Genomic DNA, 144,179 nt, shown 5'->3' with positions numbered 1-144,179 from the left:
AAATCGTATTGAGCATGCAGCTTGATTTCGTATCCGAATGAAGATTTCGTCATCTTGGGTTTTTGGCCGAAATCTTGAAATCCGACGGCTAGAATTTACAGTAGCTTCGATACCTTCATGTGTGAATTCCAAACGTTCATTATACGCGGGGTTCAGACCAGAGATAGCCTCGGACCTTATGCACATAATGCAACTGGTTTCGCATTGATAGTGTATGCGAGAGTCATGATTTGGCCACCGGAGTGAGGAGTGCCGCTACTGAATTTTTTGCAACTTCCTTCATGGAGTAGCAACTTCTCTCTAGTTTTTCTCCGTGCTCGGGCATCGTCATGGGGCGTACCACCTATTGAAACGCTCGTCTCGATGAGACAAACATGTTCACAAAAATTTGAGTACGATCCGACTTGGAACGAGTGAGATATATGCCCCTAAAGTTACTCCTCGTGACTATGAAAAGAACCACCTTTAATGGTGTCTTGGTGCAAGGTGGCCACACGGGAATAGTGTGTGGCCTATCTTTTTTCGGTATTTTACCCATAACTTTGCGCTGGAGTGCCCGATTAAATCGAAACTTGACCCATAGGGGTTTTTGACTGTGCTGGATCCAATGGCAGTGGTCCCACTTCTATTTGAAGCACCGAAAATATAGTTCTAGTTACGAGGTCTATTTCAAGGTGCAAGAGGCCGATTTTGCCGAAATTATTTTTTTGTGTTCACTGCTTTAGATATGCCTGATTGCGATGAAACTTGGCAGGTGGCATTTTGAAATTCTTATGAAGATCTTTGATTAGTTCTGGGGCTATTCTGAGACTGTCGAAATTTTCATTGTATGTTGAAGCTTTATTTCCGCATCAGGGACCAAGGTGTTGAAAAATGTGTTCAAACAACAGGATTTATGGTGAAAGAGTTAGACAGGGTCAATATAATATGAGAGAATAATGAGAAATACTTGAGAGAGAGACTGTAATTGGGAAATAAGAATGTGAGAAAGAGATATTATAAGGCATTCAAAGGCCAAATGGGAGATGTTGGGTTGTTGTGGACATTAAAGGCCTTATGAGAGCATATAATCAATATCTAATATAATGGAACATGAACTCAGTTGAAGTATGGTTCTTTATGAACAAGCTAGGCAAAAGATATTTGTCAATACTCAAACTTGGCTTGACGTACTAGGCCAGTCGAGTTGGAAAATCGTTATTGCTTGGGCATAGAGTACAAACAGATGAAGGTTAGTAGGGTCATCCTTCGATGAGGTTGGAGTTGCTCAGGACAGTGAGTCAAAGGACTGTATGAACCTTGTATGTGATGGTACGCCTCAAGAGACGATGACCAAAGCCTCATCACTGAACTATCACACGACATGTACATATGATAGCCGTATCAAGAAAACGAATTACCATTAAAGGTGAAGGATGTGCATGTGTGAGATATTATCCTTATGTATCATAGAGCTGAAGATGCTTCAGGTCTGTGTGACCTTAGATTCGTCTCTAGGGGAGAACCTGTAATCTATTGATCGGGATTGTGCCCCTTTTGCCTAATGGCAAACTTTAGTAGCCCAATCATGAACCATTGTAGTGGTCTGTGAGTCATGAGAATTGTTGGGTCAGTTTGAGAAAACAAGTATGGATTATAATCCACAATAGAAGAAGGAGAGCTTCAACGATATTTTAATTCCTAGACGTAGTCGGATCCGATTCCCATCAAAATTAGTTATAATTAATTATTTTGATGTTGAATTTTTATAAGTCTCTAAATATTTTATTTTTACATAATGAATTTATAGATTAAGAGATATTCAATTTTCAGTATTTAAATATTCAGAAAGAAATAATGTTTATTGCCAATATTCTAAAAATCATTTTAGAATTTTATAATTCACTATATATAAGGTTAGATGAACTTCTCATTGTCACTTAGGGACAGTTCTACCAGGGAATCGAGAGGGGAAATAATGGTCAAGTCCCTATATGGGGCCGGGTGACCAAACTGTTGAAGGCCCGATTCAAAGGAGAAGAAAAGAAGAACATGAAAAATGTCCCTTATCCTATCAAAGATGTGAAGCCCTTGGAGGAGCGAAACCCTTTCTTCCTTGTTGCTGATGCCGAAGAGGCTTATCACATGGTGCACATCAAAGAGATAGCTTGGGGCATCATATGGCCGATGATCCATAAGGTTCAAAGCTTTGGCCAAAAATTCTGCGGCCATATTTTCCTCCCTATAAGAGTGTTGGGCTTTCTATTGTTGATTAGCGAAAGATGCAAGCTTAGATATACTATTAGCTAAAATTCAACGCAATCTCCAAGGAGGCCTGTAACACTCATTCAAAGAATCACCAAGAAGTTTAGATTCACTATCAATGACAAGAGGTAGATAATTCAGCTCCATTACTAGTGAAATACCTGTCTCTAGTGCATAGATTTCTATTGTGTTATTCGAATTGGTACCTAAAGGGGCTGCATAGACCGTGCATGTACTTTCTTTCTCTCATCGCAAAGATTTCCTTCTTTTTCCTTATTATTTTCTCTCTTTACAATACAATATAAATAGGGTAAAAGAAATCCCAAAAGAAAGATCCTTGTATGGCATCCCCAAACTTTTGTTAACTTTATCGAAACTCAACTTTATCTATTTAGCATATGGACTCATGTGACTATCCTAATTTAAGTAAGACTTCACCCCATAATTACTTAAGACAATGATAAGTGGCTAATAATACTCCTAAATCAATGGGAAATCTAAAATAAAAGGAAAACGATCATTTAAAATTAAGGATTCAAGACTAATTATCAACATTAAGGTTCATTATAATGAAATCATTGCTGTGGGGGATTTAGTGAACGTAATATCCCAATGCTTACTCCTGCGTAATACACCATGGAGATGGAGACACCTACATTTTATTTTAATAGGGAGGGATGTTCCCTTTTTACATATTAACCGAGAGAGAAACAGCGTTGCAGATCAGATAAATATGACTGTTGATCATATGTCTCTGGTTTCGAGGTTTTCTGTTTCATTGTTGTTTGCCTTTCTGTATGTGTTTTTCCTGTGCATGCACCTCCATGTACACCATTTATTTTCCTAATGAATTATATAATTAACCGTTAAAAAAAAAATAGAAAAAAAAAGAAAAATTACTTACTACACCTTTTCAAGGTTGCGTTGTATTTTTTCAAGTACACAGAGACGAACTCCACCCCATGGCTTTCTTTTCCCAAATTTCCCACCTATCTGGCATTTCCAACGTTAGACGGGTGGGAAATCCTGCTAGCTTTCAGCCATTTCTCTTATTCAACTAGTCCGGTATTAACAACGTCAAACATGTCCGATGTTTGGTGCTTCTAATATCACAGAACTCAACTTCCTAAGATGTTTGACATTAGAAAAATCGAATTTATTTTAAGTAACTATTATTATTTATATTCTTACAATTTAATTAATATAATAGAATTTACATACTTTAATATTTTTTATTTTTTATTTGTGCTTGAATGTATTTTATTTTTTAATAGATTTTCCTTTATATTTTACTTTTTTATTTCCTAATTTCTATTTCTAACTTTCTATTGTTTTTCTATTCTATTTTAGATTTCTATTCTACCATTTTATCATTTTATCAATATAGTGTTGTATTCTAATTCTAAAATTAGAAAAATAAAAATAAAATAAAATAGAACTCAAAAATAAAAATTCAAATTTAAATCAAATATAAAAAATAATAGAATAGAAGTTATTATTCTTATATTAGAAGAAATATTTCAATAGTTAAATACTTTTAGCTATTAAATATTTTATAATAGAACTTTTTTTTTTTTTCTTTTTTTTCTGAAAAGGTACAATAGAAAAAGTATTTCATTATACTAATTTCTAGGGAAATTATCACAAATATACCTTAATTTTCGTCTACTAAGAAAAAACCATCAACTTTCATAAACCTCAGCCACACCGTTTTTGTTCAATTTTGGATGTTTTTGACCAAAATAACCTTCATCCTTTTTGTTCAGTGCATTTTTTTTACTATCAAGGTAGTTGTATTACCATGAAGTACAATAAACCCACCAATGTTATACGGCATTTTGAATAATGTAAAAACCCACCATGTTATATAGCCCTCAAAATGCCATAAACATTTTTCTCATGTTTATATTTATCTCTTTCATCCCTCTAATTCTTATCATGTTTATCTCTTTTTTTTTCTCTCTAATTCTTTTTAATATTTATCTCTTTCATCTCTTTAATTTTTTTTAATATCTATCTCTTCTTTCTCTCTCTAATTTTGTTTTTTTTCTCTCTCTAAATATTTTTTCTCTCTATTTACTTCATCAACTCAACAAACGTAATTCCAATACGATACAAATCTGACTCCATCTAATTTTCATAGGAGATGGAGTTGAAGGGAGTTTTTATAGGGGAGGGTAAGGTACACACAAGTTGTTATGAACAGAGAAAGAGAGAGATAAGATTTAGAGAGAGAGAAGAGATAAATATTAAAAAAGAATTAAAGAGTGAGAGAAGAGATAAACATATAAAAAGAATTACTGAGATGAAAGAGATAAATATAAATAGAAAGAGAAAAAGGTTTACGACATTTCGAGTGTTGTATAACATGGGTTAGATTTTACTGCACTTAAACTATTGGACAACATAGGTGGGTTTACAGTAGTTAAAATGCCGTATAACATGGGTAGAGTTATGGTACTTAAAATGTCGTATAACATAGGTGCCGTATAACATGTGTGGGTTTATGGTACTTAAAATGCCGTATAATATATGTGGGTTTACAGTAGTTAAAATGCCGTATAACATGGGTGGGTTTATGGTACTTAAAATGTCGTATAACATGGTTTTGGGTTTACAGTACTTAAAATGCCGTATAACATGGGGTAATTTTTACGGTACTTAAAGTTTGACGTAAAGGTTATTTAGATACAAAGACGACCAAAATTGAACAAAAAGAGTGTGGGCGAAGTTTATGAAAGTTGAGAGTTTTTTTTCTAAATAAACTAAAATTAAGATATATTTGTGATAATTTTTCTAATTTTTATTATAGTAATAAAGTTTTATTACACTAATTAAATAGTAAGAATTCAAATAATAATAATTACTTATAATAAGAAACACTACACAACAAACATGTCCAATGTTATTAATACCGGATTGGTTCTAATTAAGAGAATTGGTCAAAAACTTGCGGGGTTTCTCACCTATCTGATGTTGGACATGCTTGATAGCTGGGCAATCATGTAGAAAAAAAAAAAAGCCCCAGGTGGGGGTGTTTATTTTGGTAAAAATATGACATGATGCAATAAAGGTGCTGAAAGTAAATTTTTCGTTAAAAAAAAATAAAAAAAAATTGCCAAGCGACCAAGTATTAATCCCATCTTATGCTCTGTCCTTTCACGCTCAACCTATCAGCATTGGTTATTGGACATCCATCTTTCTCTAAGGTGGTTGTTTGCTTCTTCTCATGGTCCATTTAGTACTAGTATGGTAGGCATGTGCATCCGACAAAAAGTTAAGGAAAACCTTGATTCCCTTGTAACACGACAATACTCACCGTGGAAAAGGGCAAGGGGTGTGCATCCAATCAATCCTGGGTAAGTCGTGCTTCATCATAAAGAAAATAGACCAATGAAGCACAAGACTTATGGAAAGGGACTGACACTAATCAAACTCCATACCCAAACCACACACTGCTCCATCATTTTTTCTGATAAGATTTTCATCAAATATCCGATTTTCTCCGCAGCACACCCATAATTAAATAAAGAAGATGGCACCCCATAAAGCTTTTATGTCTTAGTTTAGGTTAAAGTTTACACAAGGTTTCAAACGTATAATATTGAAGTAAGGTACATCTCATGAATCCATAGTCTTTTAAGGGAGCTATCCAATTGATCATTTCTCAACTTGGGGATGTATGGATATGAAGTTCAAATCCTAATAGTAATGCATTTCGTGTAACAAGTTGTTTGGACTATATATTTTCAAAATTTTCAAGTGTTTACAGATTTGTTCAATTTGTACTATTTTTAAAATTTTAAATTTCATAACTAAAGATTAAAATAGAATTTTGAGTCATTGTAAGATTTCCGACACCTAAATTATATCTCTAAACAAAGTTCAAAAGTACACCTTGCATCTACAGTATAAAAAAAACGCCTTGTATACACCTTACCTCTATATATATATATATATATATATATATATATATATGGTTAGGTATGAAGTGACATGGTGGGTCACCGAAACCGCCACACGGAGGAGGATTTGCCTTAAACTTTTCTGGCACGTGCTTGACGACATCTGAAAAAGTAATGACGGATGGATTCCTCATTCTCAAAAATTGAAGGAATGAGAAAAATAATGATCATTTACTCACCTAATCACCTAAGTGGTGATCCTTCAATGACATGACATTACGGCAAATCACCTGGTTATATTTAATGTTAGTAATAAAAAAAGAAATGAATTCTCCCCAAATTCTAGTGTTATCAAATATTGGGCCACCATATTCAACAAGGTTTCTCCCTTTGCTTCTTTCCTTCATTATTTTACATTAAAAACCATATATTGATTTTCAATAGCAACGTAAATACATCGGCGTGTTGGCAAAACAATTAGTCTACTCGCACTACGTCACTAAAACACTAATTTTCGTTAGTTAAAAAAGTAAAACCTCTAGAAGATCTACCCGCCTACCAGAAACATAAAACAATGGACGAATGAAAACCTTCTGGAAGGTCTAACCTTTCAACAAAAAAATACATGTTTTAAAAAGACTAATGAAAACCTTCTCGAAGATCTAACCTTTCAACAACAAAAAAATACATGTTTAAAAATGGAAAATATTTTGACCGGGCTGGGTTGTGGCCCTCTCAAAATAATTAAAGCTTCACCTCAAAACTCAATGAAGACTAGAGTTCTGGTAACAAAAAATCTTCAAATCAATCTTCTTGGCCTTGCCTGTTATGATTGTAAAAGAAAATTAAGATTTCAAGTACTAAAAAAGTGTATATTATAACACATAATCTAGACCGTTTATTTTATCTTAAAAATGAATATTCACAAATCTGTAAGATCTGTACCATTTTATGAACTTCAATTTCTATAATCAAGTTGAAAATTGATGTTAGAGCTATCATGGAGACATCGGATACCCAAAGTACTTTCTAGACGAAGATTACAGATGTCACTTTACTTTGTTTTTATGACACCTTGGCCTTACAGAAATGGAAAACGTTTATATAGAGTTGAGACTCTAAACAATCAAATTAGAGATCACCTCAAAATTTTCACAAGAATAGGTTGTATTGATGCCCAAATATCCTCAAATTGATCTTCTTGGCATCAAGATGCATGGACATGAGAAAAAAATAGATTTCAAATTATGGAAATAGCACAACTTGTAACCCATTTTCGGAGTGTCAATTTTCAAATTTTCAAGTTTTCATATATCTGTTCCATCTACACTATTTTTTAATAATTAAATTTTATAATTAAAGATGAAAATATATTATAAGGCTATCACAAAGATTTCCAATATTGAAATCACATTTCTCGATACTATTTGAAGGTGCGCTTTACTTCAATTGTTTATAGCTTCGGCTCTATACAAACTACACCCATCGTGTCTTTTAAAAATTTTAAAAAAAATAAAAAAAAATCTAGAGGAGGAAAAATAAAAAAATAAAAAAAAATTTCTTCTAGAAGATAGAGAGAGGATAGGGTTGACCTGCTATGAGTGTGTGACATGCATGAACTTTAGATTGTATTGACCCACCTCCACTGGTGGTGACGATGGGGGCGGTGGCTGTGGTAGCTACCAACCACTTTGCAGAGAAGGAGTTGGTGGGCAGTTGATTTTTTTTAAAAGAGAGAGAGAGAGAGATGAGGTCACTGCCCCCACCAGCTGCTGTCCCCTCCAACCCATCAATTATTGGTGGGAGAAATATTATTTTTTGCCAATACTTCCAAGCAACAATAATATGGTTGGTAAGCCTTAAATTAGCATCCAGTATAGATGGAACTTGTGTGACGCACCGAATAGCAATTGCTACGGTTTATAATTACTGAATGCTGTTTGGAGGTGTAAATTTGTGATTAGTAGCATTAGAGAACAAGAAGAAGCATCCAGGGGTTTTGGTCAAGCAAGATAAAACCTAAATAGTCGGTTCCCCATATTCTAGGGATTACAATTTTTCAAATAGTCCCCATCAATGGTTAATGATAAATTGTAGTAAAATAAATAAATAAATATATATATATATATAGACTATTTATTTTTTGTAAATGAAAGTCATAATCACTCTTATCAGTTATATTTCAAATCGAGTGGTTGTAAAAGTGCCATTGACTAGACTCAACGACAAAGGGAAACAAAAAAAATTCTTGAACTTCATGACACACCCTAAGCCGCTTAATTTAACATCTACTGACTAAAAGTGATTGTGAGTTTTTTGTAACAAAGATAACTGTGGTTTTTATACTGAAAATCTTTTTGATAGACTTAAAATATATTTTCATCTTTAATTATAAAATTCAAAGATTCAAAAATAGTGTAGATCGAGTAGATCTATGAAAACTTGAAAATCTTCAAAATTGACCGACCAAAATTACGTTAGAAGATGTGCTATTTCCAAAACTTAAAATCCAATTTTTTTTTTATGTCCATGCATATTGATGTCGAGATGATCAACTTGAAGATATGCAGACCTCAAAAGAGCCTCTTCTAGTGAAAATATGGATTTTAACTTTTCCCTTGTATTATGGATGGCTTGTTATCGTATTCCAAGTGGGATTGACTTATTCGGAAGTATTGAACTGTTGAGCTCTTTAATGATTCTCTTGAGGCTTCTATGAAAGTAATGTAGCATCTGCAATTTGGTGCACTTGGTTCACCTCAAATCCCGTACTCAATACTATCACACACTCATCAACATGCAGAACAATGAAATTTGCCTCTTTTTTGTTTTTGATAGTATGCACTGAATATTGTTTAAAGATGAAGGCCACTTATGTAATTTTATCCATAAACTTTTGGGGCCATATTTTTGGCCCCCTTTTCTCGATTTTTAATCCAATACAAAAATTAATTGGTTGTGACAGAAGGTGGTGAGATTATATCTTGAGCAGAGCCCTTAATTTGTTCCCCAGTTTAAAGCCAAACAAAACATAAGCGTTTTGGAGCGTTGTTTGTTATGAAAGTATTAGCAATAATATGAACATGCACTAGGTCCAATTACATGGCCTCATCCTAGGGGCGAGGCCGAGCACCCTCGAGTTGTGCGTACAACCCAGGGCATTTAAAAAAGTTAAAAGAAATCAAAAAATTATAAAAAATAAAACATGTTGTACAAAATTTTCTTACATGATTTAGATGTATATGATAACGATTGGTGAGTGTTTTTTGGCCATAATCACGTTTTTATATGTTTTTTGTTTCAATTTTTCAATAGTATCCCAATCTGCAAATTCTTTTTTCTTCGGTCTTAGTTTGTCCTCTTAATTTGATATTCTTTTGACTCTTTAAAGGTGTCTCAGATTTGAATTTATACTTAACACACTTTTTTACTTTTCAAAATTTGCATAAATCTTTTAGAGCCTTTTGGTGGGAGCTAAAAGTCTACAGACACGGCAGAATAACTCGCGTCGGCAAAGGGGTGAGTACCCTGGATGCTTGTGTGAGTCTACCTAACATGCATTGGTTTCATTGAAAAAGGAGGAGGAGGAGACGAAAGCAAAGGCACTGCTTGAAAGCGATTCTCTTTCTCGCGGTTGCTTTGCCTTTTTGCTTTTCTCACCTACTGCTATCAATACCCATCCTATTGGTTTGTCTCATGTTTTCCCCAAGTATGGAGGCCCCACTTGCTATTCTCCATAAAATGTACTTTCTTTGTGAAATAGATCTAATTCTAGAAGCATACCAAAAATCGAATTTCACTATGGTTATTTCTAGGCCTCACCATTGATATGTGGTTGTATCATTGCCACGAAATCCTAAAATTATACGTATAAAACCACTTTCGTGAAAGTATTCACATGAAAAAACCTCATGCGATTAGGTGTGGGAGTTTTTTTTTTCATATTAGTAAGTTGTGTCAATTGGTGCAAAAAATGCGTTGGAAATAATTGATATGAAAAAACTTTCATACCTATCATATTAAAGTGCTTTTCTACTTGAATATACTTTCACATAAATATTTTCACACGTAATAAATGGACTCCACCATTTTAGTTTCAATGACTTTCTTAGATTGGTACAACTTGTCAACCGTCCAACCTCCATGTTGGATGCAACTAATGTGGGGGAGAGCCCCATTGTTTTGTTTGAAACTTCACAAATAAAGTGTCCTCTGCCTGACGTTTTGAGGGTGGTGTTGTAATTTTCATGCAAACTTGGGAACAAATATGTCACCTTCTGAACATTTCAATTCCATATTACCGAACTGCTTTCCACTGTCTTAGAAATAATCCTCTTATTTCCATAAGATTATATACTCCAAAGCATAATGTGTGGGGATAACTAGAGCCTCACCCTATAGGGAAATTAACCATAGTTTTAGGGAGGAGTAGTTGCTTTGCTATTATCCTCATCATTATCTCATACCCTTATTTCAACCATTTGGGATTGGTTTTAGGAATCTTATTTTACCATTATGTATTATCAAAGCAAATATTGGGATTGGTTTTAGGAATTTTATTTTACCATTATGTATTATCAAAGCAAATATCCTCAACTAGAGTATAAGTCAAATACACAGGGAAAATTACATATACCTCTGCAAAATGAATTTAGTAGACATTTTACTGCTCAATATTTTTAGTATCACATTGTAAACACCGTAAACCTAGTCCTTGTTTTCGTTGCTTTTACTCCCTTGTCAAAAAGTAAATAATTTAAAACTAAACTATGCTTCCCTCTCTCTCTTTGTACCCTCTCTCTCTCTCTACCCGCCCTCTGTCTCTCTTTTTTATCTACCTGTTGATTTTTTTTGCGGTCCGGCACATTGAGAGAGAGAGAGAGAGAGAGAAAGGGTGGGTAGAGAAAGAGAGGGCAGTTCGAGAGAGAAAGAGAGTGGAGCGATAGTTTAATTTTTAAATGATTTACTTTTTGTCTAGAGAGTAAAAACAAAAAGAAAACAGGGAAGAGTTTAGAGTATGATACTATAAGTTTTGAGCAGTACAATGTCTGCAAAGTTCATTTTGAGAAGCATCTATAATTTGCCTAATATATAAACCAAACATACCCATCCCCGTACTTTATGTGCGTGTGAAGGATGGATATCAATTTTAAACAATTGCACTCTAGAATCAGCTCGGAACAAGCCAAACATCCCCAAAATTGACCATTCCCCATTTCTCTTCTTTCTTCTATCAATCAATACACCGATCTAATTCGAGTGTAACTTAAGCCATAACAGTGAATCAGATTTCGTGCCCTCTGGACTCCCTATTACAAAACAGAAGTGGAAACCATGGCAGAGCACATAAGAAAGAAAGATAAGAAAAGATATTCTCATGTTTGTTAGACCCAACCCCGAACATACATTGATATGTGAGAGTGGAAGTGAAGGGTGGGAGGTTATGTGGGGGCATACGCAACCCTAACCCAATTAAAAAAGACATGACATTGAAGTGTGACCACGCGGAAATCCCATTCCCTTTTCCACATGCATATCTCTCTAGCGTGAGTCAATGTCCCATGAAATTATTTTATCTAATAAATAAAAGAAAGGTCATCCTCTTATTAAAGGATGTGGTTTGTATAGATAGGAGGCTTCAACAATCAAAGCAAAGTATACTTTTAAATAGTGTTGAGAAATGTGGTTTCCATACTAAAAATCTTTGGGATGGCTTTAAAATGTATTTTTATCTTTAATTATAAAATTTCAAGCTTCAAAAATAGTATAGATCGAATAAATCTATGAAAACTTCCAAAACTTGAAATCAATTTTTTCTTATGTCCATACATCTTGATGTCGAGATGATCAATTTGAAGATATTTGAGCATCAAAGCAATCTGATACTGAAATTTTTTAAGTGGGCTTTAATTTGATTCTTTAGAGCCTCAACTCTATATAAACTTTTTCCTCTATTAAATGGACCAGTACTAACCAATATGATGCGACTTCTCTCACTCCTTATCACCATGGCTGGCACAAATGAAAGAAAATCCAGCCCTTCAGTGCCCTCTCTTATCACACCGAAGAGGTCACAATCACTCTTGTCTCTTAAATTTTAAAATAAATCATTGTAAGACTAGATATAAAGTTTCAAAAAAACTATCAAACTTTGTGACTCATCCTAAACCATCCAATTTAATATCTAATTAAAAAAAATAGTTGTGAACTCATTATAATAAAAGTGAATAGTTTGTTTGTAGACAATCCTTAAGAAAAGGGCCTCATAAAATACATTAGAGGCCTAACTTTAGAAATTGCACCTAAAGAATTCAAAGATATTTGAAGTTGGACGCCTAAAGATCGATTTCGTGGAAGCAAGTTTTGAAAGGCCAAATTAAACTATTTCATGTCCTTCAAGTTTATTTCCTTTCTCCTTTCCAAGTACTAAACAATTGGACTGGTGACTCACATCGCCTCTCTTAATTTCCGATCTGATTAAAAGGATCGGCAATTCCAAAAATGTTTTAAAAAATTAAGTGGGGCCGATTCGAACCACTTCTCTTACTCATTGGTTTATGTAAGAGAACCGAGCAGAACCGGCAATTCAACTACGACAAAAATAAGAACAAAATTAAAAAATGTGCAGCCGGTTGATGCCTATTCTCCGACAGAAGCAGTACTGACCGGTCGATCTATTGGGGAAACCGCTGATTCCTTATATTTAATGGGATGCAGATCAACTCAACCAATATCTGATCTGAATCGGCCTGATCCGATCCATATCACCAATTTTTCAAAGCGGAGAGAGAGAGAGAGAGACAGAGAGAGAGAGGTCATTTCTTCTGATCAGAAAACATAATGTCAGGCATCATAAAGGAGAAAGAAGGGTTAATTTCGCTACAAAAATTAGGTGAATTTGGTTTGGCTTTTCTTCATTTCATTTCCAGCCTTCTATAGTCAAGGCAGCCAGTCTCGACTCCAAGAAACTCATTACAACTGCAATCTTTGCTCTTCTGTAACCCCAAATTGCAACACAAACAGAGGCCCCTCCTCTGTGAAGGGTGGGATTGTTGTTGTTGTTGGTGTTGATAGGGAAGGCTAATGCAGAGGTCAAGGTTGAGATCAAATCCTGGAGATTCCTCTTCTCTATCTTCATACATCTCTGTCTTTTCTTCCGAATTTGTCGCACTCTTGTCTTCGACAAAGGGGATCGTGGTTGTGGTGTTGGGCTCTGCAACTTTTCCGTTGATGGGGCGATGAGTAAGGGGATCGACTCCCCTGCTCAGCAATTTCCTTCGAATATGGGTGTTCCAATAGTTCTTAATCTCATTGTCTGTTCTCCCTGGTAACCTTCCAGCAATCAAAGACCACCTAAACACATAGAAGAAGAGACTCAATTTCGAATTCTACAAAATGTTAAGAGCATGTAAAGAGATATAAAGCCAAAAAGGACAAGAGTCCAAAACTGTGAATGCAAAATTACTAGAGAAGAGGGATCTTACTTGATCAACAGAGTTTGAGGGTTCATTTTTTTATTTTTTTTTAAAGGAAATAAGCAATGTTTTGTTTAAAAATTTCATGACAAAGGAGCAAGTAGAAAACAGAGAGAGAGAGAGAGAGGGTGGTTGTGGTTACTTGTTGCCAAGGAGGCTATGGAGTTTGATGATAAGTTCATCCTCTTCTTCAGTGAAGTTACCCCGCTTAAGATCGGGGCGAAGGTAGTTGATCCAACGAAGCCGGCAGCTCTTACCGCAGCGCAGGAGCCCCGCTGCCTTCGGCAGTGAGCGCCAGCAGCCCTCCCCATGAGCACGTATGTGAGAAATCAGCCGCTCATCCTCTTCCTTTGTCCATGCCCCTTTGTTAGTGTGTGCTTTCTCACAGCAAGGAGACCTACCCATCTCTCACTACAATAAAAAACACAGAGAGAGGGAAAGTGGGGGAGTTTTGAGAAGTATTCAGTGTTTAAAGAGAGAGAGAGAGAGAGGGGAGTTTTGAGTAGGGATCAGGTGGGGGGAGAGTAATGAGTGTAGGTTTTTATACAGTGATTTGAAAGAGGAGAAGAGGAAAGAGGGGGAGGATTTTGATGTTTGTTTGTTTGTTTGTTTTGTTGTGGGGTTCTGGAGGGATGAGTTGGTGAGAAAGGTCGCAGGGACTGGCTGGTGGGGCATATTTAATCAGGGAAAGGAGAGAGATAGAGAGAGAAAGTATATTGATAAGGTTGAGTAGGTGGAAAAGCGGTGTTATTTATTTAGAGAGAGAAAGAGAGGATTTTTAGAGAGAGAGAGAGGTGTAGATCTTGGTGCGTTTTAGGTTGGACTAGAAGGCATGGATCCGGCAGTCTTACGTCGGACTCACTCAGTACTGACACTCGACTTGTTGGTTTGATGGAGAGAGAAACTACACTACCCTACCCTACCCTACCTTCCATGCTTTCATTTTTCCTTTCTTTTCACATGAACATCAATGATGACACCAAGTAGAGAGAGAGAGAGAGACCCCCACAACAACTGCTTTATATTTGAGAGATTGTGAGAAAGAGCCCCTTCATTTGGAAAGCATCACCTAAATGCCCTGACCCTTTTATGTTACTTTGAAAGCATTATCGAAAGGAAAAAATTTATATAAGTGTGAGGTTCTAAATAATCAAATTAAGGTGCACATGAAAAATTTAGTAGATGAGGTTTTTTTGATGCACAAAAATTATCCGATCGATCATCTCGACCTCAAGATGCAAGGACATGAAAAAAAATAGTTTCAACTTTTATTTGAAGATACGCCTTGTTTTGATTGTTTAGAGCCTCAGCCTTATACAAACGACGCCCTTATCAAAAATCCCAAAGCCTTTAAGGTAAGGATATGACCATGATGCCATAGGTTTTTGTTTCTTTTTTTGGTAATTCAATATGGAAAACATGCTCATTTTCTTCAAACAAATTACGAATTAGTTTTTCAAATAATTTAAGAGTTAGTTTTGTTAAAGTATTAGGAAATGCAAATCACAACGTAGTGACTAAAATGTAAAAGTACTACCACCCTAACTCATCCCCTATTCCAATAAGGCCGGGTTTGCATAGCTATATGATTGCTCAATCCCCTAATGAAATCTTAAATATTAATAATTATTAACCCTCGTTTGCCTCTCAAACTCCTTTCACAAATTCGCTTTTCTTATAGGCCATTGCGTGGTCGGATTCGATAATTCCACGTGGCTATTCTACACCGAAACGGTAAACTTCCTAAGCAAGTGTGATACATAAAATAATACAAACTTTCCATCTTTGAATGATTTAAAAGCAGGCAGATTACTACTACAAACCCCCGTTCTCTTTAAAAAAAGAGAAAAATAAAACATACGAAGTGAACCCCTTTCTGATTATTTTATCTGCCGTTTGGTGCACGGTTTGCGGCCTTGAATTTTTAAACGAGGAAGTTGGGTTCTAGGGTTTCTAGAAGGCCTTGTTGAAAGGGTTACAGGTCCACCCTCCAACCCAGTTCATCTTGTGGAACAAGTTTTGGGGCCAAAGGTGGGGTTGGGTGCGCCACTTTTTTTGGTTGCAGCAGTTTCCCTTCCTCTCCTAACATAACATGCCTCAGCCCTAGCCCTACACCTACACCTACACCCACCAAAAACAAACACTTTGCCTTTTGCTTTGCGGGTTTGGTTTCTATAAGGTTGCAATTTTAAACAATCCAATTAAAGTGTACTTTCAAATTTTATCATAATATATATTTTTATTTTAAAAAATTCTATAGATATCTCAAAATTTATTTTCAAATCTAATTATAAAATTTTAAACTTCAAAAAATAGTTAAAATCAAGTAGATATATAAATATATGAAAATTTTGAGAATGGATGGTCTAGATAATATGTTGTAAGATGCGCTATTTTTGGGACTCAAAATCTTTTTTTTTCTTCATATTCATACGTTGTAATATCGAGATGATCAATTAGAGAACTTTTCAACATTAAAACAATCTTTTCTAATGGATTTTTTAAGTGCCCATTTACTTGTACATTTTAAGGTTGCAACCTTATATAAATTTTTCCAATGCTTTGCTCCCAACCGTTTCTCTTTTTGTGTCATTTCTTTTTTCCTCCTTTTGCCTTATCTTCTTCCAAATACCGTCTTCCTTTCTAGTCTTAGCTTTATCTAACTGAACTCCACTGATGAAAGAGGTTGCACAGTTATGTGAGAGGTGACCTCTTGCTAGGGTTTGGATTGGTAGCTTAAATTTTTTATGGGGCAATGCCAAGTGTCATATTCAATGACCTTCCGTTGATGGGTTCTATTTTGACACCCTCATCTCAAAGGTCTCTACTAGTGTTTGTAAAATCGGGCGGTTCAAATTGGGACCGTCTGGTTAGATCGGAATCGGTCATTGGCTAATTTTCGTGATGTGGCCGGATATTTTATAAAACATTATATAAAATTTTAAAAAATAAGAATTTGTTTGCAATGCATTTTTTAATGTTTTTCATGATTTTGGCAAAGATTGGAAAGTGTTTTAGCCATTAATAATTATTTTTATATTTTTTCCATCTTTTATGAAAATTTAAAAAATACCCCTGGGCACAATAAATCCATTTTTTTACTAATTTTCAACTTCATTTGATGATGCTTTGTTTAATCATGTTTAAATATACTTTTTCGATTATTTTTTTCCACTTTTTTTTTTTTTTGAAAAGTATACAATGAAACCATTTTCCTTTTGTACAAAATGGTCACAATTAATCTTGACCTTTGGATATAAAATTGGTTGGTTGGATTATTTCATTGACCAAACACAAAGTTCAAAATAAATTTTCTTGAATTTAATGAGACTCTCAAGTAGTCAAATTTCACATCAGATGGTTATAAGCAATTGTGACCTCCTTGTACAAAATGTAAATGGTCTTAATGTATACAATCATTTTTTTTTTTTTAACATTGTTTTGAACGACCAGGAATTGACCAATTAGGCCGGTTGAACCAGCTAGTTTACCGGTTACTCGGTATCGGCCCTTGCTAGTTTTGGAGGCCGGTTCGATTGTTTGAACACTGGTATGTACCTTCCGTTCGAAACCAAGAAGGGGTGTTGGTCTAGCAGAAAGATGAGGATACTTCGTTTGACGTTCCTCTCAGTTGAAATTATTTATAAATTAGAAGCTATGCTTTGATTTGTGAGAGCATGTCACTGTTAACAGATTTCAATAAATTCCAAAACTATTGCTTCTGTTGTCATGAGCTTTTGACTAATCAAATGGAGTCCAATTGCTTTCAAACCACCGCCATTTGAAATATGTATGTGTTTATTCAAACTTTGGTTTTGAAATCATTTTGAAATATCTTCTAGACTGAAAGTTATGTCTCTATTAAGAGGGACATATCACTGTTAGTAAAATGCAGCAGATTTTAGAAGTTCATTTATGTTTCCAGGAGCTTTTGGCTGACCAAATGGAGTCCAATTGCTTTCAAACCACCGCTATTTGAAAGATGTATGTATCCACTTTGAAATAAGTTTTGAAACCATAAAAAAATTTCGTGTAAATTGAAAGCTACGCCTCTGTTTGTGGGACATGTTACTTTAAAAAATTGCAGAAATTTCGGAACTGTATTCCACCCTTATACTGAATTCTTGATTGACCAAATGATGCTTAGTTAACTGTCATGAGATACTGAAAATACATGCTTATGATACTATGAATGTTCCTGAATTCTTGAAAATAGCAAAGCATGAGCAAATGAATGTGTGAGCATGCATAAACACAGTGCAATAAAAGGTGGTACTGTGACTATGATATATTGTGATACTATGACTGTGATACTGACCACTACGCAATGGGTCACCCATTGGTAGTAGGATACTGTGATTTACTGTAATATTGTGAATGTGATATACTGTGATACTAACCACTACGCAATGGGTCACCCATTGGTACTGGGATACTGTGACTGTGATATACTGTGATACTGTGACTACGATATACCCTAACATCTGAATCATATTTTGTTTTACACTACTAATGAATTGTGATGCATGACTCCACCTTGTGATGCCTGTAAGAATTGTGGGCCATATTATTACGTCATTACACATGTATAGGCTATAATACAATGGTAGTAATCTACTTACTGGGCTTTTAGCTCATTCCTTCCATTTTTCCATCTATGTAGAGTGATAACCGACCATTCGAGAGTGGAGACTTGGACATTGGTGGCAAACATGTAAAACTTGAGACTTGGCAGGGGAAACCTTTTGATAGTAGGTGTCTGGTGCCACAATGTTGTTTTGATGAAGTACTGAAATCTTGTTAGCAAGCCTGTAGTTCCTTGAACATACTTATAAAAGAATTTTTTGGGGAATTTATATATAAAATGGTCCTTATGGTTTTATATTCTGTTCAGTTTTGTTGAGCTTGGTGAATGAGTTTTATTTTCTTTCGTGGTTTGCTTTGATTCCGTATTTCTATACGCGTTGAGCCACTCCCACCTGAGTTGCGTTTGCCACCTCCGGTCGTGATCCTGCACTCTGTCGCCCTTCGGCAAGTAAAGTAGGGGTCAGGGGGCAAGGGCATGACAAACTAATCAGAATAAGCCTAATTTTGGAAGGATTTGAAAAGGTGTCGGATTGACCTTAAAAAGAAAAAAAGAATGGCACTTGGTGTTTTAAAATTGCTCGCCAAGTTTCGTCCCAATCCGATTAGGATAAAGCAGATAATGACGGAATTTACATTTCGCATAACCGCTTTCTATCATGCTGAAAAGTACTCATAATTGGAGTTATACTGTCAAGGTCTCATATGAGTACCAGGCCACCTCCATTGAATCTGGAAGGCTCAGAAACCCCCATATACCAATTTTCAGCTCGTTTAGATGCTTTTGGACCATTCTAAGACGAACTTACCTAAAATGGGTGGGTTTCATACTATTCACATATGCCTTCAATGAACCAATTTCCATTTAGGGAAACTACTCTTTTTAATTTCGGAATTGACTTGCAAAGATCATAACTCACTCATTCGAAGTCCAATTGAGCCCAAATTTGGATATGTTGTAGATCTCATCGAGCCGCACATTTTGATATAAGATATAGCTCGAGTCAATACCTAGATTGAGAGAAATCATAAAAAGAAGTTGGATTTAGAAATTCATGTGTTGTAGATTTTTAAAGAGAGACATCCACCCATTTGAATGGGCATATCTCAAAGTTTCAACATCGGATAACTTCAAATATGGGTCCGTTGCTACTATGATTCAAAGATCTTCGATTTGAGGTAAATTTACATGAGATTGAGGTTAGGAAGGCACCCGATTTGAGTCTGAAAAAAGGTACATTTTCTAGTTGTCGGAATCCCATTTTTTGAAAACCTCCCTAATTTGGAAAGTGATCGTTTGGCACCCCAATCGAGAGATTTTGTTGCAAAATGATTAATAACTTTCCCTTCGATTTATGATAAAGAAGATGACTGAAAATAAAAAGACACGAAATAGATCGAATATTCTAAGTTGCAAGTTTATGGGTTTGGCCAAATTTTGAGAACGATCTCGAAACTTCGACTGAAGCTCAATAATGGACATCAAAACAATCTCCTCGACACAATAGTCCTTTTTACGATGATTGATCATCCGAAAGCCCATCGAAGAATGCCCAAAACAACACCAAACCACAAAGAAGCCAAGATGCCCCTTTTTAGTGATGGTTGTGTCATTCCGAATAAAGTTGGGAGGGACAAAATAGTCATTTTGCCCCAAAAACGAAAATCACTTTTAATTAAAGAAAAATACAATTTTGAGCAATTTTTTGCTGTTTTGATCATCCACCCATGTTTGGCGGAGATCATATATAAGTTTATTATCTTTAATTTGTAATCTAAAGTGGAAACTTATTAAGAAAGTGCTTTGTGCTAGCTCTTTTCTTGTGCTTGTACCTTCATTTCTACCCTAAGAGAGAGCAGAGAGAAATATTTTGCAAGTGAAAGACCACCATACCCAAACCTTAGACTACACTACCAATACGACCCAATCCTAGTCCACAGTCCATACCACCCATAATCCATACCATCTATACTCAATACTCCCTATACCACACTTAACCCACCCTAGTCCATACACCACACTTAACCCATCCATTATACTCCATACCATTTATATCCTATCACAACCATAGCTCATCCTATGCCATAGCCACATTTACTTGGACCCAAATCTCCCAACCTTAAGCCACATTTACTTGGACCCAAATCTCCCAACCTAACGTTACACCCTAACCTTTTGTCCAAGAGTCTTAGCCTTCTCTCAATGATCTTCAAAGGACTTTGGGGAGTGTACCTAGCTGGAGGATTCAAGCTGCCACCTCACCCACCTAGGTACCCAGTCCATTCTCCTATTCTCTCTTTCTTTTTCTTCTTCTTCTTCCTCTTTTGCTTCTTTTTCTTTTTCTTCTTTTCTCTTTCTTCTTCTTCTTTTCTTTTTTTCTTCCTTTTCTCTCTTTCTTCTTCTTTTTTTCTTTTATTCCTTTTCTCTCTTTCTTCTTCTTTTTTTTTTCTCCCCTCTCTTTCTCTCCCCTTCACTCGGATAGCAGTTAAGCCACTGCCCTCTCTCTTCTCTCCTCTCTCTCTCTCTGACTCTCCTTCTCTACCAAGACAGGAGCTAAGCTGCTACTCCGTCCTCCCCCCCTCTCTCTCTCCCTCTCCCTCTCTCTCTCTCAGACTCTTTTTCTCTCCTAGAATAGCAACTAAGCTGCTGCTCAAAATAGCAACTAAGCTGCTGTCCAGTCCTCGCCCTCTTTCATTCTCTCTTTTCTCTCCTCACCTCTCTCTCTCCACCTCAAGGGCAAGCGTCCTAGCCGCTGCCCCAAGCCTCTCCCTCTCTTTTTCTCTCTCCCTCTTTCTCACTCTCTCTTTCTCTCTACCCCAAGAGCAAGCAGCTTAGTCGCTGCCTCACTCTCTTTCCCCTTTTCTTTTCCTCTCTTCTCTCTCCCATCATCACTTTTACGATCTCTCTTTCTCCCTCTTTTTTCTTCCTTCTCTCTCCTTCTCTTTCTCTCATGTTTTCTCTCTCACTCTTACTCTTCCCCTCTCTCTCCTCTCCTCTTTTTTCTCTCATGTTCCCCCTTTCTCTCTCTCTCTCATCTTTCATCCCTCTCACCTCCTCTCATCTCTCCCCTTTATTCTCTCATCTTTTCTTTGCTTTTTCTCTTTCACCCCTCAATATCTCGAAGCCCACCTCCGATTGTGGTAAGTCCTCTGACCAATCGATGACATCGAAGGGCGGCCCAAGAATCAAAAGGTTTCTTTTTTCTTACCTTTTCTCTTTTCCCCTCACCTCGTCATTGCATCTCGCCTTACGTTCGGTCGATTGTAAGTCCTCTAGATAGGGGCATACATCAGGTGGTGCCTTGAGGATTGAGAGGTGCCCTCTTCTCTTCATCATGTCCTCTGATTTCTTCACCTCCTCCTTACCTCCGAAACTCTTATGGCCATTGTAAGTCCTCTGAATAAGGGCATTCGAAAGAATGCATCCCGAGGTGGAAAAGGTTTTCTTCTCCTTTGCCATCTTTGCTCTTTCTCTTCTTTCTTTATTTCATCTTCTTCTTTGTCTCATCTTATTTTCTCTCTCTTCATTCTCGTTCTCTCATTCATCATTTTTTGTCGTCCTTAGGAGGCTCTTCCAATATTCATCCTAGTTGGGATTGTCCCTCCAATATAGTTTCTTGTGAATTTCCCGAGGTAGCTAGGCTTCGTGCCCCATACCTTTCTTATCATCCAATAAATACGTCGTTAGTGAGATGACGCTGGAAAGCTGCCCAATTTTGCGTGACGCTTCTCTTCTATTTCTTCTTCTCTCTCTATACATTATCTTCCTCTCCTCTATCTTCACTTCTTAAACCCTCAAAAATCCCTCAAATCCAATCAAGAAAAATGATAAAAAAGGGACAGGATTTCAAACATTTGACCAAGTGGATATTAATAACGGAGCCAAAGCCAAACCCAGCCTTAGAGCCTAAGGGGATTTTTAATTGATCTAAGAGGGCTCAGTGCCCAGGTGTGCCTCAATCCCAATCAAACAAGGTAAGCCTTACCTTATGCTCCTTTCTTTTATTGGTTTGAACCGTACACACCGCATCGTCCAACTCTTATCCTAGTGGGCATAGGAGTCATCCTCATGCGCGCACGTGCATGAGCCCAAAAGGGGGCGTGACACACACACATGCTCATTTCTTCTCATTCTCTTTAAAAATAAGAAAAAGAGTACCGCGGTTTTAAAGAAGAGGATTTTCGTGCGACCATGAAAATCCAGGGCTGACCATTAACATGAGACTCTCAAAGCACCACTACCCTTGGATCACAACCAATCCAATAGCATAGAAAACAAGGAAGTAAAGTCAAAATAGAAAACATATACCAATAATGCCCAAACCCACATGTGTGATTTGGCGTTATACATATAACAATCTCTCACTTGAAGACAAAACACAATGGCTCTAAAACAACCACAAATACACCATTCTCCATTCCTTCAAGTTTATGTCTTCTCTAACAGCGAAAGCAACATCTGATTTTCTTCAGTTCAAACAACTTTTGTGAACATATTAGCTAGGTTCTTCTTAGTTTGGATCTTATCCACTTGTAGCTGCCTACATTCCAGAGCCAACTGAATAAAATAGTATCTGACCTCTATGTGTTTTGTTTATAGAGTTACAAGCTGCATTCTAAGCCTAATGAATTGCACTCTAGTTATCACCGTGCCAAACATGCTTCTCTTGTTTCACCTCAAATATATCAAATACCCTCATCAACCAAATCATCTCCTTAGATGCTTCGGTCAAAGCTACATTCTCAGTTTTAATTGATGACAAGGTAACAATGTCTTGTAACCTCAACATCCAACTAAAGGCATCAGCACTAACCTTGAAAATATAGCTAGTAATAGAACTTATAGTGCCACAACACCCTGCATAATCTACGTCTACAAACAAACAACTTCCGATTATGATTTTTCAAAGTATATAACTACATTTCGTGTTCCCTTCAAATACCGAAGGACCCACTTCACTGCTTGTCAATGTTCCCAACTTGGATTAGATATAGATCTGAAAACAACTCCCAGTGAAGGGGCAATATCAGGACTAGGTACAAACCATTGCATCTATAAAACTACCCACTGCAAAATTGTCTGTAACATTCTTCATCTTGATTTTATTTACCTCATTCATTAAAGAACCATTTTTAGACAATTTAAAATGCACTGCTAATGGTGTAGAAATAGATTTATAGTTAATAATATTAAAGCGCTTAAGAACTTAAAAATGTCTTTAGATTGACTTAACCAAAACGTATCTTATTTTCTATCTCTATGGATGTGCATGCCTATACCTTCTTGGTTGGTTTTATATACTTGGTTGGAAAAATGTTTGGACATATTAAGCTTCAAATGCTTAATCTCTTTTATATCAATAAGCATATCATTAACATAGCGAACCAAAGTAGTAAATGATCAAAATACACATAATAATCAAATTCATAGATTCTTGCTTCACACCATAAAATCCCTTTTTCAACTTGTAAACCAAGTTAGTATTGGTTTTGTCTACAAAACATTCAGGTCGACACATAAAAATTTCTTCTTCAAGATCACCATGCAAGAAGGCAGTCTTGATATTAAGTTGTTATGGCTCTAAATATAGACACCATATGTTTGGAATTGACATTTCTTTTGAATTTTTAGATCTTAAGGCATAGAAATAACCCCATAAACCCATATGAAAAGCCTTAAATAAACCAGAACCCCTAGGGTTACTCCATAGCCTATAATAAACCATAATCACGCTTGAACCATAACCCAGCTTAAGATAATCCAGTATACGCCGAAACCTAATGAAATCCAACTTTAGGAAACCAAAATCCCAAAATAGGCAGGTTTGTTAGAGAAACTAAGTGGGAAATTAAGAAATCGGCAAACCGGACAATATTGATTGAGAATAGAAAGAGAATATCACAAAAATCAGAATCCCAAGAAGACTCGTGACAAACAAAGGTCGACAAGCAAATTGTGACTAGCATTGCGGCACATAATTCCTAAAAATTGCGGTGTAGGGCACCATGTGGCCAGTTGTTAGTCTTTGATTGGCCGGGGAAAACCACTTTCTAATTCTTACGTATATTTGTCTATTTAAAATCTTATTTTTAACCTCCCATGTGTTCAACAAGTTGTCTTCTCTTAGAAAACCCTAGATCTCTTAGTTAGAAAACCCTAAAGCCTTAAGTGAAAACCCTAGTTTTAGCCCATCTAACGATATCACAAACCTTAGTTATGCAAGAAACCATGATCCCTTATTCCATTAAAGAAAAGCCTCAATTTCTTCCAAACCTAAGCCTTTAAGCATTAGATCTTCAGGAGCCTTTCAACTCAAATCAATTAATTCAGAATAAATAAAAGTGAGATTATAACCGTCAAAACAAGCTCTGATAGAGGCTCCTATTCTAGGTGTCGGTCCACAGAGCCTCAACCATTCGTAAGTTATATCTATTTATTATTTATTTATGGTTTCCATAATATTTTACCCTTACTTCCTTTATTTCCTACTTCCTGCATCTATATTCTATTATTTCAATGAGTTTACAACTGGCGATGCCAACAATGCACATAGGGTCTCATCTCTTTGGTGAGATCCCATCGCCTATGGATTGTAATTTGACGAAGCGCCACCTCATTTTAATTAACTCAGTATACAACAGGTTTGCGCTAGATCTAGAATCAAATTAGGCACGGATTCAACTATATACACTAAATTCAAGTTAGCAAATACTGTGTTAAACTACATGAGTAAAACTTTTGTTAAAATTAACACCTAGTTTTTATCCATAGCCTTTCACTACAAGTTTGGCATTATATTGCATAAGACTATATTTCATCCACTTATTCTTTGATGCTTTCTTCCCATGTAGAAGTTCTACCAATTCACATGTACTATTCTTGTGCAAAGCATTAATCTTTTTCTCAATCATTTCACCACACACCTTTAATTATTTACCAAGGTATGTTATGATCACAAAATAAATCATAAAATCCATCTATTATTTTATCCAAAACAAAACACGACTATAAGGTGGTTATCAAAATCCAATAGATAACTAAAATACACATATTTTCTTGGCAAATTTTGGAATCCTTAACATGATATCCTCATCACATGCAACACACCATATTACTGGACATTATCGAGATGATGATTACAAAGACCGGATTTGAATGAGTCTTACCCATCTCTCGTGTTTGATACTTAAGTCCATAGATCTTGATCAAACTACATGTCCATGTGTTTTACTACCTTAAGTAGTTCACACAGGCACATGGAGGCACAAATACATAGGGTAAAGGCCTTTCAAAATTCTTAGCACCTACAAATTAATGTCCTTACTCTCCATGCATATACACAAAAACATAATCAAAAAGTATAAAGGATGAGTTATATAAAAAATATTGAATCCGTTTTCCCTATATGACTTAATTATGTAATGTGATATAGATTTCATACCTCAAAACCATGTATTGTGGTCCCAGGGATTTTCTTGATCCTTGTTTTTACTTATGCCACCTCATTTTAATTAACTCAGTATACAACGAGTTTGCGCTAGATCTAAAATTATATTAGGCCCGGATTCAGCTATATACACTAAATTTAAGTTAGCAACCAAAGATAAAATAACTAATAACACTATATTAAAATACATGAGTAAAGTTTTTGTTAATCACCCACTTTTTATCCATAACCTTTCACTACAAGTTTGGCCTTATATCGTATAAGACTATATTCCACCAACTTAATTCAATACATCCACTTATTCTTCAATGCTTTCTTCCCATATAAAAGTTCTACCAACTCGCATGTATTATTCTTGTGCAAGCATCAATCTCTTCCTCAATCATTTTACCACAACCTTTAATTATTTACCAAGTTATATTATGGCCACAAAACAAATCATAAAATCCATCTATTATTTTTATCCAAAACAAAACACAACTAAAAGGTGGTTATCAAAATCCGACAAATATCTAAAATACGCATATTTTCTTGACAAATTTTGAAGACCTTAACAAGAGATCCTTATTACATGCAACATACCATATCACTGGACATTATTAAAAGGATAGTCACCAAGACTGGGTTCCATCAGAACACTCCCTTTATGCTACATATTAGAATGAGTCATACCCATCTCTCGTATTTAAGACTTAGGTTCACAACCTTGATCAAACCATATATCTATGTGTTTTATTACCCTAAGTAGTTTACAAACTAATTTCCTTACGCTCCATGCAGATGCACAAAAACAACCAAAACATAATCAAATAAGTATAAAGGATGGGTTATATAAGAAATATTGGATCCTCTTTCCCTATATGACGTAACTATGTAATGTGGGAAAGATTTCATCTTCAAAATCATGTATTGTGGTACCAGGGATTTTCTTAGTCCTTGCTTTTTCTTGCTAACGAACTTTTATAGACTTGGAAGAGCATACAACTGATGGAGAATCACCTCGTCATCATTTTTACATGCCAATGAAGTATCCATCTCTTCGGCCCTTGGATTCTTCCTTTCTCATATCATGAAAAAATACTTTTTTTCATCCCATCATTCCAAATATTACAATTTTGATTCTCCCACTGATCTTTAGAGTTTGCATGCTACCTCCAAGTCTCTCTATATATCCCTTTATTAAGAAGAGAAATCAAGATGTTTTTACATGTATTGTGTTTCTTTTACCTTCTGCAATTCCCAAATTGAGCACCTTTCACATAGTTTGTCATATTTCCTCAACATTGTATCACCTCTTTTTGAAGTTTTGCTATTATAAACCATACTCATGCCACACTATAAAACTTTGAATAAGCCTAAAAAGACTTCCATTATGAGGAGTACAAATATGTTCCTTAACATGTCACATAGTTTAATTTATTGCAGAATAGAGGATGAGTATCCCATGATAAAAATATGATAACTCTCAACTAATAAAGAGTTTATCTTTGAAACGTTTTTGGGTATAAAATACACTCAAAACTACGAAACAATACTTAGAGCCATCTCCGAACATCATCATTTAGTAAGTCTATGAATTAATAACATTCATGAGTCCATAACTCTCACTAGGTATGTGTTAGAAAAATACCTCATCACATTGATCATATCAGTGCTTCACATAAAATCTTAATCTGCAGAATACTTATCGATGTTCAAATGTAGCAATTATTCTTTTGGAGGTGTATCACTTGACCACAAAGCCATTGACTTTCAAATCTTTGATCCTCAACTTACCAAAATTGCGAAACAAAAGATATATGGAAGCAAGAGATCTAGGTCTAATTTCAATGGAAGTTAGACTACATAACTTGGGCAATTGTATATTGATTAAAAAAAATTTTATTTATTTTCTTTATTTTCACCACCCGGATTTCTTACAAATTTCTAAATACATAATGAGCAATAGTAATAAAAAGAAAAACAAAGAATCCAAAGGACTCTCACTTTTTGCAGTGATCACAACTCTTTATTGCACAAACAAAATTCTATAAACTTGATCTTAAAATCACGAAACATAGTACGGTATTTTTTACGCACTTCTTTCCCCATGTGCTTAAAAGATAAGGCAGTTGCAACCCAGGTTCATAGGTACTAAAAATGCCTATGAACTACGAAAGCTGTGCGAAAATATGCCTAATTTTGAAGAGCTTTTGAAATGGTGTCATCTCGACCCCAAAAGGTGTGTGAGAACTGCTTTTGAAGTCCCAAAAGTCTGTCCCAAAATTTCGCCCCAACCAGGCAAAGGTGCAAGGGAACATGATGAAGGTTCAATTTGAGGTATTGGATTCTAACATGCACGAGCTACCCCATAATTAGAGGGGAACCTAAAATCTACTCACTAGATTTGTGTTCCTATTATTATATTGACCAACTTTGACAAACTGATGATGAGCCTCTGCGATTGACTATAGGTCATGGGTTCCATTGGGTTGGTTTAAAAAGATAGTAGGAGGGTAATGGGTTTTTGGCATAAGTGGAGTGCCTTATCAATTTATGTTTTCCTGACCCGATGGATCCAATCCTCTTCTAAAAGTATTTGTTTACATTTCAGAAAATTTTTGAGACACAAAAGCAATTTTTCTAGCTATTTTATTTTTTAATTTTTCTAACTATTTTGTTTTCCATATGAAGCTTTAATTCAAATAAAATAATTAAATTAGTAATTCAAACTATTTTCTAAAAAATATTTCTCAGCATTTTAAGGTATGTTTTAGCGCTGAGAAAAATTGTGGGACCCAATGCGCATAGGTCCCTATGTTGGGACCCTTCTTGTGTGGGACATGAGGCCCACATGGGCTTTAGGGCCCACATGTCTCTCACTCTCTCAAGGGGTTTAGGTTCGACTATGTCAACCTAAGGAAGATATGGGAAATAAGTTTGATAAGATAAGGATTATGGATATGGGAAATAGGGTTTGATATGATTGGGATTACCAATTTTTAAGGATATGGTTAATTTGAAAATATGAATTTTTGGATTGATAAGGTTTCTAGACGATTAGATTTTATAAAGCTTCTAAAAAGACTTAAACATTTATTTGTGTTAAAATGATTTACGCAGTTTTTTAGTGCGTCTTTTTTGGATGCTAAACAGATTTGGGGTAATGGGTCCTTCTATTATTAGGGTATTGATGCTAACGGGAGTTCTGGTGGTTTATGGCTCGTCTGCGACCTTACGACGACGTTGCTTCGCTGCCAAGTTTTGAAATGTGATAGATATCTTGCAAACAATTTTGGAAGGTCCTCTTAGGGACTTCCGTTGGGTGCTCATAGATGTCTATGGGCCGAAAAGTCCTGCTTTAAAAGGTGCTTTTTTAGATGAGACGAGGAGTAATATTATTTCTACTGTGCTTTCTCAGTGTATTAGTTGGGATTTTTAACTTGATTTGTCATCATGATGAAATCTCTTATTTTATCTGTTTTAATGCGTGTATGCACATATTTAATGACTTCATTATAGGTACTATTCTTTTTTATCTTGGTGTGACTAGGGCTCATTTTACTTGGTACATAATAATATCAATCAGCACATGCTTTCTACACTTGATTGTTTTTTGGTTTCTGAAGCATAGGAGAGGGCATTCCCCTTAGTCAAAGTTAATGCTTTAACCAAGTTATCTTAAGATCACTTGCCTATTTGTTTGCATACAGAAGAAGTGATTGCTGGTCCTAAACCTTTTCTGTTTAGATATTGAATGGCTTGAAGAACCTCAATGTAGGGCCGAGAATTTACAAGGTCCGAATACAAAATCCCGGAGGATCCATGATTTGGGTCCAAAATTCAGATTCGTCTAAATAGATATCTTGATCAGATCCGGGAATTTGGGTCCACTATTGAGGGGGAAAGTTGCGTCATTTATAGTAAAAGTTAGGGTTCCATGCCAAATTCTCCGTTTATATATAACACTAGAAACCCTAGCTCAAAAAAAGGAGCGAACTCTCAAATAAAGGAGTCTCCCTCTCTCTCTGGCTGCTATTTTAAGTAAAGGAGTCTCTCTCTTTCCTGTTGCTAGAGCCTCATCTCCATTACACTCATGCCCGAGTTTCCCCATATATAGAGCTCAGATTGGGCCTTCTTGAGAACATTGGGGAGGAAGAGTTGCAAGCCCTGCAGCGAAGTTGAAGACTTTCTCTCTCATGGGGTTTGAAAAATTCAAGTGGGTAGAGAGACAAGTTGGGAAAATGGCGGTGCCAATGATGGAAAGGGGCTTCTGGGTTTTCGCAGAGGAATAGACAGAGTGAACAGAGGGCTTAAAGATAAATAATGTTTAGATCTTTTGTGGATTTCTGGAGTAGTGAGGGGTGGTGAGTGATGCCATTGCTGTTTCCTAAAGAGAGAGAGTCGCAGACAGAAAAGGAGGAGTGCATGAAAAAGAAAGGTTCTCTCACGAAAAAAGTTAGGATTTTCTCTCACTATAAAGATTTTCTCTCGCCTCATATAAAGAGGATTTTCTCATACAAATTGGACTATGGCGACTACGGAAGATGAAATCAAGTCAAAGTGAATTTAGGATTACTTGGGCCGTAAAAGCTTTCATAGGGCATGTTCATGGGAGAGAGAAAACTACGTCCCTAAGGGGTCGTAAATATATTATGTGGTAGGTATTTAGATGCAACCTGGGAATACATTGCTATTGTTTTGGCTACGTCGGAAAGAAATATGAAAAATACATTACCAACATTTTATGATGCCTATAAACTATCATTTCTTTCTTTTGTGTCACAAAATTTCATATTTGAAATGCGGAATTAAAGTTATCATCACACCATTTCAAAAAGGTTTTTTAATAATAACATCATCACCATTCCAAAAAGATTTTTTAATAATAACTTGTACCATTCTAAAGTCATCATCACACGATTTCCTACTTTTGCATGCCTTTGACACTCACATGGAAATTTTATGGGGCCTATAAACTATAATTTCTTTCTTTTGTGTCACAAAATTTCAATGAAATGCGGAATTAAAGTCATCATCACACCATTTCAAAAAGGTTTTTTTAATAATAACATCATTACCAATCCAAAAAGATTTTTTAATAATAACTTGTACCATTCTAAAGTCATCATAAAACCAGTTCCTACTTTTGCATGCCTTTGACACTCACATAGAATCACATGTCTTCTAATATGATTAGACTTTGGTTTCAACATAATAAGTCATTGGAATAACATATTAGACTTTGGTTTCAACATAATAAGTCATTGGAATAACATATTTTTGTTGTGATAAGCTTTATTTTTATTTATTTTTTATAGAAGCCTTTCAAATGTCTCTATATAATTTCAAATAAGCAATAAGTTTATGATACCAAATTCAAAATCTTTATGGTACAAGTTAAAAAATGGGAAGAAGTATGATTAGTAAACTAGAAGGTTTGGTAATTGCAATAGAAAATTTTGAGGCATTGAAGGAGACTAAAGAGGTCAGGCTTATCCACACCAAAATAACTTGATAAAGAGAGAGGGAGGCTCAAAAGAAAACCAATTATTAGGCCTCAAAAGAAAACCAGCTCAAAAGAAAACAAGTTATTATGCCTCAAAAGAGAGAGAAGAAAACCAGTTATTATGTCTCAAAAGAGAGAGAGAGGGAAGACTTAAAGAGTGCAAACCAGTTATTAGGACTCAAGAGAAAGAGAGGGCAACTTAGTTATTAGGGCTTAAGAGAGAGAGGACAGCTTAGTTATTAGGGCTCAAGACCTATTAGGGCTTAAGAGAGAGGGGGCAGCTTAGTTATTAGGGCTCAAGAGAGAGAGGGGGCAGCTTAGTTATTAAGGCTCAAGAGAGAGGGGGCAGCTTAGTTATTAGGGCTCAAGAGAGAGGGGGAGCTGGGCAGCTTAGTTATTAGCTCTCAAAAGAGCTAGGCAGCTTAGTTATAAGGGCTCAAAAGAGAGAGGGGGCTTAGTTAAGGGCTCAAGAGACAAAGGGAGCTGGGCAGCTTAGTTATTAGGGCTCTCAAAAGAGAACAGGGCAGCTTAGTTATTAGGGCTCAAGAGAGAGGGGGCAGCTTAGAGAGGGAAGGAGCACCTATACAAACTAGTTATTATGGCTTAAGAAGAAGGAGTACCTATACAAACTAGTTATTATGGCTTAAGAAGAAGGAGCACCTATACAAACTAGTTATTATGGCTAAAAAAGAGAGAGAGTAGCACTTACCAGTGAAAAGAAAAGCATCGCTTACCAATAATAAAGAGAGAAGCATCACTTTCGCAAGTGCTTCAGACGAGTTTGAGAGAGAAAAAATCTAGTGAGGAAAGAAGCATCGCTTACAGTGAAGTGAGTGAGGGGGCAGCTTAGTTAATAGGGCTTAAGAGGACTAGGAGAGAAAGGGAGCAACTTAGTTATTAAGGCACAACAGAGAGAGAGGGCAGCTTAGAGAGGGAGGGAGCACTTATGCAAACTAGTTACTTCATATCAGTTTGAGAGAGGAAGAAAGAAGCATCGCTTTCGTAAGTTTAGCTACTTCAGATCAGTTTGAGAGAGGAAGAAGTTCAGTTACTTCAGATCAGTTTGAGAGAGGAAGAAAGAAGAAATCGCTTTCGAGGATAGGGAAGATTACTTATGAAAGAGAGTAATAGATTTTTCACCCCTCACCCCGTGTAATTGGTTTCGTGATTTTTCACTTTGTTTTGGTAATCACATCTTTGAGACATTTGAGACATGTTTCTTAAATGTCTTTATTCAACAAGACAAAAATTTGGGGGTAGCACAATCGGATTTTCTTGAAAAAAAAAAAAAAAAAAAAAAATCCTCAGTTTATTCTAACTTTTATATCTGGATTCAGATCCAGATCCTACATAATTTTGGATTTGGATCCGAATATTATGGATCTAATCGGATATGGATCCAAATCAAATCCAATGTATACTATTTGAATCCAAATTCGGATTCAGATCTAGATCCGAATCAATATCATCAAATAAACTCGAGCTAACTGTTACGTTCATGAAAGTATTGGCAATCAATTTCACAAGAAATTATGCATCAAGCATAAAATTATTGCTTCGAAGAAAGAAACTAGATACCACCTCAAAGGTAAGCTAGAGACCACCTTGATGGATCTTGAATTGCTAGAGAGCATGATCCTTGCTTGAGAACTTGATCCAAAAAAATTATCAACTGTCAGAAAGTTTACTGATTACAAAAAAAAAAAATGTTTTGCTCAATAAGTTCCATGAGTACCTCAGATTGGAGGAACTTTATTGGAGATAAAGGTCTTGTGTTCAATGGCTTAAGAATGGTGATAGGAATACAAAATCTTTCGTGCCATTGCTAACGCTCGTAGAAGGTAAAATAATATTACAGCCTTGAAAATGATTGGTACAGGAAAGGGATTCTATACGAAAGGATAATTCTATTATTCAACGTTTCTTAAGGCCTTTTTCTTGTGAGCACCAGCTAGGGTTATCATGGAAGGGGTTCTGATGGAGTGGATGCTCCGAAAAGTGTGATGCCTATAGTGATTAAAATATTTAAACAAACATTAGACTCCAAATAAATGAAGACGACATCACATTCAGGGCAAAATTTGTCAATGCATTCCATATCATAGCAATGTAGGTTTTATATAATATATTGGGAACATAACAATTCTAGAAGTCTAATGATCTGTTTTCAATTTGGCAAAGGAAAGAAAAGAAAATAGGCCGGATACCCTTGATTCAGGCCTTGAAACCTATATATGCGTTTCTACAGAAGAAAATATACAGACTCGTTAAAAGACGATAAATCATAACAAAGGGCATATCAGCCTATACACATGAGTTTAAATAGAGGAATACCAATCCTCAGTTTGTTCCTCCTTCAAGAATGGGCTTCAAGTTGATCACGGAAATTAAAATGAACTTCGCTCTCTATGTATCAATCATGCTCAGAGAATAGTATTCTATTGGCACTATATCTCTTTCATGCCTTGTGTATGTCACTATTGCAGAAGTAAACTTATGATAAGCCCACTTTCAAAAGTATTTCAAAATCTCAAAATGCTTAACATGCGAACCCAATATCTTAACTAGAAAAATTTTCTAACCCTTCATGAGCAAATAAGTATTAATCTTCAATTGATAATTATATATTCGTGATCTTAATCTGCATAGCTCATCTTTATCTTGAACTTATCTTTGCCTTTATCTTCTCAAACTGATAATCACAAAAGTGTATCTTGGTTTATCTGCTGAACATGTATGTTTATCTTCATATTTCAAATTTCGGAATGATAATCATGTGACTTGAATAAATTTGTATAAGCGTCTCTTGTTGCTAACCATTCATCTTAGTCCATGCTTATCCTTATGACATTCAATTTTGAATTCACAGATTCCAGATTCAACAAAATTTATCGCACGAGCAAAACCAAGAATTCTGTTACTTTTATCTTTTATAGTCTGTTAAGCAGTTATAACATGTTTTCATATTTCTTCAACCACTTTCTAATAACTGATCATTTGATCATAAAATTTGGAAGGCTGAAAGGACTCAAAGAGAGTACAGTGGTCCAATTCATGCTTCAAAGGGATCTCAGATGAACGAGATATGGTCCGTTCAAGTTACCGTGTTTCTGCTGGGAATTGCATAAGAAATAACAGAACATTGCGGATGCAACTGCTTCTTCCGTATATGTCAAATAATTCCACACCTTTTAAGAATGATAAAGCACAAAGTCATGAATCCAATGGTCCTAGTCCCATAAGAAAATTCCTCACATTGAAAGAGAAATCCCAACTTTGGTGACCAGATGTTATCTTGGCTCTAACGCATAGAGTATAAAGCTTTTAAGGCTCTAACTGACAGGGCATGCAGATGATGAGTTAATTCACCTTCAAATGATATGAAATTTCATGGTGAGGGTTATAAGGCCTCAAATATAATTCCCTAAAAGTCTCAGTTCAATTCCAAAACATGAAGCTCTAGAGTGTCGGTCAAGGCATATCTTATCTGACGATCTTAACTAATGATGGATATGGACATGAGTCAGACCAAATCCAAGTATTGCCTAAGTTAAATCATTTTCTGACATTAAGGCATATAAGACCTTAACATGTCTTACCTTGATTTATCAACATATAGCGACATTTCCCTTATGCTCCATTTGTTAAAATCTCGTATTCTTAACTAAAGACGGATTAAAAAAGTTATATCACATCTCACCCAAAACTCCTTTAATATCCAGTGGAGAGGCATAAATATGCTATGAAAATATATATTTCCTAGAGTTTCGTCTCTAATTGAAATGTCTTCATGACATCTTTTAGACACCCCATTTTTTAAAACTGGCAAATTTTATGATTTTTTTAACCTTAGAAAACTCATAGGACCACACTATTTTAGTAGACCCCTAAACCATAGACCACCATACTTCATGGTCTCATCCTATGATCCACACTTAGCAATCCCATAGTTTTAGTAGGTATCCATTCCACACCTAGCAAATCCCCAGCTTTTAGTAATTATACATTCCACACCTAGCAAATCCCTAGCTTTTAGTAGTTATACATTCCACACTTAGCAAATCCCCAGCTTTTAGTAATTATCTATTATACACCTAATAAATCCGATAGTTTCCATTCTACATACCTATTAAGCCTATAAGAAAAATAAATTGTCGTACCACATGGGGTGAGAGAAAATCTTTAGGGTGGGACGTGTAGGTGAGAAGAGAGAGAAGTGAGACATAGGAGGCTATGAAATCTAGAGAGAGCAAGAGCCCCCCTCCCCCAAAAAAAAAAAAAGAGAGAGAGAGAGCCTAGAGAAAATTAGATCGTGAGACCTAGGAAACCATAGCCTTCAACCATCTTTAAGTTAGAAAACTCATTCAACCTGGCTAAGCCCTGGTCAACACTTGGAGAAAGAGAGACAAAGAGGACATCGGTTCTGATACGGGTGAGCCCTCGAAAGCTCGGGAGTCACGTGCCGTCTAGCCCGGTTTGTTATCGTTTCTTACTCTTTTATTATTTATTTTTTGCTTTATTTCATTTTAATTAGATTAGATTAGTTTTTATTACGTTTATGTCGTGTTTCGTATTCAGATCAATGCTGGCGCTGCCACTGATCTGATAACAGATCCGCTCGTTTTTTAGAGGATCTGGCCTCAGATCAGTATTCGATTTTTCCCATATTCTCTATCACATTTTTTTAAAAAAACAAATCAGTTTGTGGTGTTCAGATCTGAGGGGTCTTCATCTGAAGATCGTTTCGATTTGCACTGTAAACAGTTTAGCACCCACCGTGGGGAATTTCGAGCTAGATCCGAGCACGAAAGACGACTTTTTATTATTTGTTTTGTTTTCTTTTTAAAAATAAAAAAACAAAAACTTAAATATTTGTGGTACATCCGCGTGCTTGGTCTTGCTGGTCGTAAGACCTAAGCATCTATTTTCTCTCGTAACTATTTGTGCTTCCTTGCTCCTCTTACACATTAGTTCTAATTTCTTTTTGAACTACTCCAATCTAAAGGAAAAAATTAAAAAAAAAACAAAAAAATCATTTTGTTGCCGTTTCCCTAGAGAACACGGTTTTTGTTTTTGGGTTTCTGCAGTCCTTCTAAAGGATAAGGAAAGATTGATTTGAAGATTTTTCTTTTTTTTCTTTATTTCCTTTTCTTTAATGATAGGCTTATCTTGTTCCTTTCTTCTCTTTCTTAGATTGTCAAATAATAGGCTTAATGATAGGTTAATTAGCGGTAGCACGAGCTTTTGAAAAACTTCTTCGGGTCAAAATTGGATAAGTTGGTTATTTTGTCGAAATCCCTTATCAAAACAAATCTCGTCGGAGACTTTCATTGGGGAACTTTTTGGAGAACCGTGGCAGTCCCGTCTTTACTTTCACACTCAACATTTTTGTCCCCGTCATTGTCTCGCACTTCTCTCCTCATCTTCTCTTTCCAAAAGAAATCCGTCAAAAAAAAAAAATTCCACACTGCTTTAGGCATCTAAAAAAAAAAAACCAAATAGATTTTTTCTCAGTTTTTTATTTTTTAAAAAAAAAACCTATTTTGCTATGAGAAACTTTTTAAGGCCTCTTTGATTAAAAAAAAAAAAGAAAAAAAAAAAAACTTTGTAAATAATAATAATAATAAAAGCTCCAATCTCTTTTAGGGGGCACGTTTTGAAGTTTAAGTAAAAAAAAAAAAAAAATTGAAACACCACCTTCCATCGAATTCATCTCTTGATGTCCTTCCTTTGCTATTATGTTTGCAAGCTTTTTTCGTCCTTTTTGAGCCCTTATCATTATTTTCTTTTTTGTGTTGATCTCTTTCTCATGGTCATCACACCTTTCTATTTCTTTACATCAAAAATTTGTTAACTTGTTATTATCTTGCTTATTTATTTTTTGCTCATGGCCATCACGTCTTTTTATTTCTTTACATCAAAAATTTGTTAACTTGTTATTATTTTGCTGATTTTTTTTGGCTCATGGCCATCACATCTTCTTATTTATTTCCCTAAAAAACTTGTTAACTTGTGATTATCTTGTTAAAAGGATAAGGGAGAAATATGGAAGCTCCTATATATCAAAGAAAATAGGGAGAAAAAGGAAAAGGAGATTGAGAGAATAGGAAGAAAGATCGTGAGAGAGAGGGAAAGTTTTAAGGCGTGAGAGATAGAAAAACAAAAAAAAACAATTAGGGCCTTTCTCATTTTTGAAAAAAAAAGAAAGAGAAAAATTCTTTTGCAATAAATTTTTTTTTCTTAAAGTCTCTTTGTTTAAAAAAAGAAAAAAAAAAAGAAAAAAAAGATATCATTTTTGTGAAAATTTGTTTTGTCTTTTTTAAGGTCATTCTATCTCAAAAAAAAGAAAAAAAAGAACAGGAGTTGGTGTTTGAGACCATCTTTCTTATCCACTAAAAAAAGAAAAAAATGTATCTTTAGCTTCTTCTTTTTTTAAATAAAAAATCACTTTACTAAATAAATAAAAAAAATCAGAAAATTTTTTAGGCATCTTTGTCTTAAAAAAAAAAAATATGAAATCTTTTAAAGGCAATCTTGCTTTCAAAAAAAAAAAAAATTAAGGAATTTCTCATTTCTAAAAATTAGGTATCTTTGTCCAAAAAAAAAAAAACTCTTTTAAAGACAATCTTGCTTTAAAAAAGAAAAAAAAATTTTGAGGCATTTCTCATTTTTAGAAAAGTAAATTTTACTTTGCAAGATAGAAAAAACAACTTTTAAAGCTTATTTGGTTTCAAAAAAAAAAAAAATCACTTTTGCTACAAAATTTTTTATTTTTAAAGCCACTTCATTTTCTAAAAAAAAAAAGGGGTCTCCACTTAAAAAAAAATTAAAAAAAATCACCTTTCGGACCCCTCTCTATTTCAAAAAAAAATACTTTGTAAAAAAAAGTCTCTTTTCATTTCTTTGCTTGTGATTCAACATTTGCTACTTTTCTCTATTCATTAAAAAAGAAGAAGAAAAAAAACGAATTCCAGGGTCACCTGCACTCTCTCTAATTGTGTTCTGATCGAGTCACCCTTGGCTCGAGGCGCACTCAACTAGGCACAGGTTATGCCTGGTTCCACTTTCATTTGTTGTATACCTTCTTTGGGGTTGCTTACACCCACATCTGAACTTTGCTTTTGGTCAGTCAAAAACCCGACCCGATGCATATCTCACTTGGCACGATTTGTGCTAAGTGTGCCTGCTTGCTTGCTACTTTTTTTTTGCTTGTGTGCTTCTTTTACGCACTCTTGCACACACCAGATCGGGAATGCCTAAGAACCAACAAATATTTTTGAAAACCCCCAAAATTCGTAATAGGTGTGTGAGGGGAACCTAACATTGTGTGAGGGGAACCTAGCATTGAGAGCCGAGGCGGTAGTGATTCGTGTAACTTTAACTATGAGCGCCCCTCCGTAATCCTTTGCCTCAAAGCAACTCCACACACAGTAGGACCTGATGAAAATCCTATAACTGGAAGCCAGGACCTATGTGGGGACCTACTCAACCTAGCCACAATTCAATAGTTAGGAACCCACTCAGACTGAACCTACCCATAATTTAGGGCAAAAGTTTTCGAGTGCTGTGTTGCTTATCTCACTTGTTTAACCGTAGCTCTCAGTCCGAATCCTCTTCTGGTACGAGTTGAAATTCTCTTGGTCCAAGCCTAGGCTTGTACCCAACCTATCCTAGCTCCGAACCAGGTTCACACCCAGGTCTGAACCTAGGCCCCCTTTTGGTCCGAACCAAGGGACCGTGCGTAGCTCGACCTTGATCCAGTTTAGGTCCACACCCTGTCTGATCTTCAAAACTCTCTTAGCTAATAATCCTCCTGGTGTGACATAATAAGTACACTGAGAACATAGGTAATTGTAACCATATACATATGAAATGACAGCAATGGAGTACCAATCGTCGGATTTAATTTGTAAAGTTTCTATTCCTTGGTAATCGAAGCCCAAAGATCTATGAACTAGTTCAGTTGAGGATATGCGAGCTGAGCATAATAATTTTTGATCGAGACTGAGGCAATTACAAGAGCAGCATGCTCAGTTGCAGAGAGAGTATGAGGATGTTGTTCGAAGTCGATCTCCGATTGAGCGTGAGAGGGGTTCCCTTTGTCAAAGTCTTTACGATACTTCTTAGATGGGCTATCCTCTTCCACGAATGGGGTCTCTAGGTGTCTCACCCATTCCACAGGCATCTTAGGGTCCTGCATTTAGAGAGATCGGGTGTTTACGCTCTCGGATCGTTCTTTATCATTCCGAGTGTCGGCTCCTCCGAGCCAAGAAGGTATGCATTCTGGCCCTTCTTTCCCTTCTCCTTTTTTTTATCCACGTTATCTTCTGATCCCCATCTTTTTTTTTTTTTGCTTTGTCTCCTCTTTGTTCTTGGGCAGGATCATGCATTAGGTAAGTATGCGAGTCACGGGGATGTTGTGACTGCTTTGTCAGCAGTTTATGCTGTTGGAGGGACAGACCCTTCTCCCGTCATAGAGCTTGCCTTGGCCTGGTGTCCTCGTCCTCCCCCTTTGAAGCACACACAGAGCTTAGCCTTATCTAGTTGTTCCTTACGATTGGGAGAGGGAGGGTCCCGCTAGGTAGAGAGTGCTTTGTGACCAGAGGCAAGCAACCATGAGGCCTTTTTGTCTCACCGCTCTTCCCGGAGTTGCCATTCCCTTAGTCTCGCATTTTGATAGTTGGTTTTTGGGCTTTACATGCCTCTTGTGGTTGGCCCTTTTGGAATTACAGTGCTTTAAGTGATCACCACATCTTTTGGATTCTATCATTTATGTTTTTAGTTCCTTTTTGCTAATCATATGTTATTCCCATTGATTGCTTATATCCTTGTATGTATGTTTGTATGTAGATGGGTTGATTGACACCAACCATGGGCACACATTTACAGGTGAATCTTTTTCTTCTTGACTTGTATAAGCCATTTCTCCCTTGTATGTCGGGCACATAAAAGATGGAAAACGAGTCGTCCCTTAATTTCCTCGAAAACACGGCCATGAGAGAGACCCCTTTTTGCACTAGTTAGACTGGTCATAAGCGAGGAAATACCGTTTCCATCAAATGGTAGTTAGCAGTTTAAAGTCGTGCAACCATGGACTCTAGATCATATTTTAAAAGATTTTCTCGAAAATATTGGGAGTGAGTGAAAGCTGATTTTCATAAAATCATTTTAAAATAAGAGTGGGCCTTATAGTTTAAACACTTATGGCCCCTTGGTATGAATGGAATTAAGTAGTTTTTTAGGGGTTTAATTAAATCTAGAAACTAGTTTGGGATCCTAGCTTTGAAAATTAGGTTTTGCCCTAAGAGTGGATTCTTATGAATCAAACGACCCATTTTTTAAAAGTAATCCCTTTTTGAAAAGGGAATTTGAATTTTTAGAAGGCCTGGTCACAGTTAGGCTAGTTCCATCTTAGACCAAGAGGACTTGGAAGTCTCAAGTATTTTCGCCTCAAGCACATGTCCCTTGTCTTGCATATCAGTAGATCTTCTTTGGTTTCTCTTCAACCTACCATCTCAGTGGCCAAAGGAGTGTCTTCTTGGATTATTCTAACTTCCCTAGAATATCTAAGAATTCTGGGAGGCTTGTGACCCTTGAACGTACCGTTGGCTTTCCTTGGTAGATCTAAGCCTTGAACGCCCCTTTTTGGGGTTTTCGCACATGGCATGGGGTAATAGCATCCTTTTCAGATTTTCATTATTCCTAGATTTTTGTTTTGAATTTTTTTTTCCAATAGTATTTCTTCTATGTCAGTTGTTCCGTTTTTACCCATGGTGCCCTTTCGGGTATTGACCATGTCTGCCCCTTTTTTTTTCTCTTTATATATATATATATATATATATTTATTGGATTTTTTAAAAAAATTGTTTCCATTTTTTTTTTTTTGTCTGTGTCCCTTATGGGTAATATTTCTTAAGATATAAGATGTTTATTTCCATCCCATCTTGGTTTCTTAACCTGTAAGAGTTGTCTGGATGTACCTTGATTACCACGAATGGTCCTTCCCAATTAGATTTGAATTTTCTCAATGGGTGTTTGGAAAATGAGTAGAATATCTTCTTTAGTACCATGTCGTCAACTTGAAATTGTCTTGGAATGACCTTCCTTAGGTAGGCTTGCTCGATGTGCTTGTGGTAGCTTCACATGGTATTGCAATGTCAGAGTCACCTCTCATCTAAAGTGAGAAAGGAGGCTAATCGTGCTTCATGTATTCCATCATCATCTAAAGCGAATAGAAAGTATCCTAAGAGAGGGGATATCAATGACAACAGGTGTGACCGCCTCCATACCGTAGACTAATAAATATGGAATCATACCGGTTGGTGTCTTCGTATTGGTCTGGTATGCCCATAAGGCATCTTGTAATTTTTATGCCAATATTTTCCATTCTATATGGTTCTATCAATGATCCTGAGAAGAGCTTTGTTGGTGGCCTCAGCTTGGCCATTTCCTTGAGGATAGTAGGGTGTAGAAAATTTCTGAGTTATGTCAAATTTCTTGCATATGCTTGTGACAATATCATTTTTGAAATTCGTCCCATTATCAGTGATGATTTCTTCTGGGACCCCAAATCAATAAATGATGTTCTTGAGGAATCGTGCCACATGTCGTCCTTCAATCTTCATGGAGGCAACTTTTACCCATTTGGTGAAGTATTTGGTGGCGGTTACGATGAACCTGTGTCGATTTGATGCTCTAGGAGATATCATTCCTATAACATGAAGGGCCCACCTTGCAAAGAGCCATACTGGTGGTGTTAAATTCAGAGGCATGGATGGCACATGAATAAGGTCCCCATATATTTGACATTTGAGACAACTCTTCGCATGCTTCCAACAGTCCTCTGCCATGGTAGTCCAATAAAATCCTTGTTTCTGAGTGAGGGCAGCTGCCCCAGGATGTCCTCCTTCACTGTGTGCTCCAGTGATACTTTAATCAATTTCAAGGTGATTAATACATCTTAAAAGGACTCCATCAAGGAATTTCTTGTCAATTTGGTCGCCCCAGATAAAAAGGTTGATTGAAAATCTTCTTAGGGCTTCCTTGTTTTTTTGTACTTGCCTCTTCTGGATATTCATTGCTTTTTAGAAGGGTGAGTATGTCACTGTACCATTGTCTAACTTCTACTTGGCCTTATTCATTTGTGGCAAAGACTCCCCCCACTTCTTCTTCATTTCGTCTATTCCTTCAATTTTATTTCCTTTTGGGATAGAGGGACCATGTTTGTGTCTGACGTAGAAGGGTTTGACATCTACCCCTGGAGGGATATTAACCATGGAGGCTAGGGTGGCAAGGGTATCTGCAAATTTGTTGTTAATCCTTACCACATGTTGGAAGGTGATTTCTTTGAAATTTTTAATTAGGTGCCCCAGCTTTTCATGATGGGGACCAATCTTTCTTTTCGTACCTTCTATGCCCCATAGATTTGACTTATCACAAGGAGTGAATTATCGATAACCCGTAATCTTTTGATTCGGAGTTCAACAACACTTTTAAGCCCAGTTATTAGGGCTTGATATTCGGGTACGTTGTTGGTGCATAAGAAGTTAAGTCTCATAGAAATAGGAATCATGACTCTTCGGGTGAACATAGAATAATACACACTCTTGCCCCATATTCATTTTTTGCACCACCGAAGTGTAACTCCCAAGTCAGACACTTTATGTTGAAGAGGTTTTTATCGGGTAGATCAGTCAAATACTCCTACCCCATATTCATTACTAAAGAGCGCATGTTCAGCTAAGTGGTTAGCTATCGCTTGCCCCTTGATCAACTCTTGGGTGACATAGTTGATTTTGAGCTCACTTAGGAGCATACATCCGTTGAGGATTGGCTTTTCGATGATGTATTTTAACGGGTCCATCTTTGAGAAGAGTTTTACGATATGTCATAAAACATAACGTCTCAGCTTTTGAGTTGCCGAAATTAAAGCGACACAATACTTTTCAACATCTGTGTACATGGTTTCGTAGTCGTCCAAGGTTTTACTTAGATAGTAAATGGTTCGCTCCTTCCATTGGTCGTCACATTGCCCCAACATAGCCCCCATGGTCTTATTGTTCATAGAAAGGTATAAGAACATGGGTTTGTTGGGAACATGAGGGCTTAATAGCGGTGGATTGGTAAAGTAATGTTTTATTCATTTAAAAGCTTCTTGACACTTTTCATCTCATTCAAACGACGTATCTTTTTTCAATAGCCGGCTGAAGGGTTCACATTTGTCTGCTATTTTCGATATGAAACGCCTTATGCTTGCATTCTTCCTTGCAGACCTCGTATTTCCCTTATGTTTTTGGGAGCAGGCATGTCAATGACAGCACAGATTTTTTAGCCCACTTGGATGCCCCTTTGACTGATTATGAAGCCCAGCAATTTCCCCCAAGCTACTCTAAAAGCACATTTTTGTGGGTTGAGTTTCAGTTGATATCTGTAGAGTCGCTCGAATACTGATTTTAAATACAACTTGGTGGTCACCCCTAGTTTTGAGATATCATCCACATAGTTTTCCATGTTTATATGCATCATGTCATGGAATATGACGGTCATTGCCCTTTGATAGGTTGCTCCAGCATTCTTGAGACCAAAGGTATGACTCGATAGCAGTAGGCTCCCCATGGTGTAATGAAAGACATTTTTATTTGATCTTCCTTAGCCATACCGATTTTATTGTGTCTTGAGAAACCATCCATAAATGGTAACTCTTGTTCGGCAGTATGGTCGACTAGAGCATCTATATTGGGTAACTAAAAATTGTCTTTTGGGCATGCCTTGTTCAGATCCCTGAAATCGACGCACATTCGGATTCGGTCATCCTTCTTAGGGACGACAACAATATTGGCCAACCAATCGAGATAATCGATGGGCACGATGAAGTTTGGCTCCTTGGTTTTAAGTGTCAAGTGGGTCTTTAGTCGCTGGGTCTTTTGTTTGATAGGATTTGCGTTCTCCTATACGTTGAAGTGGTGCTCAATTAGGGCGGGATCTAGTCCAGGCATGTCGCTATATGCTCAAGCAAAGACATCCATGTATTCTTTGAGGAAGGCCACCATCTTGTCTCGCTCTTCGGGTGACAAGGAACTCCCGACTTTGGTTATTTTCAAGTCATCCTCGGAACCCAGATTAACATCCAACATCTCTTTAACGACGATCGTCGGGATAGAGGGCTCTGGCTCGTCACCATGAATTGAGTTTTCCATTATAGGATTCTTGGATTGGTTTGAGATCTTTTTGTCTTTCAAATTTTCTTTAATAAAATCTGAATTTTCATTAGATTTGTTAAGATTTTTATTTTTTTTAGAATTAATGTCCCGTATGAGACTGAATGAGGTGACAGGAAAAAACGAGGGCACGGGGCACTCCTGGGGATACCCCACGCCTACCCGTTTATTGGCATAAGTGTTTGTTGGTGTTGTTGGAAACCTTCCAGTGCATTAGAGATCATCAGAGTGAGAAAAAATTCTGTCCTTGGACTTCTTGAGAGGTCAGGCGAGTGTGAACCATATTTGGGGGCATTCTTCAACTACTCAAGTAGAGTTGGGCGAGATGGTCCTCAACTGGCTTGTGTGTGTGTTCGATGGAAATTGGAAATTTTGAGACCCGTGTGGAGCCAGGGATATAGGGTGAGAAGGTGATACTTGTTGTCCGATGTCCGGCAATTGTGAAGTTCCAAAAGCAATATTGTATGATAATGGAATGATGCCTCACATTTATTGGGATGGAGTAGGGTTTATGGAATCAGGTTTTGAATTCCCATGAAAGTGAACTTGATCGGCCCTTCGGGCTTCTCATAGTTTTCCACAAGGGCATGTGACCACCCTAACCCTCTCCAGTCATGTTTTTTTTGTTTTATATTCATGGAATTTGCAACTGTCGTTGTTGCCCTTATTTCCAAGGGTCCTAGGCCATGCCCGACGTGAAAGCCTTGGGTTACAAGCAAGTACCAGGCTTTGGGTGATCCATAGTTGTATTTATCATAGCAAAATTGGATTTGTTCGTAGTATGGAGAGCTTTGGAACTTTTCGAGAGTAAGATTACCTATTTCGAGAGAAAGAGTGGCACAGTGAGGCTCATCATATATCACAAGAGGTGCATCAAAGCTTCTCGGGATATTGATGCCCCTGATGGGTCTAATTCCAGTAGATTAACAGCTTGGGGCTGGTCAACATAAATGGTGACCACCCTAGGATTCCATGGCAAGCCACATGGACAGTGATGCAAAGGGCTTGGTTATGGTATCGATTAGTGTCATGAAGAATGCCATCATCGTTGAAGGTAATGGGCTTTGAAGCCGTTAATTGTGTGATCCTTCCACTGAGTTGTTCGGGTCCAGTGCTGGGTGGCACATGCACCTTTCGGAGCATGCTATCGATTGGGCGCCAGTGAATCGGAGAACTCCCAAGAAAATCGAGAATGGATATAGAAGCAAGGATCCTATCTACGTGTGCTAGGAGGTCATAGGTGCTAGAAAGACTAGTAGTTTCCCCCTCTTGAACTAGTCGAGCACTAGAAGTCGAGTCATTGGTGACCGATTGTGGCATAGGGCCAGGATTTCCCATCCTTTCTTGTAACATGTCGGCTTTGAGCCAAGTTAGCTTGAAGTGTCTAGTATCTCTCATAAGTGAAGTAATAACCCCATCAATAAGGGTGTAAGAGGGTTGGTCGTTGATCCATGAGTCAACCTCCTCACATACTCCTTCTAATTGGATTGTTTTCTGAGTGGGATACCCCTCTTCAACCATGATCATTGCCAAGCTATTAGGAGATAGGTAGTTATCTTATTCGATTTCCTCACTAGGGATCATCTCAATGTCTTGAGGCTGTATCAAGGAGTCCTGAAGGTCAAACTCCTCTAAGATCTTCGGGGTAATTGTCATCATGACGTCTTGATGCCATGACTGAGATTCCAAAGGGGTAGGATCCCATTGGTCATTTTGAATGGTGGGTATCGAGATGTCTCAGAGAGGTTCTCGAGGGATAGTTTCCCTTGGAATCATTGAAGTAGCCAGTATTGCACATGGGAAGATGAGTAAGGAAAGGTCTATGATATACGGCTCTTCATGGATGGTGCAGACCGTGGCCTTGCCCCTTGAATCTAATAGTAGGATCTTCGAGCTTGTAAGCAGCGGCATACTAGGCTAGGGGTCAATAGTCTGCAATGGGTTGACATAGATTCCCATCTTTTGACTGGCCTCTTTAACGGACTCACCAGGTTTCACTATTTTAATGAGCCCTCTTTCTATTAGATTTTCAATTTGATGCTTAAGGGGTGTAGCAATCGTAGGTATTATGTTCATGGTGATGATGTTATTCATAGTACTTTCTTTTTATCTGTAATCTCATATGGGAGTGGTGAAGGAAGTGGAAGAATCGAATCTCCTTCCTTCAAAAGCTGATGTACTTCGGTCATAGGTTATTTTAATGGGATGAAGCACCTTTGAGGTCTGCGCTGACTATAGGGTCTGTATCAGTTACCACCCACATTTTGGTTCCCTCGTTGGTCTTAGCCAACCGATCGAACTTGATTACTTGGATTTTCCTAGTGGAGGATAATTTGTTTTACCTCCCCAGCTTGTTTAGCTCGAGGGATTTTTCTCAAGGCTTCATTGATTTTTTGGTTCTAGGTCAGCTTGATACCAATTATATGAGATTTAGTTGTCTCGTATAGCGTGATGCTTTCTGACATAATGTTAAACATCAGAGAGACACCGTCGTGACTGAAGAATGTCTTGTATTCATTGTCGGCATTCTCCAATATCCTGCAGATATTGGCATGGTCTGATAATGGGCATCATGTGACCTTTGAGGTCATGGCAGTAAACTGGTCAATGAAATTAGTGAATGGCTCATCCGGTCCTTGCTTAAGGGCGACTAGTTCCCCTACCAAGACTGATCACGGTTTCTTGGTACCAAAGTGAACGACAAGTCTTTTAAACATTTCTCAGCATATAACCTCGGGGTAGTCCCCCACAAACTCATTATACCAGACGGTGGCATCTCCTGCGAGATTATGGGCAAACATTGCTTTAAGGGTGACCGGTCAATCTCAGATTGCTGGCACAGCTAAAAGATAGCTAGTTATGTGAAGGCATGGGTCACCTTTGCCACTAAATCGATTTTGAAATTCCGGCAGCAAGAAGATCATAAGTAGGTTGGCGAATCCATCCAGATAAGACTCGTCATAAGGCTAGGTGAGAGTGGGATTGTCGACCCCTAATCTTTGAAGCGTTGCGTGCATGATTTTCATTTTTCCTTCCAAGGATTGGTATTTCATGTTCGTCTGTGTGTATGATACCCAAGAGTTACTTCCTAAAGTGGCAGGTTGACTAGCAGGGTGTAGAGGAGTTAGCTGGGGCAGTGTCAGGTATATCAGTGTCATAGGAGGATTTCCCGTGGGTTGAGGGTTGTAGAACTAGTATGATGGATCAAAGGCAGGTTGGTTCAGTACCATTCCCAGATCGGGTTGTGCTTGACCGGGTTGAGGGGGGCTTAGATTAGTTTGGGCCGAGAAGTTGGCTGCATGCACTAAGCTAGGATTTCCCATGGCTTGGAGAACAGCTAGAGTTATCCTAGTTGAATCTACAGAATTATCCACTACTGGTTGGTTCGTCCCTAGAGGGAATTGGGCCACACCAAAGTTGTGTGCTAGCCTAATACTAAGTTGAGCTACTATGAGAGGTGCTTGGTCAGCCCTTGGCTGCTGCGGACACTAGAAGATCATGTGGCACTGCCCCTATCGGACTGCTCTCTATTAAGAGGACGGGGAGCTATTGGTACAAGAGGATCAGCTATACTTAAATCATCGGCTTGACCACCACTGAAAGCACATACCCTATATTGCGTCCGGTATCGAGACGGGGGCAGCACTCTGGCTTATTGGAGGAGTACACCTGGCCTAATCCCTTGACTATTTATGGTGCTTTGGGTAGTACAAACTTTACAATCCCTAGAGTCGGACCAGCGACTTAGTTGGTCTCCGGATTGACAACTAAGTGACCTAACCACAGACCTAGGCTGAGGCTGGGTCCCATAGTCTCACAGGATAGCTATAGGTTGTCTCGATCGACGGCCGAACGACATACCCAACCTTCAATACGAGTTGGCGGTCGACTTAGTGTCCGACTCTCCCACCACCATACTTGGGTAGCAATACATCTCACTACTTAGACACTCAATTCAAGCGAAAAGACATGGGTACCTCTAAAGCGCTAGTGGGTAAGGCCCAGCTTAGAGTTCCTACCTAGGGTAAGACCTAGTTTAGAAATGAGGTAAGGTATCAGGGTACAACCACCTTTCGTCCAGACCACCCCTATAAGTGATTATAGGTCCAAATTATTGTGGGGTGTCCTTAGAGGCCGAGTATATACAGAGGGTGCACTCTCATTGAGGGCCCACGATCCCTGCTGCTCTTCCTTTAGGAACTAGGTGCCCACTCCAAAAACATTAAGGTCGAATGCAGGTTTTGGGATAAATTAAGTTTGAAAGAAGTTTTACACGTGCGCTCGGGTGCATAAGTGTGAGTGTGGTAAATCAGTACGTGTGCACATGAAAGGTGTATCAGTCAATCAATAATGTGCTCAAGGAAAATGAACACGAGGTGTTGATTACACCGATTGGGGTGCGCTTCGATATGGTGAACCGAATTGAAGCGCAGTGAAAGTGAAGGGCTAGGTGCCTTAGCAATGATTGAGTGTCAGGCACCTTGGTGCCGGGCAATGTGGGTTCCAAGCCAAAGAGGACCAAAGCACGGTCCAAGTGAAGAGTGCAACTTAAGTTGACTCAGGCGTGCTTAGAGTCGGGTGTAACCTATTCGAGGCACAAGATAGAGATGAGGGAAGAGGTTCCCTCAAAAAACAAGGGTGCCGAGGAGGCAAGTAAAAGAAGGAAAGCCATAAAACTACACTACCAACCAAAGGGGGACTTTCCAAGGCAATTGAATTCCGATGCCAATGCCAATGGTGCCCAAGATCTGTGGTCCCAGACAGTCTCGGTTGAGAATCAGTGGGGACAAGATCCTAGCGGCAATGCAAATGCCGCTGAAGATAGTGTAAATGGCATCAAAATCCTTTTCCTTGAAACTCAGTGAAAAAGGCCAACAACAAGCCCGAAAAAGGTGAAAGGACTCTCTGGAACCTCAAGGGCTTAGCAATGGCGCCAACGGCAATGCCACTGGCGCTAGCCTCTGAACTTCCATAAAGTGCACAATGGAGCAACCAAGACAGGCAAAATTTGTCGAGGGGGTTTTTGATACCTTCGCATGATAACTTTTGTCAGTTTCGGATCCTGAAAAGCAACGAAAGCTGGCGACGATCTGGGTTGAGTTCCGCGTTGATGGCGGCCTTTAGGAACGAGAGTTCAAGAGGTTCTTCAACAGTTGAGATGGAAGGGAAGCTTGACGCCCCACGGTGGGTGCCAGACTGTTTATACTCGAAATTGTGAGTACGGTATTTTGCCCCCGCCTTGGTTTGGGATGCAAACAAATCGATAAGTTGATAGAGTATGTGTCTCGTCAAATTATGTTCCGATGGAAAATCGGGTCCTAAGACCTTATCCCTCTCGGATTGCCAATAAAGCCAGCTTCCCTACTATCTTAACCTTGGAACTCAATAAAGAAAGCTTTTGAAAAGGGGTTGAGATAAAAAGAGAATTTACGAACATAAGTTGAGAAGGAGAATAAGGGAAGAGAACCACAAATAATCAACTAAACTAAGGAAATATAAATAAGCAGGGGTGAAGAATCTAACTACAAGATGCAGGAAAAAAATGAAATTAAATGGCATGGAGACAAGAGAGTGTGTTTAATCTAAACACACAAGACCAGTGATTCAAAAGTCGGCGTCCGATTCGACTCGGGAACCGGCAGACCTGATCCGGTTCTAGTGAAATACCGAAAATCGCTCAGTTCTAGAGAAGAACCGGCGATTCCATACCGTAAATCGCCATGTGACGTCATGATTCTTTCGGTTCTTCGATTCATGACATCATGGCCCGCCGATTCTTCAATGAGCATTTTTGTAAATTTTCTTCAATGGGCATTTTTGTAAATTTTAATAAGTACATGTACCTTAAGGTCCGCATACCTCGTCGCGTGACCCTCCTTACTTCACACGCGTTATCCTCGTTAACTATAAAGAGGTATTTATTCACTACAACTTCCTTCTACCTCTTCGATGTGGGATAATATGAAGGTATTAACTTGAAACATTACTATATTATATATTTTGTTTGCGCTTTTAATACTACTAAGTAGCATGTGGCTTACTAGTTATAACTTTCTTTTTGCAAGTGGAGAGTGTGGGTTCCATTCTCCTTGGGACGAAAGGGGGTTCTTTTATCAACTATTTTTCTTGTCAATTTTACTTTTTTTAGGTCAATTTTTTTTCTTATAAATATTTTTCTTGTCAATTTTATTTTTTTGAGGTCAAATTTTGTTCTTATAAAAAAAATAAAAGGTTTTTTTATCAATTTCACATTTTGTCAAATTTTTTTATTATCAAAAAAATGAAAGGTTTTTTTTATCAATTTCACATTTTGTAAAAAAAATTTCTTATCAATAAAATAAAAATTTTCTTTTAAAAAAAATGAAAGGTTCTTATCAATTATTTTTCTTGTAAAATTTCTTTTTTTTGTCAAAAAAAAAAAGTAATAAAAAGCTATTTTCAAAAAAAAAAAAGTTCTTATAAAAAAATAATAATTCAACAAGTATTTTTGTTATGAGAAAAAAATAAAAGGTTTTTTTATCAATTTCGCTTTTTGTCAAATTTTTTTCTTATAAAAAAAATGAAAGGTTTTTTTATCAATTTTGCATTTAGTCAAATTTTTTTCTTATCAATAAAATAAAAATTTTCTTATAAAAAAAAATGAAAGGTTCTTATCAATTATTTTTCTTGTCAAATTTCTTTTTTTTGTCACAAAAATAAAAGGTTTTTGTCAAACAAAATAAAAAGTAATAAAAAGTTATTATATAAAAAAAAAAGTTCTTATAAAAAAAATTAATACAAGTATTTTTTGCCAAAAAAAAGGTTCTTGCTAGAAACAAAAAAAATGTAATACGACAAACATTTCTTGTAAAAAAATGAAAGGTTTTTGTCAAAAAAACTAAAAGGTTCTTATAAAAAATCATTCTTTATTGTAGTCCATGTATGATTATATACTTCATCCATGATAGTTCTCTGATTTTTATTTTGTGTGATGTAATTTAATGGTTAAAATAAGTTCATACAGAGAAAAAATATCTCAATATTGACCTATTGATGAAAAAATGGAAATTAATAATATAGTATCCCGATTTCTTATTGGATTCCTAAAAAACAACATTTATAATAAATTTCAATAATTTTTTTATACTTTTTTTACAGCTTAATCCGACCAATTCGGCCAATTCTCGATCCGGATCGCCAATCCACCGATCCGGATGGGTTTTTGGGTTGTCCGATCCGAGCCACTGATCCGTTTTTTAAACCACTGTGCATGACATAGAGTGAAAGAGAGAGAAAGTAGTATTAAAATACAAGCATGATTACGAAGGAGGAAAGAGATGATGTTCTTATCAACAAGGCAGAGAGATATGAGTATGAAATATGAATAAAGATAAAAATATAACATGAGAAGAAATCAAATGGAAGAAAGGTAGAGAGAAGAAAGCTAATACTAATAAATAATATGCAATGGGAGTAACAAAACTAAATATAGAAAAGTGATAAAAGGAATTAGCATAAGAAAGAGTCTTAAGACAAATGAGATAGAGGGAAGAGAATAATAGATGGATGCAAGTTACTAATGAAAAACAATGAAAGACAAGAAAAATAAATGCAACAAGAAGATGATAATAGAGACTAAGCTATTGATCAAAATACAAGGGAAAAAAGATAAAAATAAGAATGAAAGAGGGTAGGGAATGAGAGGGATAGAGGAAATGAGATTTAGACTACTGATAAGGAGAAAGAGAAGAGACTAAAATAAATCACCCTAACCACTGATGGAAAAAACATAATATAGAGAGACAAATAATCACTATAAAGAAAATGACTAGAGGTGAAAGAGATCTACATTATTGAATGAGTAAGAAGGAAAAAGAAAAATACAAAGGACATTAAAAGAAATAGATATAACAAAAAGAGATAAAACAACTACGCAATAAAGAGATGAAAGATTGGGATGAGAAGAGAGAGATGACTTATGTTATCAAATAGAGAAACTAGGGGGAAATATAAATGTAACAAACTAAAGGAAATGGATGCTCATGAAAGATATATACTAAAGAAAATGGGAAAAGAGGAAGATCTACATCATAAAAGAATAAAATAAAATAAAAAAGAATAAACATAAAAAATCCAACAGGGGAGAAATATTGCAAAGAAGAGAAGGGAGACAATTTAATGAAAAGAATAAGAGATGATGGGGGTTGTTGAAAAGAGAATATCTATGTTACTAGACAAAGAAATAAAGAAAAGTAATAAATGCTATAAAACAAAAGAAATAAATACAAACTAATAAAAAAGGAGATGATCATGCAATGAGAAGAAAAGGGGAAAGAAATCATTAAATATAACTAACTATGCATAATAAATAAGGAGAAAACAAGGGAAAGTAGATAAGATCATGAATAAGGGAAAATATGGGAAACTTATATGCAATGATTAAAAGATCAATAAATGCAAGAATCAAAAGAAGAAGAAAAGAGAAGTTTAATCATGAAATGAAGAAAGGAAAGAAGAAAACCATAAGTATAAAAGTAAATGCTAGAAAAATCAATGAAAAGAGAAAGAAAACAACATTTAGGCCCAGTCCCCCATGCCCGGCTCCCAGAGTCGGCGTCGATTCAGATTGTAAGGTTGCACAATCAATCCCGAACTTTCTCAATTTTTAACGGGGCAAAAAGAAATACGAAGAAGAGGGCCCGAAAGGTTTGATTATCCAGACCTCTTTCTGCTTGAAGTGTAGCTTGAAGGAATTTGTAGCTTTAGTTTTGGATTGAAGGCGTTTGGTAGAATTGGGGATTGCTTACATGAGATCACAACCTCAAGTTTAAGCTTAAGATCAAGAGATTTTTTTTTGCATAACCTAGGTTCAATATTAAGAGAATTCCGACCTTTTACCTAACGTAAAATGGGTTATTTATAGGAAAAATGGACCCATAACAGCCTGTAGGTCGATTTTGTGTGATTTTCGGGTCATCAAAACTTTGGCAACACTTGGATTCGAGCTGGCGCAGGTTGGAATGGTGTCATGTCATTAATGTTGTAATAATGATGGTTAGCAAATATTAATTGCTCATTAATATGACTTTAGTACAACCTGTCAAAATTTGGCATCATTTGCAATGGAGTCAACGGCATTCCGACTACCTTCAGATCTATTTTTGGACACGTGTCATGTTCTGGTGACTTTGATCTGGTTCAAATGGACTAATCACAGCTTGAAGCTATTCCAACTAGCACCGGTGGCATTGGGACTACCGTCAGATACTAGCTGGCACGTCGTTTTGATTGTACCTTCATCTAATCATCAACCAATGAGAGTTTGACAACCTTGAGACGTACTGATGTCTGACATATCAGTACGGGACTGCCATGTTGGCACGTACGAACTGACATGTCAGACCATCACTTCATTCACATTAGTCAGGTTGTTTCCCGCCTGGTGAAGGTATTAAGACTTGGCGCTGATGGAAATGGCGATGGCAGCACTGGCACTGCCGCCAGCCTCCTGGGCCTTCTAGAGCTCATCTGGTGGCCTCGGTCCGGGCATTGGTAGGAATGGCGCTAGTGCCAATCGAAGGGGCACCTGCTGTTTGCCCGGGTCACATGTTTTGCAACTGAGGTGCCTTTGGTACTTTGCCATTAGACTTTTGGTAGGGCTTTGGTGCCTTTTGAGGTAACATCATAATCTTTCCTTCTGAAAGGCCTCATAGTCAAGTCGTTCTGAGTCTGTTTCGCCTTGTTTTGTCTCTTGATGCCTTTGGTTCCACTGGGGCAATAAGTGTTTGGTGGAGGTTAGGTTTACAGAAAAAGGGTCCTAGTGGGGTAAATGGTTTAAAATACTCGAGTACTCTGCTTAAGACATTTCAACCTATCCATAACTTCTCCAATCGAGATCTGGGTGTCTATAATATCACAAAAAGATAAATCCCTAGAGAAAGAAAAAATGACATTGCCTTCATGATCTCTAAGAATCCCACCAAAGCCAGCCTTCTGAGTTTTTTGTCTAACACTGCCATCAAAATTAAGTTTCAGCCAGCCAAGCGGTGGAGGGTGCCAAAGGGAAGGCTTGAGACATTTATGCTGCCTATGAAAGAGAAGATCCCCAAAGTTGGTGAAGAAAGCTTATTTGTGGTGTTTCTTGAAACAAAGGAAAGCCTAAGCTCAATGAACTATGAGGTTCATGATTCTGTTAGAAATCATTTCTTTATCACTATTTACACCTTCAAAGATGCAAAGATTTTTCTCTTTCTATAAACACCGCAGTGCAGCAGTACAAGGATACGTCAAAGGTCGATGCCTTAGAATACATGGCAATCCTCATCTACTTGAAAACATAGGAAATAAACATTAACCAAAAGTTTGCCTCTCTTTCTCAACCTATCTCCCGTTAGAACCCTTGCTTGTTCCAATAGCCATAAGAACGATTTGACCCTTTTAGGGATCTTAATAATCCATACCTTTGTGTTTCTGTTACTCAAGTTGAAGATCCTATCATTACTAACTTCATGATACAGGGACCTTATTGAGAATCGACCATTGGGGTTGAGCTTCCAGATAATATAGTCATCTCTGTATGGAAAACAGCAAAAAGAATTGAGCTGCTGCAGCAAGGCAAAAAACTGGCATTCCATGGCTTCGTCAACCCTTCTCACCATCAAGCTAATCTTCCAAATACAGTTTAGACCCTGACCTTCGACCATCTCAAAGATCAAAGCGTGTTTAGCATCAGCCCACCGATAGATGTTCGGAAATTGGATTCTAAGGGGAACATCACCTAGCACCAGTGGCCAAACCATAATTTAGTGCAGAAGCCATTCCGCACCTTCATTCTACTATAAAATAGAAAGAGAGATCGAACCGAATTAATCCGTTTCCACATCATAGTATGCTTTCTGCACACTCATTCAATAAAAGTTTTTAACCTTGTCAAAATTTTGTTCATTTATTTTATGAAAAGCATTTTGTGTTCAAAGGTAGTTAAGAGTGGGTCCTTAGAATGTATTAAAATTTAGGAGTTTATTTTTATATTTTATGGATTAGATGTGGGACATGTAAGTAGGGTAGCCACAAGTAATATCAGGTATTTTTTAAGCAAAATTAAAAATTTCACTGCTAATCCAAAATTCATTTTGTTCTACTGGTAGTGGGGCCGTTGTGTCCTAGGGGCTAAAAAAACTTTTGAATTTTCAAAAACAAAAATTTCCATAGGAATTTTAAATTTTAAAGATGAGGTCATGGCATTTTGGGCCAAAAAAAAAAAAAAAGGGGAAATTATCGCTAATATACCTAAATTTTAATAAAATCGCAAAAAAAACCCAACTTCTCAAAACCTCTCCCACACCTTTTTTTCCCAAATTTTGGCTTTTTTTAAACAAAAATACCTTTTATGGCAGTCTTTCTACCGTAATACATTTTGATCTTTACGGTAATTTAAATACCGTTACAAATTGAGATAGTATTATGGTATATAAAATACCATAACAATATGAAGTTATATAACGGTATTCTGAGTACCGTAATAACTAATCTTCTTTTTACGGTATTCCTAATGTAATAATTGTTTGAATTATTACGGTAATTAAATTATCGTAGTGTATGGTAAAGACTTTATGGTATTCTTATTACCGTAATAAGTTGAGAAGCTTCAAATCGAAACTAATATCAGGGTCACCCCTCTCCTCTTTGTGAACTTCTTGACTGATATTGTGATACAAGAATCTAATGGATTGAATAGAATCTACCGATTGGCCAGTCATCTATCTCTTGTTTTTAGGATTTGATATCAGTTTGGACAAAAATTGCAGGACAAGAGAGCGGTAAGCAAACTGCCAAGCTTTTGATGCAAGCTGGTTTATTTGGTGTCCATTCCATCTTTCTGCCTTTCGTACCTATTCTCTACCCTTGTAGTGTAGAGAAGTGGAACTTGTTCTTCATATTCTCGACACAAATATCTTTCGAAGTGCTGTGTTGCCATTAACGGTGATTGCAGCCGTTTATCCCTTGATTTCATTTTTCTCACTCACACAACCCATGTATTGCGAAGTGCGATGTTGCCATAAACGAAGTATTTTTGCCGACAATTACCAATTTGCTGACAATTTCTCCATCTTTCTCTCTCTAATTGACATTCTTTCTCTCTCTATAGATTTGGTACAGTATTTGCTGTGGTATCTGGTGGGCAAGCATCAGAGAAAGATGCGAAGACGGAGAAGAAAAACAATGGAAATTCTAGTGATACAGCCAAAAAGTTCATAGGTAGGACAGGGAGGAGAAGCTAACCTTGATATTAGCTTCGGTTTGAAGTTTTTCAAGTAATAAAAATACCATAAGGACTTCACTATACACTATAGTAATTTAATTACCATATTAATTCAAATAATTACGGTATTAAGAATACTATAAAACGAAGATTAGTTATTACGGTACACGAAGTACCGTAATATAACTTCATACTATTACGGTATTTTATATACCGTAATACTATCTCAATTTGTAACTGTGTTTAAATTACCGTAAAGATCAAAATGTATTATGGTAGAAAGACTACCGTAAAAAGTATTGTCATCCAAAAAATCCAAAAATTGGAAAAAAGGGTGTGGATGAAGTTTTGGGAAGTTAGAGATTTTTTTACAATTTTATTAAAATTTAAGTATATTTGCGATAATTTCTCCAAAAAATAAAATAAAAAAAAAAAGTATAAAAAAATTTAAAAAGAAAAGAAAAGGTGTAAACGTAAATGCCAGAGTCCAAAAAAAATAAAAATTACTCCAAACTAGGAGGATATGTGTCTAAATTACTCCAAATTATACTTTAAGGAATTAACCCTGCTACAGTAATACCGTAAATCGTTCCAAACCTTCCAATTTACAGAAGGACAACAACGACTTATTTGAAAAAGTGTAGTGGTGATTTTGTAATTTTATCTTGACGGGTGGCGCTCTGCGAAGGCGTAACGGCTTTGTATTTTCCCAGTGCAATCCGACCCAAAGCATCAAAAAAACATGACTTCATAATTTTAAACTCTCCCTCCAACGGCTAGTTTAACGGCTATATTCGGACATGGAAGGAATAATAGGGGGCTCTCTTTTACACCAAACTAAACCGCCATTCTCTCTCCATATGCGTGTGTGTGTGTGTGTGCTGAGGAGATATCTGCAAAGAAAGCTCTCTCTCTCTCTCTCTCTCTCTCTCTCTCTCTCATTGTTTGTGCTGAGGAGACATCTGCAAAACTTGTGGCCATGGAGCTGTGGAAGAACCCTGTTCCCTTGGAAAATAGGGTTTCCAAATCGGCTCCATGTTCACCCATGAAGCCTATTCTTCAGAGGACTCATACCTACCCAGATGCAGCGCATGTTCTTCATAAAGTTCCTATTGGAGATGGCCCTTATGTCAGGGCCAAACGTGTTCAGGTAAATTCTCCCTCTCCAATAGTAGTGGGTTTTCTTTTTCATGGGGATTTAAGTTTTTTTGGGTTTCTTTGTACTAGTTATTTGTTTTTTTTCTTTTTTGTGAGGGAAGATCATTGGAATTGAATATCTGTTTCGTTGATAGTACTGAATTTTCATTATTTATGATAATTCGTGGATGAATTCCTTTTTATGTGATGTTTTCCTATTTCTATTGTCTGGGTTCTCAATCGGCCATGGAATTCTTGATTTCTGATGACTCTACTATGCTACTTTCTTTTCTTAAAATAATTTTTTAGATCTTGTAAGAACTATGTATTTATTTTTCTTATACTCTCATTTGATTATTCCTTTGATGCTATTTTTGTTGAACTGATTGGTTTTTAGTTTTATTTATTTGCTGAATAGATCATCACAATTGCTTTACTAGTTGTGCATCAACTTTCCTTTGTTTGCATGGATTCCTAGGTGTTGAAATTCTTGTTTTTGTTAATTTCTCACATTGCCATTTAGTTCAATGCATTTTTTAAATCTTATCATTATAGTTTTTAGTATTGTGTGGTCTCTGTACTAGAGTGAAAATGTTTCTCTAGCAAAACTGACCAAATTGGCTAGTTCTTTTTCTTTGCAAAATTTTTTGCATTTGCTTTAGAGTTTTTCTTTTAATTTATTATGCTTACTGTAGCAGTAGGCCATTATCATTTCCATTTATTCATTTTTTATTTTTGAAATTTCTTTGTTCTTCAACCTGCTTCTTACTTATTTCCAAAAGTTAATTGGTAGTTGCACATCTGATTTTGACAGTGGCTTTTTGCTCCACTGAATGTTTTTGGAGCTAAATCTATATTTTTTAGCTTAGCACCTTTTCAATTGTTAATTCTTCGATTAGTCGCATTTTGCATCAGTTTCTCTTATTTGATGCTTGAATGAGTAGTTTTTCAGTTATAAACACTACTTTAGTTTTACTTCAGTGGAGTTTATTGCATTTATTTACCATGTTAGATTGATTGCCAAATATGGATTAATTAGGAATAACATGGGGTTATTGGATATTTTTCTACCTCTATTGTCTCCCATTAAATTGAAATCATAGACACGAGCCCAGTCTATGCCGTAACATACCCTTCCTTACAAGCATTCGAAGAACTGGACTAGGGCTTCTCACAATGCTAAAAAATGGATATCAAAGGAGCTGATGTGAAAGGAAATCAAGGGTGGATACCAGAGAACCTAATGTGAAAGGAAATCAAGGGAAAGAAGGGTTTTTTTTTCTCATGGATTTGATTTCCTCAATTTTCATGATTAAAACTGCAGACCTAGAGTTGGATTGTGAAACTAATAAAGAATTGTGGAGAAGAACATTTCCTGTCATATACTTTTTTGGTTGGGTTTGACGACCTTTATTTCTTCTTGTTCTTGATGCTGTCCTACCTAATCCATCTGGGTTCTTTGCTTTGTTTTGTGAACAGCTCATAGAGAAGGATCCTGCAAGGGCAATTGTCATGTTTTGGGTTGCCATCAATGCAGGGGATCGAGTTGACAGTGCGCTCAAGGACATGGCCATTGTTATGAAGCAGCAGAACAGGCCTGAAGAGGCAATTGAAGCGATAAAATCACTTCGAAGCAAGTGTTCTGATCAAGCCCAGGAGTCCCTGGATAATATCCTACTTGATCTCTATAAGGTCAAGTTTCCCTCATGCTCCCCAAATGGAAGTTTTCATACCCATTTTGTAGATTTGTTTTGTGCCTTTATTTGTAAACTAATACCATAGAAACATGACTCTCTCTCACACACACACTTTTTGTTCTTTTCTTCTTCTTCTTTTCTTAATTGCAGAGGTGTGGGAGATTAGATGATCAGGTCGCTCTCCTGAAGCACAAATTGCTTCTTATCAACCAAGGCATGGCATTCAATGGCAAGCGAACCAAGACAGCCAGATCTCATGGAAAAAAGTTTCAGGTCTCTTTAGAACAGGAGGCCACAAGATTGCTGGTATTAATTGAATTGAAAAAATGTTTGATCTTCTTGTTTTGTACTCTTCTCCTACTATTGGATTTACATTAAACAATGTTGTGAAATTAACTAGTATCTATGTGCTTTTATCTTTGCAGGGAAATTTGGGTTGGGCTCTAATGCAACAGAACAACCATGTGGAAGCAGAAGCAGCTTATAGGAAGGCCCTTTCAATGGAATTAGATAACAATAAGATGTGTAACCTGGGGATTTGTCTGATGAAGCAAGGGAGGATAGAGGAGGCCAAAGCAACTCTACGATGTGTTAAGCCTGCTGTTGCAGATGGCTTGAGAGCAGATTCTCATTTAAAAGCCTACGAAAGGGCACAAGAGATGCTCAAAGACCTCGACAGCCCATCAATTAATAGCCCAGATACATTTACTAAGGCCATTGAGGCCTTTTTGAATTTTTCCTCTGTATGGCAACCTCAGCCCTGTTTACCAGCTCCACCACCACCATTGTTTCCCTCAAACCAGAAGCACGATGGGTTTCATGATGAAAATTTGGATCTTAACATTGGAAGAGGAAATCGAAGGAATAATGGGCTTCTTTCTCCTCCGCTACGGAAACATGAAGCTTCATTGATGAATAAGAACTCTCTTAATGTTGATGCCCCACCATTTATTTCAAAGATGGCAAGGAATCACCTAGAAAAGAACAATCTAAAGAGGTCACGATCTTCATCTCTCGAGACAGTTGACTATATTGATGCTTTACCAGACTCGAAGGAGTTTGAAGAAGCCATTCTAGCAGCTGCAATTGGCTGTGAAGCAAGAGAATCAGTTATTTATCCAAGACAAGTCCACCGAAGGCTGGTTTTGAATGTGAAGGCCTGAAATTGTTTAACTTAATATATTATTTTGTTATCCCTTTTTTGTTTAATTTAAACAAGCTAATGTAGCTGGAGGAGATGGGCTTTTTCTCCTCTTTCCGGAGTTGAACTAGGCATGTGGCCTTGTGGCTCTTCTGACCTTCCAAGGAAAGGGTTGTGGATACCATTTATCTCTGTTCTTCTATATTATTTCCTTCTCGTTATTTAACTTGAAATCAGGTAGGACTCAAATCACCTTTCACATTGAAAGGGGTTCTGGATTGATTTGTATTCTGTATAACAGGAGGATCGATTGTCGTAAATTGTAACGACCCAAATGAGAAGAGCCTTCATTGTTTCAAATATATTCCTTACACATGAGTTTGTTTTCTTACATTTCCTTTTCTAACTTCTAGAACACAGTTGAAATTTTTCAGACCTGAATAGAAAGAGCAAATCCAATATATGGGATTACGATATTTTAGCATATGCAGTTTGATCATGAAAAGTGTTGAATCCAAAGGTAATAGTCGTGCTTGCAAGAGCACAACTATTATAAGTTTGTTACACATGAGTTTGTTTTCTTACATGAACCCCCAAGACAAATGGGAATGATTTCCTTTTCTAACTTCTAGAACACAGTCGAAATTTCTCAGACCTGAATAGAAAGAGAAAATCCAATATATGGGATTATGATATTTTAGCATATGCAGTTTGATCATGAAAAGTGTTGAATCCAAAGGTAATAGTCGTGCTTGCAAGAGCACAACTATTATAAGAAATGCGTTTTTAATTTGAACATCTTGAATGCAGGAACTCCTGAATTTGATCATAAAACGTGAAGTTTGTGGAGTAACTATTTTCCATGAAAGCTCTTTTAAATTTCTTCCATTATACGAATATGAGTAGTACTCTTCAAATTTTCCCTTTTACATATTCTATTATGCTAGGGAAGTAAATAGGGAAAATTTCGTACAGAATTTTTATTTTTTATCTTATTTCATGGTAGACCCTCCTTTCATTTTTCTTTCATGCAGTATAAAAAAATCTTTAAGGATTTCACCGTACCTCCACATCTCTTATCTCCATCATTTATTCACTTTTGACCATAAAAATTAGCTCCAATAAACATTTTTATATCATTTCAACCCAATGTGAGATAGAGAGATAGGGAGCCCTCAACATGGCATTAAGGGGTTGAAAAGGTATATTTTTCAAAATATTTTTGAACCTTTTGGGTTAAAAGATATAATGGAGTGGGAGATTATGATGGGGGTGGGTTAAAAAAGTTTTTGAAATGTTTTTAGAACGTTTTTTGGTTGAAATGGTATAAAAATGTTTGTTGGGGCTAATTTTTATAGCCAAAAGTGAATAAATAAGGGAGATAAGAAATGAAAGGGTATCGTGAAATCTTTAGATATTTTTTTATGCCGCTTGAAAGAAAATAGAAGGAGGGTCTAACATGAAATAAGATGGGGAATTAGAGTTCTGTATGAAATTTTCCCTAAATATAATTTGTTACCTATCAATAATAATTGAAAAGACTCAAGGGAGAACATTACTGTTCAAAATTCCCCTTCTATTGTGCTAGGGAAGTGAAAAAAATTATGTACCTATAATTGAAAATACTCAAGGGACGGCATGTCCATCTGTTTTCACAACCGAGGGTGTGGCCTTAAAGTACTCCCAACTCAAGCAATGAAAGTAATAAAAATTTACAACCACATATTAGCTCGAGCAAAAAGTGTATATAAAGCCGAGGCTTTAAAAAAATCAAATTAGAGCCCACCTCAAAAATATCACTAGAAGAGGTTGTTTTGATACCCAAATATCCTTAAATTGACCATCTTAAAATCAAGATGCATGGACATGAGAAAAAATAAATTTCACGTTTGAAAATAGTGCATCTTGTCATGCATTTTTGGACCATCAATTTTCAAGATTTTCAATTTTTCATAGATCCGCTCGATCTATACTATTTTTTAACCTTTAAATTTTATAATTAAAGATAAAAATATATTTAAAGGCTATCACAAAGATTTCCAGTATTAAAACCACATTTATCGACACTATTTGAAAGTGCACTGTACTTTGATTGTTTAGAGCTTCGACTCTATACAATCAATGCTTGTGATTATTAGATGATTATCAGAGACCTCAATGTTGAATTCATCATCAAAACCCCTATCAGTGATTTTGCAGAAACAGTGGAGGCATTGGTATATATTTTGTGATGACAAAGTGACACCAAAGAGTAGGGGAGTGGGTACTTCTGATTCTCAAAATTGTGGTTTTGGAGTACAGGGTTCCAGCTATACTCAAAAGGAGTGGGATTTGGACTCGGTAGTTGTCATTTGGTTAACCTTTTAGGCTCACAAGGTTGAGGAATTAGTGGGGGTGCATGGGTTTGTTTGATCAATGGGTGCTTGGAGGTGACGCAAAGTGACGAGGTTAAGACCCCTTGTAGATAACAACTATATTAAATGGATAATAGATGGGAATATGGTGAGATAGACATGAATTTACCTGTGGATATTACTTTGCCTTTTGTCTATTTTCTGCCAACTGTTGAAATCAAATGCCGTAAATGAAATGAATTGAGCAACTGGTACTACAAGGTAGCAGCAGATGTCAAGGAATGTGATGTTACAGTGGTGGAGGGAATGGAGAACTAGATGTGATGCAAACGTTCTCTAAGGTGATACTATAATCCACTTAGTTTTATAGTGTGACAGTAAAGAATTTTGGGGTGTTTGAATCTGAATTTGGCTGCTACCTAATGGTTTATTTATTGTAGTAGCAGCATAACACAGCTTGGGCAGCAGCATGAGAGAGGGGTGAAGACTTTATGAGTAGTGTTTTAGGGGTGAATGATGAGTGAGCACCATTAATATGGATGCAAAGGGTCAGCACTAGATCCATCAGAAGTAGATTTGGGATAAGATTTCTCGAAATTTCAAAGGGAGAGCTTCCAATTGAAATAATATGCCTTGACAGGATGAAGATACTTGCATGTGTTATGGTTGATCCATAAATCTGATTTCCAGTGTTGTTTGTGTTGTGGAAAGGGGGATGAGGGTAAAAATGAGAAAGACAGTCTATGTATGTCCAGGATTTTGTTTAATTCTCATGGATGAGTTGTAACATGGTATTCAGTCCAAAGGATGCAGTCGCTCTTACATGGAATGCACCCAAACTAACGAGGAAAATCCTCCCAAATGATGGATTTATACAAACAAACAACCCAAAAGTTTAGAAACCTCCATTTCCAAACCTAAGAAATAGAAATAGAAACTGTTGCTACGATTACATGTTGGGTACGAGCCTTTTTTAACTTCAATTTGTATGAACCAACAAAATACCCAACCACGATCCTAGACAGAATTGAATTGTTGTTGACATTTCTTATATTTACTAAAGGAGCCATTTTCATTGTCACTGTGCCGGCTGTTAAATAAGGTCGGCTTGCGTAGGACTCAATCTTGGTACCAATCCATAACGATCAAAGTCGAATCGCGAGTCAATTAATGAAGCAAATTCAATGAAGCAGCTATTGGTACCATATAGAAGCAGCCATAAACGGGAGAGTCCTAACCAATTCGAAAGATCATTCAGTGTAGTACCTCTATATATTTTTAATAGGACTCTTACCTCAAATCTTGACGATTGAATATGGATTGGCAAATATTACTTTTATAAAGCCGCCATGGTGAAATCAGTAGCTCTTAGGAAGCAGTGCTAGAGCATCTCGATTCGAATCCAAGTGGCGGCACCCTCGAACCCCAAAGGGGATACAATAGATCCTATATCCCATAATTGAAAATAGAATTCAATTATTTATTTCTATATCAGAATTAAAGGACATCCTCTTTGTTCATTTGAACTACAAACACAGAAAAACAAAAGTATTAAAATAAAAGAAAAATATCTCTTTGTCTCTTATTTTTAACTTCCATATCTTATGAGACCTAAAAATTGAAAATATTACTTGTAAGCAAAATGTATCCATCTTTTCTATCTTACAACCCCGTAGATCCCTTTGACCATAATTTTTTTTACCCAAACAAATACTAAAATGACACCCTATTCAAGCTCCATCTCTCTCTCTAAAACTCCATCTCTCTCTTTGCGTCCAGTCAAGGGGTTTAGCTGATCTTCATTTTAAAGAATAAAATATACGTTATCACTTCTCAATTCGTTTGATAGGGCTGCAGCCCTATCAAAATAAGTAAAGCCCATAAGGAAGTAGTTCCTTTCCGTCTTTGTGAATCAAAAAATAAATAAAAAATATACAAGAAATAAAAATATAAAAATTTGCTGAAAATAAAAAACAAACCTAACACAAAGATTCAGGTGGAAAACCCTTCAAAGAAGGGAAAAATAATGGGGCACCACAAATGAAATTCACTATGCATAAAATAATTACAATAGATCTTCCCAAATTAACTGGCCTTAACTTAAGGATTAGGAATAAAAAAAAGAGAAAAATACAGGGTTAGCTCTATGGGAACTACTTCATCTTCCTCCCCTTCTCAAAAGAATAACTTCTCTCCAACCCTCATTGGAGAACACCAACTTCAATCATTTAGGAAGCTCTAAGCCTTTTGTGATATTTGGAAGAAAAAAACCCTCAATAATTTTTCTGCACATCAAAAAAACCCTAGAGAGAGAAACAAAGGATTTTAACCTGTCTCTATAAAAAAAAAATTATTCACCTCTCATGAAAATTAAGAAAGACTCTTTTTCTTAATTATTCTAATTGTTTTTCCAAAATACCCTTTTAATTTTTCTTTCCCAAAACATAGGCGCCAACCTCATGGAGCTAGAAGTCCATGGCCTTTTGAAAAAATCCATAACAATATCCCCTTCTAGGTGCATGAGGAGGGCTCCCCCCCTGCTTAGTGAATCTCTTGCCCCTTAAACTTGTGCTCAAGTAGCACCCATGCCATCCACGTACCCACAAAGCTCATGTTTATCGTTTGTTAGGGCCCTGGTCATTATAGTCGATGGATTGTGATTGGTACAAATTTTCTTTATTCGCTTCAAGTTATTCTTTGAGACAGCTTGTATCAAGTGATAGCAGACATCCATATGCTTCATTCTATCATGCTATACATCATTCTTGCAAATATTAATAATACTCTTATTATCACAATGAACCACATAGTTATCTTGCTTCAAACCAAGTTCCTTTATTAACCTCTTCATCCACAACATTTCTTTGCCTGCTTCTGTAGCCATTATATATTCTTCCTCTGTCGCAACACACTTCTGCAATTTGGATTGCCGTTACATAGCTCCCCTTGCAAAAGTGAATGAGTAACCTAACGTAGATTTCCTGGTATCGAGATCTCCAGTCATGTATTCATATCTATATCTATCTAGCACAACTTTTTCACTTCCAAAACATAAACATAATTTAGATATGCACTGGAGATATCTAAGAATCCATTTTACTGATGTGCAGTGCTCTTTGCTAGGCTTGGAAAGAAATCTACTCACCACACCCACATCATATACTATGTCTAGTCTTATACACATCATGACATTTATCAAACTCCCTATCGCTGAAGCAAAGGTTATATCTTCCATTTCTTTCTTTTCCTTTTCATTTGAAGGACTCTGTCTTGCACTCAACTTAAAGTATCCTGTAAGTTGCGTGCTAACTAGCTTTGCGCTCTTCATATTAAACTTGAAAAGTACCCATTCAATAAATTTTTCCTGTGACAACTATAACTTTTAGAGTTTCCTGAAATGTTCAATTTTCATGCCCAAAATCTACTACGATGGCCCCAAGTCCTTCAGGTCAAAGGACTTGCTTAATTCTAATGCCAAACAGTCCCATAGATTACATCAATATATGTGTCACAGCAATACTTTGTTGCACATGGTACAGACGATGCCATGATGCACGAATCTTTCGGTTTTTATTGCAGTGATAACTGATGTGAATGGAGGTTGAGCTATTACTCTAATAGACTCACCTACACAAGTGTCTAAGTGTAGCTACTTATGAGATTGACTTGTCTATCGAGCATGTATTTGAATTGAGATGCATGCAAAGGCCCAAAATGCATTGGACATTTACGAATACCAAAGAAATGTATACTATCTGGGTTTTGCATTACCAATTGTTATATAGGACTGTTGGCTCAGCACCTTATGGATCTTATTGTACATATGAGTAAATAATCCAGTCTAATGAGACCTTCATTTATGAGAATAGTTTGTGTGCCTGATATTTTCTCATATTATTTTGAAATAAATGGATGATATATTTGTTTTTTTGCATAAAAGATACTTTTCTATTTTAGAGTATGAAAATATAAAGAATATTGCCCAATGTACCACGCTTTTAAAATATTATTTTTCAAATTCTTTCTTATTCAAGATCAAAAGAGAAAAATGGGGAAATTTTAGTACCGTATTGGCTACTTTTGATCTATAAAAGGAAGGGAAAAAAAAAATCCTCCAGAGGGGAAAAACATATGCTTACAGGACCTCCCCTGATTGTGATAGTGTAGGAAAGACATTTTCCTTTGACCGAACCCGTTGATATTAACACCAACACTTCCTTCCCAATTAAAAAACATTGGTGGCTTTAAAGGAAAATAATTCAATTCCCACTTAAAAACAGAGATGGCTTTAAAAGACCATAACTCAACTCCATCTCCTAACACCCTTTTTTTTTAAGGGCACTATTGGTGTAGTCCCGTGTAGGAAAGAGCATTGTTTAGGGAAAATTATAAATAATACCCCCTTGACCCAAAGTGAATTAGAATGGCTGCCTTATCGGATTCATTGTTTATAATGAAGCTGATATGTGCCGCACCGACTTCATTGTATAAAGCTAAGAGAAACATGGGTTCGAGGGCATATTTTTGTCATAACAAAGTCATTTTTTTACTAGGGATGGATGCCAAAAAAAAAACAGAAATTAAGTGTTGGAATTAGTGATCGAATCATCTTTGATTCATCTTGTGCCAATTAGAAATTAAATGTATACAATAAAATCATTTATCTTTTGAAAAATGAGGTAACAATCATTATTGGTTCTTAGATTTAATCAAAAGGCTGAGAGTGTACTATTGATTAAATTCAAAGTTTAAAAAAAAAAATTCTTGAACTCTAATCTGTCGGATTTGATATTTAATGATTAGAATTAGTTGCGATCTCCTTATTCTAAAGATAAATATTCTTATTGTATACAATCCCATAGCAAAAAAAAAATATAATTTGAAGTTGAAACCCATGATATGAGCATTCATCAAATGGATATTTTAAACGCAATCGAGGAAAAGGGGGATAATTTGGATCAGTTTTTTTTGCTCAAAAACATCCCTATGTTCTCCAATTTTTCTAATTTATCCTCAAATTATGTATGTGCAAGTCTCTCTACTGTGCGTGTAGAGAAAATAGTTTGCTTCTACATATAGAATCCAAATACATGAGAAATAGACTTGCATTGTGGGATTAGCTACAACAGTACAAGGGGAAAAAAGATGCGCTTTAAGCCGTCAGATGTGTGGCTGGGAACCGAAGAAAGTTCAAGAAAATTCTTATAACACAGTAAATGATAGAGCCACATCACATCTGACAGTCGAGGATGTCCATGCTGGTTACCTTTATGCAGTACAAAAAGGTTAACAATCAATCAAATTAAATATTTTCCTTCTAATATGGAAATAAGCGTATTGTGCTACAATTTTTGTTTAAAACAGTGCTAGCCACAACTCCTTGATACTCAATAATCACATTAACGAAAAAGGAGATGGCTAGCATTCGATTTTAAACCCAAAAGGTTGTGTAGCATGCAAAACAAAAATTAACTTCAGCAAATATTGTGACACATAACAACTGACTGGCACAGATGGCCTATTCAAAAATTAATATGAGAACCATGAGAAGACAGCATTGTATTTCAATCTGAATGGCAGATAGTAAATGCATTGGCAGCACATCATATAAAGAAACGGACCCACTCTTGGATCAGAAACATGTTATGCATATTGAGTACTGGGGGGTACTAAAAATTGTTTATTGGAAGAGTTGGATTTGCATTGGAATGAGAATGAAACCCTGTCCCTGTTGCAATTATGCCATTGCTTATGTTGCTTACATGACGTTCTACTAACACCAGCATAGCCATGATCATCATTATTACTTCAATAACTGTTTGTATTTTGCTGCATTATTAGTTTATTTGTACTTTGTAACACAAAGTATGTCACAGCATGCTCTTTCTTATTCAAACAGTATTCTGCTGTACCCTGATGTGAATCGTCTGATAATATGATTTCTAAGACTTCAACTACTAGAGAGAGGAAAAACATCTCCTCATCAAAGCAAGCAGGAGAATATTTTACTTAACCCTTCTATTGACCTCATAGAAGTAACTCAAGATCACAACTGCAGCTGCAACAGCAACTCCGACAGCACTCTGTGCCAGTATCAAACTCGTATTTGCTTCTGTTTTGGACCCCAATGACCCTGGAGGCGTAAACCCAAGTTCAGACAATTTCTTGTGAGATTCCGCATAATCTCTGAAAAAGGTGTCCTCATCCTGCCACAATCCAATAATAAAAGAACAGAGCAACATTAGAAAACTAACGAAATCACAATTTAGATCTCTTTAAGTGTAAAAAATTCTCAAAGAAACCAAACTCGAAATGTACACAATGGTAAAGCAAAGGAAGTCAGCCATGTTATAAACTAAATTTCAGAAAGGTGTAAAATACTCATTTCAAAGTTCTGAGAAGTTTCACAGTTATTTTTCCTAATAAATGATCCACACCTCAGCAACTCACCCTTGCATAGAGCTCGACATATTCACGAAACACAGGATCCTCCAACAGAGCCTTGTCAGTGGGGAGTTTCAACAGTCCCTCTGATTCCCCCTTCAGTAGCTCTCTGAAAAAAGTAAAATCCAAAGTGGTTATGATAATGTTACTTTGGCAATTTAAAAAAAAAACCCAGACATTGGTATCCCATACTTGGCATTGATATCAAAAGAAAATTAGCCATCGATCTTACAAAAAATAAGAGTCGTCAAATTTAAGAGGATCATTAGTCCATGCCCCCTCAAATCCTGACCTCTCGGGATGAGCCCTACCCTGAAAGAATAACCCATATCAGACATAGTAGATTGGTGGGTGTCAGGGGGTTTGGGGTTATAGAGTGTGTATGTGTGATCATGCATGTGGAGCGAGAAAGGGGAGGGGGAAGGAGAGAGAGTACCAAAGTGTGGCCTCCAGAGAGCGCAACTATATCCTTGTCAGTAAGTCCCATCCTATAGAAAATGTCTCTTAGATGATCTACACCTGCAAATAAGAACAAATGGGAAAAAAACAACGGTGAATACAGATTGAATGAATGACCAAATGACTTGAAGTAAGAATTTCCTGATAATCAAATTTTCAATATGCCCATGGGGAAAAAGCTTACCTCACAAAAGTGAGAAAGATATACAGCAATCAACTAATGTATGCATAAGCAAGCAAGGGAAAACTCATTTTCCAGTAGAACCATGATGCTTTTTGATGTCATTATAGAGTAGGACTAACACCAAATAGAAAAGGAACTATTTTAATGCTTCCAAACCTTCCAGCATGCTCATGCAAAACCTAAACAGGGCCTTGCACAAGACATGCAGACCATAAACTTTGATGAAAACATGTAATAAACAAAGTTCAGCAGCAGTACTTGTGAGTATTCATGTATGTCAGCAGTACTCGTGACAGGTTCAAGCACTCTCAGACTGCAGATAAGTCTGTTATTGTTGTGTAAGCATGAACATGTATAATAACTCTGTCCATACATGTGATTAGACAAGAAAAAAAATAGATTACATGTTGCATCATACACACGGGAATACGTTTTATGGAGTATGAGGATGTTTTCCATTTCATACATCTTATTAGGTCCAGGTAGGTGTACCGTGTTAGTTTCTCTCTCTCCTCCTTCCCGTCCTCTCTAAGTCAATGCATTGATACACAAAAGTATACCAGCATTCGACATCAATTCATGAAACTGACACTTTCCCTTAAATAAAAACTAATGAATGATACTGCATTAGTGATTTCTGATCGTCCAGAAGATCCAAATATAATATATTAACTTAAGTTACACTAAGAATATTAACACACAACATCAATTCTACAGTAAACAGAAGGAATCAAACATGATATCTCTAAACCCATATGATAAGGAAATTTAGAATACATAACCAGAAATCCAATTTACCACATTGCTAAACAACAGGGATTATACAACAAAATAGGTATTAACTATTGCATTCTACAGAAATACAAGCCATATTATACAGAAATAGATCAGTACAAATACATGGCAAAGTAGGAGGCAAATATCAACTTTACCACATATAGGTAATATAAATGACAGTTTTACCCTTCATTGTTGACACAGAGAGAACAATCAACCATCTACAAACTGAAAATTAGGAAAATTGTCAAAACAATGGCATTTCATCCCAGAATTTATCCAGGAAGTTGACCATGCCAGCAATCAATATTTGGACACAAAAAAATAAAAAAACTACAGCAAAATCTCTCCAAAATTTGAAATTTCAAACCGTAACTTCATCAAATTTTATCCCAAACTAAAAGAAAACAAAGAGGATCAGATATAAGGTTGATACAAGGTGGTCACATTAATCTTGACCATTGGATGTGAAATTGGGTGGTTACAATTATTCTATTGACCAAGTTCAAACTTCAAAAGAAAATTTCTAAAAGTTTGTGACACATCCAAGCTATCAAATCTCACATCAAATGGTTATAAGGAATTGTGACCACCTTGTACAAAGGGTAAATGGCCTCATTGTATACATTTCCTTATCGTTAGAGATGAAAATAAATTTTCAGGCTATCACAAAGATATTTGCTATTGAAAAATCATCTTCCGACACTATTTAGAGCAGATCTATAAATACTTGAAAATATTGAAAATTGATGTCCTAGATAATGAATTACAAGATGCACTATTTCCCAGACTTAAGATCCATTCTTTTTCACGTATATACATCTGGAGGTCGAGATAATCGATTTGAGGGTTTTTTGACATCGAAACAACCTCTTCTAGTGAATTTGTAAGTTGCAATTTAATTTGATTGTTTAGGGCCCCAACCTTAACAAGAAAGAATAGAATTCAAAATGAAGACATCTAAGGGGAACTTCAGGGTAGCACCAATAGGCGATAAGATGGGGGAAAGTAGACTAAGGTAGTCTAGCCATGTACATCGTCGACGTAGAACAATACCAATTAGAAGGGGTGATTTAATTCAAGTTTAAGGCTCTAAAAGGGCAAAGGGGAGGGCCCAAAAGGATATGGATAGAAGTAGTGAGAAAAGATATGGTGACTTACAGTCTGAGAGTATGGCCCTTGAGAGAGCGAAATAGGATTCATGTAGCCAACCCTAAATGGTTGAGATATATATATATATATATATATATATATATATATATATATATATATAGAAGGATCGATTCCGATATCCCTTGGTGCATTATCCTTTCAGCTTTTACATCGCAGAAAAAGACTTATACCCAACTTTCTAAAATCAAAATTCCAAATAACCACTCGGGTCTATAGAAAGCCCATAGGGCACCTCCACATTAAAAGAAAATGGTGTTTAACCCCCTCCTTTCATTTTTTACTATCCAAGTTACATCATTTACCCTTTTCGTTTTTCCAATAACTCCATCATATAAATGGAATTTGATATGCCTCTTTTAATCTACATATGAGGTTCATGAAATGAGAGAGAAATATGAGGGTTCAAAAGAGGTTGTGAGAGAGATAGGGGCCAAGAGGTTCATAGGTGAGGAAGAGAGAAAGAAAGGTGAAGCTTTTCTATGGTTTTGTTGAAGGAGTCATTAGGACAAAATAAAATAGATAAATATTGTAATTTGGACAATGAAGGTGCAAAGAGGGTCAAATATCATTTCTTTAGCTTGGAGGGGATCCATGGGCTTTACATGGACTTGCAGGATTATTTGGGATTGTGATTTTAGAGAGGGGATAATACATTTTTTTCCCTCTATATTGTCTTCGTCTTGATATCAAGCTGAAAGCTACAAACACATACACACACGCACACACACAGATAGAACCTTGAAAAAGAAATGATCGAACCCTTTACCAATTCTCACATTCTCACAACCTAAGCTTACCTGAGACATGTCAGTTAATGATTGGTTTTTCACAACAATGAATGCTACATTGACTGTGAAATTTCTCGGAGAGACACCGAGAGAACCAAGCACCCTTATTAAATTGTTCTCTCTCTCTCTCTCTCTCTCTCTCTCTCTCTCTCTCTCTCTCTCTCTCTCTCTCTCTCTCCTACATTTATACTAGAAACCAAATAAAAAAGTGCTTCTCATTTTCAAAACCTATGTATCTGCTCTCTGTAAATTCTCAGAGTGCAAGGCCAATAAGAGGATAAACCCCTTGTGTTTTTATTTCTCACTTACCATTATATCTCTCTTTAAGTTTATTGTTTACATATATCCTCCTTTTATTATTTACATATATCCTCCTTTCTTTATGTGCTTCCCTTGGAGCAAGGGGCACTAGATCACAAAGACAAAAACCATCCATGTGTTTGTCCCTTCCTTTTTATAGACTATTAATATGCACGTGCGTTGCACGTGATATTTAATATTCATCACTTAAAATATATTTACCAATGAAAATTTTTCAATAAAACATGGTATATTAGAGAGAGAGAACTTACTGCATTTATCTTCACAATTGAATATTTTATTAATTAATAATAAATTTGATAGAAATTTTTTTTAATATATTATTAATTAACACGGATCCAATTACCATACAATTAAAATAATGAAAATGACTTAAATAAATAATTTAAATTAAATAAATAAAACTAATAAATAGATTTATGCAGGGTCTTACTAATGCTAATATCCAATATATTAGTTTAAACAGTAGATCTTATTAATATCTATATCTAATATATTAGTCCCTTAAGGCATCCTCAAGATGCATTAACCTTATTATAAACAAAAAAGTGATAAGCATTTATACATATAAGAGATGAGAGAGAGATTTAAGAAAAAAGGGATTGCAAGTGATAAGGAAAGAAAGAGTGAGTGAGCGATTTAGAGTTGAGAGGTGAGATTAATAGATATTTCTTTCCTTAACCCACATGTTTCCCATTAAAAATAGACGGAAAATAGTAAGTTGAGTGAGAGGGATAAACTATGATAAATAAAAATAGGTACGTTTTTTATTGGGTTAGGGCTTTTTGTTGCGCATTGGAAATAATGAATGTGAGAGAGAGATAAATTATGCTTAATAAAAAATGCATGTTTATAAATGAGGGATGGCCATTTTCAATAAGTTGTGTTTTTTCTACGGTATTAACTTAAGTATAAAATTTATTTAAAAAACATGAACAGAGGAAATAATTCAGATATAATATTTGTCATAAAAGAGACTATATGCGACCAAAATATTTTCAATATTATTTCAAATAGAAGAATCAAGAGGGACATAGTGCATATGAAAAATACTAAGAAAAGGTTAGATAAGATGGGATCACAATATATCAGTTTTGAATAATTTTTAATAATTCAAAATTTATAATTAAAAAATAAAAGGCATTCAAGTATCTCAAAAAACAAAGAATTAAGATATGCTGAATCACATTAAAAAAAATATAGTATTGTCATTAAAAAGCTAATGCAATGTTAAAATAATTATAAAAACTTTTAAAATATAAAAATTATCGTTAAACTATGCAAAGGCCAAAATTGAGATAGAAACAAAATTATTATTTTAGTTTGTTTCTATTAGTAATATTTTTATTATTATAAAAATAAAATAATAAAAAAACGAAATTTATAAAATAAAAATAATAAGATTAAATTATTATTATTATTATTATTATTATTATTATTATTATTATTATTATTATTATTATTATTATTATTATTATTATTATTATTATTATTATTATTATTATTATTATTATTATTATTGTTATTATATTGTTATTTTATAAGGTAAGGCCCATTTATCTTGAATACTAAAGAAAAAGGATTATTTTTCTTTTTAATTCTTATGTTAAATGATAAATCGACTTTGTTTCTATCTCAATTTGCCCTTTAATTTTGTTTCATAATAAAGAGCTCAAAAGAGGCAATAACACACCTAGAAAATAGCAAGAGAAAGCAATTACTGTCATTAAAAAAACTATTGTAATGTTCATAATGTTAAAATATTCATAAAACACTAAAATATAACAAAATGTAGTTAAAATCATAAAGGGTTAAATTGAGACAGAAACAAAATTGATATAATCTAACATAAGAATCAAGAAGAAAAAAAAATCCTTTTTCTATTAGCATTTAAGATCCATGGGCTTTACCTTATAAGATAAAAATAACTTATAAAATAACAATTAAAATATTATTTCATAATAGAGGCATAATACAACTAGAAAATAGCAAGAGAAAGCTAGAAGAGACAATAACATAAATAAATAACTTATTAATAATATTAATAATATATATTATTTTATTACTATGTTCAAATTTATAATAAAATAATTTGAAGGATTCAAGAATCTATATCCTTAGTTTTTTCAATCTAATTGACTTTCACAACCTGTGAGAGAGAGATCAAACCACTTATTTTCTACACGTAAAAAAATCATATTACAATATGACCAATATACTACTATTTTATTACTATGTTCACATTTATAATTAAAACAATTCAAGAATCTAAATCCTTGGTTTTTTTTATTCTAATTGAGTTTCATGACTTGGGAGACAAAGAACAAACCACTTATAAAAAATAGCAGCATGTAAAAAAGGAGCTAAGGTAGTAGGGCGAGAAATAATTGGTTTCTTTATTATACATTATTGGGAGTTACTGCAAGATAGAAAAAAATAGAGAGCGAGTGAGAAATAGAGAGAAATAGAGAGAGAGAGAGAGAGAGAGAGAGAGAAACGGTTGAGAGAGAGACCTTTAAGAGGAAAGATTTTCAAAAAATAAATGGGAGAAAGATTTTATTAAACAGAGAGATAGAGATACGATAGAGAGGAAACCATAGATATAAATTAGGGAGAGGAGAGATTTTAGGAAAAGTAAATAGAAGAGAGATTTTAGGAAAGAGGGAGAGAGAGATAGAAATGGTAGAGAGGGTAACTGTAAACGATATAAAAAAGATAGACATAAGAGAAAAATTAGAAAGATATAAGAGATTTTTTAAGGAAATGTGTAAGAGGGAAGGAGAGAAAAAAGGAAAAAGTTGTGGGGGGTGATTTATTAGGAAAGAGAAAAGATAGGACACGTGGCACAAAACAGGGGGAAGATATTTAAATAAAGGTATAATAGGGAGAGAAAAAAAAGAAAATCGTGTGGATGAAGGGGGAGATTTATTAAGAAAAAAGAAAAATGGGACACGTGGCACAAAAATAGGAAAAAGAGAGAAGATGAAATCTTGTAGATAAGGGGAAGATATAAGAGGGAAAGAGAGAGAAAATCGTGTGGGGATGGGGTGGGGGTTGTGATTTATTAGGAAGGAAGAAATATGGGACATGTGGCACAAAATAAGGGGATGATATTTAAAAAAAGGTATAATAGGAGAGTGAAGAGAGAAAATTGTCTGGGTGGGGAGAGAGATTTATTAAAGAAGAGGAAAAATGGGACGTGGCACAAAAATAGGTGGGCAGAGAAAAGATGAAATCTTGTAGGTATGGGGAGAGATTTATTAAAGAAGAAGAAAAATAAGACACGTGGCACAACAATAGAGGAGGTATTCCTCTTGCTATTTTTGTGGAGGTATTCCTCTTGCTTAATATATAATAGATATCTCAAGCTTAGGACCAGAAAAACATGTGGCTAAAAATAGTACTTCACCACTCATTTCCACAAAATAGAGAACATAAGGAGCTATTGGCATAGAAAGATCGATAAATGCCTGCATCACTCTGTTTCAAGAAAAACCCGAGTGGAAATGGCAAGAATGAGCTCAACGACGAGGCAATTTCAGAAATTTTACCGGCATACTTTAGAGTCAACCATTTAGTAGGGCTCCAGACAAACAGTACAATGAGAAGGTGTTGATTAAGATTTACCATTTGCTGATGGTGCACAGTAGATTATGGCTGTTCGTAGGAAGCAAGAAGGTTAAGGCCATTAACATTTTCCCATCAAGAGGTACTAGGATGAGAAAATTTATTGGTGACATGGCCAAATTCCTAAATAAGTCTTGAAATTAATTGCCATATCTTGAAAATTTTCGAAATTTCCAATTAGTAAATGGTTCATCTCTCTCTCTAAATAAGAAATGGGTACAATAGTAATTTATACTTTTTATTAAAATGCTAAGAAAAACATTAAAAAATAGTAAGTAGGCTAAACTAAAGGTATATAATAATCTATACAGTAAACTGGGACCAAGAAATGGTGCAAAAGATGTCTTCAAACTAGCAAAAATGAGAGAAAAAATGCAGAGATCTAGACCATATTAAATGCATTAAGAGTGAGGATCAAAAGGTCTTGGTGAAGTATGACGAGGTCAATGAAAGGTGGAGAATAATTTTAAAAATTACTAAATGACAAACACAATAGGAACATAGCGGTAGCAGGAACAGTTGACATAAATGAGGGCGAAGGTCATAGATACATTCGTAAGAGGATATCAGAAGTGAATGAAGCTTTAAAAATGATGAAGATAGGGAAGGGTTTAGGACCATGGTATCCTAATAGAGGTTTGGAAGCACATGGGAGAGATTAGCATTGACTGGCTGACCAAATTGTTCAACAAGGTGTTGAGAATAAAGAAAATGTCAGATGAATAATAGAAAAGTACTGTAGTACCTATTTACAAGAACAAATAAGATATATAGAATTGTGCATACTATCAAGGGATCAAACTTATAAGCCACGCTATGAAGCTCTGGGAGAGAGTTACTGAGCAACGACTAAGACATGAAACGAGTGTATCAGAAAACCAATTCGATTTTATGCCAAGAAGGTCAACAACTGAGGCTATTTTCCTACTTAGGCAATTGATTGATAAGTTTATGGCGAAGGAAAAAGACTTTCACATGGTCTTTACTGATTTAGAGAAAGCTTATGAGAGAGTACATCGAGATTTGATTTGATGGGTGTTGGAAAAGAAATGAGTCACTAGACACTAAATCGACTTAGTAGAAGATATGTACGATGGAGCATGACTAGTGTACAAACAACTAGTGAAGAGATGAGCGAGTTTTCCATGACAATAGGTCTACATCAAAGGGTCAGAATTGAGCCCATACCTCTTTGTCTTAGTTATGAACGACTTAACTAGGCACCTACAAGATGAGGTACCGTAGTGCATGTTGTTCGCAGATGATAGTTTTGATTGACGAGACCCAAAACAGCATCAACACAAAGTTAGAACTTTAAAGGGCTGCTCTAGAATCTAAAGGTTTTAAAATTAGCCAAACTAAAATAGAATATACAGAATGCATGTTTAGTAATAATAGAACTACAGATGAGGAAGTAGTTAAAATTGATGGCCAGAAAATACCACAAAGAACGCACTTTCAATGTCTTGGGTCGATAATCCAGAAAAATAGAGAGATTGATGAAGAAGTCTCACATAGAATTAAAACTGGGTGAGCGAAGTAGAGAGTGCAACCGGCATTTTATGTGATCAACACAGACCAATGAAGTTGAAGGTCAAGTTTTATAGGACAGTTGTGATACTAGCTTTACTTTATAGGGAGGAATGTTGGGCGATTAAAAAACAATATACCCATATAATGAGTGTAGCAAAGATGAGGATGTTGAGATGGATGAGTGTCACGATAAAAAGGGACAATTCGAAATTGAATACATTCGAAAAAATTTAGGTGTGGCACCAATAGACGATAAGATGAGAAAGAGAGAGAATGGACATAAGTGGGCTGGCCATGTGTGCCGCAAATCCAACACAACACATATTAGGAGGTACAAGTTAGTTCAAGTGGAAGGCACAAAAAAGGTAAAGGGTACGCAAAAAAGAACATGTTTGGAAATAGTGAAAAAAGATATAGAGATTTATGGCCTCACTGAGGATATGGCCCTTAATATAGCATAATGGTGGACCAGGATTCGTGTAGCCAACCCCAATTAGTTGGGTAAAGAAGGGATCAAATTCGAGATTGAATACATTCAAGAAAATTTAGGTATGGCGCCAATAAGCGATAAAATGAGAGAGAGAGAGAGAGAAAGTAAACTTAGGTGGGCTGGCCATGTATGCTGCAAACCCAACACAATACCTATTAGGAGGTCCGAGTTAGTTCAAGTGGAAGGCTCAAAAAGAGCAAGGGGTAGGCCCAAAAGGACATGGTTGGAAGTAGTGAGAAAAGATATCGGGACTTCTGGCCTCAATGAGAGTATGGCCCTTAATATAGTATAATGGCAAACCAAGAGTCGTATAGCTGACCCCAATTAGTTAGAAAAAAGCTTTGACGATGATGACTGCATGGTAAAGTTAATATTCACCCCTACTTTTTGCCAAGTATGTGAATGGATTTATTTTTATGCAATTGGCCTAGATAATTTAATACTTTTTAGTAGAACACAGTTATTAAAATATATTTTGTTCTAAAAACCCCCAGAACAATATAAATCTCTCCTGGAATTTCTATATTCACCATTGGCAAACTTCGAGAACGAGAGTTTCACTTAGCTTATCAATCAAAATCCATGTCTAACTATTCAAGTTGCATTAAGACAACTTAGGTAATTCAGGTTTTAATAGGTAAGCGCCATCCATAAAACCCTTAAAAAAAGAGCTCCCTTGGATAAAGTAAAACAACCCTAATTGTTCATATAGTGTGCCCTTGAATGGGAAGCTCCTTTTGATCTACTTAAGATTGCTCATTCATTGTCACTAGCCTGAACTTACACTTATGCTCCAAACTACAAATTCATGTACTACAGGTTTCTTAGATTTCAAATGAGAGTCTGAAATCCCACATTGAATTAAAATAAGAAGAGTGTATTTGGTGAGAAGAGACCTTTTTTTGCATCAGGAAGCCTTCCTTCTTTCGGAGAGACCAATGAATCCTGGAAGTGTGAGCAAGAAATCAATTACCAAAAACAATGACTAAATACATTTCATGAACTTAGCATTACATGGTCATACCCTTCTGCCAGGAACAAAGTCAATAGTGGGTCCCCCAGTGACTTCCACAGCAACAACCCCAGCTAGCTGCAAATCAGAGTTCCAAAGAAATATTTGAAATAAATGCAATGATGTGAGAATACAAGGAACTTAATTGACATCCAGTGCATATGAGAATCCATGAGAAAAGAGCTCAGTCACAAATTCATGCTTTCTTAAATATTTATTATAGATTATAAATTCATGAGAATCCATGAGAAAATACCTCCATCATAAACCCATCCTAAAAATAGAATTAATCACATAAATTTCACTTATGAGTTATGATTGAATTCCCTAAATCTCAGCTTATTCCAATAACAGATATGCATTCATGAGTACTTGGGAATACCACGAAAAAAGAGAAACTCCAAATCAATGAACCTCAATAGCAAGAGCAGAACTCACTGTAATCATAATGCATGCTCCGTAAATTTTTTGATTTACAAACTTGTTTCACCCAAACCATCCCTTTCTCCCAAGTGGTCCACTAGTTCCCTATTTCAGTTTCCTTAACCTAGAAGATAAAATTCTCTCTCTTGCCTATTACCACTGTGGACTCCTCCCAATACCTCTCACGGGCTACACTTGCTCTCCTCTCATTGGTCATGAATGCGATAACATCATTCCTCTTTGTAATAACTTCATGGTAGCCCCTAAATACTCCGTAAGCTTTTATGCGGCACGACATTATAAAGTGTTTGATGCTAGCAAACAAGTTATACCCATCACAGTACAACATCAGATGCATTTCCCTTGAGAAATCTATGCAGTAGGGTTGCAACACAATATCCTTACCGATAGCAATTTGAGATGTTAGAAGATTGTAATATGAATAAAAGGGATGCACGATAGCTGTCTGCGAGAGATATCACCTGATAAAGGTCTGCATAGGTTATTGCCGGATGTCTTTCCTTGATTTCTTCTGCAATCAGCAAAAAAATAGAATTTACAAAATCTGTTACTGCATCAGGTTAAAGATTAGTTGAAATTCAGATATTCAGTTACAAGCAGATAGGGATTTAATCAGCCAATTTCCCAAGTCTACTCTGCTCGGGCCCTTCTGAAGTCTGTAAGCAACTAAACTTCCCAAGGGTGAAAAACAGGAAAGCCACATAAAGACTTCCCGAAGCTTTCTTTGTTAAGACTCAGGCAAGTCACATGGACTACCAAACTTTTAACAGACTCCTACTTGAACCGTATCTACGCCTAGAGAGTTAAACCAGTGAAATTTCAAAATTTATCCAAGTACTACAATAAATGAGTAGAAGCTTATAAACAATGACATAAACTACAAAACCAACCAAAAAAAAAATATGAAGAAAGAAAAAGATGTGACTATAAACACAGTATTTATAACTTGCTTTGGTGAGTCAAAATTCTCCTTGCCATTCAGCCAGCCCAATATTCAAGCAAACTCATTTTCACTCCTGTCTTGGTTCAGCCTTGAATTGACAGGGCCTGTCATCGGTCAACTTGGTTATAGTGCATCAGTTTGTCGGTAGAATTTCCAGGATAGACTTGGAACTTAATCTTCAATAAGGCCCTTTCATTTTTATCCTAAAACCTATTCTCTGATATTCCCAAAACACGTTGAGTGTGCCTCTAAGATCTTGTGTTGCCATAAGAATTGAGAGCAAAAGCGTTATTCAAAAATCAATTTAGGCTTTGGTGGCTGCTAGCCGGGATTGAGAAGGTTCGTTTTTGGGTAAAAACCTGTGGATGAACATAGTGGCCAATTCTCACAGGTAAACAAACTCATCGGTTTCTTTATTTTGTTATTGTTCTTTTGTTTTGTAGTGATCCTGCTATTTGGTATCAGAGCCTTGTTAGAATAAATCATGAAAAAAGTCGATAAAGAGATAAAATGTACTATAGATGTTGAAAAAAGTAGACATACAGGTCATGTAAGAATAGGAGAAGAAACTTTAATAAATATAAGTGCTGCTTTAAATTTTATATAGATGTTATATATAAAATAAAGGAACGAAGTGAAAATATGAGAGAAAGATTAGAAGAAATAGAAGAAAACTTAGAAACGATAGCAATAAAAAACAAAGAAAACAAAGAGAGGAAGCAAAGGAGGTGGCCTACAAGCAAGTAAAAATTCCTATATATGAGAACTCAAAATGATGAAAATATTCTCTAAAGATAGAAAGATGTGGAAACAACTAGAGGAATTAGCAATGAATTAGTAGAAGAAATAGAAGAAAAAGAAAATTCAAACCCTAAAAAGCAATTAACAGAAGAACAGGTACAAGAATAATATATGAAGACTAAAGATGTCGGGAGAATGAAGAATCTACAAGAAATAGAGAACAAGAAAGTTTATGTAGAATATTATGGAGAATATAATGAAAAAATAGGACAACAAGAAGAACAACCAGGGGAGGAAGTCTACATAGATATAGATAAGAAACCAGAAGACTTTCATAGAACAAGACATCATGATGAGGGTCCTAGTGAAAGAAGAAAAACTTTGTACTATCATGGAAATTATCCAAGTATAATGGGATTCTCTACAGGAGTATATGGAAAAGAAACGAAAACCATTCGAAGGAAAGAATACTATCGTAAACTAGTTCATTACGAACCTATAAATCCTTCAGGAATATATCTAGATTTAGACTGTGTAATAGATAGAGGACCAGCAATATCTGATTGGGAAAAAAGGCTATGGATATAGCTATGTGATAGAACCCTATATGATTGCTCAACAAGCCAGAGATTATATGTTTGATACTTTTAGAGGACAAGCTAAGGATTTTATTAACCAGTATAACAAAACTCAAGATTATAAAACTTGGCTAGCTACAGCTCAAGCAAATAAAGGACCAAAATCTTTAGGAAACCTACTAAGAAGGCAGTTTGTAGGATCAACAGAAAATTATAATAAGCAAGAGAAGATGAAAGCCGAAAAAGAACTAATAAACGCCAGTATATGCTCTACATGCTATTTTTGAAGAATACACATGCGAATACGAAAAATATTACTATAAAAAGAAGAGTTTTCGAGAGAAATATGGAAGAAGATGTATTATCATAATTTAACTCCATCTTGGGATAAATACAGGAAAGGACTAAGAAATTGTTGTGAAAACATATTGGAAATGCAAGGAAAATGAGGATGCAAAATTCAGAAAATCAACAACATATAAGAAGAGAAAGGTTTATCATAAGAATATATATTACAAGGAAAGAAAGTATAATAAGCATCCTTGCCCATCTGGGAAACAACGATCCCAATGCAGATGTTGGCTATATAATGAACTTGGGCATATAGCTACCGAATGTCCCAAGAAAAAACAAACAAAACAAAGATAAAGAAAATTGAAGAAGCAGAGGAAGAAAATCTAGAACCAATATTTGAAAAAGAAATCTTCGATGATAAAAGTGTACATTCTGAAATAGAATTTGAAGAGTCAGATATAGAATCAGAATTGGAAGAGAAGTCCATGATGTTTAAAGTAAGAGATCCGAAATGGGAAGAAGAGGAAGAGGATGATTATAGCTTAATTAGGCAAGCAAATATTATAAAAGAAGAACAAGATAGGTATGAAAATAATCCAATAAAACCAGACAAAATACCTTTCCTTTATGGAAAAAATTTTCAAGAAATAAAAAATTTCTATAGACCCTTGTTTGGATATAAGTTAAAAAAGAGAGAATTGGTATATTTTTAATAGCACATGGATCTGTAGTTTTATGTTTCCTTTATCTATCTGTAATCCTAAAAAATCAATCTCTTACTTTCTTAGTTCTATCTTTTCTCACTTAATATTGATACCATGTTCCTTTAATTCCTTGCTTAAAGCATTTAAATGACATATATGCTCTTCTGTATTTTTTCTAATAATTTCAAATTTTGGATTTCTTTGTTTATTATTCTCACCATGCTGGGCTGCAAGTTTTTAAGTAAAAGGTGTAAATCCTTCTATAACTATTTTATTGGCTTCTGTTAGTATAGGTGTAAGAGCTATTTTGCCTATTGGAGTTGTTTAATTTTTCTTCCTTTTTTTTTTATATGTTAATGGTGGAAATGGAGGGCGGGACGTATGCTTGTTGGAGTTGTTAAGGCTATATAGTCTATTTCTTGAATAAAGGGACTACTTGCTTTTAAAAAATCATTTCCCAAAAGGATATCACAATCCTATCCTGCGGATTGCCATACTCTATTAAATATAAAATTTTCTCCTCCTATTAAACATGGCACAACCTCAGCTATTCTACTATATTTAACTATTGTTTCGTTAGCTACTTGGGCTTTCATTATAGTCTTACTTTCTACACAATATTCTTCTAGTATTGGATTTTGTTTAGCTAAGCACATTCATGCTCCTATGTCTATGTAGGCATATAAATGATATTTTTTATATTCAGGAAATTTTAACTCTAGTTTAATATATGTACTATTAGGACTGGTAGTTATTTTTTCTCTATTTTCCTCTAATTATTTTATTACCTCTTCTCTCTTTTTTAACTTATATCAAAACAGAGGTCTATAGAAATTTATTATTTCTTGAAAAAATTTTCCATAAAGGAAAGGTATTTTGTCTGGTTTTATATGATTTTAGCATACGTATCATATTCTTCTTTTATAATATTTGATTGCCGAATTAAGCTATAATCATCATCTTCATCTTCTTCCCATTTCCATTCAATCTCTTACTTCAACCATCATGGACAGGTCTTCCAATTCTGATTCTTTGTCTGACTCTTCAGATTCTATTTCAGAATATACACTTTCATCATCAGAGATTTCTTTTTCAAATATTGGTTCTAGATTTTCTTCCGCTGCATCTTCAATTTTCTTTATCCTTTTCTGTTTAATTTTTCTTAGGACATTCGGTAGCAATATGCCCAAGTTAATTACATAGCCAACATCTGGATTGAAATAAGCACAAGATATCGGATATTTAATTACTCCAAGTAACACAATTGTAATGGAAAGATATTAGGAAGGTCGACTTGGGAACCCCTTGCACCACATTCACCTCCCTTTTCATATGAACTCCTATCTGCAGGAAAAGAGCCCATCCTTAATTGGTTAGCGCTTGACGATTTGCAACGCTACGTCCCGGACTCAATTCCTACTAAGGATAGGGGCCCTCTCCCTACTGATTCACCCAAAAAAAAAAAAAAAAACTCCTATCTGCACCTACAAATGACTATATGCACGCATGTATTGATACATATATATGCCTGAAATGAAACAAGTTTGTTTATAATATGAGAAGTAAGTTAGCTGCAACAAATAATAACTTAACAAATTGAAATAAAGATATGATTCAGTGGAATTACTACTCAACAAGCTGAATGGAAGAAGAAATGAGGTTGAGGTCAAGGTGGTAGCACCACCTGTGAGTCAGCTATCGGTCTCAGTTTCCATTCCTACCAATGCTAACCTCTTTTGAAACCTACTGATGGTTTCAAAAAATTGCTAACCCACTACTAAACGTTAATGTTCAAAAAACAAAAAAAAACAAAAAAAAAAGAGAAAAATAAAATAGAGCTAAATGGAAGAAACTGAGCAAAAGATACAAATTAAGCATAAAGTCATGCACATTTCACTGTTAAATTTTATGATTACTTTTTCTCAAAAAAAAAAAACCTTTATGATTAGCCATTGTCGTTATATAGTGTTATCACTAGGATATATGGTATTGTAGATACCAAAATTTTACATCACATCCATAAAAATGGTCCTTGAACGGGTTATTCTCTTTGTAACCCACTTAGTTGCTGCCAAGGACGAGCCACAATAAACAAGGGTTGCTCTTTATGCACACATTTATATGGATTGACTGCCCCGCATGCCGCTTTTTCCACCTTATAAGTACCAACACATGAAAAATCGGACACAGATGCATTAGTGTTGGACATATATATGGATATGGTATATACATTTATGTTATTGGACCATGTAAATAATCATAGAGTATACCATGAGAGATTGGTGTGAGATTCTTGCATCTAAACTTTTTAGGGCCTTTGGTCACCTTACTTGTTATCAAGCTAAAGGAAAAGGACAAATTTCAAAGGTGGATGTTGCTACATAAGACTTAACTATTTCCTAGAACACAACATACATACTAGCTAAAAATGAAAATAGAACCAAATCTCACCACAGAGGTCGATTGCTATTTTCAGGCCACTATTTGAGCCATGTTTGTACTCTTCTTCATTTCGGATTGAACCATTTGGACCACCAGTATTCGTCTTTGCATCATAAGTACCAGCATCATGCCATCTACGTAAAGAAAATATGTGTTCAGTTACATTGCGTATCACTGCTCTGAATTGAAAAGCTTCCATTTTCCCATGCAGAATAGTACTCAAATCACACTAGTACTTTTCCATTTTCACATAGAGTATACAAACACATAAAGGACAAAAGCAGGACCAGAATAAGATGAAGCATGTATGCCAGGAAAAAAGGCCAAAGATTGGACTTCTTGGAAGTAAGAAGAATCTTTTACTACATTTCTTGTAATATGAAATTAAGATGTGAAAATAAAAGGAGACTAACGTACAAAGACCACATAAACAGGAAAGCCTTGTCATGAAAATATTGTAAATCAACCAAGAGGTTTTAGAAACGCATTCTTCGAGGAATTGTGGCATCTTTGATAACTCCATGGGCCAGCAAATATAATTTTATCTACCATGCTGTGATTAAACTATTCATCTGTGTACAAGAAGCCAATGGGCAACTTTTGGCATAAAACAAGAAAATAGCAGTGCTGATGTGGAACAGGATTGATAGCTTTATGCCTACATACAGTTGTGATTGTCTCTGACATGGAAAGATTGGAAAGTTTTATTACAAAAAGGGTCTCCAAAATACCTATAACACAGACATGCATCAAGTTGCACCAGTATGTGCAGATATTCGTACTTGTAGTACCCTACATGTATAAATTCATTTGGAATATCAATAACACACTTCCCAAGCAAGAATGCGTTATGCAAGAATGCAGAAAAGACCACAGAATAAGTTCATTTATAGGTGGTTAGGCACAGTCGTACATCTTGAACATTTTCTTCATGGTCGTACACCTTCTTCAGAAGGTGCTTGTTATAAGGAAATGGCAAGGGCCATGCAGGACACAGACGGCAGGATTGAGTACTAAAACTGTCATCAATGAACGAAACCTCAGCACATGACATTCATAAAAGTTGTCTGAGTTGCTTCACCTCCTTGATCAAACATGGCATAAATACTGCACCAACATGTACAGCTTCACCAGATCAGATCCCTTGAAACTACAAGCCATCTCCTTGAAGCTGAAGCCCGCTAACCCACACCCTTGGAAGCTTATTCCTCAGCAGCTGAATCCATGGTTTAAGAACATGCACTCAGCCTGATGACTGGATGCGTCCCAAGAGGATCATCCAGGTCTCGCTGAGACTCGACCAACTCGGTAGTGACCTTAGGTAAAACTTGGTTTAACCTCTGTTGGTAAACCAAGAAAATCAACTACTAGGTCCTCTCATATGTTAACTCAATATTGTCCTTGCCAATTGGCAAGGCCGTCATTGTGATGCACAACACCAGTATTCCTGAAAATAATGCCAAATGGTGACACTAGTAGGCATGGCCCTATACCGCTCCGTAAGTGACTTCAACTATCTCACCCAAATGAATGCTATGAGACTCAGTTTTTATTTTTGTCATTGTTAACAAAGAAAAAGGCAAGAAAAACTCAAACAGCTCTCGGATCACAACTTGGGCATGTAAACTCAAAGCCAGAGTTAATTGAGGAATAAGACTGTCCTCAATAATAGAATATCGTCCTAACTCTCACCTGGATGAGAGAGTTCATCTAATTGGAAGTAAGAGAATCATCCCCCCAACCTAGGAATCTTCCCCATATTATAGCTAGTCTCAAGGGGTAGAAGTACGGCCTCCTAGGCCCATCTAATAATTTTATGCAAATCATCTCCACAATAAAAGGAGATGATGGCAAAGCTTAAAAAGAAATCCTCCTTAAAACTTGATAGAAAGACTCCTGCTACAATCATCACTTATCATAGGCATTGGGTCACCAAATGTAGGTCTTGAATATTCCACTCAAGCCATTAAGACCTCCTACATCTGACTGTCCTATATTTCCCAGGGAACTGTCATTGAAATTGAGCCTTAGGAAGCTTTTAGACAGTTTGACCCACCTTTTGCACTCTAGATCCACCTTTCCAAATCCACATTGCAATTTTTTCTATTATCATGCTTCGTCCATCAGCCATTCCAAAACATTATCATTTTAAATCAGATTACATGTGTACCCCATGGATCTACCTCACTAATGTTTCCCTTCAAGCTCTCAACTTGAGATTGCAAACACTTGTATTACTTGCTCTGCCCATATACAAATACTTCAAGACATAAAGAAAAAGGAATATTCCTCTATCATAAAGCCTATTATTTGTACCTCCTCAGAATGCTCTAAGTAAAGACCTAAAGATCCATGATACTTAAGAACATGTGATGTTCTAATCTAACCCAAAGGCACAAACTTGAGGTTGGATATGCATATTTAAGTTTCCAAATATTAGCAACTGGTAACTAAAACCTTTATATGCACCAATTGTAACATCATCTAAATTAGTGAAAAGGACAAGAAATGGTTTAGCATTAAATACAACAAACTAGACCAAAAATTAACCACTGAATTCAATTGTTCGATAAGTAAATTTAATTGATGGATTGCCGTTCATAACTACTAAAATATGGATTGCAATAAGTTGACAACTTTGCAAAGAGGAACTAGCGAACACAAGTTCAAACTTCTAAACTCAGAACTGAATTTAAACCTATGAAGAAAAGCATTAAATCCCACTTCAATCTTTATGAAAGTCTATTTCGCTTTTTATGCTGATGCCTGGACGCATCCAAATCAATTTCACTCACTAAAAGGCCAAGTCAGTCATTGATGACTTGGCTAGCGATGCTATTTTAAAGAGTTTGGATAAGTCAAGTTAAATCCAAAAAATCTGGGACATGAATGGTTTGGTACAAAGGGAGAAAATACTAGATTTTATTGCTCATGTCCTTAAATATGTCTAGATTAACCCCTAGTTTGGCTGCCGCATGTTATCTTGTCCATAACCATTTTGAGTTCCATGGAAATGCGGCCCTTTTGTAATTTGGATTAAAATTGCTATTTGCTAATTTTCTGCACTCACAGTTTTTCTAGTGTGTGCACACCTAAACCAGATCTAAAAAGCATCATCCAAGGAAGGCCCTCAAATATTTTCTGTAGATCACCTAAAATGCCACCCCAACAGCACTGATACACATTTCCAGGCTGCATCCTGAAGAGGCCTTATATAACAATCTCATGCTAAACTCCTTGTGTGTGAATGTGCAAACAAGCATATATTTACACTTACATTAAAGAAGTATCACCTACCTCCGAGGTAAAATAATAAACTTTACTAACTTCCTCATGAGTAAATTGACCTCATAAGAAGTGATATAAATGACCACATCACCATTCCTATTACTCGGACAACTAAGAGTACCGCTCAGACAACTTATAAAACAAATAGGCAAGGTATGCACAGCACATGCCTTCAGATAAGTGTATGAGTATTGAAATAATCGAGTTCCATGAGATCCATATATGTATGCATGAAAATGCACAGGTGGTTAGTTCCCTGGTTCTATGGGGCATCAATCAATGCCATATGGCCACAAGTAAAGGGCATAGACTCAAATCACATAAAAATATTCATTCTCATAAGAAATTATTAGTGTCCTTAGAAATGCATGTGGCAGACTGATCTCTAACAAATACAACCATACCAGTGAATACTTCATATTATTAGGAAGAAATCCTCAAAGTAGAAGCACCCATATCACTCTCAAAAGTCAAAATAGAACTTAAACAGAAAGGAATGGCTGACCTCAATTAACCACGACTGAATGAAAAATGGAAGTAGCTCTGCACAAGGGCATGTAATTTAAAGAATGATTGCTCACTTAATCAAAAATGAAACCTAAACCCAAGAGTAGTTGCTGACCAAGATTCAATCACTAGAACAAAAATGTTACTCAGAACAATTTTAGGAAACATCATATATAACAAAGGTAGCACAGAAAAATATATCCAACACAAATTAATAACAAAATAAAATTTTCCATATGAATCCGGAGTTTTAAACAGGAAAAGTAAAAGGAAATGGGAAGTACACAAGACTGAAACAGATTCGACCCTCTAATTTACACACATTATTCACCAAATAAGAAGCAGGTAAATGTAATGAAGTAGTGATCACGATAAGGGTAAGAAATTGAACATTCGATGATAGGCCAATTCCTCGAAATAGACAAACAATACGCTCCACAGCTCCAATGAGATAAACATAAAAAACGATGCCACCATCTAAAGGCTTTTGATTCAAAGACCAAACCACCCAATAGTCAAAACCGCAACGCTCAAAAAAAAAAAAACGTTTTCACTTGCAGTAAATAAAACACATCACATGAATATGCTAGAAAAGAAAAACAAGAATCAATAACAAAAATTAAATACTAAGAAGACAAGCAGAGAAAGGAACTGAAAAGGCTACAAATAAATTTCCACAATGAATTGAACAAATAAAAGGGAATGGTGAAGCTCAATAGGGCAGTAAGCATGTGAAAGAAAATATGCAAAGGCGAACTTTAGAGAAGAGCTTAAAACAGAGAGAAACAGAGAGAGGGAGAGAGAGTCAATACGCGAGACGGAGCATGATGGGGGCGCAGTTCTTCTGGGCGATCAGTGCTCGGAGGTCTCGCCGTGCCCTGTCGACTGCTTTTCGATAGGCAGCATCAACAACTGGTCTGGCCATCACGATTTCTCTTCTCTCTCTAAGAATTCCTGACGAAACTCTCTCTCCCTAGAATTCTCTGTAATGAAAGATGAAACCTAGGATTTTCTCCTCCTCTCTCTGAGAAACCCAAAAGGGTAAATGGGAATGCAAGAATCTTGCTCTGGGATCAATATGAAGAAGATGGAAAAGGGATCGCTTTCCTTGGGAGATGTAACAATGAATGATTCGGCGCAAAAGAAAGCGGGAATGAATCTACGACGCAGGGAGATTTTTGTTTTTTTCTCTTTTTTTTAAAACCTATTTTGGAAGGGAAAATCGAATACAGAATGGGATTGGTTTTGAAGTCATCTGAAACGACCACTCGTCATCCACGTTCGGAGACCAAGGTTCAGTTTATCCACTCCACTGAAAATGTAATAAATCATTCGCGACTTTCCATGTAAACACGAACCTGACTAGGAAAAGGGCGGGCCATGGTGTGTATGCTGTGCATTACAGTGAGAGGGTATGCGCCGTTCATTCTAGTGATTTGAACAATATATTATTCGTTGTGACCCACCGTAACGCACCTTAATCTCCCCGCTGGGAAATTTTTTCGTTCATGTAAAACCAATGGTTTAAAAAACGGATCGGTGACCCCGATCGGGCTTCCCAAAAACCGATCCGGATCGGTGATCCGGATCGAGAATTGGGTGAATCGGTCAGAATTGGGTGACTCGGTCAGAATTGGGTGAATCGGTCAGAATAAAATAAGTATATCAACATACATGAACTACAATAAAGCATAAAATTAGTAACATATGATCTAAAAATAAAATGATAGACGACGTTATTGTTCTTCTTGGTCACGCTGGTGCCATTGATTGAATTCGTGTAACAATTCATTGATTCGATCTAAAAACGAATCATCGATATTAGCAGGCGTCTGACTATTCCCAAATCCCTGAGTGTTAGTGTTTTGTTGTGTTCCCAATCTAAAATCCCCGAAGATTGTCCATCCTTCATGCTCACCTGCACTGTCGTGCTCATTCCTACACTGTTGCTGTTGGGACTCGATATGTGAATAATATGGCTGGGATAGGGTGGCCTCAGAATCACCATCTCTCTCATTTTCTCTTTGAATAATATGGATTAAAAAAAAAATAACAAATTTTCAAAAAAATCCATCATGGATTAAAAAAAAAAATCACAAATTTTCAAAAAATTATATCATGGATTACAAAAAAAAATTCGATCATGGATTAAAAAAAAAAAATCACAAATTTTCCAAAAATTCTATCATGGATTACAAAAAAAAATTCGATCATGGATTTAAAAAAAAAAATCACAAATTTTCAAAAAATTCAATCATGGATTACAAAAAATTCGATCATGGATTACATAAAATTCGATCATGGATTACATAAAATTCGATTATGGATTACAAAAAAAAACAAAAAAAAAAAAAACAAAAAATTCAATCGTGGATTACAAAAAAAGAAAAAAATAATTCGATCATGGATTACAAAAAATTCAATCATGGATTACAAAAACTCTATCATGGGTTACAAAAAAAGCAAAAAACAAAAAATTCAATCATGGATTACAAAAAAAAAAACAAACATTTCGATCATGGATTACAAAAAAAAAACAAACATTTCGATCATGTATTACAAAACATTCGATCATGGATTACAAAAAATTCTATCATGGGTTACAAAAAAAAAAAAAAAAAAACAAAAAATTCGATCATGGATTACAAGAAAAAAAAAACAAACATTTCGATCATGGATTACAAAAAATTCGATCATGGATTACAAAAAAACAAAAACAATTTGATCATGGATTACAAAAAAATCGATCAAGTATTACAAAAAAATCTATCATGGATTACCAAAAAAAAAAAAAAAAAAAAAAAAATTCCGTACGAGACTCGCCGATTCACTGTTCGGACTCGCCAATTCCATACAGTGAATCGGCGATTCACTGTACAGAATCGTCCGGTTCTCTCTAGAACCGGACGATTTCCGATTTTTTAACCGATACGATCCACTTTTTGCGATTTTCGAGTCGAACTGGGCGAGTCCGGGCGACTCGGCGTTTTTTAAAACACTGTGTAAAACGATTATAAACGATATTGTCCACGTGATAATCGTCATCGTTTGATTACTCGGGCGAGCCAACCAACTGCGACTCGCCGGATCGTGGCTAACCCAAGTATCTCCGAGGAGCCAACCGACTAGGACTTGCCCGACCCTGGCAAGTCCAAGTATCTTCGAGTTGACTGGTTCAACTCGTGGATTTAAAAATAAATAAATATATATATATATAGAGAGAGAGAGAGGGGAAAACTCTTCCTAACGCCTATAGGCGAAAATAAATAGTAATTTTGCTTACCCTCATCACCATCCAAACTTTATTGCACGATCATAGTTGTCAGGTAGTGTCTCAATTTTATTTTTTTTTCTACGATTTCAAATGACTTGAAATTTAGAGCGTACGTACATCTTAGTAATGCTCACCTAATAAAAATATGAAAAAATTAATTCGTAAAATATAAATTGATCAAAATATCTCAAAAAAAATTTGGGATATTTTGATCAATTTATATTTTACGAATTATTTTTTTCATATTTTTATTAGGTGCGTCTCACTAATATGTACTCACCCTCCAATTTTCAGATCATTCCGATTAGTAAAACAAAAATGAAAATTAAAATACTACCAAATAACTGTAACCGTACGATAAATTTTGGATGGTGATGAGGGTAAGTGAAATCACTGTTCATTTTCGCCTATAGGCATTTTGTAATATCTTCCACATATATATATATATATATATAAGAAATAATCCAATAAGACCCTCCCCCACCTATGTGTGTAAGACCCCAAAAGATCATCATTAAATTTGGCACAGATCTATAGAAAAGTCAAGCCCCACACCCATGTGATAACTTTTCTAAAAATTCATGCGAACTTTAATGGTGATCTTTTGGGGTCCTACACACATGGGTAAAGAATGGTCCTATAGGATAATTACTATATATATATATATATATATATATATATATATATATATATATATATATATATATATATATATATATATATATATAGAGGAAAACTCTTCCCAACGCCAATGTCAATAGGAATGATCTGAATTTTGGAGGGTGAGTACATATTAGTGAAGTGCACCTAATAAAAATATGGAAAAAATAATTTATAAAATATAAGTTGACCCAAATACCCCCGTAAATTTTTTGAGGTATTTTGGTCAATTTATATTTTACGAATCATATTTTTATTAAGTGTGCATCACTAAGATGTACGCACATTCCAAATTTCAAGTAATTTGGAATTATAAAAAAAAAATTAAAATTAAGATACTATCTGACAACTGTGACCGTGCAATAAAGTTTTGATGGTGATGAGGGTAGGCGAAGTTACTGTTTATTTTCACATATTGACGTGTTGTAGTATCTTATATATATATATATATATATATATATATATATATATATATATGAGAAATGATCCTATAGGACCCCCCCCCACCCATGTGTGTAGGCCCCAAAGGATCATTATTAAATTTAGTATGGTTCTATAGAAAAGTCAAGTCCCACACTCATGTGATAACTTTTGTAGAGATCCATGCCAATTTTAATGGTGATCCTTTGGGATCCTACACATATGAGTGGGGGACATATAGGATCATTACTATATATATATATATATATATATATATATATATATATATATATATATATATATATATATATATATATATATATATATATATATATATATATATATATATATATATATATATATATATATATATATATATATATATATATATATATATATATATATATATATATATATATATATATATAGTGCAGTTTGCATACGGATGCATCCGTAGGTTTGGAGGTAAGGTGCACCTTCAAATTTTATAAGGGTATATCATTTTGATGTAAAATGTTCTTAGGATTATCTCAAAATCTATTTTTATATCTAATTATAAAATTTTAAATTACAAAATAGTTAAAATCAAGTAGATCTATATAAACATATGAAAATCTTGAAAATGGACGGTGTAGATAATATATTGTAAAATGCATTATTTCTGAGACTTAAAATCTTTTATATTTGTCATGGTCATACATCACGATTTCGAGATGATCAATCAAAGGTTTTTTAACATTAAAACTACCTTTTCCAATGGATTTTTGAGGTGCATCCGTAGTTCTACATTATAAGGTTGCATCCTTATCTAAACTTTTTCCATATATATATATATATTAAAAATAAAAAAATGTACTTGTGACATTTTTTTTATGTTTTCTGACATTTTGGCAAAAATTAAAAAGTGTTTTGATCATGAATACTTATTTTTTATATTTTCTCTTCTTTTAGATTATTTCGATATTACCCAAGTCACAAATTGTTTTTTAATCCATTTTTCTCTACTTTTTTTAATCTCGTTTAGATTTATTATGTTTAATTTTATTTTGAACATATTTTCTCCTTTTTAGAATTTTTCTTTTTTAACACTTTTTCACTTTGCTAGAACTCGGCCCGAGTTGGCCGAGTTACTCGACTCTATCCGAGTACTAGTCTCGACTCTATCCGAGTACATGTCTTGGGCGTGGGCCAGACAATCTTTCCAACACTGGTAAGTATTAATGGTTTACCGTGCACCGCTGGAAAGATTCTACAAAGTCCACACATGTTACTAGCAGGAGTATTCGTCTTTGCTCTCCATCAGTCCAAACGCACATTGATTATTCGGATAGAAAACATATGGTTACTGTTGTTATCAGTGAATTAAACAACGGATCGGTGCCCCAGATCAAGTCCATAAAATCGATTTGGATTGGTGAATCGGCAGTTTGGATTAGTTGGATTCAGCTTTAAAAAAATTTTTAAAAAAATTAAAAATCATTGTAAATATTGTTTTTTAAGATTTCAATAAGAAATGGGGACCTACAGTATTAACTTTTATTTTTTTTATCAATGTGCGAAAATTAAGTTATTTAGTATGAACTATTGTTAATTATTAAATTTTTCTCTCTCTAAAATCCACCACCTATAAGAAAAAAAAACATATAAAACAGAGACAACCCTTCGAATTTATACACCATAATCACACATCCTTGGAATAATTAAATAAAAAACACAGTAAATAACATAAACCCAAATACTTGATTAAAAAGCAGTTTAAAGATTCCTTACAAGGTCCAAAGCCCATGATAAAAGAGGCAGCGAAAATCCTAAACTCTCTTAAAAAAAACTAAAATTTCACTAAAAAAAAATACAAAACAACAAATTATGTTACCTAATTTTGATGAAATTCAGTATTATCACGATCATTTAGCAAAAACAATGATCAAATCGATGAAAAATGGCCACCAAAATCACGATTTGGCGGAAACCCTAATCCGCTCAAAAAAACCCAAATTTCAATAAAAACATTCACAATAGTGCATTTTGTTGGGTTCGATGCAACCCCAATCAATGTTTTATGGATCTAAAAAGCAATTCCCCTCCATTATAAATAAAAAAAACAATAGATTTTTACAAATCCAACAGCTTTTTCGGTAAACATGGGGCAAAGCACGGGATTTACCATACCACGCTCATTTTAACATTAGCGACTCGCCGTTTTATTGTTCAAAAATGCCTTTTCAACTCTAAAAACAGGCATTTTCCTATATTTTACGAGAACTGGCATGGGATGATCGATTTTCGGGTTAACCCGAGTGACTCCCTGCTAATTCGCCGTTTTTTAAAACACTGGTTGTTACAATCAATGTTGTCAAATTCACTTCGGAGTCTTCTTCGGTTTGGTGAGAATAATGAAGCAACTCGGTGCTTCAGCCAATTTGGAGGAAGACTTTAGATTTTAAATTTAATATTAATAAATTAGATATTTATATATAAAAATGTATAAAAATGATGAAAAATTGAAAACAAAAATTAAAAAAAAAAATACTTTTGTATGAATATTTCTTTGCTCAGGCCAAAGAGGTCAAAGCTTCAGCCGAATCTACTCGAAGCAAACCCAAATGTGAGCGAAGCGGCCTGAATTTGACTGAGCGATAGTACTAGGTTTCGCTTCGCGTTGCTTCAGTCTAAGCCTAAAATCCGAAGGCTTTGGCCTCTTTGGCCGAAGCGAATTTGACAACATTGGTTACAATGGTCTACATAATCATTATGTATTTTTCATTTAAACAAATAGTCAACACCCTACCTCCTACCCTATGTACGTTTTTCATTTTCACGTAAAACACAATCCAAATCATGCTTCTTTTTCTCTCGGCTTGCTTTTCGTTTAGAGAAATGATCTTATAGGACCCTCCCCCACCCATGTGTGTAGGACCCCAAATGATCACCATTAAATTTGATACGAATCTCTAAAAAAGTCAAGTCCCACACCCATGTGATACCTTTTCTAAATATCTGTGCCAAATTTAATGGTGATCATTTGGTCTTATATATATGGGTAGGATCATTACTCTTTTCTTTTAGCATGCCACTACTTGCACTTTTATCTTAAAATCGAGTAAAGTGGCATGCTAGGGAACTTTTGACAACCAAGTAGCCATATGCATTCAAAGAAAGGTGGATTGGGAGTTAGAAAGGTGGGGCTCATTAACCACGCTTTGCTATGTAAAATGGTGGTCTCGTAACTTTTTCATAAGTATGGAAAATATAGGTGTGGTTTGTGCATAGGGGGAGGTGGAGGCAGTGAGAGCCACTCCATTTTTTGGCAGGCTATTTTTCTTTGTAAGCCGTTGCTTCAAAGAAACATTTGATGGTCTATTGGTGACAGATGCCAGAATTCTTTTTAGCATCATAAATGGCTCAGTGATAGGCCATTAAAAGTGGTCTTTGGTTGGGCATCGATCTCGTCCGGTCAAAGACTGTGTGCGGGGACCTGGATGTAGGGTCCGGGCCGAGATCTCTCTCTCGAAAACAGCAGTGCATGGGGTGAGCATGCGGGTAGGTACAAATTAGTGAGAGATAATTATAGGGTGTGAAGAAGGACCTACCTCACGATGGGTTCGTGACACACTCGAGCGTGCATCAAGGCCCTCTTAGATCACGACAGAAGCCCTCTAGCCTGAGGCTAGTTCAACTCTGGCTCCTTGCTACACTCTGTGCCCTAGGAATACACATGCGTAAGATGGCTAGATAAGTGGATCGGAGGAACCTAACTTGTCGTTAGATGGGTAATTTATTTAGAGTGTAGTTGGGGCGAAGGAGATAAAAAGAGAATGAAAAGTCATTCATCAATTTGACAGTCTTTCGACGTCATCTTGACGAACGACCTTATAATAATGATAATAAATAAAATGCCTCATGAAAGGAGCAAATAGAGAGAAGGTGTTGAAGAGAAAGAGGGAGAAAGAGATAGAGAAGGACGAGGAAGAGTAAAAAAAAAAGAACAAAGGGAAGGAGAGAGAGTAAAAGAGAGAGGGAGAAGAGAATGGAGTACAAGAAAGAGCAAGAGAAAACCTAGGTACAGAAATAAACAATGAGAGAGGGTGAGAGTGAATGGGGTTCAAGAAAGAACAAAATAGAGGAAGAGAGAGAGAGAAATTGAGAGAGAGTGAAGACGAAAGAAGAAAAGAGAGAGAGTGAGAGAAGAAAAGAATGAGGTTCAAAAAGTGTAAGAAAAAACTCAAGTAGAGAGATAAAGGCTGAGAGTGATTGGGATTCAAGAAAGAGCAAGAGAAAGAGGAAGAGAGAGAGAGAGTGAATATGGGAGAGAATGAGAGAGAGCGAGGAAGTAAGATAGAGAAAAGAGAGATTGAGAGAGAAAGGGTGAAAGGTTGAGAAAAACTAGAGCAAGGGAGAGAGAGGAGAGAGAGAGAGAGAGAGAGAGTAAAGACGAAAGAGAGAAAACAAGATAGATTGAGAGAGAGCAGGTGGAAGCGGGAGAGAAAAATGAGAGCAAGGAAGAGAAAAAAGGCGAGAGTAAAAAGAGAGAGCAAGAGAGAGAAAATGAGAGAGATTGAGAGAGAGCAGGTGGAAAAGGGAGAGAAAAATGAGAGCAAAAGAGAGGGAGGGCGAGAGCAAGAGAGGATGATAGGGAGAGATAGAGTGCATGCGCGAGAGAGAAAGAGAGAGTGAAAGAGAGAGAGGGGGAGAATATAGACGAGAGAGAGAGAGTGACAGTGAGAGAGAGAGGTGGTGAGAGAGGGAGAGAGTAAATACGAGAGAGAGTGATAGTAAGAGGGAGAGAGAGGGCGACGAGAGAGAGTGAAGATGAGAGAGAGAAAGTGACGGTAAGAGGGAGAGAAAGAGAGTGACGGTGAGAGAGAGAGTGAGCGAAGACAAGAGTGACAATAAGAAGGAGAGAGAAAGTGAACATTAGAGAGAGTGACAGTGAAAGAGAGGAGAGAGTAATCGTCAGTTTGAGCCGGGTAAAAGAGAGAGAGAAAGAGAGAGAAGGAGAGGAGACCGGTCGCTTAGCTGTCGATCCAACCGAGAGAAGGGGAGAGAGAGAGGGAGAGAGGAAAAGGAGAGAGAATGAGAGAGGGGATCGACAGCTTAGCCGTCGGTTTCAGCCGAGGGTGAGAGAGAGAGAGAGAGAGAAAGATGAAGGAGGGAACCGGCGGCTTAGCCATCGGTCTGACAGAGAGAGGGGGAGAGGAGAAGGAGAGAGAAAGAGAGGGGACCAGCAGCCGCCAATCCGAGTCAGGTGAGAGAGAGAAAGAGAGAGAAGGAAGGAGAGGGGATCGGTGGCTTAGCCGCTGGTCTAAGCCAAGAAGGGAGGAGAGAGAGAGGGAGACGAGAAGGAGAGAGAAAGAGAGGGGGGACTGGCAACTTAACCGTCAGTCCGAGCTGAAGGTGAGAGAGAGAGAAAGAGAGTGAGTGAGAGAGAGAGAAAGAAGAAGAAGGAGGATAAGCCGCCGATCCTAGCCGAGTGAGAGAGAGAGCAGAAGAAGAAGGAGGAGATGACTGTCGACTTAGCCGTCCATGAGAGCCTGGTGAGAGAGAGAGAGAGAAAGAGAGAGGGGGTTGTCGGTCGGAGCCGAGGGTGAGAGAGAGAGAGGAGAGAAGGAGAGGGGAGCCGAGTGAGAGAGAAAGAGAGAGAAGCGAAGAAGGAGAGGGGACCGGTGGCTTAGCCACCGATCCAAGTCGAGAGGGGGAGAGAGGAGAAGGACAGAGAAAGAGAGAGAGGAGGAGGAGATAGACAAAAAGAAGAAGAAGGAGGGGACGGGCGGCTTAGCTGCCGATTTGAGTTGAGAGAGAAAAAGAGAAAGAAGGAAAGAATGAGAGGGGACAGGCGCCTTAGTCATGGCTCCGAGTCGAGAGGGGGGGGAAGAGAGGGAGAGAAGAGGAGAGAGAAAGAGAGAGGGGACCGACACCTTAGCCTCCGGTTCGAGGTGAGAAAGAGAGAGAGAGGAGAGAGAAAGAGAGAAAGAGAGGGAGAGGGAGAGGGAGGGGACCGGCGGCTTAGCCGTCAATTCGATTGAGAGAGAGAAAGAGGGAGAGAGAGAAAGAGAGAAAAAGAAGAGGAGAGAGAAAGAGGTAAGAGAGAGAAAAGGGAGTGGTTACCTAGTGTGACCCTTGAGTCCGAACCGGGGGCTAGGTTGGAAATGAGGAGTTCCAAGTATGAAATGAGGGTTTCTAGGTTGGAAGTGAGAAGTTCCCGGGGAAGTCCTTTATTAGGGAAAGTTTTCTCTTCCTCTATTTAGGGTGGAGGATGTAGAATAAAAAATCACAAACTAAGGGAAGCTCCACCAATTTTTGCCATTTATCAAGCTTAGGGTTACAAATGAGCATAAGGTGCTTATATTATCCCCTTTAAACAAAGGTGGATGATAAAAATCAAACCAAATTGTCAAATATTATATTTTTTATGAAGTAAAATTAAATCCCTTTTTTTGGGGCATATGACAATTTTGCCCCTACCCAAAATTTTGAAAATGACGAGATGGTCCCTAAAAAGGTACCATGGGCTATAATGATCATTTGGGATCTATTTTTTGCCCTTCTAGCAACCTTTCGATAAAAATAATACTGTAGAAGTGATTGTCTCAGTGAGACGATCGTTTTCGTATATGATTTGATCCTTGAATTGAGGTTTTGAACCCTTGTTGAAATATGGTGAAAGATGAAAAACTTACAACCTAAGATACAAGATCTTGCTCCTTTCTTAATGTTTTGGTTCGATCGTTTTATCATAGAATGACGAAGAAGCCGTCATGATCATTTTGCGAAACAAAAATGGCCCAATTTGGTGGCCGGATCATGACTTTCCGAATGGGGGAAGTTTCCAGAATATGGATTCTGATCGCCGAAATATGCCCCTTTTTGGAGCCTCAAAATACATCACTTTTGTTTTTCATCACATGTAACTCTTACTTCAAATCGAAGCCCTCGACGTCACAGTCACAATCCACTTTCAAGGTGATCCGAGGTCGAGGCTTCATGATATGATCGTTTGATAGAGGAGGTCTCTCTCTTGCAAAAATATGTAACACATGAGTTTTCTTATGCAATTTCTCTTTAGGATTTCTTCTGTCTTGAGTCATGTCACGGGTCGTACCATATATCAAAACGTGCGTGTTGACGAGAAGAATAACCTCCTGAAATTTTGATTTGATTGGGCTTAAGACGAAGAAATTACGGCCTTTGTAAGATGATCTCGAAATCATAAGGCACAATTTCTAAAATTGGAAAATGGTTTACCGAGGGTACACCAAAAAAGCGTAAAACCTACCATTTTTAGGTAAGTTGGCCATAAAATGGCCTAAAAGCACCCGAATGAGCTGAAACTTGATATCTTGTGGTTTTCGGACGTTATAAATCTAATGAAAGGTGTTTGGTATTCATCTAAGACCCCGATAATGGGGTTGTAGTTATGAGGTGCTTCTTTAGTATGATAAGAGTCGAATTTGAAAACTGATCTTCCGACTGAAATGCCTTAACTTCTACAAATCACAACGAAACTTTGTGGGCACTCTTAGAGAGTCAAATTCCACATTGCATCCCTTTTGGAACCAATCCAGTGCCTTTCAAAAATTTAATCAAGATCAGAGTTTATTCTATCAATGCTTCCATAGTCCATAGGTATTTTGGTACCCGTAGACTTAGGTTCCCACTAGCTTCTTCCTTATTCGCATCGATGATACAAGTATCAAAAAATACCATACAACATCTTGCCCCATCGAATATTGATCTTCGAGAGAAGAGAGAATGACGTCATTCGAAATAAAAAATTAGTCCTCTGGCTTTCATTTTTCTTCTTGATCACCGGCACAAACACGACTGTCGAATGGGAATCATGCCATGCTTCTTCTCTGGGGGATGACCGAGGTGCTTCGATGACTGGGGCCTTGTTTAAGGACTTGTAAACCCAGAGTCATCAAAATTTTTGAGGGAGAAGAGATTTGAACCATTGGTGGGGGCCTTGTTTAAAGGCTTTCTTCCCACCTCAACAGTTCATCTTTTTAGTTCCAACAATTGGGGGCCTTGCTTAAGGGCTTGTAGACCCAATTGGTCAGAATCAGGGTTTTTCTGACAGTCGGGGGCCTTGTTTAAGGGCTTCCTTCCCAATCAGTCAGACTTTTGATTTTCATTCTTCTGGTGTGGGCCTTGCATAAGGGCTTTCTTCCCACTTCAGGAGATACTTATGCTTCGGATAGATAGTCGAGGCCCCTTAATGAGGCGTATGAACTACTACACTAGGGTTTGGAGTTTGTTTGATAGGAGGGGTGCCTCTTTGGGCTCTAGTCTACCAGATTCAGCCAAGGGCTTTTGTTAGCCATCCTAAAAAATCTGAACCATCGATAGGTGGGAGTTTGACAAGACAGTCTCTTTGGGTCTTCAAGCCCCAGTCTTACTGGATTTAGTCAGGGGATAAACCATCAGCAACTAGGAACCTTAGTAAGACTGTTACCCTGGATGTTGGTGAAGGTGTTGATCTGGCTTGATAGTGAACCACCTTTTGGGAGCATCCTCGGCTTGTCGATATGACTTTCTTGTTTTTGGTGACTTCTTGAAAATAAGCTCTTTTTGCATATGGCTATTATGACTTGCCGTCTTGTTGATTTTTTTGACGTCGAGGATCCTTTCATGGATCAACCCAAGTTGTTGGAATATTCTTAAGCTGTTTTTGGTTTCAGTAGTAGGGTAACGTTTTGGGGGTATTGACTCCGAGACTACCAAGATTTCTTATCAGGAATGCTGGTTGAAGCAGCCTATGGGGGCAAGTGCTGCATCAACCTGCTTATTGGCTCAGGTGCCCTTTCGGGTTTTCACCTGAGCTGAGTTGAAGTGGTGTTGTAAAATGGTTTTCACCAACTTTCTTCTTTTATTGGGCTCTTTACCTGTGACTTTATAGTCACATCCGCCTTTATTTCCATTTTTACTCATGACGCCCTTTCGGGTTTTCACTATGCCTGGTTCTTCTTTTTGAATGTTTTTACCCGTAGCTTCATGGCTATGTCCATCTTTTTCATTTTTATTCATGGTGCCTTTTCAGGTTTTCACTATGCCCATTTCTTTTTTCTTTTTAAGCATTTTCACCCATTGTTTCATGACCATATCCGCTCATATTTATTATATATATATATATATATATATATATATATATATATATATATATATATATATATATATATATATATATATATATATATATATATGGAATATGCTACGGTGAGCCCACTAGCTCACAGAATAGTATATGCCTAATGGCCCAGATTGAATCTGGGCTGATCTGACGACCGAGAGTATTTGAATTTTAATTTATTTTTTATATATCTAAATCATTTGTAATTTTAGTTGAATATTCTTATCATCAAGCCGCACCTAATAAAAATATAAAAAAATTATCCGTAAAATTAAAAATGACCAAAATACCCCTGAAAATTTATGGGGGTATTTTGATCATTTTTTTCATGTAAAATGTTTTTTTAAAATTTTTCGAATATTCACCGTTTGTTTTTTTTTATCAATGCACATCTAAAATTTCAAGTGATTTGGATTTGTAAAAAAAATTTAAAATTCAAACACTATCGGGCATTCGTGATCGTTAGATCGGCCCAGATTCAATCTGGCCCATTGGACTCATTCTTTCTTGTGAGCCCATTGGCTCACAGAAGCATTTTCCTATATATATATATATATATATATATATATGATTGGTATGGGTAATGGATAGTGGTCTTGGGGGTTGTGCCTTTGAGGCTTATAAAATGCCTTTGATAAGGCTTACTGGGAGTGAAGATGGGTGTTCGTGGTGGTAGCAGTCATTTTAATTTTAAATGAGGCGCAATGCATGGTTAGGGTTCACTGGGTATTATGGGGATTTGAGGTACAAGTGCCCATTCATGGTCTCGAATGGTGCTCCACGAGTGACAAAATGTGTTAGAGTCATTTGTGATGGAATGGTCAAGTGGAGGTGACCATTCGATGGTTTAAATGATGCCACTAACTCGACTGGGGATGGTGGACTCTCACAGGTCTTTGGTGATGGGACTCAACGGGGGAGTGAGTGTGAGATGGGGTGATTAGCCCTCTCATGGTTGGTGAGTCTCTGATGGTTATTGGTTGTGGTAGTGAGTGATGAATGTTGGGGATGACTATGGGGAAGTGACTCAACTGGGGATTTGACAGACCCGTGTGAGAGTGGTAGCCTCATGGTGGTTATGAATGGAACGACTCACTGGGGAGAGTGGTTGAGTGAGAGTCCTCATTCATATTTTCAAATGATGCTCGGTGGGAAACGAAATAGTCGAGTTGAGTATGAGATGGAGGCGATCATTCGATGGTTTAAATGATACAGGTGATGGTGCGAAGATTTGACTCGACTGGGGTATGATGGTTTTGGTAAATTTTAAAAGAGTAAATGGGTATGATGGTTTGGTGTACATATTTGATGGGGTATTTGGTGGTGGCTGACGGTTGGGGTTAGATGGAAAGAAGTTGTAAAATGTGGGATGTGGTGGAGAGAGTGAGCATGAGAAGGGAGAGTAAGGAGATTGCATGGGGAGAGAGAGGTGCGTGATGAGTGAGGGAGAGATGCTCGTATGGGAGAGAGAGAGTCGTGCATGTGAGAGTGGGGGAGAGATGCACGTAGGGTGTGAGAGAGAGAGAGTGATGCAAGTGAGGCGGTGGAATGAAGATGAGAGAGAAGGAAAAATGGGAGGAGAGAGGAATACACGCACATGGGTAGAGGTGCGTGCATGTGAGAGAAAAGTGCGGAGATGAGAGAAAAATGCAAACATGGGAGATGCACACACAACAGAGGGAGAGACCGTGCGCTAGAGCTGCGCACGCACGTGGGAGGGTGCAAATGCATGTGCGTGTGGTGTGTGCGTGAGAGAGCAAGGGAGTGAGAGCGTGGGCTCGGGTTTGGGGTAGGAGCCCGGCTCGGCCCATGCGTAAAAGGAGAGAGAGAGAGAGAGACGCAAGCATGAGAGAGAGACTGTTTTAATCTTGTTGCGTATCTGGCCCTTTTCTTATGTAAGTTCGCTATCCCTAGGTCTAGTGATGTTATCCGACCCAATTGTTTCTTCATCTTGTGACATGGCGTGAGGATGCCAGTATGCTTTGGCGCAACCGGTGCTGTGTAGTATTTACTATGGCTTAGGGTCTATTGTTTGGGGCAAGCCATACAAAGGGGAAGATAGACCAAGGATAGGTGGGGGATAGGCTTTCCCGAGGAATTTCAGGATAACATTCCCGGTGCATTACTTGTTTGGCTGGCTTTCGGCATACTTCCCGAGCACTTATACGATGAGTGCCGATCTATCTGGGACCATGTGTACTCAACTTGTGAAGATCACAGGTCAGAAAGCCAAATTTCATATCCCAGGGCATGCACAAAGTCTCTTTGGAGGGGACTCCTTTACTCGTCGGAACCCGTTCCTTGTGGGTGGCTATACCGATCGTGCCTTCGTCGACCAGCTGGGCCACAAGCTGGACGAAGCTTCCACTAGCATCTTCGAGCTAATGTTTCTCCTGAGCGTGAGGGGATGCATTCTACCCTCTCGGACACCATTTAGTTCGGGACTTGAGGCCTACTACCCTCACTGCTTCGCACGACAACATGGACTAGATCAAGGGTGTCCATTCCCGGTATTGTTCTAGAAGCGATATGGAAAGGATGGGTCGAAGAGGAAGAAGGATGACTTGGGGACTTGTCGGGAATCATGGAAGGTCATGCATGTGAGAACAGCCTGGGCGACTTGCCTTTATCTCACAGAGGTGAACAAGTTTGTTGTTCCCCATTATGGCCGAGTAGGTCAGGCTATGGAGTCTTACTGGCATTGGTGGAGGATTACCAACCGCTGGTATTGGCAAGTGGATCACCCTTGGAAGGGGGAGAACAACACCTTGAGGCATGATACCAAGCAAGGGAAGACCTTCGTGCCACCCACCTTCCTGAAGCCTTTTGAATTGGATTATCCCTGGGACTGAGAATAGCTTGAGGCCCCGAGAGCCATGGTGGTAGATGAGGACTCACCGTAGGTACTTGCCCTCAACGAGAGGACTGGGACTCTTTTTTACTATCTTTGCTCGATCTTCGAGTGGAAGTAGGGCCGTAAGTGTTGGAAGATATTTTTCATCAACATGGGCCCCTGCTCAATAAAGCCTAGCAAACAGTGAAAATTTCGGTAATCTCAGAATAGCCCGAGAATCGGCCAAGATCTTCATAAGGTCTCTCAAAAGTCTTCTGCCAAGTTCCATCGCATTTCGACATGTCTAAGGCAGTGCAGACTAGAAACAGTTCCAGCAGAATCGACATTTGGCACCTTGAAACGGCCCCTATGACTGGAGCTACATTTTTGGTGTCTCAAACTACTGTGGGACCACCACCATTAGATCCAACATGGTTAAAAACCCTCAGGGTTCAAATTTCACCACGAACGGACATTCAAAGAAGAAGTTATAGGCAAAAGAGTGAAACATGAGGGGCCGCATGCTATTCTCGTGCAGCCACCCTGCAACTCCACATCATGGAAGGGACAGTCATAAACAATGACTTTCGACTCTCATATCTCACCCATTCCAAGTCGAATCATACTTAAATTTGGTGAGCATGTTCGTCTGGTCGAGACGAGCGATTCAATATGTGGCATGCCTCGTGACGGTACCTGAGTGCGAAGAAAAGCTCGAGAGAAGTTGTTGACCCGTGAAGAAAGTGCGGGAAATTTAGCAGCGTCGTGCTTTGCTCGAACAGCAAGATCACACCGCTTGCGAGCCCGATCGACGTGAGACTAATTCCGTTGCGGGTGTAAGGTCTCGAGCTATCACTGACCCTAACCCCGTACATGATGAACAGTCAGATTCTGCACACGAAGCCGACGAAGCAACTGCAAATTCCGTTGTCGGAATTCCAGATTCCGGCCAAAATTCCAAAGTTGCAAAATCTTCGTTCCGGCACGGAATCGAGCTGCGTTTGTTGCCCTACGATCATAACAGTATGCTCACTGTAATTCAGCGAAGAAATCACTGAAAAACATCAAGGAACGAGTACACTATCGATATGAAGTTTCAAGATCCATTCAAATTTCAAGTCACATGATCGTGCACTAAAAACACGATCCATGGCTCGTAGTTGATTTCAAATCGATCGTCATGCTGAGCCCTATACGATCAACCGAGCATCAGAACGACCTCGGATCATCCATGCAAGATCACGTAATTTCTAGGGCAACACAAGGACTGTTATGGAATTCCACAAATTATTAAGAAGGAGAAAATCTGTCATTTTGTACCCTATTTTCTAATTTTTTTAATTCAATTTAATCTTAATTTCTAGCAATTAGGATTACTTTTGATCATCCACCTATGTTAGGGGCAAATTGTATATATACGTACCATCATTGTACGCACCAAAGGACTCAATTCTTTACAAAAGAGAGAGTTTTTACTCAATACAGTTTCTCTTTCTTACCAATGTTGGGTCATGTTTGGAGAGAGAGAGAGCAAGATGAGAGAAACTTTGATTGGTACCTCTAGGACTGAGGTAGATCTTCTCTCTCTTCCTTTTCTTTTCTTCTCTTTCTTCTTCTTCTTTCTCTTCCTCTCTTTCTTCTTCCTCTTCTTCGCCTGAGTTCCTCGCAGAGGCCATGTGGGGCAGTGGCAGTGCTGTGCATGCCTCTCCCGTGGTCTCACAGGTCGCGCATGGTGATGGCAATGCTATGCGCAAGTCTTCTTCCCCTTCTATTCGTCTACCTCTCTCTCATAGTAAGGCCTGTAGACGGTGCTGCTCGTCTGCAGACGTAACTTCGACGTCTCAGTGAGGAGCTCAGACGGTGAAACTTGTTGCTACCCGCAGGGGTCTTCCCTTGTTGTGCGCCTATCATAGACGAGGATGCCTATCGCAGACGGTGATACCTATCGCCACCCGCTAGAGGCCTTGGCAATACCTATCGTCATCCGCGAGCTTCATTTGTGGACTCGGTGCCCATCGCTACCCGCGAGCTTCTACCGCGTGTTCGGTGCTCATCACCGTCTCCCTTGCGTCCCAAGCCTGTAGCTGTGTACCTCATGAGAACTTTCGTTGTGCGCTTCGCAAATGGTTATCGCCACGTGCTCCATGAGAGACTATCGCTGCCAGCGCAGGGGCGCATTACCTTCTTATGTTGCCAACGACGATGTCCAACGCCGTTTGTAGTCCTATACTCACCCTCTAGCCGTGAGTAGTAGTGTCTAGTGCTGTTCCAAGGTCGTGACACTGCTACTCCATGGTCATGGGTGGCAACGCCTAGCACCATCGGAACCCGATCCCCTCTGCCGTCTCGCTCTCTCCCTTTTCACTCTCTTTCCATCTCCTCATTGTTTTCTCCCCTTACTTGATTGATGGTAGACTTAGCCTAGCGCTGCCATATCGGTCTCGGTTTAGAGTTGTATTGATGTCGTGCTGGTCTTGAGAACCATGCCCATCTTGCTACCACTCCGAGTCGATTGCTTTTTGGTCGTCATGCTAGTCTCGTCCCTTTGTCAAGTTTTCTTCTCCTTTCTCTCTTTATTGGAAACCTTCCGTTTTATCACTCCCTCATATGAATGTACAGTGCCCTAAGATAAGGGTGGGTCCCTTTGACCCACTTGTCTCACAAATTAACCATAGAAGTGTTATGCAAAAAACAAAAGGATTACAGGTCAAGGGAGGCGATTCCGAACTAGCTAAAGCATCTAGGGGGCTTTTTTCGTGATCAAAGAGGGCGCCCACACGAGTCAGCCCAAGTAAGTCCTGAATCCACTTTAAATTCCTCTTTCATCGGTTGGTATACTTGCTCTTGCTCTCGAATAAAGTTGTGAGAGAGCGATCTCAGATCCTGGGTTTGCTAGAAACCCGAGATACGTGCCCCAAATCATCTAGATCCGGAAGGCGAGATGGAGGCACCTAACCAGTAAGGTCTGCGGCCATGAGGGGCGTCCCGTACAAGATTATAATGGCCTAATTGGCAGTGGCCCTCACTCTGCCCCAGACACCAGCTTTTGTTTCAACCATATTTCAGAAGGGCATGAGACATCGCAAAGGGAGAAGAAGAAGAGGAAGAAACTAGTGACCTCGGCTGCTTCTGAACCAGAGGCTGTCCAAGAACCCATCACTTGTCGAAAGAGTTCCCGATTGACCAAGTCAGCTTTTCGATCTCGGATTGTGCTTAGCCCTCCTCATCCAGTCCCACTTGATATTTAACGATACAACCACCGTTGCCATGGGGCACACCGATTTTGGTGACGCTTCATTTGTACCAGAAGTTGTTCCCACGACGCCCAAGATTGCATGCCCAGTGTGTGAGATGGTGAATGTTGTACTTGCTTCTTGGTGGGTCAGTTTCGACCTGGGTTCTCATTTGAGAGAGAGTGACCCTTCCCTAGCAACAAAAATAGCTTGCACGTTCGATGTGAGCATTGGTAGTGACATGGATGAAATTTCAGGAGGGAGCTTCGGTGCCGATGTGACGCTTAGAGAGCCCTTGGTCACTTCTCACTTTGACACCACCGATGTTGCTGAGGCCTTGGTCTTTTTTGCTTTAGACGTCGAATCACGCTTCGAGCTAGAGTGGTCTTTGAGTATGGGCTTCGACAACACACCCCCAAAGGCAGCTACATCTCTTGACGTTGTTTCCCCGACTGAGATAACTTCATCACCGAGTTCATCAATGACAGGCCTCTTTCTAGTGCGAAGTCCGTCATGGTCATTGGCATGATTCAATCGGGCCTCCAATCATTAAAGGGACAACCTTTTTTTGAGATTGGTCCTGAGATTGCTAACCTTCACGGCTTTGCAGCTGCATTGAGCACTGTCGATCGCAATAAGGCAATTCTCGCTATCTTCGACAATCTTTTGTGTGACTTGGAGGGTTGGCGACTAGAAGCCTTGAGGGAAGAATCCGAAGTGAATGAGCTAAAGGGAGCTCAACTGACCTCATTAGAAGACTCATTAGCATAGCACCGCGGACAAGTAGATGCTTGCGTTCAGAGGAAGGCTGCCCTTATTGCTTGAAAGTCAGATTTCAACAGGCAAGGTACAACTCACTAGACCAAGATGAGGGCTTTTTAAGGCGGAGATACTAAGGATGAACAACGAGTACAGTGAACTGGAGAGGGAGGTGAACCGATGGGGAGTAGAAAGCCAAGTTTCATTTGGCAAGCAGACCGGGCTATTAAATATTTTTTTTTATCCATGGTTAACTATAAATCGAGCCTTTTTGTTTCTCAAATTAGTATTTTCTACTTAAAACCCTATATGCTTGAATGCCACAGTTAGTCCCAAAGGTCTTGCAGCCCAAAAAAAATTAACCATCTTTGCAGAATTAAAATTTATTTTATATGTGCATTTTGCACTTATGCACTATTTTTATTAAATTAAAAACATATTAATGCACAATATATGTAGCCGAGTTTAGAAATAGAATTTACCCAAAAAAAAATCCTTAAGAAAATGAAAAAGGGATAAAAGTTCATATCACAGCATATGCATGTAAACTTGCCAATAATGATGATGAAATGGAAATGAAAGGTAAAAGAGTAGTGTACCTTTGACCAACCTCAAAGTTTAAGATAATTTTTCTCGATTTTTAAAAAAGAATCCACACAATAGCTATTCGATTTTACTTCTAACATTTCGGGATTGTGCCCATAGAGTAGGAAAAGTAATTGTCAAATTTTATGTGAGAACGATGTTGGTAAAGAGCATCTAGTAAGTAAATAAACCCTTGCCATCCAATTTTACATCAAACAGTTTGGTAAAAGACCATCCAATGATAAAGACTTTATCAATTACTGATGAAACTCATCTTCTTTTTATCAATACACATTTTCTTCCATCGACGACAATAGCATAGACTTTATCCATTGTGGCCATGTAGGATCTGATGAGGAAAGGGGAAAAAATAATTTACATATTTCCAGGGGCGTAGCCCAAGAATGTGAAAATTGAGATAAGTCCACTTACTCAAAACAACTAAACTCACAAATGTTTTAAATCTTTCTTGCCCCTACTACATACTAACAAAACTATAAGTAAATGTTGTGGTCAAAGGCCTTGAACATATCAAGCCAAAAGCTCAGCAAGATCCCTTGATATAGTATTCTTTGCAATGATGCCGTACATCCTTTCTGTGGGATGCACACCATCGAAGAACACATATTTGAGCGATCAGTGCATGTTTTTTTGTCCCCGACAAGACACACCAAATTCAAAACCTCCTCTCCCACAACAGCCTTTAGAAGATTCGGTAAAAACTATGAACCATCATCATTCATATATTAGATTAACAAGACATAAAAAAATATGTCAAATCTACGGTTAGGCAATTTCAAGTCAAAGAACGAGGATTTTCTCTCACCATATTTATGGGGATTGTTCACTGCATCTTGTAAGATGTTGAATGTATCCACATATACAGCTCTAACATCAGGATTTAACTGTTGGGGGAGTTGGAAAAGCATGCGACTGATCTTGGCATTGAATTGATCGGCGATTTCATAAAGATACGGGATACATCCTGAGCGACATTCGTACGTGCCTTGAAAACTGGTAGACATCCAAATGGAGGGAGTCCAACCACAGAAAACCTTCTCCCTCCAACTTTATGCATTTCCTAAGGAGAGAGAGAGAAAGATCATGTATCAATTACCTAATCGTAGGAAGGAAAATTTCGAAGATACTGTGTTTAATCAGGAAAGCAAAGAGTTACATTGAAATTTGAGATTTACAAGCAAATAAACATAATGGGTAAATCCAAAGAATTCACCTTTATGTATTCAAAAAGGTTGTTTACAAGAAGATCTTGATATTGAGACACTCTGAGTTGCTGCCTGCGCTGTGGGTGAGTGAAGTAGTTTTGAAGAAGTCATTTGTGCCGGCACTAATAACAAATACGGCACTGTTTAGGGTCTCTTGTGCCTCCTTCACTCCGACCAACTTGGTCAGTTTTGCATTATAATTGTGCAAGTAGCCAATCTGTTTCTCAAATGATAGGGATTTCTGCAACACAAACACAAACAGACTCAACCTCATGAGTAAGCTTAGAACAAGAACAATATAATGGTTAAATGAAGGGAAAATTGTATATACCACCTGGACCGTACTATCTAGGCAATGCCCCACTCCAATATTTTTTAAACCACATGGCTAACCCCAATAATATTTAGTTTTGCATTCGTCTTAAGAAAGTGGCCCTTTTCCGGATGAAAATAGCTCCCAATAATATTTAGTTTTGTATTCGTCTTAAGAAAGTGGCCCTTTTCCGGATGAAAATAGCTCATGTGTATTTAAGATGGTTTCTCTACCTTAAAAACTTGAAAAAAAATAAGAGTTGAGAGAAAAACCGCCTCAAAATTTTTAGAGAGAGAAACTACCTCAAATTTCAAAAGAGATACTACCCCAAATTCCTAATTTTGAGAGGGAGAGACTATCTCAATATTTTTAGAGACAAAAACTATATCAAATTTCAAGTTTTAGTGAGAGAAACCATATCAAAAATTTTAGAGGGATAAACTATTATTTTAAAAAAAAGTTTACATAAGGTTGTAACCTTAAAATGTAGAACTACGGATGCACCTCAAAATTTCATTGGTAAATGTTGTTTTGATCTTGAAAAATCCTCTAATTGGTCGTCTCGACATTGATATGTATGACTACGAAAGAAAAAAAAGATTTTGGACCCTAAAAATGGTGCATCTTACAATATATTATCTTGAACGTCCATCAGCTTTTGTAAACATCAAAACCAACAAGATTAGCCGATGTGAAATTTTGTGAATTTATGTTTTAAAGGACATATAGTTCTATCTAGCTTGTAACAGTTCAATCTAAAGGATGTATCGTTCTATTTATGAATTACCTCAATATACTAAAGAAATATTTAATTGGTGCTTTAAAAGCCAGTCTATTTTGAATTGTGTTGTGGATTAAACGGCATGCTTATCTTTTTTGATAATGATGACAACGATGAAATACTACAAATAAATAATAAATACCGAATTTTTTTAATTAAGAAAATAAAAGAAGGCAAAGAATGATCATACCGTGAAACGAGCAGTCAAATAATCATAACCTGATGCAGCATAGGCAAAACTAACTCCATGTGATAGATCCTCATTCTTTAGACCTTCTAAATATCCGGGGATGGTCCTCTTAAGCCCCAGTAGGTCAGCTAAAAGAGAAAAAAAACAAAAAAAAGTTAAAAATTACAAATAGTTCGTGAGAAGGTGTAACATAATAATAATAATAATAATAATAATAATAATAATAGTAATAATAGTAATAGTAATAGTAATAATAATAATAATAATAATAATAATAATAATAATAATAATAATAATAATAATAATAGTAGTAATAGTAATAATAATAATAATAATAATAATAATAATAATAATAATAATAATAATAATAATAATAATAATAATAATAATAATAATAATAATAATAATAATAATAATAATAATAATACAAATAATAATAAAAGAGAGAAAGCGAGGGACTTTTGAAATTATAGTACTTTAGAGAGGCATGCACATTAATTTCCCTACATTTGAAATCAACGTAGCTCCATTATTAGTCATAAATTTAGAGCTCCGTAACAATAGAGATCTAATGTTCCTTGAAGAATTGGAATGATGGCTTCAAAAAAAAAAAAAGAACCATTATTATACAGGTGATTAGTATAACAAATGGGAGTAGAGTCTAAGGAAAGCAGGCGAGCCATAAGTGAGGCCTTAAAGGTTGGTTGATATTTACTTGTCAAGAAGCTAAAATACACCTACCACGAATAAAATAATTGGCACATTGTAAAAAGGGTGCGGTTTACGTAGAGCCGAGGCTCTGAACGATCAAAATAGTGCCCACCTTCAAATAGTATTGAGAAATATGTTTCCAACACTAGAAAGTTTTGTGATAGCCTTAAATTATGTTGTCATCTTTAGTTATAAATTTTAAAGCTTCAAAAATAGTGTAGATCAAGTAGATCTATAAAAACTCAAAAATTATGAAAATTGACAGTTCAAAAATACTATACAAGATACACTATTTCTGAAACTTGAAATTCAATTTTTTTCTAATGTCCATGGATCTTGATGTCGAGATGATTAATTTGATAATATTTGAGCATCAAAACAACTTATTCTAGTAAAAGTTATGAGGTAGGCTCCAATTTTTTATTGTTTAGAGCCTATGCTCAATATAAAGGTTTTCCTTGTAAAAAAATGTCATATTTTTACTATCTTTTTTTGGGTGATATAAAATTACGTGTGTATCTTCTATATTATGCATGTTATTTAAAATCTACCCAAATCGTTTCTCTTTTAACTTTTTTTCTCTTTTAAGTCCAATATTTAAAAAAATTAAATTTACAGGCTGAAATATTAATGGATATTCAAAACTGTGTGAAAATTGTAAATAAAAAAAGAATTAGGCGACATAAATTTAAGATATTCAAAATCACAAATTTATAAAAAATAAGAAATTTTTTGGCTAAAAAAATTGAGATATTCAAAATTATAAAAATAGAGTGCGTAAGACAAGAAATATGGGTAATTTGATTTTGTTTTTTGAAAAATTTGAAGAAAACTAGGTACGGATATAAAAAACAGACATAATCATCCATCAAATCTTCGTCCAAGCCCACATAGAAAAAATCTAAACATTGTTATAATTCTATGCGAAGCCTATATATAAAAAAAAAAATCGAAAAACATACATCTATATCGAAGCCCGCCCCATAAATCAAAAGAATAAAAACATGCAAAAAGAAAAAAAAAATAGTAAGAAGTGCAAGAAAATTATTACATATCAAATCAGTCGGGAGTCGACCGTTTGTTATCCTTCCGGCCGCACGGTGCCCTTCGAAGTTTTACAGAGACAAACAAACTATATCGATTTATTTTAGTGGGAAACTATTTAGAATTCCAAGTTTTACAGAGATAAACTATCTTAAAAAATTTCAGAGAGAGAAACTTTATCAAATTTTAAACTTTAGAAAGCGAAAATTATCAAATTTCTAGCTCTGAAGAGAAAATCTGTCGAAATAATTTTAGAAAGAAACCATCTCAAATTTCAAAGTTTTAGAATGCAAACTTTTATGGAGACAAACAAACCATCTCAATTTTTTTTTTAGAGGGAAACTATTTAGAATTTCAAGTTTTAGATAGACAAACTATCTTAAAAATTTTAGAGAGACAAACTTTTTTAAAAAATTCTTAGAGAGAAAAACTATATCAAATTTTTTAGAGTGAAACTACCTCTAATTTTAAATTGTTAGAAACAGAAAAATATGGGTGGTATTTTAATAATAAAAGACTACTACTTAGTTTGTGGGTAGAAGCGAAAGTATATAGTATTTAGATTAGTGGTATGGTTTAAAATGTAGCTCACCACTAGAAATTGTGGTACAGGGAAGTATCCCAAATTTTAATACTTCCTTTGAACAACTTCCAATTGATGTTACATGTCCAGTGTTTCAAAATCTCACTCAAGAACCAGGTTTGAGCCAACTCTGAGACCTGGCATGTCCGACTTAATTAATATCTTTAAAATAACAAAAAAAAGGAAAAAAAGAAGAGAAAATGGCCAAAAATACAAAACTAGATACAGATAACTACTCAAAATCAAAAAGTTGATTTCATGTTATAGGACCTATAAATCGTAATCAAAATAAAAAAAATTTAAATAAAAAAACACATTGAAAATAAAATGACAAAATGATCGCAAAAATAAAAATAAAAAAATAAAAAAAAATAAAAATAAAAAAATAGAAAACAAATTCTATATTTGAGATTTGGTCTGCCTTTAAAAAAAATCGTCGGGGCTTTTGTAGATTGACATTGACATTTTGAGACAAATTTAAATGAATTTGGTGAAAAAAATGAGATGGAAATTAAAGATTCTCGAATCTGGGTTAGAAAAGTCCTTGAACATTAGAAACCCGATTTTTTCTACTTTGCTTTTTATTATTTGTTTTTTCTCCTTGCTCCTAATGTTTCTCATTTGCTTGTTGAGCCCAACATATTGTCATGGCGGTTTGTTTGTGAGCTGAAATACTATTTGGAGCGAATTCCGAATTGTTTGGTGAACATTTTAAGGAGAACGTATGGAATCACACACTCGAGTTTTGGAGCTCAACAAAATTAGAATTTCAATGATAAAACCTCACGCTCACGAAAATCAAAATTTCTTCAATACCTAATGGACTGACTCACTGGAGTCCGGTCGAGAACCAACCGAGTGATCTAGAGAGTCTGAGTTGAGTCAGGTGATTATGAGTCGGCTAGAAGATTTTTTATAGCAAATATCTATTATATAATTAAAATATATTCCATTTTATATAATAAAATAAATTTTACATTATATAATAAAATATATTTTTTACAAATACATCATATTATATATATATATATATATATATATATATATATATATATATATATTAGAAATAATAAGAATATATTGTAATAAAATAAATATAAACCAATACAGATAATATGTATATTATATATTATATATAATATAATAAATAAATATATTACATATTATATATAATATAATAAATAAAAGAGGCGGTCGATCTCTTGCTCATGGCCATCACGCCTTTCTGTTTCTTTCCATAAAAGTTTTTGCTAACTTGTTATTATCTTGCTAAAAGGATAAGATTCTGGTCATTTTCTTCCTCTTCTTAAAAGGGGCGATTGATCTCTTGCTCATGGACATCACACCTTTCTGTTTCTTTCCATAAAAGTTTTTGCTAACTTGTTATTATCTTGCTAAAAGGATAAGATTCTGGTCATTTTCTTCCTCTTCTTAAAAGGGGCGATTGATCTCTTGCTCATGGACATCACACCTTTCTATTTCTTTTTATAAAAAATTTGTTAACTTGTTAATATCTTGCAAAAGGGATAAGGATTCCAGTCATCTTCTTTACCTTCTTTCCTAAAAAGAACGCCTTCTATTAGTTTAAAAAAAAGAAGAAACACACTTCTTCTACGAAATTGTAAAATAAAAAAATTAATAAGGCCTCTTCTCCTTCAAAAAAAAGAAAAATAAAAGAAAAACGACTTTTCTTTAAAATACAAACAAAAAAAAGGAAAATTGAGGTGTTTTCATTTTAAAAAAAAATAAAAAAATAACTTTTTTTTTAGTTTAAAAAATGATTTTTTTAAAGAAGTCTCCTTCTTTCAAAAAAAAAGGAAAAGAAAAAAGGACTATTTTCCTTCAAAATAAAAATTCCATTCTAAGAAATTTTTGCATTAAAAAAAAAGATTAATTTTTTTTCGTGTAATTTAGCTCTTGAATTAAAAAATAAAATCACTATCGAGGCAATTTTGCTTTCCAAAAAGGAAATTTTGTTTGGCTTGTATTTGTTCTATTTTCTTTATTTTCTTAGTTAAAAAAAATTCAGGAAAATCCCTTTTTTTAGGTCTTTACCATCTCCAAAAGAAAAAAAAAAAAACCAAAATAAAAATTTTTAAGGCCTTTCAAAATTTTAAAAGGAAAATTTGCTTTGTAAGAAATAAATAAATAAATAAAATTAAGGCTTGTTTTGTTTAAAAAAAAATGAAAAAAATCACAGTTGCTTCAAAAGTTACTTTTTAATGTGACTTCATTTTTGAAAATAATAATAATCTTCACTTAAAAATGTTTTCTTTACACACTCTTGCACACAACGGACTGGGGAAGCTTGGGAAACCAACAAAATTTTTTGAGAACCCCCAAAATCCGGCTGATTCATTTAACAGGTGGCCAGGACCTACGTTGGGACCCACTCATCCTAGCCGCATTTCTATAGTTAAGAACTCACTCAGACCTAGCCTACCCATAGTTTAGGGCAAAGTTTTCGATTTGTTTTCTTCACTTATCACTCCTGGTTCAAGCTGAAACCTTCATGGTCCAAGTCCAGGCTTGTACCCGGTCTAGCCCAGGTCCAAACCAGGGTCACACCATGGTCCAAACCTATGCTCCCTTTTGGTCTAAGCCAAGGTTCACGTTAAATCTCACTTAGAACTTAGTCTGGGTCCACACTCAATTTCGAGCTTGTGCCTAGTCTGGGCCCAGGTCCGAATTTAGGCTCCCTCTTAGTCTGAGCCAAGAGTCATACCCATTTAGTCTAAATCTCAGTCTAGGTCCTAGTCTAGGTCTAAGTATAAAGTTGTCTCTAAAACTAGTCTAGGCTCATCCACGTTTAGGGTCCAAACCAAAACCCACTAAGTCTAGCAAGACCTCGAGTCTAGGACCTGACTCTGGTCTGAACTTAAAGTTATTCTTGGGACTAGGTTGGGCTCACCTCTATTTAGGATTCAAACTTAAGTCTATCAATCCTAGCTAGGTAAAAGTTTAGGTTAGGCCTTAAGTTTAGATCCAAGGTTCAAATATGGGGAAATTGCCATGTCGATCACCCTGGGTGACTATGATGATTGCTCCACAGCCGACTCTAAAACCTAACCTTCCCAAACCTAAGGACCAATATGCTTCAATCCCTTGAGATTACGGCCACAACCTGAGTATCTCCATTTTTTAACAACCAAGTCTTCAATTAGAGGTAGAGTCACAATGATCGGATCCATATCCTAAAATATGTGTTGCTCGAAAGCTAGCTCAACCCAAAAAGTTTTGAATAATCAAGGGGTTCGACCCGGGGTCATCTTGCAAGGGCTCTTAGGCACCCAAAGTAGGAATAAAGTGAGGGAGGAGGTTCATGCAGTGTTAAATGCTCATTCCCATAACTCAAATCAAGACAATTTTGAGACACGACAGCCACGAAACCTTTATAACCAGGACCCACTTAGGTCTAGGGGATATGACCAAGCCTCAAGCTACCATAGTACAACTCATGATAACATGAACGCTGTATGAAATAGAGGTATCGACCGGAACAGACCCCTAGGTGCTGTCGGTATCCAAGCCCACCAACGTTTAGTTGACCAAGGCCATACTGTCCATGCACCAGCATATGGGTTGATTCTAAACCAGTTTAGTGTTATAGGGCATTCCCTGGGACAACCGAGTCAACCAGTTCTTCAATCAGATCCAGTAGTCCATCCGGTCCAATAGACCTTGCAATTTTCGCTGTCGGTGGCGACACCTATGGGACAATATGTCCCTCAGGCCTAGGTATACCAAACCACCTCAATGACTGCAATTCATTAAAATCAGATCCATACGAGCCAATACATAACCAGGCCTTGACTCATCGATCTACATTTGGGAACCCACTAAATGGTGGACCTACCGTACAAAGGCATTCTGAAAGCAATGCAAGACATGCTTGTAAGAATGACCCAAGCTTAACGCCTCTCTCTCTCATACGCATGCAAGAGGACTCATGGGGGTGCACCTAGGTTAGAACACCCCCGACTCCATTCTCTCTCCTCTCACCCTTTTCTCCCTTCTCTTTTCGTTCTTTCTCGTTCTTCTTTTCCACTTCTCCTTGTTGTGCTCTGATACCACTTGTTGTGTGTGGAAGCTCTAAACCCAATGAGTATATTTTGGCAAATAAAGTATGAGAAATAAGGCATGAAATACACACCATAAGAACACAAAGATTTATGTGGTTCACCCAAGAGGGCTACATCCACAGGCACGGCAAACACAAATCCACTATACCAATGAAAGTTACATCATAGATTTTGGAACAGACCTCGACAAAATCCCTAAGTCAAGTCAACCCCTTTAAACCACTCTCCCTTCTTTCTCATTACTTCTGACAATATCGACAATACCAAATAGAGATGTGAAAGCAATGAGAAACTTACTTTCTCTCTAACTAAAAGGGAAACAACTCAAAATCTCAATGGGAACTGCTTCTTTACAAGAAACAAACAAGCCTATCAATCTTTGGGAGTCTAAAAGAGGAATCATAACAATGTTTCTGTCTAATGGAAGTTTTCTTCTCTCTAAGAGGAAAATATATCTTATGCACATGATGCTCTAGCTCCCTCTCTCTCAAGAGGAACCACCATTCCCATATAGTGACCCAAATAGGGCACACAAAAATTCTCTACACTTTCATCCCATATACATAAGATTAAGAGTCCATACTAAATAAGAAACTTTTTATGGATATTACATATATCTCAAAAGACCAAGAGATATATGCACCCAAGAGTCCTAATCTTTTTGGATTTATATCTCTTCTAAGAAACTTATCAAATATCAATCTCAATCCCTATGGGAATATCTCAATCCCACATAATATGGGAATATCGCAATCCCACAAATATCTCAATCCCACAAAATATGGGATTTCTTTTTGTGGGTGAATTTAAATAGCGCCAAATCTAAGAATCTCCACCTTGATATCAAAATCACATGCTTGCCATGAAAACAGTCATTAGATAACTTCATAAATTTTTATCTTTTGCCAAATAAAATTTTTTCATCATTATTGTTGAAAAATAGTGTTTGCATCAAATTTCTCCACCTCAAACCCCAAAACCCAAACTGTGGCTCTGATACCACTTGTTATACTCTGATACCATTTGTTGTGCACAGAAGCTCTAAATCCGATGGGTTAATATTTTGACAAATAAAGTATGAGAAATAAAGCATGACATACACATAATAAGAACGTAAAAATTTACATGGTTCATCCAAGAGGGCTACATCCACAAACACAACAAACACAAATCCACTATACCAATGAAAGTTACATCAAAGATTTTGGAAAAAACCTTGACAAAAGTCACGCAAACCCTTTTAAACCACTCTCCCTTCATTCTCATTACTTCTGGCAATATCGACAACACCAAATAGAGACGTGAGAGCAACGAGAAACTTACTTTATCTCTAACTAAAAGGGGAACAACCCAAATCTCAATGGGAATTGCTTCTCTATAAGAAACAAACAAGACTCTCAATTTTCGTCTAAAAGAGGTATCATCCCATATATATAAGGTTAGGAGTCCATACAAAAAAGGAAACTTCCCATTGATATTACATATATCTCAAAAGGCCAAGAGATATACCCATCCAAGAGTCCTAATCTTTTTGGATTTCTATTTCTTTTAGGAAACTTATCAAATATCAATATCAATCCCTATGAGAATATCTGAATCCCACAAATATCTCAATCCCACAAAATATGGGATTTCGTTATGTGGGTAATTTTGGATAGCAACAAATCCAACACTCCTCACAAAAGTCCGGACTGCATCTAGCAGCGGGCCCGACTTCTCTTTCTTTCTTCTTTATTTGATCCTCTTCCTTCTCTCTTTTCTCACCATAAGCCAGTTTTGCGCCTAGCAGCTGGCCCGACTTCACTCTCTTTCTTCTCTCTTTGCTCTCGCCCTCTTCCCTCTCCTAACGTGCAAATGCAGGGCCGCACCTGAGTGCGGGCCGGGTTCCCTCTCTCTTTTCCTTCTCTATTCTACTTCCTTTCTCTCGGCCCTAAGCCCGGAGCTGCCCCAGAGAGCGGACTCGGCTCCCTCTCTCTTTTCCTTCTTTGTTCTTCTTCCTTTCTCTCCCCTCCAAACCCTGAGCTGCCCCTAAGTGTGAGCCCGACTCCCCCTCTCTTTTTTTTTTTCGTTCCTCTTCCTCTCTCTCGCCTCTAAACTCAGAGCCGCTCTAGAGTACGGGCCCAGCATCCTCCTTGCCCTCCTCTCTATTTCCCCCTCTTGCTTACAGTTAAACTTGGAGCTGAGGGCGTGCCCAGCTTATCTCCCTTTGCTCTATTCCCCCTCCTCTCTTACTTATTGTCAAGCTCGGGCATGCGCCTAGAGGAAGGCCCGGCCATTCTCCTCCTTACTCTCTTGTCATTCTTCCTCTCTTATTTGCATTTGAACTGGGAGCCACGTCTAATAGTGGGCTTAGCCTTCATGACTTGTTTCTTTATTTTCCCTCTCGCCTTGTCGCTCACTAACCATTAAAGCACACACCTAACCTAAACACACCCCATCCTTTTGCACCATCAACCTCATCTTTACCACACATTCCCACGACTATAATCTTTACCCTCACCCGTTTAATCAGCTTTTAACCATCTATCCCATCTATCAGTATCGGTGACTTCTTTCATTACTCGTGTGTTCGACTCTGTGTCATTCTGACCTGAGGTGATATAAGAGTTTTAACTCTCAGACCGCTACTCTAACCTCTATTCCATACAGTGGAGTCGAGTTGCATGAGATATTCATGTTTTTGCCCTCGATCACTCGGGTGGGGTCATCCTGAGTCAGTATTCCCTAAAGTTCTGACTCTTCTGCTGCTCTAACCACCAGGTCCTATAACACTCAAGTCGTAAGAAGCTTCCATCTTCCTTCTTTCTTCATCCTTTCACTTTAACCACTCTATCCTGAATACCAGAGTCAGCCACTCGCTCACAAACCCACTAGAGAGGAGTACTTTCACTTGAATTCCAATCGCAATTTTAAAGAGATAATCAAGATAAAATGTTGAGCTTTGAGAAGGGTTCCCATCAAAACCGTGTTGTCGGATAGTCGGAGGGCTTCGTAATTATTCTAAGAGGGTGACTGCCCGGGCGTATCTCTAAACGCCAAACGGCAAGGTAGCACTCGAATGCTTCTTAGCCGATTTAAATCTCTCTCATTGTTAGTTTCTATATGCATCAAGAGCATGCAAGTACGCACATTATACTGTTGTGTGAGATAGGATTTTCCTCCGATGGGGCACAACCCAGGATGGCAAGAAAATCAGGCCTTGATCACTCCTCAGTGGCATGAGCCTAAACTGCCAACCAATTTCAAAAAAAAAAAATTATTTTCAAAAACAAAATGCTCCTTGGTGGCACGAGCCTAAACTCCCAGTGAAAATCTAATTTAGATCGGGCTCTTAGGTCAAACCGGGCATTTGGGCTTCCACCTAGGGTTTCTTAAAACAATCATGGGAAAATTGCTAAAACCCTCTCAAGATGGACTTTTTACCCACTTTACACCCCACCCAACTTTCCTAGCATCTCCCCCCAAAAAAATGATGTTTTCTAGCTAATATCCCCTACACAAAAAGTTCACTTATTTTGAACAAAAATACCCTTCCCTCACATAACAAATTATTTTCGTTACCGACATTTTGAACAAGCGGTCCGGCGATTTTTTTTTGCTGGAATGGGTGGTCCAGTGTTTCATAGTGGCGGTCCGGCGATTATTTTTTTACTGGAATGGGCGGTCGGTAGTTTGAAGTTACGGTCCGGCATTTTGAAATTGCGGTTCGGCATTTTGAAGGGCCAGTCCGGTGTTTTGATATGGCCGTTCAAAATTTTGTAAGAGCAGTCCGGCGTTTTGAAGTGCGTCAGACTGAGCAGTCAAGCGTTGTACAAATGCGGTCCGGTGTTTCCTGTTATTGGGATTTGAAAATGATTTATCATGTGAAGGGAGGGTATTTTCATCAAAAAAGATGTAACAGCCTTTGCTCTATCTAAGTGCACAATGGATCAAAGAATTCTCACTCTTGCTCATCAGGCTCAGGGATGGAGGCTCGCATGACGTCTTTCTCGGCTTAGATGGCATCTTTGACAGTGAGTAATGCCCCGAACGGGTAAGGTGGGCACTCTGGTAAAAGGACCCTCTCATCATTTGCATCCATCTATTCGATCAGCTCGATGTGTCTCCATTCTGCTACCCATATAGGTGTAGGCTCTTTCAACGAGATCTAAATGGTCGCGCCAAGCTTGGTGAGAGCATCAGCCTGTGAGTTCAATTTTAGGGGTACATGTCCAGGGGGGAAATCATCGAGTCATGTCATCAGATCCTTATCAGTATCATGGAATGGTTTGAGGCTATCTTTTCTTACATTATATCCCCTTAAGCTGTCGTATTACCAGTTCGGAATCGTCAAAAATGGATTTTCATCCCAAGTTTTTATCAATGGATATTCAGCCTCGTTACGTGAGCCAATCTTTGTAAGGGAGAAGAATAAGGGAATAATGCCATCTTGAGGGGTTGAGAACACTGCTCCGGCTTTGACTAGAGAGCCCCATCGAAGTACATCTTTCAGACATATGGTGCTTCTGTACAGAACACTTCTTCATCAAGGAGGTCATTTGATAAGGGAGAATCTGATGGCAAAGGGGCAGCCATAAAGTCGACCAGGGCTTGGCCTTTGATGGCTTTCTGCAGCACGTAAGTGTTGTCCAATTCCATCAATAACAGCGACCACTTTGCCAAATGTCCTGATAAGCAGGGGCATGATATGAGGAATTTGATGGGGTTTGCCCACGAAATGAGCTAGATTTCGTGGGCAAGCAAGTAATGGTAGAGCTTTTGGACCGTGAAGATCAAGGCCAAACAAATGTTCTCAATCGTGGAGTAATTCTTCTCGGCCCATTGCATCCTATGACTGAGGTAATACAAGGCGGTTTACTTCCCTTCTTCGTTATGTTGTGCAAGGAGTGCACCAAGTGACTTCTCGATAGCGGTCACATATAAAATGAAAGGCTTCCCGAGCATAGGAGTAGAAAGCACCGGAGGATTCAACAAATAGGTTTTAATGTATTATAGGGCCAAATTAAACAGCTCATCCCACTCGAAGGGTATGTATTTTCTCAACAGATATGTAAAGGGTTTACAACATCCCGAGAAACTGACGATGAACCTTCTGATGTAAGCAAGCTTTCCTTGGAGCGATCTGAGCTCTCAAAGATTCACCGGTGGTAGCATTTCCTAAATTGCTTTGATCTTGACAAGCTCGATCTGCAACCCTCGATACCTGACGATGAACCCCAAGAATTTTCTCGAACGTACACCAAAGGCACACTTCAAGGGATTCATCTTAAGCTAATGAAGGTGAAACTGCTCAAACACCAGTTCAAGATTTCGAATGTGGGTATTTCTCTCTCCAGATTTCACCACCAGGTCATCAACATAATACTCTACCTCTTTGTGCAGCATGTCATCGAAGACGGTAGTCATGGCTCGTTGATACGTGGCACGTACATTTTTCAACCCGAATGGCATCATTGCGTAGTAGTAAACCCCCTTAGGAGTCAAGAAAGTAGTAGCCTCCTCATCTTTAGGGGCCATCCTTATCTGATTGTGCCCTGAATACCCGTCCATAAAAGAGAAGGTATGGCAATGTGTTGTAGAATCAATGAGCATCTCAGTGAAGGCGAGGGGAAAGTCATCTTTCGGACATGTGCCATTCAAGTCATGAAAGTCGATGCAAACCTTGATGTGCCCATTCTTCTTCTTGACTGGCAGAACATTGGCCAACCACTTTGGATAGTTGACCTCTTGGATGAAACCTGCTGCCTTGAGCTTACTCACTTCAGCATCAATCTGAATTTCAAGGTTAGAATGAAACCACCTTGAGTTCTACTTTATGGGTTTAAAGGATGATTCAATAATAAGCCGATGGAATACAACCCGAGGGTCAAGGTCGGGCATCTCATGATAGTGCCAAGCAAAAACATCTTGGTTTGCTCCCAAGAAGATGGTGTACTCTTCCTTTCTTCCGGTGACATGGTGGCTGAGATGAAGGTCGACCTTGGGTCAGTTTCATCACCCAGATTTATCTCTTCTAAATCATTAGTTGTGTCCTATCCACCATCCTCCAAAACTTCAGGGGCCTTCTCAACTTCTGCTTCATCAGCAATTAGGGGGTAAGAGGGCCCTTCCTCAACTTCAAATGCTTCCACTTTCTAGCTAAGAGTTGTCAACTCCTTTGCCATTTCCACCTCAACTGGGGTCTTAACAATGCGAGACATAGTAGCTACCTCAATTTCTTGCACAACCTGGAAAGGGTCGGTCTCAAGAAGAGAGGGTTAGAAGGCTAAAGGGGTGAATTTTGGGAAGCTTGGATGGGTTGATGAGAACCTGGTTCAAACAGAAGAAAGCTTAAAAGATGAGGGGGACGAATCTTGAGGAGCTTGGGTAGCTTGGGGAAGATCGTCTTGAGAGAGGGGAGGCTCATATGGCAAAGGAGATGACGGTCAAGGTTCAGAAGACGAGAGTAATAAATCAGGAGGGACCATCAGACTGATTGCATGGCCAACTTCATACTGCCGTTAAGAAGAGTGAGGGTCTTTGTTATACCCAATCCCTTTTCTTGCGTTGTGTTGAGCAGCAGCTACTTCAATGGCTTCGAATGGAGAAATCATCCCTTTTCCATCTTTTAGTCCTTGGTTAGACATAGGCTCATAATCCATCTTTCTCATGATTTGATGGGCTTGACGACTATAGAGACCCCATTCTGGAAGCACCCTAACATTTTTATAGGGCAGTCCTTTAGTGGCCCAAAGTCCATCGGGACTTTGGGTCTCTAAAATGAACCCCCAATAGTGGTTTCGAAGCCATATAATTTGGGGGAGCCTCTTCTGCCTTAGTCTTCCCTTTTCTAATGACCTCCAGCTGACTACAAAGATCTTGAGCTTGCTTCTTTAGATCCACAATAGTGGCCTGATCCAAGTGGTCGAGCTGAGGAAGAGTGGTGTTATTAGAAACTTTGCTCGGTGTTGAGGGAGTGCCAATTGTAACTGGGTGAATCAGATCCCCTCTTGCCAAGGAGTCCGAAATGTGCAACACCTTTTGGGAATTACACAGTACGCTGACCTTTGGGTAAGGTAGGCGCTATCCTCCCCTCTTAAAGAGGTTGGGATGCGCAAGACCTTGTGGTCGGCTTGGTTAGCTTATCAATTTGATGTGATACTTTTGCCGTCAGGAGGGGAATGGGGATATGCATGACATTTTAGTAATCTTATGTGTACGTGACCCTTAGTGCCATAGTATTGATGTCCATGACTTCCTCATGCTTTGCAGCGGGTTCTGGCTCTATCGTCACTAGGTGTGACTCTAGAGTCGGGGGAATAAGGGACAAAGTTTTCCCTTCATGGTATTCGGGTGGCAACCCCAAGGGAGAGCAAGGGGCATTTGCATAAATGGAAGTCAGAGGGAGTACCTTGTCATTCCTCTTCTCCTCTTAGAACATATTGAGGAGAGTTCTTCCCACATCCTTTGCATCATTATGAGAAGACCCCTCCACCTTTCTCACAGGATCATGATTATCTGCTTCTGCGGGGGTCACTGGTTCTTGGGGCGGTTCGACACTAGCAAAGTAGTACTTTGCATCCATGATGGGAAAAGGTCTTTTATTAGCATAAACCGTGTACTGTTTTTCATTTGGACTGTACTTGAATCACTGGTGTAGTGTGGATGGAACCACCCCTTGGTCATGCATCCAAGGGAAATAGAGCAAGATGTTGTACGAGGTATCCGTCTCAATCACATGGAACTGGGCATAATTATTCAAGTCACCGATTGTGAGACGAAGACGGATTGCGCCGTTTGGTTTCTCCCCCAATTGATTACAACCGTGAACCGTGAGGTTCATTGGCGTGAGATCTCCGGGCCCCAACCCTATATAGGTGAGAATTCTTCTTGGTATGAGGTTTACTGCAAAACCTCCATCAAGCATTATTGGGCTAATGGGATGGGCATGCAATTCACAGGTCACGAAGAGGGTTTGATTGTGAAACTTTCCTCCCAAATGAAGGTCGTCATCAGAGAAAGTGACGGCCATACAGTTTTTAAGGATCGCAGGGTCCACTTCAATTCGCTCAACTTCGGTCTCGTATACTTCGGGACAAGAAAGAGTTTGTATGAGGGCCATTTGGTAATCACCCGACAGCATGAGAGTGTCGTAGACACTCGATAATGCAGGAAGTCTCCTTAGACGTCATACTTGACTATGTCATCGTTTAGCTCATGAACTCTTGGGTTCACCATTGGTTTCGGTGGTGTAGGAGGTTGTGGAGCAGGTTTGGGTATAGGAGGCTGTGGAGTGGATTTATGTAGAATAGAGTTATTTGTGTGTGTAGGTTGGCTAGATTGCGCAACCGTGAAAGGTTGAATGGGTGTAAGCTAACCAGATTGTGTAGCTGGGATGGTTTGAGTGGGTATAGGCTGGATAGATTGGAAGGTTGGAATGGGTATAGGCTGGTTAGATTGCACAACCGGGATATGAGTAGAAAGAACTGGGGATGATGTAACTTGAGGGGGTTGAGGGCTTATGAGGAAGGTTGGAGACGGATTTGAGTATGGAGCCAATGGTGGTCTCAGGTATTTGAGGAGGGGTGTTGGGTTAGATGGAGTGTTTGGGTATGGCATTAATGGCGGACTTGGGTATTTCAGGAGTCTTGGTTGCTTTGGTTTTTGTATGAGCGGCTGAATTTTTCTCCCTTACCTTAAGTCGATCTGACTGACCATCCCTTTAGTGACTTGCACCACATGGCATGCTTCATAAGAAGAGGAACTCTGCCCTTTTGTATACATCCATTACTATTCCGGGTCGGGCTTAGGAGGCCATCGAGACTTTTTGGGTTTCGGTTTTCAGTACCGCTCAATCAGCTCTTCAAGAGTTGGAGGGGTTTCTTGTTTTTGGAATTGGATGTTAGGGCGTCAACAACGGTTAGAAAACCAACTTCTTGTGCCACCATTTTCTTCACTTGCTTTCGATACTGTTGGTTAGGTGCCTTGATCTCGCCCCCCCCGGATCTAGGTGATTGGGTGACAATGTCTCGGGTTCGGAAAACCCGAGACTTGAGATCGCTCAATCGGGAACCTTGTTTAAGAATAAGGGAAGGTATCCAACCGAGAGAGGAATTTTGGATGTGAGGTGTGGACCAACCTCACCTGCGTTAGCTCCAGGGCTATCATTGGTCCGAACCTCGTACATGAGTGACGGTCAGATTTCATGCATGAATCCGACGAAGTAATTGAAATTCTGGCCGCCGGATTCCAGATTCTGGCCAAAACTCAAAAGTTGTGAAATCTTCGTTCGGGTTCCAAATCGCTTCCCGTTTGTTGCCACGCCATCTTGACGGCATGCTTAGTGCGCTACGACAAAAAAATTATAGAAAAATATCAAGGAACGAGCACACAATCGGTCCAAAGTTTACAAGATTCAAGCAAATTTTAAGTCTCGTGATCGTGGTTCGAAACACGATCCATGGATCGAAATTGGTATCAAATCGATCGTCATACTAGGCCCTACAAGAAAACGATCATCTTTTGATCAAACGGGCATCAGAGCAACCTTAGATCAGTCATGGAAGATCACGCAAGTTCTAGGGTAGCTACAGAGACTGTTCTGAAATTCCACACATTGTTAGGCATGGGCATAACAGTCATTTTGCAACTCGTTTTCTTAATTTGCTTTAATTCAAATAAATTGTAATTATCATCAATTTAGTTAGTTTTTGGGTATCTACCCACGTTTTAGCTTAATTCTATATAAACGCCACACGCAATTGTAAACAGGACCTTGGGTTCATTTTTATTGATTCAATAAAATTTTCATTCTTGCTTAAGTTCTTGGGTACGCCTTGGAGAGAGAGAGGAGAGAGAAGAAAAAGGCTGATACCTTTAAGTAAGGTAATTTTCTCTCTCCTCTCCCCAGTTTCCTCCTTTTTCCCTATCTCTTTTTCTTTCTCTCTCTTCTTTTCTATCTTTTTCTCTCTCCTTTCTTCTTCTCAACACCGGTTGCATTTTCTCATCTTTATCTCTCTTTCTCTCTCTTCTTCCCTCTCTCTCCTCATCTCTATCTCTCTTTCTCTCTTTTCTTCTTTCTCTCTTCTCATCTCTATCTCTCTTTCCCTTTTTTTTCTCTCTCCTCTCCTCTCATCCCCAACTCCGGCTGGATTTTCTTTTATTTTTCCCCTCTTCTCTCTCTCTCTCTCTTTAACCTTATGGTCCCGCATGACCACAACTCTTCTTTTGTTCCTTTCTTGTAGTTTCTCACGACCGCAACTTCTTCATCTCCTTTCCTGTGGTCCAGAATGCCCAATTTGCCTATTTTCTTATTCCTTTATTCCATGTAAGTTCAAAACCTTCCAAGTGCATATTCGGATGTACCTCTTCTATCTTTTTCTTGGCGGTCCCTCGTGACCATCGCCCTTTTCTATTAAATCCTCATAACTTAGCGCCGAGCTAATTCCTACCCAGCGTCGGTTGGACAATTTTCATGTAGGGCCGGTTGGGTACCGTTGCGCAAATTTTCACGTAGCGCCGGTTGAGGGCTCATCCAACCTCTTCCTAGCGCAGGCTGGCTGCTGCCCCTGACCTCAACCATCTCAGCCACTCCATCCTGCTATACCCCTTCTTCCCTTCCTCAGCTCCACAGTTGTGCAACCCCACCTCTTTTCTTCCTTTCTCAACTACACTTCCTGCCAACCACGCCCCTCTCTCTTTCTTTATCCACGACCTCCACCAGCTATACCTCCATCTCCGCCATTCCATTGCCCTCATCTCAGCCACCTCACTCTCTTCCTTCCTCGCTTCCACCTCTCCCTGTTATCGTCTCCTTACCTCTACCAATCTCATTCTTCTTTCCTCCACAGCTGAGCCACTCCAAAACTCAGCTCTTTCTTTCACCTCTCTCTCTACCAACAATTGCAGCTGCTCCACCACCTGCAACTTCCTCCACGTTGCTGCTACACCACCGGAAACTATCTCATCTCCATCTTCGCCACTTCCTGCTGCAACCATTAGAGCAGCCATCACCTCACCTTCTCTGTTCCTCAGTCGCAATCCCTTTCTCGCCCTCTCAGTCATCCTCGCTCGCCCACTTCTCTTTGCTCCTCAGCTGTCGCCTCCCATTTCTACGACCTCGTGCAGTCATTTCCATCTCCCCCTCAGCCGTTCGCGAAGTTCCTTCATTCTGTGGTAGCTTTCTCTGTCGCGCACTTGTCTGCAATCTCCCTCTCTCTCTCTCTAAAAAAAACCCACAAAGTGCTGTCTCCTTTTCGTCTTTCATCTTTTTCATTTTGGTTGCGTGAGGTTCGTCTCGTTTTATACCCTCTTCGTTTCGTTAAACTTTCGCCCCTTATCCCACCTTCTCACGTGAAACCAAAAACCCAATAGCCAATACTCTTCTTCTCTCTCTTAACTAATTCTTTCTTTCAAGGTTGCCCTTTTCCTCAGCTTAAAAACCCAATGCCCCAACTCTCCTCCCTCTCAAGCAAGTTTATTTATTTTTTATTATTATTTAATTCCATACCCTCTTGCTTCCTCTAGCCTCGTTTAAAAAAAAAACCCAATGACTCAACACTCTCTCTCCCAATCAATTCTTTTTATTACCTTATTAATTTACTTTATTTTACTTCTTTTACCCACCTACCCTTTTTTTTTTATTCAAATTAACCTCACCCATCCTATTTACCTCACCTTAGTTTAGAATAACATATTTCCTTCTATTCCATTTATTTTATTTTATTTTCCCACATCTTATTTTTATTTATCTTTTATTTTTTTTATTTTATCTACCTCATTTATTTTATTTTATTTCACTTTATTTTATTTACTCCTTTTATATTATTCTTATTACCTCATCCTAGTTTACTTTAATTATTTATTTTACTTTATTTCATTCACATCTTTTATTTTATTTACCTCATCTTATTTTATTTCATCTTCTTTTATCCCTTTTATTTTATCTTCCTTTACTTTAATTTATTTTAACTCATTTTATTTTTATCTTAACTCCATTTCCTAATTTTATTTTATTTGATATTTATTTTAATTCATCTCTCTCATTTTTATTTCATCCTGTAACAAGGTGGGGACCTTGCCCCACTTGTCAGTAATTCTAATATGTATGTGTGCATGTTTGTAAGAAAAGAGAAACAGGTCAAGGGAGGCGATTCCAAACCGACCATAGGCCAGGGGACTTTCCAGCGTGATCTACGAGGGTGCCCCCGTGAGCCAGTTCGAGCGTGTTACGGACCCACGTGAGGTAAGTCCCGTCTCACGACCTTAAATTCCTCTCTTATCGGTTAGTAATACCTGCTCTTGTTTTTGAGCAAGGTTCCCGAGAGAGCGATCTCAAGTCCCGGGTTTCCTGAAATCCGAGACACGTGCCCCCAGATCACCTAGATCCAGAGGGTGAGATCGAAACACCTAATCAGTTGGGTGTGCCCCAACTGAGCTTGGGCTCTCCTAAGAGACTAGGTCATCATTGGTTCGTGACGGTCTTGAGACCGTGGGTCTTGATGACTCGGGCTATCTTTAATGACCTCAACGACCATGCACTATTCTTCCCTCTTTGCCTCGAACTCTGTTGTTGCCCACAACGGGTAGAAGGGTTTACTTTTATAAAGTCAAGGGGTAAGTGCCTCCAGTGTCTCCAACTTCTTCTTTTGGGGGATTTACATGCCCTTCTTGTGCTTGAACCTCAGATTCCAATAAATCTTTTCCCAAAACTGGAATTGGGAGAGGGATTGTAGGCGGTTGGCCCTCCTTCAATAGGCCAAAGCTACTTCCATTAATAGGGGCAAGGAATGAGGACCTGAAAGAGTAAGTTCTTCAACACTCTAAGGTGGTCCTTGCTTGACTGGAAGAGATGGGGGATGCCTGATCTTGATGATCATTGGGGCTTTTCCTCGAGCTCGTCCTTAGGAACCAATGGGCGCATGGGATTGTTGAGGGGATGGGAGAAGTGTACTCGACGAGAATGTCTTTGAGGACTAGGTGGTCAGTGGCTTTGATGGAACAGGTGGATTGAAAGGGGGAGAAGGTGTGTGCCACTGGCCTTTACCCTTTGAGTTCAAGGTCGTCAGGGGAGCGGGTGTGTGTGCACAGCTTGCGAACGGCTCTCGGGTGATTTGGGGGTTGACCATGGCTCGAATAGAAGACTCGGCTTCAGAAATTCCGGTCTTACGAGCAAATGTGCACGACGAAATGGCCTTATGACCACTACTCACGGGGCATGCAGGCACGAGCAAGTGGGGTTGACGAGAAGGTCATCGCCTGCGTGCTTGCTGGGGTGTGGCTTTTGAGCCACTTGGAGCAGAGTGATGAAGATGCATCATGTTTGGTGGAGCGACCTTCAGGTTGCCCTTGTGTGTGGGTTTAGGACCTTGAGTGTGATGGTGGACCGGGGTAGCTTTGGAGCTGCCCCGAGATGTGGACCTAGTGGATGAACCGTTAGTCTTAGTAGGTGGGTGAGACGGAGTGGGCTTTGAAGCCTCCTCTTTGTGTCGAACTGTCAGGAACACTGACGGTTCTGAGTGATTGAGAGTGGGGGGTGGCCGTACGGTGACCTGCAGAGGCAATGGCAGGTAATTTTCCAATTGCAAAAGAGAGGGAGGTAGCCTTTCGGCTACCCCGAGTAGTGAGACTGGCAAGTTACTTGTTGGTAACTGGGTGAATGCGGTCAATGGTAGTTGTCGTGCCACCAATGCAAGTGATGCAAATGGCTGGGCTGTTGATGCTGGTAGATGGGGAGTATGGGACTTGGGAGTCCCTTCTAAACACGGTCTATGCTCAAGAGGAAGATAGGGATCACAACTTGGACATAGGGATTGAACAATCTCGAAGACATGTGTGTGTAGTGGGCCGAATGTTCAGTAAGCAAACCAGGCCGACGATGGGGTAGCGATGTCCCCAGTGGAGTCGCTAAGCTGGTTGGGCCTCGATCTCGTCGGGTCAAAGATCATGTGTGGGGACCCGGATGTGGGGTTCGACCAGAGATTGCTCTCTCAGAAACCGTAGTGCATGTGGTGAGCGTACTAACTAGTGAGAGAGAATTATGGGGTGTGAGGTTCGTGTCATGCTTGGGCATGCTTTGACACCCTCTTAGATCACGATGGAAAGCCCCCTAGCCTGAGGCTGGTTCGGCTCTGGCTCCCTTGCTGCACTCTACGCCTTACGAACACACCTGAGTAAGATGGGCTGACAAGTTGGTCGGAGGACCCTGACTTGTCGTTACATGGGTAATTTATTTAGAGTGTAATTGAGGCGAAGGAGATAAAAAGAGAATGGAAAGTCATTCATCAATTTGATAGTCTTTCCGCGTCATCTCGACAAACGACCTTATACTAATGATAATAAATAAAATGCCCCATGGAAGGAGCAAAAGGAGAGAAGGTGATGACGAGAGAGACGCAGAAAGAGATAGAGAAGGATGAGGGACACTGAAAAATAAAGAGTAAAGGGCAAGAGAGAGAGAGAGAGAGAAAGAGAGGGAGAAAGAGAATGGGGTTCAAGAAAGAGCAAGAGAGAGGAAGAAGGAGAGAAATTGAGACAAAGAGTGAAGACGCGCGAGAGAGAAAAAGAGAAAGAGAGAGAGAGGAAGAGAATGAGGTTTAAGAAAGAGCAAGAGAAAACTCAGGTAGAGAGATAGAGTGGGAGTGAATGGGGTTCAAGAAAGAGCAAAAGAGATAGGAAGAGAGAGAAATTGAGAGAGAGTGAAGATGAGAGAGAGGAAGTAAGAAAGAGAAAACAAGAGAGATTGAGAAAGAGAGGGTAAAAGACAGAGAAAAAAGAGAGCAAGGGAGAGACAAGGAGAGAGAGAAAGCCAGAGAGAGAGTGAAGACGAGTGAGAGAGTAACGAGAGAGGGGGTAAGAGTGAAAAAACAAGAGAGATTGAGAGAGTAGGTGGAAGAGGAAGAGAAAAATGAGAGCAAGGGAGAGAGAAAAAAGGAGAAAAAGGGAGTAAGCGAGAGAAAATGAGAGAGATTGAGAGAGAGTGGGTGGAAGAGGGAGAGAAAAATGAGAGTAAGGAAGAGAGAGGAGAGAGAGGGAGGGCGAGAGCAAGAGAGGATGAGAAGGAGAGAGAGTGGGTGTGGAAAGAGAGAGCGGGCAGAATAAAGACGAGAGAGAGTGACGGTAAGAGGGATTGAGAATAAATACTAGAGAGAGTGTGTGACAATAAGAGGGAGAGAGAGTAAAGACGAGAGAGATAGAGTGGTGGTAAGAGGGAGAGAGAGGGAGACGAGAGAGAGTTGTAATGAGAGAAAGTGAAGACGAGAGAGAGAAAGCAACGATAAGAGGGATACAAAGAGACGGTGCGAGGGAGATTGAGAGTGCAAGAGAGAGTGAATACAAGAGAGAGAGTGATGGTAAGGAGAGAGAAAGAGTGAAGATGAGAGAGAGTGAAGACGAGAGAGAGTGACGGTGAGAAAGGAAGAGAGAAAAAGGAGGGGACCGGCAGGTTAGTCGCCAATCCAAGCTAGGTGAGAGAGAAAGAGAGAGATGGAGATATTGAGAGAATGAGAGGGGATCGACGGCTTAACTGTCGGTCCGACCAAGAGAGGGGGAGAGAGAGAGAAAGAGAGGAGAAGGAGAGAGAAAGAGAGAGGGAACCGACAACTTAGCCACCGGTTCAAGCTGAGGGTGAAAGGGAGAGAGAAAGGGTCTGAGCCAGGTGAGAGAGAGAAAGAGAGAGAATGACAGGGGATCAGAGGCGTAACCGTCGGTCTGAGCTGAGAGGGGGAGAGGAGAAGGAGAGAGAAAGAGAGGGGAAGCCCCCAGTCTGAGCCGAGGGTGAGAGGGAGAGAGAGAGAGAAGGAGGGGACCAACGCCTAGCCAGGTGAGAGAGAGAGAAAGAAGGAGAGGACTGACGGTTAGTCGGGTGAGAGAGAAAGAGAGAGAGAAAGATCGGCGGCTTAGTTGCCAGTCCGAGCCGAGGTGAGAGGGAGAGAGAGCAAGAGAGAGAGTGACGTCGGTCTGAGCCGGGTGAGAGAGAGTGATAGAGAGAGAAGGAGAGGGTCAGAGTCGAGGGGGAGAGAGAGGGAGAAAGAAGAAGGCGAGAGAGGGGACTTACGGCTTAGCCGCCGATCTGATTCGAGGGTGAGAGGGAGAGACAGAGGAGAAGGAGAGATAAAAAAAGAAGAAGAAGGAGGAGACCGACAGCTTAGTCGTCGGTCCGAGTTGAGAGAGAGGGACAGGGAGAGAGAGAGAGAGAGAGAGAGAGAGAGAGAGAGAGAGAGAGAGAGAGAGAGAGAGAGAGAGAGAGAGAGAGAGAGAGAGAGAGAGAGAGAAGGAGAGAAGGAGAGGGGACTGACGGCTTAGCCATCAGTCCGAGCTGAACGAGGGGGGGGGGGGGGGGAAAGAGAGCCAGTCCGAGCTTAGGGCAAGAGAGAGAGGAGGAGAGGAAAAGAGAGAGAAAGAGAGGGAGAGGGAGGGGACTGACGACTTAGCTGCCGGTTCAACTGAGAGAGAAAGATAAAGAAGAAGAAGAGGAGAGAGAAAGAGGGAAGAGAGAGAAAAATGGTGTGGTTGCCTAGTGTGACCCTTGAGTCAAGACCGGGGGCTAGGCTGGGAGTGAGGAGTTCCAAGTTGGAGTTCTAGGTTGAAAGTGAAAAGTTCTAGGGGTAGTCCCTTATGAGGGAAAGTTTTCTCTCTCTTCTCTTTGGGTTGGAGGATGCAGAATTAAAAAATCACAAACTAAGGGAAGCTCCATCAATGTTTGCCAATTATCTAGCTTAAGGTTACAAATGAGCATAAGGTGCTTGTATATCATCCCCTTGAAACAAGTGTGGATGATTAAAACTAAACCAAATTGTCAAAAATTATATTTTTTATTTATTAAAATTAAATTTTGTTTTTGCGGCAAATTGATAATTTTGCCCCCACCCAAAATCTTGGAAATGACGAGATGGTCTCCAAAAAGTTACCATGGCTATGTGATCATTTGGGGTCTATTTCGGGCCCTTCCAATAGCCTCATGTAAAAATAATACCGTAAAAGTGATGGTCTCGTTGAGACGATCATTTTGGTATATGATCTGATCATTGAATTGAGGTTTTGAACTCGTCTTGAAATCTGGCGAAAGATGAGAAGCTTGCAACCTAAGATACAAGATCTTGCTCGTTTCTTGTTGTTTGGATTTGATCTTTTATCATAAAATGACGGGGAAGCCGCCATAATCATTTTGAGAAAAAAATGGCTCGATTTGGTGGCCGGATCATCACTTTCCGAATTAGAAAAGTTGTCGGAATATGGATTCTAGTCACCAAAAAATGCCATTTTTTTAACCTCAAAATACAGTAATTTTGTTCTTTTATCACATGTGATACTTACTTCAAATCGAAGCTTTCGACGTCATGGTCACAATGGATCCACTTTCAAGGTGATCCGAAGTCGGGGCTTCATGATATGACTGTTTGATCGAGGGGGTCTTCATCTTGCAAAAATCTGCAACACATGAGTTTTCTTATACAATTTATCTCTAGGGTTTCTTCTGCTCGGGCCGTGTCATGGGCCATACCATATACCAAAACGTGCGCGTTGGTCATGTAAAGAACCTCCTGAAATTTTGGCTTGATTGGGCTTAAGACAAATAAGTTACGGCCTTTGGAAGATGATCCTGAAATCATCTGGCACAGTTTTCAGAAATGGAAATGATTCACCGAGGGTGCACCATAATAGTGTAAAACCTACTCTTTTTGGGTCAGTTGGCCATAGAATGATCCAAAAGTGCCAAAATGAGTTGAAACTTGATATTTGGGCTTTTTTGGACATTCTGAATCCATTGGAAGTAGTTTGGTATTCATTTGAGATATTGATAATATCGTTGTAGTTATGAAGTGCTTCTTCGGCATGTTAAGAGCCGAATTTGAAATTGATCTTGCTTTAACTTCATCCGATCATGACAAAACTTTGTGGGCACTCTTAAGGAGTCAAATTCCGCCCCCACATGCCTTTGGAACCAATCCAACGCCTTTCAAAAATTCACTATAGACCAGGATTTATTCTATCAATGCTTTTGTAGTCCAAAGGTATTTTGGTACCCATAGGCTTAGGTTATCACTAACTTCTTCCTTATTAGCACTGAGGATACAAGTGTTGAAAAATACCACACAACAGTCTTTTCAGAGGTTTATGACAAGATGTTGCATCCTTTTGCTAAGGTTTCAGATCTGTTTGAGTTTAGGGGGAATGAAGTTATGTGAAATATTAATCTCCTTTATAATAGAATCCATGAACAAACTTTCTCAAGTTACCTTGCTCTATTGGAGATTCTTAACAAGGTTTTTATTAATAAGAACATGGCTGATGAAGTGGTTTGGTGAAATGGTATTTTTTCAGTTAAGTTAGCTTATCGATTATTGTTCCATGATCGAGTTAGGTGGTCTCTACCTCAAGTGGCTACCTTTTGAACATGGTCTATCCCACATACGGTACATGTTTTCCTTTGGCTGGCTGCCTAAATAAGATTCTAACTATGGATAATGTTATTAAGAAGGAAAAGATTTTACCGAACATTTTCCTTATGTGTAAGGATAATGATGAATTAGGGGCTCATTTATTTTTGTACTGCCCTTTCGTCTCAAGGAACTGGCCTTGGTGTTTTTTTCTATTGTGGGTAAAGTGTTTTAGATGTGGCAACCCATCTTGCCGTTCTTTTTCTTTCAAAGGCCGGCAAAATGTTTTGACAAATTATTAAATTTGTGATTCTTTGGAAGGTGTGGAAATAGATGAATAGGAGAACTTTTGAAGGTGCTTGTTTATCTTTCCATAGAGTTCTCAATTCTATTAAGCACTCCATTTGGTGCTTGTTGGCTATAACACCTGAGGGGCAAGGCATTATCGAGGTGGATGTGGTTTTAAATCTGGGTAGTCTTTACTATATGAACTTCGTCAAATGCCGACCAAGATCTGTCTGGATCCCACCTTCTCTGGGGGGCCTAAAACTTGATTTCGATGGTAGTTCTTTTGAGAATCCTAGATTAGTTGGGGTTGGTGGGTAGTGAGAGATTGGAATGGGGGGATAATCTTTTCTTATACAGGTCCAACTTGAGAGATCACAACAAATAATGCGGAGCTTCTTGCTCTCCTTCATTGTTTGAAGATTTTTGTTTGCCAAAAATTTGGGTACCTCTCTGATTGTTGAAGGTGTAGCTGGTGCAAAAGCGATCAAAGGGTAACGTCAGTACTAAGGTCCTTATGGCTACAAATCCTCCAAATGACGGAATTGCTTTCAATATCTTTCATCCATGTCTATCGTGAAGTAACTTCTTTGGATAATTCTTTAGCTAAATATGGTGTTCCATGTTCGGCTCTTGTCAGCTTTGATGATGTAATCTTATTGTTGTAATCTCTTTTAATCAATAAAATTATGTTAACATTGGTAAAAGAAATGAAGAAGTAGCCATTTGCATTCAATGGGCTACTTTTTAGAAACTAGCTCTTGTAGGTCAAATGGAGCACTAATTACCATACTTGAGGTAAAATAAGGGAAAGCACCATGTTTAATGATGGACTCACATGGATTTCCCGTGCAACTAAATGATGATTTTCACATTATATGTCGCACTTCCACCAAATCACCCCAAAGTAGTGCAGGAAAAATCGAACCAGAGTGGTTAACCGGATATGGGGTTTAAAGCGGTTCAACCAGCCTAATTGGACAAGTCCCGGGGCAAAAAAAAAAGTGTTAAAACGATGAAAAAAATGCAAAAAAAAATCTGATAAAATATGAAAAATATATTTAAAGTATGACTAACTAAATCACATCCAAATGAAGCTGAAAATTAATGAAAAATGGATTCTAAAGAATCAATTTGTGCCCAAGGGTATTTTTAAAAAAGTTCAAAAAAGATGGGAAAGCATAAAAATCAGTGTTAACGGCCAAAAAAATTTTCAATATTCACCAAAATGATGAAAAACATTTAAAAATGCATTACAAACAAAATTTTGTTTTTTTAGAGATTTTATATTATTTTTTTATTTTTTTTAAATACTTGGCCAGTTCACTAAAACTGGCCGAAACCGAAATTGGAACTGGCCAAGTCCAATCTAACCAAGTATAATTGGGCGGTTAGAATTTGAACCGCCCGAATTTTGTTACTCTTCCCCAAAGTCAATGCTAGAGTGACAATTCCTACTCTAATTAAGGGGATCCTCTTATCTCGCAACCCCAAAATCATGAGGTTCAGACTTAGAACCTTCCCAAACCCATCATCATTATCATCAATTAAGCAAATCCTGATCCGCCATTCTATTTTATCAAGGGCTTTGCATTCAATGAGGTCATAAGTCCCCATATATTTTCTCACTACTTCCATTCCTTTCCTTTTGGGCCTACTCCTTGCCATTTTTTGATCTTCTACTTGATCTAACCCACACCTCCTAACAATAATTATATTAGGTCTTCACTCCATATAGCTAGTGCACTTAAGTATATTTTCTCCCATTTTATCACCTATTGGTACTACATTTAAGTTCTCCCGAATGTATTCATTTCATTTTCTATCCCTTCTTGTCTTGTCACTCAGCCATCTCAACATCCTCATCGCAGCTATACACATCCTATGGGTATGTTCCTTCTTAACTACCCAACATTCCGACCTATAAAGGAAAGTTGGTCTCACAGTTGTCATATAGAACTTGCCTTTTAGCTTTGTTAGTACATAACGGTCACATAAAACTTTGATTGCACATCTCCACTTCACCCACCAAAGTCTAATTTTATGTGTGATATTTTCATCACTCTCTCCATTTTCCTAGATTATTGATTTAAGATATTGAAAGTACGATATTTTTGGAATTTCTTGACCATCAATCTTAACTGCTTCCTTGTCTTTATTCATATTATTACTAAACTTGCATTTCATGTACTTTGCCTTAGTCCGACTAATTTAAAAAACTTTTAGATTCTAAGGCATCTCTGCAAAGTTCTAACTTTGTGTTTACGCCATTTTAGGTCTCAACAATTAAAACTCCATTTTAGGTCTCAACAATCAAAACTATGTCATCCGTGACTAAGATAAAGTTGTATTCATACTAGTTGGCATTCCCTCGTATATATCTCTCACCAAGTCGATATAACATCTGAAAACTCTTTATTTTTCCAACATCCATCAAATTAAATATCGATGTACTCTATCATGAGCTTTCTCTGGATCAATAAAGATCATGTGGATGTTTTTTCCCTTCATCCTAAACTTCTCAAACAGTTGCTTGAGCAAAAAAAAGCCTAAGTGAATTACAGGTGTACCACTTAGAGGACATACATACGCAAAGTATGAGGGTTCCTCTTTTAGTACATGTGCATATCTCTTCACTTTGGATCCTTTGGAAGAGAGAAGTGCGACTATTAATGCACATGTTATGAGAAGGTTCTATGAGTTAGGGATTTAGGCTTATATCATCTCAAAGTCTTAACCTTTCTATACAGGGCTAAGTTATATAAATACCTGAACTCATATCATCAGCAATCAATAACATACACAATGCGCTAGCCATTATACTATCATGAGGTAAAAATCAATAATTTACCCTGGCTAGAGGTATTCTCAAACCTCTCGATGCCTTTTATATATACACCCTGAACTCATGACTCTTTCTGGGTTATGTGACTCTTAGTTCCAGTGCATCATGATCCTAGAGTTACATTGCTCTTGTACAATTCCTCTATGATCAAGAGCTATAACATGTTTATATTACAAGGCCTTGAAAGGCCATAGCGACAACATTCCCCCACTTGGCCTGTTGAGGCCTAGTTCACATGGTCTATCACCTAAATCATATCACATATGATCCACGCTATGGCATATCCATCCCATGTACCATATCACGTATGATCCATATTCTGCCATATATAAAGCTCATAAAACAAAAGCCGTATATCATCTTTACGTATCATACTCATGCCAGTGCCATGTATGATAATCTTCTAAATGCTTGTGCAAATGCAATGCCCATCATAAAAAATCATATTTTCTCAAATTCATAACACACACATATCTATCAACCGCTTTGTTCTCAATGTTATGCATTCTTAGGCCTCTTTACCATTTTATATGCAAATTCTCACACATTTAAATGTCCATATGAACAATCATGCTCATGTTTACAAACACACAAATTCTCATGTATATGGTCACATTCATTTGCTGATGCCAAATGTCCAAGCATCACATGCTTGTACTTATATAATATTCATACAAAAAATGCTCATACAAATGCTTATTCTCGTAATCAGTTTCTCTTAATCATGTATTGTTCTCAAACCTCCCCTAGTCCTAGGCCTGTACTAAAATAAAACCTTGTTCATTTAAGACTTAGGGTGTAGGATTTATGCTTGAATTTCCTTTTATGAGTTATTGGTTCTTAAAACCATGCATTTTATGCATAATCTGATTCCTTATAATTTCCTACAAATGATATACTAAGATTCCATGGTAAGCAGATGCCATCGTAGACTAAGTTTATCAGTCCTACACCCATGATTAAATAGATTCACCTGATGTGAGCCTATAAGAAACCGAGTAATCAAGCATATTTTAGGTTTGGAGTAATTAGGACAAAACCTTATGCAATATGAGACTTAATAATATTTAATCGGATTTTCTCATCTTATGCCATCTTTGGCAATTTAGTTTAAAATAATTAATTGGTATATTAATGGCCTAAGATATGTCACATAGATTGTCAGTATGATTGTGACTTGCCCACATTACGAGGAGTCCTTATATCACATGGTCATATCATAATCTACATATAAATATGTAGACCTTACATAAGATCTTGTATATATAAAACATTCTCAAATAGCTCATGAAGCCCCCATTGAGGGGGCCTACTAGCCTCTGAGACCGGATGAGGCTACAAAGTGGATCATCCATATCAAAGTAAACAAAACAACTGCATAATGGCATGAAATACATAAATATCTAAGGATTTTATGTGTTGTCTCATGCAATAAACTATTCAATACCATAGGCGTGCCTAACAGCTTTCACAAGCAGCACTTCTTCAAGTGACTTATATGTTTCAATGTGGCACAATATTAAAGGAAAAAAATACTTAATAATGCAGTGAAAGAAAAAAACTCATAAGTTCCTGAAAAAACCAATTTCAAATACGAGGCCAAAAACTCACTTTGGTTATATCACAAATCATTCTCATATAGTACCTCTTCTAAAAACTATTATGCGAAATTGGTTGAAATAAATGCATTCAAATTTGAGACCAAGTTTTCCAGTTAAAAATAGTTTAACCATTTGACTCTTCAAAATTATTCTCACTCAAATAAACAAGGTTGTTTTTCTCAAAGTCTTTTAAATAAGGTTTTGAGAATACAAACTCTTTCAAGCCATTTTAAAAACATTTAAATAAGTCAAACCGAAGTCTATTTTGTTCTCAATAATTGGTGACTATAAAATGCTCCAATAGTGTGTGACTCATTGGGTGTATTTCCATAATAACAATAATGTGGAGTGTATCTTAATTATTACCCTTACCAAAAAACAAAATAATGGGAGAAATAAATTCATTAGGGCAAGACTTTTTCTTTTTTGGTTTCCCAAGTTCTATTGTGCTCGAGCACTTGAGATTAGGAGGGACTTGGTTAGGAAAATAAGTTTTTCAAAAACCGTTGACCTTTTCTCCATTTAATCTCAATTATCACAAACCATACTCGAATTCATTTGACATGGGAGTTGTCAATTTTCCAAATAGTAAAACCATACAACTTTGTGGAAAATATTTATCTCGAGCATAAAATCCTTTTCATAACCAATAAGCCTTATGCGCCATATATCACCACAAGCTTCAAATAACTATCACACATATATGTACTGTGTCGGGACTTAAGTATCCCAAATTATCCATGATATAAGAACACAATCTTTGACTTTATTATCTTGGCATCTTGGAAAACATAAAAAGATAAAATATGAGGTATGAATTATCATAAGGACTAGTCAATCATATTATACATCTAACATATTCAAACTCCATATAAGGAAAACTATATGGTGCGCTAGCTGCGAAGGAAATGTAGTGTGCAGCAGTTCTGAAAAAAACTGTGTGCACGCGAAGACAATGAAGAAAACGGATGCACTAATGCACCACACTAGCCATTGCTTCTTGGCTTTTGAGCCCATATAAGAACACAATCCTTGACTTTATCTTGGCATCTTGAAAAGCATTTTAGGGAGGCATAGATTATCATAAAGACTAGTGAATCAAATTATGTAAATAAAATATTCAAAATCCATCTCATTAGCTCTAAAGTCACAAATAACCCACATAGAATAACCATTCCATAATTTATCGTAGTTTACACATGTGTTACTTTATTTGAATTGGCCATATTTCATGCTTTAATACGTAAATCAAAGATCAAGAATCTAGAATCAAGGAACCCATGCATATCCCTTGTGTCATCATTGCATATAAAGAATGTACACAATTACCTAAATATTACATTATGGGTGTATTTGCCTTTTAGATTTATAACTTATGCGATTAGTCCTTGCTTTCCAAGTTATAATCATTATATTTCATTTCAAGATAATTTACTAGTCATTAAGTATAAAGAATCATGAAATTTTAAGTTTATTTCTCATGGATCAATGAATCCTCAAGATAGTAGAATCCTACAAGTTTGTTTCTCTTAGATCAAGGAATCCTCAAGATAGTAGAATCCTACATAAAAATATAAAAAATTATACCTTG

The 144,179-nt window shown here is 37.4% G+C and overlaps 3 protein-coding genes and 2 long non-coding RNA genes across 5 annotated transcripts; 2 read left to right on the top strand and 3 right to left on the bottom strand.

Annotated features, from left to right (window-relative positions):
* Positions 1-6,100: 6,100 nt before the first annotated feature.
* LOC148780512 (uncharacterized) lies at positions 6,101-7,842 on the bottom strand. Its single transcript, XR_016040289.1, has 3 exons — positions 7,742-7,842; positions 6,389-6,439; positions 6,101-6,312 (listed from the first exon to the last, which is right to left on the bottom strand). It is a non-coding gene; the product is annotated as an uncharacterized LOC148780512 (long non-coding RNA).
* A 5,125-nt stretch (positions 7,843-12,967) lies between these two features.
* LOC18446581 (myb-related protein 308) lies at positions 12,968-14,774 on the bottom strand. Its single transcript, XM_006856700.4, has 2 exons — positions 13,767-14,774; positions 12,968-13,502 (listed from the first exon to the last, which is right to left on the bottom strand). Exons 1-2 carry the CDS (start codon positions 14,027-14,029, stop codon positions 13,064-13,066), a joined length of 702 nt encoding a protein of 233 aa, XP_006856762.1. The 5' UTR covers positions 14,030-14,774; the 3' UTR covers positions 12,968-13,063.
* Positions 14,775-35,259: 20,485 nt separating this feature from the next.
* Positions 35,260-44,404, top strand: LOC148780511 (uncharacterized). Its single transcript, XR_016040288.1, has 3 exons — positions 35,260-35,618; positions 39,995-40,033; positions 43,921-44,404. It is a non-coding gene; the product is annotated as an uncharacterized LOC148780511 (long non-coding RNA).
* Positions 44,405-57,564: 13,160 nt separating this feature from the next.
* On the top strand, positions 57,565-60,937 carry LOC18446588 (protein POLLENLESS 3-LIKE 2). The gene is made up of 4 exons (XM_006856703.4): positions 57,565-57,752; positions 59,219-59,431; positions 59,587-59,742; positions 59,862-60,937. The coding sequence occupies exons 1-4, from the start codon at positions 57,582-57,584 to the stop codon at positions 60,597-60,599; spliced, it is 1,278 nt and encodes a 425-aa protein (XP_006856765.4). The 5' UTR covers positions 57,565-57,581; the 3' UTR covers positions 60,600-60,937.
* A 7,673-nt stretch (positions 60,938-68,610) lies between these two features.
* On the bottom strand, positions 68,611-90,969 carry APX3 (ascorbate peroxidase 3). Its single transcript, XM_006856704.4, has 9 exons — positions 90,493-90,969; positions 85,895-86,019; positions 80,645-80,694; positions 79,752-79,817; positions 79,624-79,672; positions 69,812-69,894; positions 69,608-69,687; positions 69,382-69,484; positions 68,611-69,137 (listed from the first exon to the last, which is right to left on the bottom strand). The coding sequence occupies exons 1-9, from the start codon at positions 90,603-90,605 to the stop codon at positions 68,937-68,939; spliced, it is 870 nt and encodes a 289-aa protein (XP_006856766.1). The 5' UTR covers positions 90,606-90,969; the 3' UTR covers positions 68,611-68,936.
* Between the last annotated feature and the right edge of the window lie 53,210 nt (positions 90,970-144,179).

This window comes from Amborella trichopoda, chromosome 9, assembly GCF_054954075.1.
Source record: "Amborella trichopoda isolate Santa Cruz 75 chromosome 9, AtrichopodaSantaCruz75HAP2 v2.0, whole genome shotgun sequence".
NCBI lineage: Eukaryota > Viridiplantae > Streptophyta > Magnoliopsida > Amborellales > Amborellaceae > Amborella > Amborella trichopoda.
The sequence above is the reverse complement of the archived record's forward strand: the minus strand, read 5'-3'. Positions and strand labels throughout refer to the sequence as shown.

What these genes read in the sequence shown, in the direction of transcription:
- LOC18446581 (XM_006856700.4), bottom strand. Translation starts at nt 14,029, where the DNA reads ATGGGTAGGTCTCCTTGCTGTGAGAAAGCACACACTAACAAAGGGGCA. An exon ending in CATAGCCTCCTTGGCAACAA is followed by an intron (nt 13,503 to 13,766) that starts GTAACCACAACC and finishes CTATGTGTTTAG; the next exon opens with GTGGTCTTTGATTGCTGGAA.
- LOC18446588 (XM_006856703.4), top strand. Translation starts at nt 57,582, where the DNA reads ATGGAGCTGTGGAAGAACCCTGTTCCCTTGGAAAATAGGGTTTCCAAA. An exon ending in TCAGGGCCAAACGTGTTCAG is followed by an intron (nt 57,753 to 59,218) that starts GTAAATTCTCCC and finishes TTTTGTGAACAG; the next exon opens with CTCATAGAGAAGGATCCTGC. An exon ending in TCCTACTTGATCTCTATAAG is followed by an intron (nt 59,432 to 59,586) that starts GTCAAGTTTCCC and finishes TCTTAATTGCAG; the next exon opens with AGGTGTGGGAGATTAGATGA.
- APX3 (XM_006856704.4), bottom strand. Translation starts at nt 90,605, where the DNA reads ATGGCCAGACCAGTTGTTGATGCTGCCTATCGAAAAGCAGTCGACAGG. An exon ending in GCTTCCTGATGCAAAAAAAG is followed by an intron (nt 69,895 to 79,623) that starts GTCTCTTCTCAC and finishes TCTTATTTGCAG; the next exon opens with GTGTAGATCATCTAAGAGAC. An exon ending in TCTCTGGAGGCCACACTTTG is followed by an intron (nt 69,688 to 69,811) that starts GTACTCTCTCTC and finishes TTATTCTTTCAG; the next exon opens with GGTAGGGCTCATCCCGAGAG.